The sequence below is a fragment of the Microcaecilia unicolor genome, chromosome 11 (assembly GCF_901765095.1).
Source record: "Microcaecilia unicolor chromosome 11, aMicUni1.1, whole genome shotgun sequence".
Taxonomy (NCBI): Eukaryota; Metazoa; Chordata; class Amphibia; order Gymnophiona; family Siphonopidae; genus Microcaecilia; species Microcaecilia unicolor.
In genome coordinates this window covers 12675681-12813306 of record NC_044041.1, presented here as the reverse complement: position 1 = coordinate 12813306, position 137626 = coordinate 12675681, and the positions used below count along the sequence as shown (strand labels likewise).

Below are 137626 nucleotides of genomic sequence, written 5' to 3'. Positions count from 1 at the left end.
CAATCTGCATACGTTGGAGACCTAGTTCATGCAAATTGATCTCGTGTATATTCATTCCAGGCATCCTAAAAATTGACTGGCTGTGGGATTCCTTAGGACAGATTTGGGAAATCCCGGTAGAGAAGTTTATAACATTTGTAATGGATTTAATATGACAAAAGCGGATTCAGAACTTTCAAAGAAACCCTTATTTTTTTTTTCAAACTGGAATACATTTGTTTCAAAGTCATCATTTAAAATCCTTTTATATTCCACAGAGGTTTCCAAACCTGTCCAGGATGGACTGGAGAGGTCTTTGACGGTAACTCAACTATTTTGTACCACATTCGCTGTTGGTTTAACCCTGAATTGATAATGAATGTGACTGTTGGGCAGACTGGAAAACTCTTTTTATTGGAAAAAACTAAAAACAAATAACATACAAATCAAAAACAAGCCCCTAGCTATACACGGTCCTCCTATCTATGTACACCCCCTCCCCCTCCTCAATAGTACAGTGGAAACTGTTTATTAGAAAGACCAAAGAAAAAAACCAGACATGCAAATCAAACCCCAGGCTCCTAGCTAGACATGGTCTGCCTATCTATGTACACCCCCTCCTCAATAATACAATGGATCAACCCCCCCCCGACCCCCCCCCCGACCCCCCACAACCCCTTCAGACAACTGGCACACAATCCCCTGTGAAGCATGTCCCCTCATGGCGGCTTAAGCCTCACGTGTCTCCACCACCTCGAAGCCACCCCCACCCCTTTTTCCACCCTTTCCCACTTCGCCGCTTCCTGCACCTCCCTTACCACATCCCAGCTGACTACCTCCGCCGGCCGGACCTCCTGGTACAGGGACACCCTGCAGCGCGCCATCCAGAGGCAGTACCGCAATATTACCGAAATCAGAAAGCGTGTTACCGGATCCCCGCGTCCCTCTCCACCCTCTGGGCCATACACCCAGTCCGCATAGCTGTAGTTGCGGAAACTGGGGATCTGCAGCAACGAGGAAACCCGGTCAGAGACCTGGACTGTAAATGGGCACCTCACCAGGAAATGCTCCATCGTCTCTTCAGTTCCAGCACATTCCTCCTGTGGGCACCCTCTATCCCGCACATTGCGATATTTCAAATTTCCTCAGACGTACAGTCTACCGTGAAAGGACAGCCACGCCAGGTCTTTATACTTCACCGGGATGCGGTTCGAAGCAATCAACCGTAACCCCTGCTGCATCCGTGGGGCCGGCGCGTCCCTCAGCGCCAGAGGAGCTGAGAACACCTGCGCCCGTACTCTGTCCATCCAGACCCCCCGTTGTCCTGCCTTCACCTCCCCCACCGTCAGCCCCCACACCCTCACCAATTTCACTAGGGTCTTGCAATAACTCACCCCCCCCGGAGCCCCCCTTCGCAGTGCCACTACCCTCCCCCCCTCCCGCCATAGGTCCCAATATCTCGGCCACCACTGCAGGACACTCCTAGCCCACCCCGGTGGCTCCCGCCCTACCGCCCTCCCCAGATTGAACTGCAGGAACAAAGCGCTGAAAACAGGACTGGGTTTATCATGCCCACCCCCCCCCCTCCCTCCTAGACAGATAGGTAACATTCCGTTTTACCGGATTCGTCCTGTTGCCCCAGAGCAGCCGGAAGAACACCCCATACAAGGCCGCGTACCGGCTCTCCGGCAGCAGGCAGATGTAACTGACGAACAGAAACAAAGGAACTAAGTGTGCCTTGATGAGCTGTACCCGCTCCCCCATGGTCATTTTCCACCCCTTCCATCTATCCACCCTCCCCTTCACTTCTTGGAGACACCTATCCCAGTTGTAGAGCCTATAATCCCCCTTCTCGAAGTATATTCCCAAGACCCGTATACGTTCCACAGCTGTAGGAAACCTACCTCCCAACTCAAATTGCAGCCCCTGATCCCCAACCCACAGGCTATTGGACTTTTGAAAATTGACCTGCGACGCTGTTGCCTGCGAGTATTCCTGGATCAGGTTCTGCAATCTACCTCCCTCCCTCTGGTCCGCTACCCACACTGTAACGTCATCTGCATACGCCACGACCCTTAACTGGTTATTGTCCCCCACCTCCACCCCTTCCAGCCCCTCCGCCCCCCCCTTCTCCAGCCGTCTTATAAAAGGGTCGATGGCGTATGCATACAACAGCGGGCTGAGTGGGCACCCCTGTCGGACCCCTGCCCCTACCTCAAACCCCTGCCCTCTCCACCCGTTAACCAGGGGAAAACACCCCGCATGCCGATAGAGTAGCTGTAATTGCTCTATCCAACCCTTCGGAAACCCATAGCGCTCCAGAATGCTCCATAGGACACCCCACTGCACTCTATCAAACGCTTTTTCCTGGTCGAGTGTTACCAACAGCCTACCATGCCCTCCCACTCTACTGCGTTCTACCCCCCTCCCGCACCCACGCTGCAGCTTCCAAGACCCCTCTCCCTTTAACCCCACATGCTTGCGAGGCTGCTAGCAAATCCCCAGACACCTGCCTCATTCTCTGGAATAGCATTCGCGCGAAGATTTTTCGATCCGTATTAAGCAGTGCTATAGGCCGCCAGTTGGCCAGCATCGCCGGGTCCTTCCCCTTACTTAGTAGGATAAGAGCCGCCTCTGTCAAGGAACTAGGCAAGGAACCCTCCAACTGGGCTGCCCCCCATACCCTCACCAGGATCGGCACCAGCTGCTCCTTAAAGGCCTGGTAGAACTCAGTTGTTAGCCCATCCGGCCCCGGCGAGGTCTTCCTATGGAGCGCCCCGATGGCTTCCTCCACCTCCTGTTCTGTCCACGGGTTCAAGAGGGCCTGAAGCTGGGGTCCCCCGTGACCTATCCCCGGGGTTCCTTCCACATAACACTCCATCTGCTCCATATCAATCTGCTGGGCTGAAAGGAACGCCGCAAAGTGGTCCCTCACTGCCCCCAGAATCCCCTCCTTGGTGTCCTGCAGGACCCCCTGTGCATCCCGCACCCCCTCCATCACCCTGCGCGCCCTCCGCTCCCGGCAGCATGCGAAGGGGTCCGGGCTACACATTTTCCCGAAGTCCCGCTCATACACCAAGGAGGTGTAGCGGTTGTACTGTACCTGCTCCAGGAGTGCTTGGAGATCATGTATTTCTTCCTCCCTCCCCCCTTGTGAAATCAATGTGTCCCTCTTTTTCTTTATTGCCATGCCCAACTTTGTCCTTTCCCTCCCCTCCCTTCTCCCCCTTCTGAGAAAGAATCCCCGCGTTCGTCTTTTCACTGTATCCCACCACTCCCCCAATGACTGAAATGCCCCCTGCACTGACACCTGATCTTCCAAAAACCGGCGGTACTCCTCCCGCACCTGCTCGCTACCTAACCACTTTAAATTTAGTCGCCATAACCCCCTCCCTGGCCTCTGCGCTGCCGCCCCCCCCACCTGAAGGAGGACCATGTGGTGGTCTGAAAAGTCCACGTCCACGGTTCGTGGACCCCCCAGACAAACCCCCTTCTTTACCAGGAATCTATCGATTCTACTTTTACACTGCCCTCGAAAGAACGTGAACCCCTCCTGTTCCTCACAGAAGGCCACATGCGCGTCTACCAGCTCCGCCTCCCGCATGATCCCTGCCAGCCTCACCCCATCATAGCCCACCTGTACCGATCGTCCCCCACTATCCTTTTTTCCGCAATATGGTGTTAAAATCTCCCCCCCAGACTACTTGGCGCGAAGTGTATAGGTAGGGCTTGATCTTCCCAAAGAGGAGCACCCTTTCCTTCTTGCTTTGGGGCCCGTACACATTCACCACCCTCAGTGCTCTATCCTCCCAAATCGCATCCACAACAAGACATCTCCCCACCCCCAGCTCCACCACTCGCTGAATATTCACCCGGTGGGACTTAAATAAGATCCCCACCCCACCATACCTCTCCCCCGCCAACCCCCACACCGAGGGACCCCACTTCCAGGCCCGCCTTGCCCGCCTGATCACCTCAATGGACCGCAGCCGAGTCTCCTGGAGCAGGAAGCAATCTGCTTGGACCCTCGCGAACCAGTCATACGCTAAACACTGCTTCTTCGGAGAGGCGATGCTGGCCACATTCAGCGTGGCAAATGTCAACACTAAGCCTGCCATCCTCATTGCGAGTCACGGGTCTGCTCACTCCCAACTTCTTTCCTTATCTCCTGGGATACCCCCTTCTTACCCTGAAGCAGGTCCTCTGCTATGCGGTCTACATCATCCCCTGCCAGATCCCCCTCCCCCCCCTGCAGCCGTCCTGTCTGCACCTTACCCCCCCCCCCTCCCCCTTTCTTCCTTCCTTTCTTCTTTGCTCTATCCGGACCCACCCCCTGATCCCTCCCTCTCCCCTCTTCACCCCCGCCCCCCTACCTCCTCCTCCGAGTCCTCCACCTCCCCCAAGTCCTCCAAGTCCTCCAGATCCTCCTCTAGCTCCACTCTGTCCCCCCAAGTCTGCACTTGGGCCTTCACCACCTGCCCGGCCCCCTCAGCTTTCCTCTTACTCCCCTTTCCCCTCCCTCCCTTCCTTCCCTCTTCCTCCTCCCTCACCCCTCCCCCTCCCCCTCCCCCCAGAGCCTTCCCGCCCTTCTTCCTACCACCAGTACCCTCCTCCAGTGCTTCCTCATATTTCCGTTTGCCCTCTCCAATCCCCCCTGCCGCCCCCTCTTCCTCCATTAACTCCACCTCTTCTCCTTTCCCCTGTTCTTCCTCCTCCCTCCCAACCTCCCTATCCTCCTCCTCCTCCTCCAACCCCTGAAATCTGTTCCCCCCCTCTTCCCCTGCAGCGACCCCTCCCTGCCCACCCCTACTTTCCCCCCCCCTCCGAAACTTCCCTTTCCTCTGTGGCACTTGTACCCACTCCCCCTCTCCCCCCTGCTCCACTCCTGACCCAGCCCCCTGCCGCCCCCCTCCTGCATCCCCTCCCCTTTGCCCCTCCCTGCCTATCACCCCCTGCCCTATCCCCTCCTCCATTACCCCCCCTCCCCGTCCCTTCCCCCACATATCCCACTCGTTATGGGCCGCCCTAGGGCAGTTCCGATATGCATGGCCTAACCCGCCGCAGAGGTTGCACCTGATCGCGGTGCAGTCCTCTGTGGCATGCTGATCCCCGCATCTTCCACACTTTACCACTGGGCATGACATGCTGAAGTGCCTAAACGAACCACATCTGAAGCACTGCCGCGGCTGCCCCTTGTAACAACAACAACAACAACAACTTGTAAAAGCACAGTATCCTGTCACGACCGATAAAGGCAGCCGAAGGAATGTGCTGGACCACATGGCTCTCCTGTCTCAATTTGACCAGGGCTCCCCAACCTCCTGCCCAAACCCTGCTTGGATCCGGTAACTTTGTAAGTGGGGATCTCAGCTCCGCGTACCTCTGTAGCCAGTAGGCTAAATCTGCCCCAGAGATAGACTCATTTCTCACAAGCAGGGTGATCTGCACCAGGTCCGGCTTGCTGACTGGAATGGCCCTGAGGTCCCGCCACTCCCCCTTTCCCCTCACCCCCTCGTACCTTTCCCAGAATATTTCCATCCCCCTCTGGGTCATGAAGCTCAAGTCATATTCTGGGATGTTGATGGGGTGTATACACGCGTAAAAGTCCTCGGGTATAAACCCCATCCCCATCACCAGCCTCAAGACCCGATCCCTGGAGGGCATTGCCCCCTCCCCTATCCATTTGAGCTGTACCACATTTCGCCGCTTAGGCAGCTGTCCACCCCCTGTCCCCGCTCCCCCCCAACCCCTCCCTGGGCCCTCAAAACCACCCGATCTCCCCCCCTCCCTCCTTCCCCCTCCCTGGACTACTGCCGCAAAGGACTTGGACCCCAGCCCCCACCGCCCCCCCTCCACACTTGTTCCAGCCCTTCCCTCTGCCTCCCCCCCCCTTCTGTCCCTCTGCCCCTCCCCTCATCCCTCTCCCTTCCTCAATATCCACCGCCCCCTCCCGTTGTCCCCCGTCCCCTTCCCTCTCAGACAAACATCCAGCAACGTCCATAGTCAGTTCTGCGGCTTGGGCTGCCTCCAACTGATTGTCCTGCCCATCTCCACTTCCTGGAACATCCCTGCTCGTCCCTGCCACTGCAGGCTCCAGCCTCTGGGCTAATCGCCTCCTCTCCTCTGTCTCCTGGCGATACTCTGGCACCTGCCCAGTCAGGTCTGCAGCTGGCGATACCAGACTCCCTGCTCGCTCTGCCCCCGAACTCCCTCCAACCTCCGGCACCAGGGGCGAAGCCTCCGGAACTCCGCCGCTCCCCTTGGCTCCTCGCTCCCAGCCGTCCTGCTGGCAGGTCTGCTCCACCACCCGCTGCACATCTGTTAGACTTGCCATGTCCACTTCTGTAGTCAACGAAAGTCTCTCAACAATCGGGTTACTTCCCCCTTGCTTCTGGTGCAGTCCCTCCTGCGTTCTCCCAATGGCTGGCGCTTCCCGGGGGCATGGCTTGTCTGTTCCTGATTCCGCCACAGGCTGGCTGTTAGCACCCCCCGATTTCACCTCTTGTAATGGACAGCTGGTCAAATGAGCTCCCAGCTGCTGCCCGCTCCTATTCCTCTCTCTCCGACCCCTCTCCTGTAACCGCCAGCTACTCCATGCTCAGGGAAGACCTCCCCTGCTCCCGGACTTCGTGGGCGGGGCTTCTCCAGCTGCCATGCTGCTTCGGTTTCCACTTCAGTCATTGCAGACCCAGCCAAAAATACCGGAGTCTGCCTCTGCTGACCCTTTTCCAACAGGGCCTCCTTCACGGCAACTGTCTCTGCTGTTTGCACAACTGCAGGTAAGCCCTCTGAGACTTCGACCACCACCTCTGTAGAAAACAGGCTGCTACCTGCGTCTCCCTCTGCTGCCTCCATTATCTGGAGTTTTGAAAGTTACTGAGTTCTGTCCTCCCCTCCACAGGTAGGATCTCTACTCCAGCCCCCACCTCAGAGCCATGTCCTGCCGCTGCCTCCTTATCCTCTGGCTGCTGGGTAAGTGCTCTAGACTGTGTTGCCAACTGTCTCATGTATTTTAAAGTGGGGTCACCTCTGAACCCAGACAACTCTTTTGAGTCTAATGCTGCTGAAGACACTGAAGCTTGCTGCAACTGTAGTGTTCCTGAACCCCCAGACTGTGGTATTGAAGCCATCCTTTCTCGGTTAACATAGAGCTCCCTCAAAGGATTCACAGAGCCCTTTTTTAAACAGTTCAACAAGTGTTCTTTTTTCCCCAACAACTTTGATATCCGGGCTTCCTCTTTAACATACATTTGTCTGTGCTCCGCTGGGGCAAATTTACACATAGTTCTTGCCATTTTCAGACGTTTTCCTAGCTCCACTACTTCTTTTTTCCACCAGCTTAATTCGTCTTACAATATTTACCACACTACTTGCTGGATCATCAGGGTCATAGCTCACTTCAAGGAACTCCTCATCTGACGATCCACTCTCCTCACTCTCACTCTCAGCTGCCTCCAGCAAAGGCTTCTGGCAAACTTCCATCGCCTCTTCCTTCTCCCTTCCTTGGAAGCGCCCTTCTGGGGCCTGTACTATCTTCCTCCCCCCTCCACTGTCTTCTCGCTTACCTTCCGCAAGCTGGGCCATGGAGGGGGAAATGCTCTGGTGGCCTCCACTGGGCTGCTTCTCCCTTCGGTCCACTGGACTCCTTTCCCTTCTCCCGGTAGTCAAACCAGGGAGAGAGCCACTCCTTTCGGCCTTCTGGTCCCGGGCCCCAGGAGGCCCCATAGCCTGGGACTTTCCTGAGGCCTTCTCCCCAGGGACCCTCCTCATCTTTGGGGAGGGAGCTAGGTCTCACTCCCTTTCCACTGGAAGTCAGCAGAGCTCTCTAAAACACCTCCTTCCTCCTCAGCAGACTGGATGGACCATGCAGGTCTTTAGCTGCCATCATCTACTATGTTAGTATGTTATAGCCAATTGGGTTTTCAAGATACCCGCATCCATAGCCGCCGAGGGGGGGGGGGGGAGGCAGGGGGGACAAAATTCCCCGGGCCCGGGCCTCCAAGGGGGGCCCAGTGCCGCAGCCCCACCCACCCTCCGTCGTCGACCGTCTGCCCCCTGCATTGAAATCACAGTCTCACCTCCATGAAAGCAGTGTTGCAGACAGCAGAACGCCTCCCTTCGGGCCTCTTTCCCTCCCTGTGTCCCACCCTCGTCTGACGTAACTTCCTCGAGGACGGGACACAGGGAGGGAAGGAGGCCCAAAGGGAGGCATTTGCTGCTTGCAGCGCTGCTTTCATGGAGATGAGACTGCGATTTCAATGCAGTCAATGACGACGGAGGGCGGGTGGGACTGCGGCCCCTGCCCCCCCTCTCGGCGGCTATGACCACAAGAGGCAGCCCTGCTACCTCCTGCAGTCTGAATATCAGGCCCCAATGTGTATAGCTTAATATAAACACAGAACACGGATGGAATCCAATTAAAGCAAAACGTAATTGACCTCATAACTGGAGTGAGCTTTGACGGCAGCTTCAGAGTTCGGGAAGTAAGACCAATGCTGGGCAGACAGATGAAGATCAAGGCTAGAGTGGGTTCGACAGGAATGTCAGTGTCTGGGCGCTACAGGATGATTTCAGATAGGGTTGCCGTATGGCTCCAGAAAAAGGAGGACACATTGATCCAGTCCGGGTTTTGCTTCCATTGAAAGCAATGGAAGAAAAACCCAGACTGGCTCAATCTGTCCTCCATTTTTTCTGGAGCCATATGGTAACCCTAATTTCAGAGATTGCAGGTTGCCCAGTTCCAGGCTGGAAATTTTGGGACAGTCCTGGATTTCTGATCACCCCCATCTTGGTGCAGCATTATGGGACTTGCAGCCCTGATTTCAATGGACAGGATCAGGCACTGCAAATCCCACACTGCTTTAGGTTATAAATTCGAAACCAGGACTGTCCTAAAATCTGCAGCCTGACATCCCTTTATTCTGCAATTGGGTAAGGGGTGGTCTGTGTTCTGTATGTGACCAAGGTGAGAGATTCTGTTTGCATGTATTTCATGTGGGATCTATATGAGTCTGGCTTTTCCAATGTCAGTCTCAGAAGGGAGAGAGCCAGAGAAAAGAAAAGAGACTTCAAAGCTATTTGCCTGTTTTATGAATACAGCTTAATTGTGCATTTGCATTTCTTACAAAGCAGAGTTTGAAGGATATGGAGCCATTTGCTTGTTGTTATTTTTCAGGATACAGTGATGTGTTTGAGATATTTGCCTTATAGTAGACATATCTGGTCAAGTTTAAGTTATGGGATAATATAACTATATGTAAAAATGTCTGTGTTTCCATTAAGTACGTATGTGGTTTATGTTGGTACAGGACAGCTGTTGGGTTGGTTATTTACTTAGAAATCCATCATAAAATGCACTCAAGATAGGGTTACCATATGTCCGGATTTACTCGGACATGTCCTCTTTTTGAGGGCATGTCCAGGCAACCAGGCAGGTTTTGCCAATCTGCCCGTTTGTCCAGAAATCCGGACAAACGGGCAGATTGCTAGCCTCCCCTTACTTTCTACTGCTCTGGTGGTCTAGTGACCTCTTCCGCCTTCCGGGCAGGAAAGAGCCCCCTCTTTCCTGCCTGGAGCACTGCCCTGCATGCATCCTTCCTGTTCGTGATCTCGGCGCTGATTCAAAATGGCCGCCGAGAGTTGAAGTCTCGCAAGGTCACTTCAACTCTCGGCGGCCATTTTGAATCGGCACCGAGATCACGAACAGGAAGAATGCCTGCAGGGCAGTGCTCCGGGCAGAAAAGAGGGGGCTCGTTCCTGCCCCGAAGAGGTCAATAGACCACCAGGTCAGTAGTAAGGTAAGGGGAGGGGGGGTGACAGGGAGGGGGAGTGACAGGGTGTGTCACAGGGGGGAGGGGAAAATGTGACAGGGGGCGGAGTGAGGGCGTGAAAGGGGCGGGGTGTGAAAGGGGGCGGGGCATGTGTCCTCCTTTTGGGGGGACAAAATATGGTAAACCTAACACAAGATATTACTTAGTAGTATCCCAAAAAACACAATTCACAACTATATACATAATGCCCACTCATGTTAGCTCTGGGCCCACCCAAAATGTCAAGTCTGGCTACTCCACTGCTGGGAAGTAGGACCAGTGTCGGGCAGACTTCTATGGACTGTGCCCCAACATTGGCAAGGAGAGACAGAGATTAAATATATCACTGTTTAATCATGAAAAAGGGGAACCTGTGCAGAGTGCCAGATACAGTTCTAACCACCTGGTTGAACAGAGTCTGGGGCGTAGCTAGGTGGGGCCATGGGGGCCTGGGCCCCCACAGATTTAGTCCGGGCCCCTGGTTTTGCTGGCGGGGGTCCCCAACCTCTGCCAGCCGGGCTTCTTCAGCACAGGTCTCCAGCACGCCGCGTTCGCTGATCTGTGCTTTCTTGAGTCCTGACGTTCTGCACGTTCCTTTAAGGACTCAAGAAAGCACAGATCAGCAGCAACGCGGCATGCTGGAGACCAGCGCTGAAGACTTCAGCTGGTGGGGGTTGGGGACGCCCGCCAGCAAAGGTACCTTGCAGCGGTGGCAGCGGGGGGGGGGGGGGGGGGTTGGAAGTGGCAGGAGAGGGGCGGCGGCTGGGGGAGGTGGCCTAAAATGTGCCCCCACACACACACACTTTGGGCTTTGGACCCCCCCTCCCGCCGAGGTCTGGCTACGCCACTGGAGCAGACTAAGATGGATTGTGCAGGTCTATATCTGTTGACATTTACTATGTTATTAAAACCAGTCTTGGGAGACTTGGGAAAGACAAGTCATTAATGTAAAGCAATCCCAAATCTATCTCATGCGTTCATTGTGGATATCCTAAAAACCGACCGTCCGTGGAGTCACCAGGATAAGTTTGCAAAGAAATTTTGCAAGCCTTCAGGGTGGGGGAAGGGCTAGCTAAGCAGGGTCAAATCCTGGAGCATATGCATCAGGGCCTCTACCACATCCCAGGTCAACTGAACAGACTGCCCGGTTTTGGATTATGGTACACGTGGGTTTATCGCTCTGAGCATCCCATTAATTTTCCTAACGCAATCAGAGCCACAAGGGCACGCTTGCAATGGGACAAAGCTGAGAGTGGAACAGCCTGTTCAGTCGGCCTAGCTTGAGGTTCTGACCTTATTTATAACGTTCACATTAACAAGGCAGTAGAAATTGCTGCTATAGGGAAATGAAGGCCCCTGATTCACAGAGAACACTTAATGCTAATTAAGAAACCAGCAAGCAGCTACCAGTCAATAGCAAATCCATTAATGCCCTGTGATTTAAAATCTTTAATCCATGGGCAGGCCAGGGGATTCAAACTCATACAATTGATTGGCTGCCTGCTACAGCTAATACTTCATTAGCTGCGTGCTCTCGTGCTGGGACAGGAAGTAGTGCATTCATGTTTCATTTCATTTCATGTTTATATGGAGAGAGAGAGAGAGAGAGAGAGGCCTACCATAGAAAATTCAAATATATTTTGGAACCTCTTTGCTCTCATTTTAAACCATAATCTGCCATCTGCCAGCTCATGCGTAATGGCTGAATGTGGAAACAGGGAATGCGCTGCTGGCTCCTGATCAAGGCTTGTAGTGAGCTATGATCACAAGTGATGAGTTTGTTCGGGTCTATACAGGCCTCTTATCGCTTCTCTATTGGTATAGTCTGTTCAGGGGAGACCCATGAGTGAAATTACAAGGAAATACTAAAGCCTTAGTGTTGTTCTGTAGCTGATCTGTGCTCAAAGAATGGCAGATGATGTAGGTGAGAATTAGGCTGAAGTGCAGAAGCTCTGTGGTATCCCAGAGCTGACCAGCAGTGAGTGATATAGGTCACACTTGAAGAGCATTGGCAGAGCTGGGTGTGGGGCTCAGTGCTGCAATAGCAGAGGGTGCTTCAGGTTAGGATGCAGGTGCACTGGCAGAGCTGGGTGTGGGGCTCAGTGCTGCAATAGCAGAGGGTGCTTCAGGTTAGGATGGAGGTGCATTGGCAGAGCTGGGTGTGGGGCTCAGTGCTGCAATAGCAGAGGGTGCTTCAGGTTAGGATGGAGGTGCATTGGCAGAGCTGGGTGTGGGGCTCAGTCCTGCAAAACCAGAGGATGCTTCAGGTTAGGATGGAGGTGCACTGGCAGAGCTGGGTGTGGGGCTCAGTGCTGCAATAGCACAGGGTGCTTCAGGTTAGGATGGAGGTGCATTGGCAGAGCTGGGTGTGGGGCTCAGTGCTGCAAAACCAGAGGATGCTTCAGGTTAGGATGGAGGTGCACTGGCAGAGCTGGGTGTGGGGCTCAGTCCTGCAATAGCAGAGGGTGCTTCAGGTTAGGATGGAGGTGCATTGGCAGAGCTGGGTGTGGGGCTCAGTGCTGCAAAACCAGAGGATGCTTCAGGTTAGGATGGAGGTGCACTGGCAGAGCTGGGTGTGGGGCTCAGTGCTGCAATAGCACAGGGTGCTTCAGGTTAGGATGGAGGTGCATTGGCAGAGCTGGGTGTGGGGCTCAGTCCTGCAATAGCAGAGGGTGCTTCAGGTTAGGATGGAGGTGCATTGGCAGAGCTGGGTGTGGGGCTCAGTGCTGCAAAACCAGAGGATGCTTCAGGTTAGCATGGAGGTGCATTGGCAGAGCTGGGTGTGGAGCTCAGTCCTGCAAAACCAGAGAATGCTTCAGGTTAGGATGGAGGTACATTGGCAGAGCTGGGTGTGGGGCTCAGTGCTGCAATAGCAGAGGGTGCTTCAGGTTAGGATGGAGGTGCATTGGCAGAGCTGGGTGTGGAGCTCAGTCCTGCAAAACCAGAGAATGCTTCAGGTTAGGATGGAGGTACATTGGCAGAGCTGGGTGTGGGGCTCAGTGCTGCAAAACCAGAGGATGCTTCAGGTTAGGATGGAGGTGCACTGGCAGAGCTGGGTGTGGGGCTCAGTGCTGCAATAGCACAGGCTGCTTCAGGTTAGGATGGAGGTGCACTGGCAGAGCTGGGTGTGGGGCTCAGTGCTGCAATAGCACAGGCTGCTTCAGGTTAGGATGGAGGTGCACTGGCAGAGCTGGGTGTGGGGCTCAGTGCTGCAAAACCAGAGGATGCTTCAGGTTAGGATGGAGGTGCACTGGCAGAGCTGGGTGTGGGGCTCAGTGCTGCAATAGCACAGGCTGCTTCAGGTTAGGATGGAGGTGCACTGGCAGAGCTGGGTGTGGGGCTCAGTCCTGCAAAACCAGAGAATGCTTCAGGTTAGGATGGAGGTACATTGGCAGAGCTGGGTGTGGGGCTCAGTGCTGCAAAACCAGAGGATGCTTCAGGTTAGGATGGAGGTGCACTGGCAGAGCTGGGTGTGGGGCTCAGTGCTGCAATAGCACAGGCTGCTTCAGGTTAGGATGGAGGTGCACTGGCAGAGCTGGGTGTGGGGCTCAGTGCTGCAATAGCACAGGCTGCTTCAGGTTAGGATGGAGGTGCACTGGCAGAGCTGGGTGTGGGGCTCAGTGCTGCAATAGCACAGGCTGCTTCAGGTTAGGATGGAGGTGCACTGGCAGAGCTGGGTGTGGGGCTCAGTGCTGCAATAGCAGAGGATGCTTCAGGTTAGGATGGAGGTGCATTGGCAGAGCTGGGTGTGGAGCTCAGTCCTGCAAAACCAGAGAATGCTTCAGGTTAGGATGGAGGTACATTGGCAGAGCTGGGTGTGGGGCTCAGTGCTGCAATAGCAGAGGGTGCTTCAGGTTAGGATGGAGGTGCATTGGCAGAGCTGGGTGTGGAGCTCAGTCCTGCAAAACCAGAGAATGCTTCAGGTTAGGATGGAGGTACATTGGCAGAGCTGGGTGTGGGGCTCAGTGCTGCAAAACCAGAGGATGCTTCAGGTTAGGATGGAGGTGCACTGGCAGAGCTGGGTGTGGGGCTCAGTGCTGCAATAGCACAGGCTGCTTCAGGTTAGGATGGAGGTGCACTGGCAGAGCTGGGTGTGGGGCTCAGTGCTGCAATAGCACAGGCTGCTTCAGGTTAGGATGGAGGTGCACTGGCAGAGCTGGGTGTGGGGCTCAGTGCTGCAATAGCACAGGCTGCTTCAGGTTAGGATGGAGGTGCACTGGCAGAGCTGGGTGTGGGGCTCAGTGCTGCAATAGCACAGGCTGCTTCAGGTTAGGATGGAGGTGCACTGGCAGAGCTGGGTGTGGGGCTCAGTCCTGCAAAACCAGAGAATGCTTCAGGTTAGGATGGAGGTGCACTGGCAGAGCTGGGTGTGGGGCTCAGTGCTGCAATAGCACAGGCTGCTTCAGGTTAGGATGGAGGTGCACTGGCAGAGCTGGGTGTGGGGCTCAGTGCTGCAATAGCACAGGCTGCTTCAGGTTAGGATGGAGGTGCACTGGCAGAGCTGGGTGTGGGGCTCAGTGCTGCAATAGCACAGGCTGCTTCAGGTTAGGATGGAGGTGCACTGGCAGAGCTGGGTGTGGGGCTCAGTGCTGCAATAGCACAGGCTGCTTCAGGTTAGGATGGAGGTGCACTGGCAGAGCTGGGTGTGGGGCTCAGTGCTGCAATAGCACAGGCTGCTTCAGGTTAGGCTGGAGGTGCACTGGCAGAGCTGGGTGTGGGGCTCAGTGCTGCAATAGCACAGGGTGCTTCAGGTTAGGATGGAGGTGCACTGGCAGAGCTGGGTGTGGGGCTCAGTCCTGCAAAACCAGAGAATGCTTCAGGTTAGGATGGAGGTACATTGGCAGAGCTGGGTGTGGGGCTCAGTGCTGCAAAACCAGAGGATGCTTCAGGTTAGGATGGAGGTGCACTAGCAGAGCTGGGTGTGGGGCTCAGTGCTGCAATAGCACAGGCTGCTTCAGGTTAGGATGGAGGTGCACTGGCAGAGCTGGGTGTGGGGCTCAGTGCTGCAATAGCACAGGCTGCTTCAGGTTAGGATGGAGGTGCACTGGCAGAGCTGGGTGTGGGGCTCAGTGCTGCAATAGCACAGGCTGCTTCAGGTTAGGATGGAGGTGCACTGGCAGAGCTGGGTGTGGGGCTCAGTGCTGCAATAGCACAGGGTGCTTCAGGTTAGGATGGAGGTGCACTGGCAGAGCTGGGTGTGGGGCTCAGTCCTGCAAAACCAGAGAATGCTTCAGGTTAGGATGGAGGTACATTGGCAGAGCTGGGTGTGGGGCTCAGTGCTGCAAAACCAGAGGATGCTTCAGGTTAGGATGGAGGTGCACTAGCAGAGCTGGGTGTGGGGCTCAGTGCTGCAATAGCACAGGCTGCTTCAGGTTAGGATGGAGGTGCACTGGCAGAGCTGGGTGTGGGGCTCAGTGCTGCAATAGCACAGGCTGCTTCAGGTTAGGATGGAGGTGCACTGGCAGAGCTGGGTGTGGGGCTCAGTGCTGCAATAGCACAGGCTGCTTCAGGTTAGGATGGAGGTGCACTGGCAGAGCTGGGTGTGGGGCTCAGTGCTGCAATAGCACAGGGTGCTTCAGGTTAGGATGGAGGTGCACTGGCAGAGCTGGGTGTGGGGCTCAGTCCTGCAAAACCAGAGAATGCTTCAGGTTAGGATGGAGGTACATTGGCAGAGCTGGGTGTGGGGCTCAGTGCTGCAAAACCAGAGGATGCTTCAGGTTAGGATGGAGGTGCACTAGCAGAGCTGGGTGTGGGGCTCAGTGCTGCAATAGCACAGGCTGCTTCAGGTTAGGATGGAGGTGCACTGGCAGAGCTGGGTGTGGGGCTCAGTGCTGCAATAGCACAGGCTGCTTCAGGTTAGGATGGAGGTGCACTGGCAGAGCTGGGTGTGGGGCTCAGTGCTGCAATAGCACAGGCTGCTTCAGGTTAGGATGGAGGTGCACTGGCAGAGCTGGGTGTGGGGCTCAGTGCTGCAATAGCACAGGGTGCTTCAGGTTAGGATGGAGGTGCACTGGCAGAGCTGGGTGTGGGGCTCAGTCCTGCAAAACCAGGGAATGCTTCAGGTTAGGATGGAGGTACATGGCAGAGCTGGGTGTGGGGCTCAGTGCTGCAAAACCAGAGGATGCTTCAGGTTAGGATGGAGGTGCACTAGCAGAGCTGGGTGTGGGGCTCAGTGCTGCAATAGCACAGGCTGCTTCAGGTTAGGATGGAGGTGCACTGGCAGAGCTGGGTGTGGGGCTCAGTCCTGGAGTATCAGGGAGAAGTGCTTCAGATTAAGATGCACTGGAAAAGCTGGACGTGGGGGCTTAGTAATGGTATAGGAGGGGTGCTGCTGGTCATAACTGAGGTATCGCACAGCTGTATTTGTCACTTCCAAAATGACAAGCAACTTCTTAGCAGAGCTATTGCTGTCTTCTGATGACGGAGGTGATCTAGTTTCTGCCACTTGCCCTAACTTTGCTCCTGTGGCCAGACCTAGAAGAGTCAATGCCCCAAATCTCTTCTCACCTGAGGCTTTTTCTTCCTTGGCAGGAGTGGTCGGATCTGAAGTGCCGGGGCCTCAGGAACACCAGTGCCTACATCCTAGTCTATGACATCTGCAGCCTGGAGAGCTTTGAGTATGTGAAGATGCTTCGACAACAGATCCTGGAGAACAGGTGCCACTTCCTCTTATCATATCAATTCCAGCACAGCCTTAGGGTCCTACTCAGAGGCGTATCTGAACTGCGGCGGTAGGGGGGGGGCCAGAGCCAGAGTGAAGGGGCACATTCAGTGTTGCCAGGTGGGCGGTTTTACCGCCCAATTGGGCGGTTTTCCGCGACCCGCCGCGGGAAATTTTTGCCCGCGGCGGGTTGCGGTTTTTTGGGCTGGTTTTTGTGCTTCGGGCGGTTTTTTCGGCCGCGGGGGGGGCGGGGTTAGTGACGTTTTTGGTTGGGGTTAATGACGTTTGGGCGGGGTTTAGTGACGTGGGAGGCGGGGCCGATGACGTGGGAGGCGGGGGCCGATGACGGGGAGGCGGGGCCGATGACGGGGAGGCGGGGCCGATGACGTGAGAGGCGGGGCCGATGACGGGGAGGCGGGACCGGTGACGTGGGAGGCGGGGCCGGTGACGGCGGGGGCGGGGTTGTTGACGGCGGGGGCGGGGGTGATGACGCGGGGGTGGGGGTGTCAGGGGCGGGGTTTGTGTTTGGGCGGTTTTTGGGCTGTTTTTTGGGCTCCAGTGGGCTGGAAAAAAATTTTCCACCTGGCAACCCTGGGCACATTATAGCCCCCCGCTGCCGCCGACACCGACCTCCCCCCCCGCCGCCGTCACCGACTCCCCCTGCCGCCGTCACCGACCCCCCCCCTCCCCGCCACCGTCACTTACCTTTGCTGGCGGGGAACCCCAACCCTCGCCAGCCAAGGTCCGTTTCCTCCTGCCGCTACCTTTAAAAATATTCCTTCAGCTGGCGGGGGACCCCAACTCCCGCCAGCCGAGCCGAGGTCTTTGAAGTTTTTCTTTGTCCTCGTGCTGTTCAACTGCTGAATCCAGTTTCGGAGTTTGACGTCGCAGCACGTTGTACGTACAGGACGTCAGACTCACAGACTCTGTTTCTGTGAGTCTGACGTCCTGCATGGAAATATGTAAGCCACATTGAGCCTGCAAATAGGTGGGGAAATGTGAGATACAAATGTTGTAAATAAATAAAATAAATGTATCCTTTCTCTTCAGGATAAAGATGTTATCATTTGGGAACATATATCTAAAGAGTCATGAGAAATAGCTTTTTTTTTTTAAACTTTGTGAGTACAATTAAATGTAGGTGCTGTTTTTGGTTAGCTTAGACTAACCCTTTTTTGTTCTTTTGATATTTCACTTGGTATTGATAATGCAAATTGCCTTGATGTGGGCTTGTTGGTTTTCTTTTCTTCTCCGTCTTGATGGATCTTCCTTGTTTCCATTTTCTTATACATTGATTGGTTGTACATTTATGAACATTCCAATAAAATAAAATAAAACCAGGAGTGGACAAAAAGTCTCCCTCTTGTAACTGGGTAACTTGGCAGCTCAACCAACTGGCTCTAACTTTTTAGAACAAGTCGATCCACTCCTAGTTTTACTCCACCGCATGGCTTCTAGTTCTTGTCTCCCTACCGTGGGCTACACATTCATATAGAAAGTGAGCTGAAACCAGAACTGGATCTGTCTTGAAAATCTGAAACTATTTGGCAACCCTAACCTACAATCCATTAACATTCAAGGCCAGATTTAAGGACGACATCAATGTTGGCTTCCTGTATAGTCTGAAACAGCAGATCTTCTGCCACAGAATTTAATTTCATGCAATTTCTGGAAGGAAAAAACTGCAGCAGAAGAGTCATATGGAACAAAATACAATTGCTATTGCCAACCCCCCCCTCCCCCCCCATATGTACACCTTTTGCCTGGGACTAAAATACAGTGTTACCAATCTGCAAAAATCCTGCAGTGGTTCTCTGTTTTGTTTCTTTGTATTTTTGCAAAACGAATTTGCTTGTTCGAGTGTTTCCCCCTTCCCGAAATTGCAGGAAATGATGCATTTTTTAATAGTTTTGCAAAGTAAACTGACTGAAGGCATTTTACGCTTTTTTTTTTGCCCCACTGTCAGCTGAAATTATAAATGTGACCCTTGGTATTTAATGCAGAGCAAAGAGCGTAAGCTACCCCTCCGCCCTGACTGACGCTAATCAAAGGCAAGTCAGATGGGAAACCACAGTGACCGCCACACCATACTTTACCATTTACACTGACAGCTCAGGTCCGCTTTTCATGCGCATCCGAGTTTTGAAAGGCTGTGACAAGTTGTGTAAAGTGCTTTCAGAGTAACTCATAGCATTTGACAAAATCAATAGCTATAATTTGGGGGGGAAGGCAATTGAAATTTTAGAACTGCGTGCGCATTTTGTTTTCCTGTTCTTTTTCCGCATCCTGGATTTTTCAGCGAGATTAACGGCTCCTTTTACTAAGCTGTGCTAGCGATTCCTGGGCTGCAAATTGAAGCCCATTTAGTTCCTATGGGCTTCATTGCACTTGCCCTGGAGGAAATCACTAGCGCGGCTCAGGACACTGAGAAAATAGCTCTTCTCTCTCTCTCTCGAGTGCTTTTCTGATGCCTCCGTGGTCTTCTGTGTGGTGGGCTGTACATCAAACTGGAAACAAGAGCTGCTTGTAGCTTTTCAGTAGTTTTTATATGGGAGGAATTCTTACTAACGAAGGGGGAGAAATTTACAGCAGATAAAGTGGTGTGGTAGCCATGTTAGTCCACTAAATCAATAGAAATCTAACAAAATAAAACACGGAAAAGAAAATAAGATGATACCTTTTTTTTTATTGGACATAACAACCTTCGAAAGCTAATCAAGAAATGTATTAAGTTATGTCCAATAAAAAAAGGTATCATCTTATTTTCTTTTCCGCGTTTTATTTTGTTTGATTTCTATTGATTACCAGCAGATGACGATAAGCAGAACCTACTCTGTCTGTCTATCTGCCCTTCCTCCTGAAGTTCTGGAGATTGTCCTGATCTCCAGGGTCAGACCCAAGAAAAATGTTCAATTTCTGTCTCAGGGCTTCAAGGACAGTGGTTCCCAAACTGCTCCTGGGGATCCTCAGCCAGTTGAATTATCAGGATATCCATAAAGATATGCATGACATAGATTTGCAGAGAGTGGAGGCAGGGCATTGAAATCTATCTCATAAATACTCATGGTGAATAGTCTGACAATTTAACTGGCTGGGGTCTGCTAAGATAGCTTTGAGAACCTCTGCTCTAGAGAAGAGGTTCTCAACCCAGTCCTTAATACACAGCTAGCTAGTCAGGTTTTCTGAATACCCACGATGAATATGCATGAGATAAATTTGCATATTAAGGAGATAACACATGCAAATTTGTCTTATGCATATTCATTATTCTTGATTCTTGGGACAAGGTTTCACTGTTCCTCTGAGTGAACAGTATAAGAAGACTGAACGTCCTTTTTGGAAGCGGACATCAACGGTTCGAGCATGGACAATTCGAGAAGTTGACTTAGTTTACCTTTCTGTTTTTCAGCACAAACTACAGGGTTGAAGATAAGTGTTTGTTCGATGTTTCAGTGCACTGATTGAATACTATGATATAGGGAAGAATGAATGAATGAGGGTTTGGACGCATGGAAATTTGGATGTACTTTGTGTACTGTATTGTATAATTAAGAATAAAATTGTTAAGTGGATTTTTGCAAATTGATGAATAAAATTTTGAGCTGTTATTAGGAGGTTGGGATTTAATAGGGTATAACAGGATAGAATTTGTCACTCTATGACTAAGGGATGCATATTCATTAGGGATATCCTGAAAACTTGACTAGCTGGTAGCCCCCCCCACCCTCTGCTTTAGAACAGGGGTTCTTACCCCTGTCCTCAGGATACACACAACTGGTGAGGTTTCCAGGACAGCCATTCTGAATATGCATGAGATGGATTTACATAAGCTACATCGTATGCAAATCTATTTTCGACACGCTGTGGAATAGTGAGTAGTCAGTCTGTAGCTGACTGGTTTTGAAGCAGGATAGGTCTGGCTTCAGGTGGGCCTCAACCCCAGGTCTTGAGTTCATCTCTACAACCAGTGCTCATGGCTCCTCGTCTACACACTTGAGCACTTAGCTCTGAACATGGCTCAGTCATTGAAAAATGTACAAAGCATACACTTCAAAACACAGATGCAGTCTCCAGGTGAGACATTATATCAAAGTTCTGTCTACCAAGCTGTAGCATCACATTCTTCCCCCTAAAGGAATCTTGAAATCCCTCCAACAGGAGGTTCTGAAGGTGTTCCTAGTCCAGGGGTGGGCAACCTTGCTTCTCAAGGGCCACAACCCAGTCAGGCGTTCCCCAATGAATATGCATGAGATCTATTTGAATGCACTGCCTCAATTGTATGCAAATAGACCTCATGCATATTCATTGGAGAAATCCTGAAAACCCAACTGGGTTGCAGCCCTTAAGGTCGTCAACCCCCCGGAATAGATGGTATCATCAGGAACTGAACACTTTCTCTCCTGTAGTTTGCAGTATTCACAGCCGAAAAGCATTGTGGGAAAGGAGAAAGACACAAGAATCATCCTACAAACGGAAGTGTAGCACACGTGCAGAAAAAGAAATTCCCCAAGTACCAACCACGAAAATGTGCTGGAAGGATGCAGATATTGACTCACTTGTATTGGGCACTACCAACCGACAAACTTTTTTTTTTTTTTGTTACATTTGTACCCCGCGCTTTCCCATTCATGGCAGGTTCAATGCGGCAGGCAATGGAGGGTCAAGTGACTTGCCCAGAGTCACAAGGAGCTGCCTATGCCGGGAATCGACCAAAGTCCACCACCCTAACCACTAGGCCACTCCTCCACTGTTGCTACTATTTGAGATTCTACATGGAATGTTGCTATTCCACTAGAAGTCGGCCCTTGCAGATCACCAATGTGGCCGCGCAGGCTTCTGCTTCTATGAGTCTGACGTCTTGCACATACGTGTAGGACGTCAGACTCACAGAAACAGAAGCCTGCACAGCCTTCTACATGGAATGTTGCTAGTGGAATAGCAACATTCCATGTAGAATCTCCAGTAGTAGCAACATTCCATGTAGAATCTCCAATAGTATCTATTTTATTTTTGTTACATTTGTACCCTGCGCTTTCCCACTCATGGCAGGCTCAATGCGGCTTACATGGGGCAATGGAGGGTTAAGTGACTTGCCCAGAGTCACAAGGAGCTGCAGTGGGAATTGAGCTCAGTTCCCCAGGATCAAAGTCCACTGCACTAACCACTAGGCCACTCCTCCACTCCAATCACCTGTGCATATTATACCTCGTGATCTCCAGAAGGAGGCGCTATGTGGAACAATGCAACTGTTTAAGATAAGCATTAGCGAATCAGAGAGTGAGATTTTTCTCCTGCATAACCCGGCATAAGGATGAGGTTCAATTCCCCTCATATTGTGAACAAACCCCTCTGGAATCATTATCCCTAGAAAGACGGGGCTGGGAAATTGTTGTAAGTTGGCATTTTCTCCCGGGCAGCTGAAAGCACGAGAAAAGGAAATCTTCTAACGGTATTTTTGGAGATTTTAGAAAGTCTCTGGAAACATCTGATTTTTGACCTGCTTTCTGATCTCTCTTTTGCTTCATTCTCCAGGTCGGGCTGCCCCAATGAGGTGCCAATTCTTATTGTCGGTAACAAGCGTGACCAGCAGAAGCAGCGGTTTGCCACACGGCGGACGGTAGCGGTGCTAGTGAAGAAGACCTGGAAGTGTGGGTACATCGAGTGCTCCGCCAAGTACAACTGGCATATCATCTTACTCTTCAAGGAGCTTTTAATAAGTACTGTATGTAGGGCCTGCAAACACAACCATTCCACCATGCGCTTCCAGGGGGCGCTGCACAGAAACAGGTGCACGGTCATGTAATCCTCACCCGAGGGTGGCGGTATCTCCTGGCAGATAATGCAGAGCTCATCTGAGACAGTCTGGCACAAAAATGTGGCACACCTGAGCCAATCTAGCATCAGACAAGGAATGGAATGCTTGCCCCCCCCCCCCCCCCCCCCGTCCTAATGTCAGACCCAGGGGGATTTTCCGGTCACTCTGGCTAGGATCAGCTCAGGGGAGTGACAGGAGAGGGACTTCTTTTGTCTGTACTAGTATGAGATTAAAAAAAAAAGAGCCCCTTCACCCTCTGACACTGTCAAGGTGAAGAATGGGGTGCCACGGAAGGAAGTGGGCTACCCTCTTTTTACCGAACTATAGAAACACGGGAAAACAGAACCAGATTCTCTACCTAACTGGACCTGGCAATAATATTTGGAAAAGGGGAGCACTCTAGCATGGATTCCCAGCCCCCTTACCTAGAGATTATACCAGCAATAAGCATCCTTCACCTCTCCCTTTGCTTCAGCTGTTTATATTCTGCGGAAGAGCCAAGCACGTTCCCCCGGGGTAGCCAGGATAGGAAAGACCAAGGGGAAGAGATTTACGGAGATGATGGGATAGGCAGCGATGAGAAGCGAACCAGATAGGAAGTTGGAAGGTAGGAGTTAGGATCACATACTCTGGGGGGGAGGGACGCGAGAAATAAAGAGAGGCTGCTGCAGGAAATGGGGACGGGGTGGGGGGGGGGCAGGGAGACCAGATTAGGCTAAAAACACTCCCTCCCCCAACCGCCGTGCTGAATTTAGTGAATGCAAAGGAGCAGTAGAGCAATTCCCTAATCTAGGCACTGCCGTTTATACATGTGTTACATGTGTAAATGTTTAGACTAATGACATATATGTGATCACAGGTTACCTAGCGCTGTTCTGTAAATATGCATGTGTCTTAGCCTGGAATACTATAAGTTAATCTCTTACCTCTGGCAGTTCTGCACCCACTTACACTAGGATTCTGTAAAGGACAGTCGCACCTGTTTTCCCTTACAGAATAGGCTCCTTCCAGATGGTTCCTATAGGAGTTGCCCCACAAGGGTCCTCATTTAAGCACTGCGGAAGGTAGATGAACAAATAGGGCAGAATCCACAGTGTATTTTTGAGTGCATGGACATGAGTTGCTTAGTCTAAGGTAGTAAATGCAACAAGTCGAAGACTCGGGCATTTCTCAGCCTGCCACCAGCTGATATACACTGGCCAGTTGTAGGTGAATGCAAACCGTCTCTAGAGCTACTGTTACCAAACAGTATCTGTGTGCATGCATAGCATGGAAGTTCCTGGGCTTCCCTTTGAATGAAAAGTGCTACCTACACGGTTATAGTTACTGTAGCCTTAATGCCCCCCTCCAAAAAATAAAAATCCAGAATCCCCTCGAGGCAGTGATTCCAAACCGATCCTGGGCGCACCCCCAGCCAGTCAGGTTTTCAGGATATCCACAATTAATTTGAGTGAATTCCTTCTAAAAGGCGGTAAAGAAATCCTAATAAATAAATAAATAAATTACATGAGATAGATTTGTATACCGTGGAGGCAGCATATGCAAATCAGTCTCATGAATATTCATTGTGGGTATCCTGAAAACATGACTGGCTGTGGGTTCCCCTAGGACAATCACTGCCTCAGGGTGTCTGAGGGGAAAGTCCACAACTCCAGATAGGCTGGAGTTATTTTTACAATCTTGATGACCCTCAGAACAGCCGCTGAATATTGCTAACAGGCTGCATACGATAAGGCAGGGGTGGACAACCACGATCCTCGAGGGCCGCAACCCAGTCAGGTTTTCAAGATTACCACAATAAATATGCATGAGATCTATTTGCATGCATTGCCTTCATTGTTAGATCTCATGCATATTCGTTGGGAAAATCCTGAAAACTCTACAGGGTTATGGCCCTTGAGGACTGAAGTTGCCCACGCTTGTGGTATGGGTTAGGCTGAGCCAGTTTGGATTTTCCATAGTTGCACTGATGGACTCGTAGCTTCGAGTACGCTAACGAAGGAAGGCATTAAGTCTATAGCTGCGGTAGAATAAACCCAGGCCTGGCTGTGCTAGTTGGCCATCCTTTCCCCTCTTTAATTAGTATCCAAAGCAGACTGGGGGGTGTAATTCTCCTCTTCACAGCTGGAAAATGAAAGCTTGTGGCCCAGAGATTTGCCATATTAATCTGAAATAAACAGGACTAGCTTTTCTTTAATGAGGTAGGGTGGTGCTGTCACTCTAGTACAGGAAGCCGAATGCCTTGGGGGGGAAAAATGACAAAAATAGTCATTCAGCTAGTCGGCGCCACGTAATCGGGCTGATTGGGGCAACGATTCTAGAATTCTTTCAGTCCAAAGTGGACAGCAAATTCTGTGAAGAGAGGAGAATGCAACCCACCCGATCTATAAATAACAACCAGGCCTCTCTTTGCACTGCAGAATGAAGGCAGGAACGTTCACTCGCCCAGGCCTTCAGCATCCTTTTTACAAGCGCTGGTCGTTCTGCATCTTGGTGAATGTGCGCCCATAGCTTAGAGAGCTGGAAAATATTTCCTATGCATTTTCTTACTAATTAACCTGTGTTTTGTATCCTACTGCTGCTGTCTGTTTCAGGTACCAGCCAGGCTCGACTGTAAATGCTATTGATAATTCTTATCACAGCACTGATTCTGTTGCTGTTTTTATAAGTAAAAAGTACCTAGCATTATTGCCATGTCCATCTGAACCCATGGATCCGAGGGGGCCTGGCCAGAGATGGATTTGACAAAGTTGGTAGGAAATGTTCTTTTTGAGCTTCCCAGCTCTCCTACCAAAGTCCATTTAATTCGTGCCTGGAGAGGGACCTGACCCATTCCTAAATTTGCAGGAGCAGTAAAGGACCTCTGTGGCACATTAAAATTAACCAGCAAATTCAGAAACATTCGTATCTCTCTAACTCAGTGAATCCCAAACTTGTCCATGGGGAACGCCAGCTGGTCAGGTTTTCAGCATATCCACAATGAATATTCATGGTATAGATCTGCAAACCAAGGAGACAGTACCTGAAAATCAATTTCATGCATATTTATTTTGTTTGTTTTGTTACATTTGTACCCCTTTCCCACTCATGGCAGGCTGAATGCGGCTTACATATTGTATACAGGTACTTATTTGTACCTGGGACAATGGAGGGTTAAGTGACTTGCCCAGAGTCACAAGGAGCTGCCTGTGCCTGAAGTGGAAATCCAACTCAGTGGGAATCAAACTCAGTTCCTCAGTTCCCCAGGACCAAAGTCCACCACCCTAACCACTAGGCCACTCCTCCACTGTTGCTACTATTTGAGATTCTACATGGAATGTTGCTATTCCACTAGCAACATTCCATGTAGAAGTCGGCCCTTGCAGATCACCAATGTGGCTGCGCAGGCTTTTGCTTCTGTGAGTCTGACGTCCTGCACGTACGTGCAGGACGTCAGACTCACAGAAACAGAAGCCTGCGCAGCCTTCTACATGGAATGTTGCTAGTGGAATAGCAACATTCCATGTAGAATCTCCAGTAGTAGCAACATTCCATGTAGAATCTCCAATAGTATCTATTTTATTTTTGTTACATTTGTACCCTGCGCTTTCCCACTCATGGCAGGCTCAATGCGGCTTACATGGGGCAATGGAGGGTTAAGTGACTTGCCCAGAGTCACAAGGAGCTGCCTGTGCCTGAAGTGGGAATTGAACTCAGTTCCCCAGGACCAAAGTCCACCACCCTAACCACTAGGCCACTCCTCCACTCCGTTGTGGGTATCCCGAAAACCTGACTGGCTGAGGGTCCTCCAGGACTGGACTCAGGAAACTGCTATAGATGATGTGAGAACTCGTATCAGCTTAAAGCTAGGGTGGACAACCACGATCCTCGAGGGCCAGAACCCAGTCAGGTTTTCAAGATTTCCACAATGAATATGCGTAAGATATATTTTTGCAGACCGTACAGACGTACTTACAAATAAATCTCATGCATATTCATTAATCCAAACTTATGGAGTAAATCTACAATAATTAGTCCTGTAGATTTTAAATATTCATACCATATGACTAATATAAATTTTTACATTTATTTTACCAACCTATTTAATCACATGTGCATTATTCACCATACATTTACATGTTTATTCCGACTAACACACATATCTAAAGCCAACTCAAATGATGTCCACCATTTTCTCTTTCCCTCGAGAAAGTTCCAATCGCAGCTGCACTGATTATACACACCAAACCACGTGTGTATATAAACTAAAAAAAAAGTCTTGTAACCTCAAGTATAACTTGTCACAGTCCAAACTCCCTGCATCCAGCAGTAAAGTATCCAACAGCTGAGAAATATCCTCTCTTTATTCAATAATCTTGATGTCGGGCAGCGAAAGGCGACAAATGATAGCGGGGATGGGACGACTTCCCTATGAAGAAAGACTAAGGAGGCTAGGGCTTTTCAGCTTGGAGAAGAGACGGCTGAGGGGAGACATGATAGAGGTATATAAAATAATGAGTGGAGTGGAACAGGTGGATGTGAAGCGTCTGTTCACGCTTTCCAAAAATACTAGGACTAGGGGGCATGCGATTAAACTACAGTGTAGTAAATTTAAAACAAATAGGAGAAAATGTTTCTTCACCCAACGCGTAATTAAACTCTGGAATTCATTGCCAGAAAATGTGGTGAAGGCGGTTAGCTTAGCAGAGTTTAAAAAGGGGTTGGACGGTTTCCTAAAGGACAAGTCCATAAACCACTACTAAATGGACTTGGGAAAAATCCACAATTCCAGAAATAACATATATAGAATGTTTGTACGTTTGGGAAGCTTGCCAGGTGCCCTTGGCCTGGATTGGCCGCTGTCGTGGACAGGATGCTGGGCTCGATGGACCCCTGGTCTTTTCCCAGTGTGGCATTACTTATCTGGATAATATTATCACACGCTCTAACAAACGAATATCCAAACGTTTGTTGGAGCGTGTGAAAATATTATCCAGATGATGCCCGACATGAAGATTATTGAATAAAGAGAGGATATTTCTCAGCTGTTGGATACTTTACTGCTGGATGCAGGGAGTTTGGACTGTGACAAGTTATACTTGAGGTTACAAGACTTTTTTTTTAGTTTATATACACACGTGGTTTGGTGTGTATAATCAGTGCAGCTGTGATTGGAACTTTCTCGAGGGAAAGAGAAAATGGTGGACATCATTTGAGTTGGCTTTAGATATGTGTGTTAGTCGGAATAAACATGTAAATTTATGGTGAATAATGCACATGTGATTAAATAGGTTGGTAAAATAAATGTAAACATTTATATTAGCCATATGATATGAATATGCATATTCATTAGAGAGATCCTGAAAACCTGATTCAGTGATACCACAACTGAAGACCAAGTGCCTAATGCCTCAGACGATCATCCCCACAGGTGACTGCAGTAGCCTCTCATTTTTCTCCTGGAGGCACCCCAGGGCAATCAAATTTCAGGATTAACACAATGAATATGCAGGACATAAATTTGCATACAATGGATCTCCAGGGGTACCTCCAGGACATGGGTTGACCAGCACTGCAGTACTATGGTGATTCTGAAGACAGGCCTACAATAGCCCCCCCCCCCCTTCCCCCGGGTCAGTGGTATTCCTCCCAATCCTAGAGGGCTTCCAGTGGGTCAAGTTTTCAGAATCTGTCTAATGAATATCCATGATTACGTCATGACTAAAATCTGGTATTGCCTTTCACTTTTGTAATACTCTAAACACAATCTTTATAAACTAAAATCACACACACAAAATCATCTATGTTGAGATAAGACAATTGGTGCATCCTCCCTTATTATCATTACTACCCGTCTTTACTTCTAAACACTAGTCACGTCACTTCACTTATCTCTTATAAATAGGTAATGAAGATCCATGAGAGATTTGCATACAAATCCCTCTCATGCATATTCGTTTGGGATATTCTGACCACCAGGGTCAGTTTGAGAAACACTGATGTAGAGGATACCCTTCATCAAATACGTTTCATATAGTGTACCATAATAGATAAAACCCCATTTTCTTTCCCCATCCCCATTCGCAGGGACAGGGCCGCTGAGAGGGGGGGCAGGGGGGACTAAATTCCCTGGGCCCGAGCCTCCAAGGGGGGCCCGGCGCAACAGTCCCCTCCACCCACCCCCCTCCGTCCACCACCGGGTCAGGCCCCCCTGAATTCAACCCATAGCGCCTCACCTCGACCTCACTCCGTGTGAAAGAAGCGCAGCAGCAGCAGTCTGCAGATCGCCTCTTTTCGGGCCCTCCCTCCCTGTGTCCCACCCTCGTCTGATGTAACTTGCGCGAGGGCGGGACACAGGGAGGGAAGGCCCGAAGGGAGACGGTCTGCAGACTGCTGCTGCGCTTCTTTCACACGGAGCGAAGTCAAGGTGAGGCGCTATGATTTGAATTCAGGGGGGCACGGCCCGGTGGACGGAGGAGGGTGGCAACGATGACCCCGGGGGGGGGGGCGGCCATGCCCCGGGCCCGGCCCAGTCTCTCGGCGGCCCTGCGCAGGGAGATTGCCTTCCTGATGTCCAGGAGCTGGAAGGCACATTGTACCATTTCGTAGTTCTTGGTACACTGCCAGCGCTTCTCCTCAGTGCCCCGGCTTCTGTATTCTAAAAACAAATCGGTATTTCTGGTATAGAAATACTGGATTATGTTATGTTAAGCTCTGGAACTCGTTTCCAGAGGAGGGGGTAAAAGCAGTTAGCATAGCCGGGTATAAAAGAGGTTTGGACAAGTTCCTGAAGGCAAAGTCTACAAACTATTATTAATGAAGAGATAGTGATTATCCAGGGGGGGGGGGGGTAGGTTTCATGGAATCCTTCTACTTTTTGGGTACTTGTGACCTGGACTTGGCCACTGTTAGAAGCAGGGTCTGAGCTAGGTGGACATTTGGTCTGACCCAGTATTGCAAATTCTTTTGTTCTAAGCTATACAAAACCCTAAACAGAAACCTTTTTGGTGCTTAGAGACCACATCGAAGGACAAGTGTCTTTTAAGACGAGAGTAACATTTCTAAAATAGCCAAGTTAAAGGAAAATTAAGAGTATGGCAAAGAACAAGCAAAAAAAAAAAAACCCAACCCAGATATTTCAAAACCCAGTGGCACGTCATCAATTAAAAATATACAAATTTAAGAAACTTTAGAAACATTACATATGTGTATAATATATAACATTTATATAAAATGGTACTTCAATTTCCATAGTCTCTCATTTCTGTTACCTTAGTTTGATTCCTGATCGGGGACTCTCATTTACTCACCACACTGCATCTGGAATCTCAAAGAATAGCAAAATTCCAGAATCCTAAAGAGTAGCAAGATTCCATGTAGAATCTCAACAAACAGCAAGATTCCGGAACCCCAAATAGCACCATTCCATGCTACCAATCCCAGGGCAAGCAGTGGCTTCCCCATATCTATCACAATAGCAGACTATGGACTTTTCCTCCAGGATCTTGCCAATCCTTTTTTAAACTCAGATACGCTAACCGCTATGACCTCATCCTCCAGCCACGAATTCCAGAGCTTAACTGTTTGTCGAGCGAAAATTATTTCCTCCTATTTGTTTTAAAAGTATTCCCCTTTAAGTTCATTGAATGTCCCCTAGTCTTCGTACTTTTTGAAAGAGTCAAACATTGATACATGCTCCATCAGTCCAGCATGCAGGGCATCAACTGCAATGGAAGAAGTTGGGACGTAAATAGTCTCTCAAGAATGAAGGGAACCGGTTTCATTTTCAGTTTAAAAACCTGGTGTTAATGGGTATACTGGGAGCCTGGCATGAAAGGACTGAGCAAGTGTTGGAGCATGAATGTCCTTCCTTCAGCAGGGCTCCCAGCATCAGCAACCGTAAATTAAATAGACAGCTTTGAGTTCTTCAGTGTCTCATCTCCAGCTCAGGAGATGGGATTTAGCTAAAGATGCCAGGCTGAGCTACTTCACTTACATTCCTTCCTACACCTGCAGTAGCTGAGGGACCTGCAAAGCTTTGTTTAGTTTTCCTGTTAAAACCATTTAGAAAAAGAAACTTAAGCCTTACTGTCACAATAGTGACCACTAAGTGTTTAGATCTGTAAATGTAAAGCCAAGCTGGGCACCATCGAGAGGGCTAGGAGGTCACGCAACCTGCTTGAAGTGTAAAGCTAGTAAATTAATTCCTGCTCGTCCTCATGAAAATTAAATCATGATTCCAGCGTGTTCCTACCTCCCTGAGGCTCTCAGCTGCTTTCCTGCTGAAAATGCTCAGCAACGGGCCTGCTCCTCTCCGCTAGAAAATGTGGTACCTGTTCTGGATTCTCTTAGGGCGTCTTTTACTAAGTTGCGCTCACGTTTTTAGCGTGCGCGCTAAAATTGTGGGCGTGCTAAACGTTAGAGACGCCCACAGGAATGCATCGGCATCTCTAACGTCCAGCGAGCCTACAATCTTAGCACGGGCCAATAACGCAAGCGTGCCTTAGTAAAAGACCGCTTTAGACTGCTAGCGGCCATACTGGCTTTACAAGCAGCAGTAGGCGAGGCGTTCTCAGGACAGCATCCACGCTGGTACGTCAAACAGCGCATTAAAAAAAAAAACCTGTTGTTCTACTAAGGGCTATTCTTCTTCAATAATGAAATCAAATTGTTTGTTGCACTGTTTGTCAAACCTTCCTTTCTGTTTGGAATGAATAAAAAATAAGAAATGTTTTCTATAAACCAAAAGAAATGGAGTGTGTCTCAAAAAGACAGAGAACTGCATAAGAGACAGAGGGAGAATATGAACACAAGAGTGCACGTGTGTATGAGAGAATAAGAGACAGAGGGAGAATATGAACACAAGAGTGCACGTGTGTATGAAAGAGAATAAGAGACAGAAGGAGAATATGAACACAAGAGTGCACGTGTGTATGAAAGAGAATAAGAGACAGAGGGAGAATATGAACACAAGTGTGCACGTGTGTATGAGAGAATAAGAGAAGAGAGAATATGAACACAAGAGTGCACGTGTGTATGAGAGAGAATAAGAGACAGAGGGAGAATATGAACACAAGAGTGCACGTGTGTATCAGAGAATAAGAGACAGAGGGAGAATATGAACACAAGAGTGCACGTGTGTATGAGAGAGAGAGGGAGAGAGAAATAATATGAACACGAGTGCACGTGTGTATGAGAGAGAGACAGAATAAGAGACAGAGGGAGAATATGAACACAAGAGTGCACGTGTGTATGAGAGAATAAGAGACAGAGAGCGAATATGAACACAAGAGTGCATGTGTGTATGAGAGAATAAGAGACAGAGGGATAATATGAACACAAGAGTGCACGTGTGTATGAGAGAGAATAAGAGACAGAGGGAGAATATGAACACAAGAGTGCACGTGTGTATGAGAGAATAAGAGACAGAGGGAGAATATGAACATGAGTGCATATGTATGAGAGAGAGAATAAGAGACAGAGGGAGAATATGAACAGAGTGCACGTTTGTATGAGAGAATAAGAGACTGAGGGAGAATATGAACACAAGAGTGCACGTGTGTATGAGAGAATAAGAGAGAGGGAGAATATGAACACAAGAGTGCATGTGTGTATGAGAGAATAAGAGACAGAGGGAGAATATGAACATGAGTGCATATGTATGAGAGAGAGAATAAGAGACAGAGGGAGAATATGAACAGAGTGCACGTGTGTATGAGAGAATAAGAGACTGAGGGAGAATATGAACACAAGAGTGCACGTGTGTATGAGAGAATAAGAGACTGAGGGAGAATATGAACACAAGAGTGCACGTGTGTATGAGAGAATAAGAGAGAGGGAGAATATGAACACAAGAGTGCATGTGTGTATGAGAGAATAAGAGACAGAGGGAGAATATGAACATGAGTGCATATGTATGAGAGAGAGAATAAGAGACAGAGGGAGAATATGAACAGAGTGCACGTGTGTATGAGAGAATAAGAGACTGAGGGAGAATATGAACACAAGAGTGCACGTGTGTATGAGAGAATAAGAGACAGAGGGAGAATATAAACACAAGAGTGCACGTATGTATGAGAGAATAAGAGACAGAGGGAGAATATAAACACAAGAGTGCACGTATGTATGAGAGAGAGAGGGAGAGAGAAATAATATGAACACGAGTGCACGTGTGTATGAGAGAGAGACAGAATAAGAGACAGAGGGAGAATATGAACACAAGAGTGCACGTGTATATGAGAGAATAAGAACACAAGAGTGCACGTGTGTATGAGAGAATAAGAGAGAGGGAGAATATGAACACAAGAGTGCACGTGTGTATGAGAGAATAAGAGACAGAGGGAGAATATGAACACAAGAGTGCACATGTATGAGAGAGAGAATAAGAGACAGAGGGAGAATATGAACACAAGAGTGCACATGTGTATGAGAGAATAAGAGAGAGGGAGAATATGAACACAAGAGTGCACGTGTGTATGAGAGAATAAGAGACAGAGGGAGAATATGAACAGAGTGCACGTGTGTATGAGAGAATAAGAGAAAGGGAGAATATGAACACAAGAGTGCACATGTGTATGAGAGAGAATAAGAGACAGAGGGATAATATGAACACAAGAGTGCACGTGTGTATGAGAGAGAGGGAGAGAGAAATAATATGAACACAAGTGCACGTGTGTATGAGAGAATAAGAGACAGAGGGAGAATATGAACACAAGAGTGCACATGTGTATGAGAGAGAATAAGAGACAGAGGGATAATATGAACACAAGAGTGCACGTGTGTATGAGAGAGAGGGAGAGAGAAATAATATGAACACAAGTGCACGTGTGTATGAGAGAATAAGAGACAGAGGGAGAATATGAACACAAGAGTGCACGTGTGTATGAGAGAATAAGAGACAGAGGGAGAATATGAACACAAGAGTGCACATGTGTATGAGAGAGAATAAGAGACAGAGGGATAATATGAACACAAGAGTGCACGTGTGTATGAGAGAGAGAGAATAAGAGACAGAGGGAGAATATGAACACAAGAGTGTACGTGTGTATGAGAGAATAAGAGACAGAGGGAGAATATGAACACAAGAGTGCACGTATGTATGAGAGAGAGAGGGAGAGAGAAATAATATGAACACGAGTGCACGTGTGTATGAGAGAGAGACAGAATAAGAGACAGAGGGAGAATATGAACACAAGAGTGCACGTAGGAGAGAGAGAGAATAAGAGACAGAGGGAGAATATGAACACAAGAGTGCACGTGTGTATGAGAGAATAAGAGACAGAGGGATAATATGAACACAAGAGTGCACGTGTGTATGAGAGAGAGGGAGAGAGAAATAATATGAACACAAGTGCACGTGTGTATGAGAGAATAAGAGACAGAGGGAGAATATGAACATGAGTACATGTTTATGAGAGAGAGAATAAGAGACAGAGGAAGAATATGAACAGAGTGCACGTGTGTATGAGAGAATAAGAGACAGAGGGAGAATATGAACACAAGAGTGCACATGTGTATGAGAGAGAATAAGAGACAGAGGGATAATATGAACACAAGAGTGCACGTGTGTATGAGAGAGAGGGAGAGAGAAATAATATGAACACAAGTGCACGTGTGTATGAGAGAATAAGAGACAGAGGGAGAATATGAACACAAGAGTGCACGTGTGTATGAGAGAGAATAAGAGACAGAGGGATAATATGAACACAAGAGTGCACGTGTGTATGAGAGAGAGAGAATAAGAGACAGAGGGAGAATATGAACACAAGAGTGCATATGTATGAGAGAGAGAATAAGAGACAGAGGAGAATATGAACACAAGAGTGCACGTGTGTATGAGAGAATAAGAGACAGGGGGAGAATATGAACACAAGAGTTCACGTGTGTATGAGAGAGAATAAGAGACAGAGGGAGAATATGAACACAAGAGTGCACGTATGTATGAGAGAGGGAGAGAGAAATAATATGAACACGAGTGCACGTGTGTATGAGAGAGAGACAGAATAAGAGACAGAGGGAGAATATGAACACATGAGTGCACGTATGTATGAGAGAGAGAGGGAGAGAGAAATAATATGAACACGAGTACACGTGTGTATGAGAGAGAGACAGAATAAGAGACAGAGGGAGAATATGAACACAAGAGTGCACGTAGGAGAGAGAGAGAATAAGAGACAGAGGGAGAATATGAACACAAGAGTGCACGTGTGTATCAGAGAGAATAAGAGACAGAGGGATAATATGAACACAAGAGTGCACGTGTGTATGAGAGAGAGAGAATAAGAGACAGAGGGAGAATATGAACACAAGAGTGCATATGTATGAGAGAGAGAATAAGAGACAGAGGAGAACATGAACACAAGAGTGCACGTGTGTATGAGAGAATAAGAGACAGGGGGAGAATATGAACACAAGAGTGCACGTGTGTATGAGAGAGAATAAGAGACAGAGGGAGAATATGAACACAAGAGTGCACGTGTGTATGAGAGAATAAGAGACAGAGGGAGAATATGAACATGAGTGCATATGTATGAGAGAGAGAATAAGAGACAGAGGGAGAATATGAACACAAGAGTGCACGTGTGTATGAGAGAGAGAGAATAAGAGACAGAGGGAGAATATGAACACAAGAGTGCATATGTATGAGAGAGAGAATAAGAGACAGGGGGAGAATATGAACACAAGAGTGCACGTGTGTATGAGAGAATAAGAGACAGGGGGAGAATATGAACACAAGAGTGCACGTGTGTATGAGAGAGAATAAGAGACAGAGGGAGAATATGAACACAAGAGTGCATATGTATGAGAGAGAGAATAAGAGACAGGGGGAGAATATGAACACAAGAGTGCACGTGTGTATGAGAGAATAAGAGAAAGGGAGAATATGAACACAAGAGTGCACGTGTGTATGAGAGAATAAGAGACAGAGGGAGAATATGAACATGAGTGCATATGTATGAGAGAGAGAATAAGAGACAGAGGGAGAATATGGACAGAGTGCACGTGTGTATGAGAGAATAAGAGACAGAGGGAGAATATGAACACAAGAGTGCACGTGTGTATGAGAGAGAATTAGAGACAGAGGGAGAATATGAACACAAGAGTGCACGTGTGTATGAGAGAATAAGAGACAGAGGGAGAATATGAACACGAGTGCATATGTATGAGAGAGAGAATAAGAGACAGAGGGAGAATATGAACACAAGAGTGCACGTGTGTATGAGAGAATAAGAGAAAGGGAGAATATGAACACAAGAGTGCACGTGTGTATGAGAGAATAAGAGACAGAGGGAGAATATGAACACAAGAGTGCACGTGTGTATGAGAGAATTAGAGACAGAGGGAGAATATGAACACAAGAGTGCACGTGTGTATGAGAGAATAAGAGACAGAGGGAGAATATGAACACAAGAGTGCACGTGTGTATGAGAGAGAGAGAATAAGAGACAGAGGGAGAATATGAAGCACAAGAGTGCACGTGTGTATAAGAGAATAAGAGACAGAGGGAGAATATGAACACAAGAGTGCATGTGTGTATGAGAGAATAAGAGACAGAGGGAGAATATGAACACAAAAGTGCATGTATGTATGAGAGAGAGAGGGAGGGAGAGAGAAATAATATGAACACGAGTGCACGTGTGTATGAGAGAGACAGAATAAGAGACAGAGGGAGAATATGAACACAAGAGTGCACGTGTGTATGAGAGAGAATAAGAGACAGAGGGAGAATATGAACACAAGAGTGCATGTGTGTATGAGAGAATAAGAGACAGAGGGAGAATATGAACACAAGAGTGCACGTGTGTATGAGAGAATAAGAGACAGAGGGAGAATATGAACACGAGTGCATATGTATGAGAGAGAGAATAAGAGACAGAGGGAGAATATGAACACAAGAGTGCACGTGTGTATGAGAGAATAAGAGAAAGGGGGAATATGAACACAAGAGTGCATGTGTGTATGAGAGAATAAGAGACAGAGGGAGAATATGAACATGAGTGCATATGTATGAGAGAGAGAATAAGAGACAGAGGGAGAATATGGACAGAGTGCACGTGTGTATGAGAGAATAAGAGACAGAGGGAGAATATGAACACAAGAGTGCACGTGTGTATGAGAGAGAATTAGAGACAGAGGGAGAATATGAACACAAGAGTGCACGTGTGTATGAGAGAGAATAAGAGACAGAGGGAGAATATGAACCCAAGAGTGCACGTGTGTATGAGAGAGAATAAGAGACAGAGGGATAATATGAACACAAGAGTGCACGTGTGTATGAGAGAATAAGAGACAGAGGGAGAATATGAACACAAGAGTGCACGTGTGTATGAGAGAGAGAGAATAAGAGACAGAGGGATAATATGAAGCACAAGAGTGCACGTGTGTATAAGAGAATAAGAGACAGAGGGAGAATATGAACACAAGAGTGCATGTGTGTATGAGAGAATAAGAGACAGAGGGAGAATATGAACACAAGAGTGCACGTGTGTATGAGAGAGAATAAGAGACAGAGGGAGAATATGAACACAAGAGTGCACGTGTGTATGAGAGAGGGAGAGAGAAATAATATGAACACGAGTGCACGTGTGTATGAGAGAGGGAGAGAGAAATAATATGAACACGAGTGCACGTGTGTATGAGAGAGAGACAGAATAAGAGACAGAGGGAGAATATGAACACAAGAGTGCACGTGTGTATGAGAGAATAAGAGACAGAGGGAGAATATGAACACAAGAGTGCATGTGTGTATGAGAGAATAAGAGACAGAGGGAGAATATGAATACAACAGTGCATGTGTATGAGAGAGAGAGAATAAGAGACAGCGGGAGAATATGAACACAAGAGTGCACGTGTGTATGAGAGAATAAGAGAGAGGGAGAATATGAACACAAGAATGCATGTGTATGAGAGAGAGAGAATAAGAGACAGAGGGATAATATGAACACAAGAGTGCACGTGTATGAGAGAGAGAGAATAAGAGACAGAGGGATAATATGAACACAATAGTGCATGTGTGTATGAGAGAGAATAAGAGACAGAGGGATAATATGAACACAAGAGTGCACGTGTGTATGAGAGAATAAGAGACAGAGGGAGAATATGAACACAAGAGTGAACGTATGTATGACAGAATAAGAGAGAGGGAGAATATGAACACAAGAATGCACGTGTATGAGAGAGAGAGAATAAGAGACAGAGGGAGAATATGAACACAAGAGTGCATGTGTATGAGAGAGAGAGAATAAGAGACAGAGGGATAATATGAACACAAGAGTGCACGTGTGTATGAGAGAATAAGAGAGGGAGAATATGAACACAAGTGTGCACGTGTGTATGAGAGAATAAGAGACAGAGGGAGAATATGAACACAAGAGTGAACGTGTGTATGACAGAATAAGAGAGAGTGAGAATATGAACACAAGAGTGAACGTGTGTATGAGAGAGAGAGAATAAGAGAGAGAGGGAGAATATGAACACAAGAGTGCATGTGTGTATGAGAGAATAAGAGACAGAGGGAGAATATGAACACAAGAGTGAACGTGTGTATGACAGAATAAGAGAGAGGGAGAATATGAACACAAGAGTGCACGTGTGTATGAGAGAAAAAGAGACAGAGGGAGAATATGAACACAAGAGTGCATGTGTATGAGAGGAGGGGGGGAGAGAGTGCATGTGTTCCCCACACAGAAAACCCCCGCTTGCCAAGACAGGGGGTCAGTGTCCATGGGAGGGGATCTCCATTACAATAATCACTATTATTTCTCGCACTTCTCAGTGACTGGTGAGTCATCTTTACTTCCTTTAGCTTAATGCTTTAAAGAGAGTCTATAAATGCAACCTCTTCTAGTACGTATGTTACTGATGCCACTTCACTGGCTGCGGTGTTCCAACCAACCTGTGCCTTTTTCATGAGCAGACCACATTATGTCTGGGAAGGTAGCAAACTTCAGGACAGCCAGAAACTGCATGCAGAAAAGATGATTCAATCCTGGTCCGGTTCGTCCATAGGTGAGCCAGTCCTACCCCCCTTTTTAAAGCACAGCCCTGCAAGCATTATTAGAACTCACAGGCTGTTACTTCCTGACTGCTGACCTTGTACGTTGTGAAATCAAACATCAAAAAGTCGGATGTGCCAGCTCCCGATTTGTAGTAATGCTTGTAGTGCTGGCATGAGGCTGGCATGAAGCTCATTATGCCTGTGGCTGAATGGAAGGGGTGGCATAGTGGCACACTGATGGGCCTCTTCCCTACAGTGAATGATCACAGAAAAGGAGGCCTGGGGCTGCTGGAGGATATCTAGTGACCAGCCAAAACAGGCTGCTGCCATTAGGAGGGAAGATAGAGGGAAATGGATGCTAGGTAGGCATGGTGGATATAAAAAGGGTATTGGGCTTGTGAGGGGCAGGAGAGAGAGGATGCTAGGCAGGTGAGGACAGGAAGGGGAGGGACAGAGAGGATGCCAGGGACAGGTGAGGACGGGGAGGGAGAGAGAGGATGCTGGGGACAGGTGAGGATGGGGAGGGGGAGGGAAGGGGGAGAGAGAAAGCTGAGGATGTGGAGGGGAGAGAGAGAGAGAGGATGCTGGGGACAGGTGAGGATGGGGAGGGGGAGGGAAGGGGGAGAGAGAAAGCCGGACAGCTGAGGATGGGGAGGGGAGGGGAGAGAGAGAGAGAAAGAGGATGCTGGGCAGGTGAGGATGGGGAGGGTAGGGGAGGGAGAGAAAGGATGCCAGGCAGGTAAGGATAGGGACGGAAATGGGTAGGAGGAGGGGAGGGGGAGAGAGAGGATGCCAGGCAGGTGAGGATGGGGAGGGGAGAGAGAGGATGCCAGGCAGGTGAGGATGGGGAGGGGGAGAGAGAGGATGTCAGGCAGGTGAGGATGGGGAGGGGGAGAGAGAGAATGCCAGGCAGGTTAGGAGGGGGAGGGGAGGGGAGAGAGAGGATGCCGGGCAGGTGAGGAGGGGGAGGGAAAGAGAAGATGCCAGGCAAATGGTGAGGGGAAGGGGGAGAGAGAGGATGCTGGGTAGGTGAGGACAGGGAGGGGGGAGGGAGAGAGAGGATACTAGGCAGGTGAGGACGGAGAGGCAGGAGAGCGAGGATGCTAGGCAGGTGATGGGGTAGTGAGAAAGGGAGAGTGCTTTGCTGGTAGTGGGGGGAGAGGTAGAGCAAGAGAATGCTGGGCACAGCAGAAAGGGAGAAAAGAGATTACAGTGATACTAGTAGTATGACGGCCAGAGGGTGAAGAGGAGGATGTGAGGCATTGTAGATTGGGGGGGTGGGGGGGGAGGGGAGAGAGGAAGAGAAAGGGATGCTGAATTGGGCAGAGGGTGAGGTTAGAGAGAGGGAAGCCTCTGCCAGGAGGTAGGTGTCTACAGAGAGTGAACTCTTAATTCTCTTGAACCAGGTCAAGCTGGGATTGTTTCTTCAGCGAAGAACCCAATGTGAGGGACATAAGCCATCAGCAGATTTCACTGAATGAGGACCATTCCTCTCCCCAGCATTTAGCAAGAACAGAACCATCAATGAACAGAAAACACCAAACAGTCTTCTCAAGGTCTCTTTTCAACAATAAGAAGTGACCACAGGACTTCACACATCATCATATTGTCTTTAATTTACAGGGTTCAGATCAGCAGCTTCTACAATTCCCAGGTGTGTCTGCATTTATATATAAATATACATTTATATTCTCCATAAATAAATCCATCATTAAGACGCACACAGTTGGCAGTCTCTGAACTCTATTCACGGACAAAAGTCACATGTTACAAGCAGTTTCGCCTTAAGAGATTGTGCAATTCGAAGAAAAACAAATCCTAAAATAATATAATTATGATTTAAAATCTACGAACTTTCCTTGGGAGAGTTGCTGGTAAGCAAAATCCTGGGCTTCCCTTCTAACATCAGCCAAGAAAAATGTAGAAAATGAAACAGGAAATGGAGAAGACAGACCACCTTCACCTCTCCCCGCCAAATCCCCAGACACTCCACTCTCTCTGAATTTCAGCAAACCATCCGAAATGTAAGCCCACAGAGTTCTGATTCATTGAAACCTTAATCCCAGATCAGTCCCTAGTCCTTAGAAGACTTTCCCCTTTGAAGTACCTTCAAGATTTACAGTAGTTGAGAGCCCCTGAATCATAGTAACTGGAAGACCCCTGAGATCAGTCCACTTTCCATTCTCTATGTGCAAGCGTTCATCAAAAAGTGACTTAATGGGATGTTCTTTCCACTGCTGCCCTCAGCTTCCTTTTTTTTATCCATCTCCCTTTGTTCTGTGCTTAGAAAGCAGGGAAGGTCAAGGAGAACTGAGTGCAAACATCATGGTTAAAGGTATCTTTTAGGTATGATTACTTTCTCTTACAGAAATGCATGTGTGATGCACAATATTAAGCATAGGTCATTTGAGGCTACTACACACACACACACATAGTTATTGGTGCAAATTCAACATAGCTACTGAGCTCCTGAATGCTCCAGGTTAGCAGCATACAACCCATTTGAATGGTCTCACTGTCTTTAATCTCATCTCATTTTGGAGGTAAAAGAAAAACCTAACATCAAACCAGTGTCACAGAAGTATCTATGAGCAATGATGCAGGACCAACTCAAAAGGGTGCAGCAAACAAGAATGGCCAGCATATTTGCCCTGGTTATTGAATAAGACCTCAGAGCTACCTCATATCTACGAGCCCTCGTCTTGACCCCCTAATTCCAGTTGACCTTGAGTGACAGAAGGGTCTGTAAGAGTGGCAAACATGGAATGCAGAGCCCTCCAAGACTTGTGTTCAGAGGTACGCTTGGTAGACCCAAGCTTTGATGGGGTCGCTCCCTGAGGAGACTTGGATGCCATCTTGAAGCTCATTGGCGTGGGGATCTTCGAGGGCTTCTTATCTGGCTGGTTGTCCATTCGGGGTCGGGTCCTGGGTCGCAGCTTCAGCTTATACATTGAAGGTACCCTGTCTGGTCTCTTGAGGTTCTTCTTCTGCCTCAGCACAACTTCCTGCATCTGTGAGTCAGGACAGCCATCCGTTGACTTGTTTTGGGAGTCATCAGGGCATAACTCATTATAGGAGTCCACCTCAAAATTGTTTGCCTCTGTCACCTGCTCAGCCTCCTCTGGAACAGAATTTACCAAGTCATCTTCAGCATCCTCAGGTTCTCCAACATCCCAAGCTTCATCAAAATTCAGCTTGGAGAGATCCAAGGCCTCTGAAACCTCCTGGAGATCATTCAAAGCTGTGTGATAGTTACTTTCATCAGAAGAACTGGAGAGGGCTGGTTCCCTGTAAGACGTTACCGACTGTGGGTTTGCATGTGAGATCCAGGGCTCTGTAACAGACGACTCTTGTTCTACAGAGCCATTGAGCAGTTCAGTTGCTGTTTGTTCAGACTCGGGAATCCAGGAGTATTGGAGAGTTGCTGCAGGAGTCCGCCTACAGTCTTCTCTCTGTTTCTCACCGAAATCCACCTGAAGGCCATACTTGCTGTAAAAGTTGAGAGACGAGGAAGAGGAACTGGATGAACAATAGGCAGAGTCCACTGCCACTTGCTCTGGTGTGGTCTGCTGAAACTTCGGAGGCTCAGAGGTATGTTCCAAGGACTCCTCCTCACTGCAGTTCACATCAATGATCTGAGAATTGGCCAAAAACTCCTCTTCCAAGCTCCTGTACAGCTGTTGCTCCCGAGCTGGGTCTAGATTTAAAGGCACCCGGAAAGTCTTAGCTAGGCTCTCCAGCTCTTGGCTAAAATTCTCAGACTCCACCCGATCAATGAATTCTTTGTGTCGTTGGAAACTGGCAGCGGTAGGAACCCTACGCTGTGGTGAGTTCTGAGTTTGCAGGGTGCAAAGCTGCTTCTGCCGCCCCTGGGACTGTGCTGTGGTCTTATTTGCACTTTCTGACAAGTTGTTAGGCTGATGGGAGGACTTGGTCCTGCTAGCTGAAGTGGGGTTCTTGGACCCTAATGGAGGAAGTCGTGAAGGAACTGGGCTTTTGGTTCTTGGAGGACTATTTTTGCCTAAGTCCTTGTCATTTTGTTTCAGTTGCCCTGCTCTGGTCCAAGAATGCTGACCATCCTGTCGTCGGCTAATGAGAAGGATTGTGTCACTGCTCCCAGCTCGGCCCTGGCTCCGTGCTCTGGGCATCACCGACTTATTTATCCCATTGGACAGCCGAGGTCGACCACGCTCTTCCGCTGCTTCTGGGCCTTGTCTCCTCACCTCAGCCGGTGACTGGCGGGCATGGAAGCTGCGATCCTGGGACTGAGTACGGCTTACTGGTTTCCTTCTTGGGGAAGCAGGAGTTGGAAGTACTGTCCTTTCAACAGCATGCTTCCCTTCTTTCCTGTTCACAATTAGGGTGTCTTCGTTGTACCTCCTGCCTGGAGGACCGCTGTGTACAGATGAGGCTGAGGAGTCACTATCTCCAGAGTAACGTCTAAGTCTTGGAGGTCTATGAAAAAAACAAACAGAACAAAATGATTCTTTTTTTTTTTTTTTAACTGTTTTTATTATCTCATGGAATCAGATACACACACCATAAGTGATAACAATACACCTCCCCCCCAAACTACCCCACCTCCCCCCTTCCCCCCTCTTCCTCTATCTCCCTTCCCCCTTCCCTTTCCCTATTCCACTTGTCGCTTAAACAGCACTCAGTCCTGACGTGTCAGAGTCATGGCCTTTCAACGAAAGCGAGGCAAGCGCTCTCCCCCACAAATCTCGATATTGACGAGCCCCCCCATGGAGGCAGCGAATTTAAGCGTCATAAGTACCCACTTGGCCATCTCAACCATACAGTTCTTCCACATTTCTAGGGATTCTAGTGTCATCCAAAGTTGACAAGAAAAAAAAAAGGAGAAAGTTGTGAAGAAAGCAAGACAGAAATTGGGGATATGGAAGAAATGGAAAGTGAAATTCTAGAGAAAATTATTAACCAGGAGATGTGTTTATTATTCGGAAATGTACAAAAAACAAAAGCTGCAGATGTCCTGTATCAAAGCAGGGAAACGTGTCATGAAACGTTCCCACATCGAGCATCGGAGAGCAGGAAACTGCTCATTGGCTGGTAACCACAGATGCTAACCAAGGCAAGGCAGCTTTAAAATTGCTCAATGACGTCACAATGTGCTCTGATCTCCCTGAAATTTCAACGGAGTTGAACTGGTCATTATGGGAAAGAAGCAGAAAATGAAAATGGGAACGAAAAAATTGATTCTAAGGGTCAGTGGTACATGGAAAAAGTGTGCGCTGAAGGGGGATGGAGGTGTCACTGGGGTCTCTATGGTCTGTGGCTCAAATCTGAATGAAATTCGATGAGTGGTTTAAAGAGGGACAGAAAGGCATATGGACACAATGATCTTATAAGGCCAGTTTCACACACTAGTGTGACCCACCGGTCAAACCTTCAGCCATGCATTGCCGTCTGCATGGGTGACTCTACTACTAATAATCATTTCTATAGTGCTACTAGACGTACACAGCACTGTACACATTATATGAAAGTACTTTCTCTGTCCCCAGTGGGCTCACAGTCTAAGCTATTTTTTGTACTTGGGGCAATGGAGGGTTAAGTGACTTGCCCAAGGTCACAAGGAGCTGCAGTGGGAATTGAACCCAGATCCCTAGGATCTCAGGGGCCCTCTTAATAAGCCGCGTGTCTACGCGCACCAATTTGGAGTTACCGCCTAGCTACGGCGTGGCTCTTGCGGTAATTTCATTTTTGGTGCGCGCCTGATACGTGTGTCTGAAAAATATAATTTTTTATTTTCTGGAACACATCCGTTGCGTGCGCCAAGTGGCATTTGACGCGCATAGGTCATTACCGCCCGGTTAACGCGTGAGACCTTACCGCTAAGTCAGTGGCTGGCGGTAAGGTCTCAGACCCAAAATGGATGTGCACCAGTTTTTATTTTGCTGGACGTCCATTTTCGTCAAAAATTTTTAAAAAGGCATTTTTTTGCAGGTATGCTGAAAAATGGATCTGTGCGCACCCAAAATACACGCCTACACTACCGCAGGTCATTTTTCAGCACACCTTAGTAAGAGGACCCCTCAGTCTGCTGCACTAACCATTAGGCTATTCTTTCACTCCATTACCACCCCCCTCCACTTTCCCCTACCTACTTGCTTCTAGGTGGCTAGCATCTTTCCTTCCCTCTTGTTCAGTATCTCATCTCCTCTTTCCTACCTCCCACTCTGTCCAGCATCTCCTCCCTCTGCCAGACCTGCATCCCTGTCCTGCCCTTTCCCAGACTGAAACATCAATGGGATTCAGCACCAGTGCAGGGTCTTTAACCACAGGCCCATGGCTCAAGTGTTGCTGTGTCGGGAAGGGTATAACAGTCAGTGCTTGGGCTTGGACCTGTGGTTAAAGGCCCCAGGCCAGCAGCATTAAATCCTCTTGCAACTTCAGCACAAGAAGAGGTAGGGCAGCAGTGGCAGTGAGAAGGGAAGAGGGGGGGGGAGATGAGATGCTATTTATTGCCATGCAACAACCCCCCTCCCAGCACTGCCACTCTAGGCAGATACTTTGTCCACTTAATGAAAGGGTCAGCCCTGCCAGTTATCCTGAAGGAATTTAGGCCATAAACAGTTAACATCTTTTTAAGTTTCTGTCAGCCAATCCCATATATTGCCAGCAGGGGGCACACTTTGACAAGTCCTCCAGTTTTCCTTTCATTTTAAAAGATAGGTTTTAAGAGGTATTTTTAGCACAAGTTTCCACAAATTATTCCTCTTCTCTGTGCATGGAAACAATCTCTCCCTTTCTCTCTATGGTTGTTGATGCCTTTTATATGCTGCTAAATTTCCAGTTCTGTACTTTGTTTCCAGTCCTGTTTGCAAACTTGTCTGCCCTGAAAGAATGAGTATCCCAGAGAAAGGACACAGGAGACAGGAGAGGAAAGAAAAGGGTGATGGTGGAAAAAAAAAAAATTTAATTGGATCTGGTTCTCGGACACAAGAGTGGTGGAGCCAACAGAACAGGAGAGACCACTATAATCACATTAAATAAAATGAGACTAAATAAAATCAGAAACAAGCCCCCCCCCCTCACTACTTACTACTACTTAACATTTCTAAAGCGCTACTAGGGTTACACAGTGCTGTACAATTTAACAAAGAGAGACAGTCGCTGCTCAAAGAGCTTACAATCTAATAGATAAGAGTGAGACAAATATAGGACAATCAAGCCATTGTGACATCACTGATGAGGTTGGCTCTTAGGCATTGGTGGAATGAGGCATTATGACATCACAATCTCAGCTCTGGTTAAATCACTGCTATATGTAATACTACTACTACTACTTAACATTTCTAAAGCGCTACTAGGGTTACACAGTGCTGTACAATTTAACATGGAAGGACAGTCCCTGCTCGAAGAGCTTACAATCTAAAAAGACAAATGTACAGTTAATCATATAGGTCAGACAGATTGGGGCAACCTATATGTTCGAAAGGTTAGGTTCCGAATGCAGCATTGAAGAGGTGAGCTTTAAGCAAGGATTTGAAGATGGCGTAGGGATTGGGGAAGGTTGTTCCAGGCATAGGGTGAGGCAAGGCAGAATGAGCGGAGCCTGGAGTTGGCAATGGTGGAGAAGGGTACTGAGAGGAGGGATTTGTCATGTGAGCGGAGGTTACGGGCAGGAACGTAGGGGGAGATGAGGGTAGAGAGGTAGGGTGGGGCGGCAGAGTGAGTGCATTTGTAAGTAAGGAGGAGAAGCTTGAATTGGATGCGGTATCTGATCGGAAGCCAGTGAAGTGACTTGAGGAGAGGGGTGATATGAGTATATCGGTTCTGGCGGAATATGAGACGTGCGGCAGAGTTCTGAATGGATTGAAGGGGGGATAGATGGCTGAGTGGGAGGCCAGTGAGGAGCAAGTTGCAGTAGTCGAGACGAGAGGTAATGAGAGCGTGGACGAGAGTTCGGGTGGTGTGCTCAGAGAGGAAAGGGCGAATTTTGTTGATGTTGAAAAGGAAGAAGCGACAGATTTTGGCAGTCTGCTGGATATGCGCAGAGAAGGAGAGGGAGGATACTCAGAATGAAATGACCACCTAAATGGCAGTTGGGGCCAGATGCACTAAACTTAAGCAGCCCTTAAGGAGCCATTAACGAGCAAGTAGTAAACCCTGGCATGCACTAAGCAAGCTAACGAAAAAGGAATGCAGATGAGCAAATTGTGTAGAAACCCCTATTGTGATGAGATGAACTAACCTTTTCCGATTGCCTTAAAGCTGGAAAATCTAACGAGAGGTCTGTACCTCTCGTTGGGTCTGCGCGGGATTGGAAAACTTCATAAAATGTAAAAAAAAAAAAATCGGGGGGGGGGGGGCAAAAACGGCCAAGTGCTCGTCATGGACGGCCATTATGGGAGTGCTCCACCCGAAAAGTAGCCCAAGTGCTTGTCAGGAGCGTCCTTTATGGACGTTCTTCACTATATCAAAAAAAAAAAAAAAAAGAAATCAAACAGGCTCCGATGCTGCAGGCTCTTTTTTGGACCCCAGAATAATAAAAATGTCTTTTTTGGCCGTGCTTCACTCAGCTGAGAGACCAGGAAGTCCATTAAGGATGTCCTTGGCATGCGCAGAGCAGCCAGCATAACGCTTGGTTGCTCTGCGCATGCTCGACCGGCCGAGTGTTTACCGATAGAATAGAGAATGCAAGCGAGCTACAACGAGCAGCTCATTTGCATTCTCTTTCCGTAATGCATGCCCGTTCCTTACTGATTCGCTAAGGGAATCGGTAAGGGAAGGGCTCTAACGATTTTTTAGTGCATCTTCCCCTTAGCCGGCTTTCCCTCGCTGAATATTGTCGGTTATGTCGGCCAATATAACGGGCTATCTGGTGATTTTCAACATGGGGCTGGCTAAGTTTGGCAGCCATATTTGGCCACCATAATAGGTGGAATAACCTTGGGCTGCTCCAACATAACCGGCTAGCCCTGAATATCGGCTTGGCTAGTTAAGTTGAAACTGGCCAAATTTAAACCGCATATTCAAAGTCAGTCACCGGAAATGGCCCGACATTGAATGTTCGGCCTGGCTATCTCCCATGGTCTAAATATTGGCCACAAGATGTCCAGACTTGATAAGAAATAAAAGGTCGATAGATGGCTCTAGGGCCACCGAGACAAAATTCCTCGGGCCTCCAAGGGGGGCCTGGCGCCGGGGTCAGGCTGCCGGCGCTGTAGTGCCCGGTCTCACCTGCCTGTCCTCGGCTACGTCCGCCACCAGGCCCCCTGCATTAAAATCGTCAGCGCCTCAGCTGAGCTCCATTTGGAAAGGTAGATCGCCTCCCTTCGGGCCCTCCCTGTGTCCCGCCCTTGTGGAAGCCGGAAGTTGCATCAGACGAGGGCGGGACACAGTGAGGGAAGGCCGGAAGGGAGGCGATCTGCCTTTCCAAATGGAGCTCAGCTGAGGCGCTGATGATTTTAATGCAGGGGGCCTGGTGGCGGACGGAGCTGAGGGCAGGCAGGTGAGACCGGGGACTGCAGCAGCAATGGCAGCGAGGGCGGCCTTGCCCTGGGCCCGGCTTAGTCTCTCAGTGGCCCTGGATAGCTCCCAGCCTGGTGTAAGACACATGGTTTGCACAGAGTAACCTCTTGCACGTGTAGTAACAGGAATGTATGAGCCTGACTCGTAATGCAGAGTACGTTGGCTATGACCTCAATCTCTCAGATTATACTGTTACTGCCCCTTCTTCGTCCTACTCTCCTTAATCCTACTTTCCTTCAGGAGTTCACAGAGTGCAGCCAACATATCAAGGTGCGCTTGGAAATTCTTTTTAATCAAGGCAGTGGCACCCAAAACAATTAGGACTATTTCTCTCTTTCTTCCACATTTTCTTGGCTTTAGGACACAAACGAACAAAGCAACACTGGGCCTTCAAGACTGGGACAACTGAAGTTCTTTATTGATAAATGACCCGACACGGGCCGTGTATCGGCGTTAATCAACGCCTGCCTCAGGGGTCAAGGAATAATTCTGAAATACGCAAGTAGTATAGATTCAATGCCCCAAAATGTGTAGCAATGGTTATAAATCGCCACACTTGCGGAGGTTGAGCTCTATGAAGAGCTGTCTCTTCACACACAGCCCACCACAGTCCCTTAGGACGGTAAATTCTCTTGCCGTGTGATCAGAATCTCCCCTGTAGACAGTTCTCCAGAAAAAAAAAAAATCAAGAAAGGTGCCAATTTTCCCACATGGACACATTATGTGGAATCTCCGAAGAAATAAATGCTAAAGACCTGGACAACGAGATGGCAAAGGGTCCCACGAGTGTGCTGATGCTGGGCTGATGAAGGCAGAACTTCTGCAGTGCAGTCTAAAATATTTCTACGAACGATATCACCTCCGACTCATTCCCCAACGTAAGTTACATTTTGAAGGAGCCAAGGCGGTTAACATTCTGCTATTTCTGGCTATATATATGTAGAAAACTCTAGATCTTACTAAAAATGTAACAAGCTAGAAAGCGAGATTGTTTGCCTCAGCGGTGCAACTCGAATTAAATCAACCGAGAATGACAGAACCCACCTCCTCATCGGCCAAACAATACACTTTTTTAAAACTTCTTAAATGTGTTTATACTCATAGTAACATAGTAGATGACGGCAGAGAAAGACCTGTACCGTCCATCCAGTCTGCCCTACAAGATAAACTCATATGTGCTACTTTATATGTATACCCGACCTTGATTTGTATCTGCCATTTTCAGGGCACAGAGCGTAGAAGTCTGCCCAGCACTAGCCACGCCTCCAAACCAATGGCCCCACCTCCCACCACCGGTGCTGCCACCCAATCTCCGCTAAGCTTCTGAGGATCCATTCCTTCTGAACAGAATTCCCTTATGTTTATCCCACACATTTTTGAATTCCATTACCGTTTTCATCTCCACCACCTCCTGCGGGAGGGCATTCCAAGCATCCACTACTCTCTCCGTGAAAAAATACTTCCTGACATTTTTCTTGAGTGTGCCCCCCTTCAATCTCATTTCATGTCCTCTCATTCTACTGCCCTCCCATCTCCGGAAAAGGTTCGTTTGCGGATTAATACCTTTCAAATATTTGAAGGTCTGTATCATATCACCCCTGTTTCTCCTTTCCTCCAGGGTATACATGTTCAGGTCCGCAAGTCTCTCCTCATACGTCTTGTACCATTTTTGTAGCTTTTCTTTGCACCGCTTCAATTCTTTTACATCCTTAGCAAGATACCTGAAGAAATTTTTGTCACCCCTCTTTGCATTTCTAGCCATTTGTTCTTCCACTTGCGCTTTCGCCAGATGTATCTCTCTCTTGGCTTTTCAGTTTTTTTGTATTTCTGGAACGCCAACTCTTTAGCCTTTATTTTCTCAGCCACTTTCTTGGAGAACCATATCGGTTTCCTTTTTCTCTTGCTTTTATTTACTTTCCTTACATAAAGGTTCGTGGCCCTATTTATAGCTTCTTTCAGCCTGGACCACTGTCCTTCCACTTCTTGTACGTCCTCCCAGCCCATCAGCTCCTTCCTCAGATATTCCCCCATTTTACTAAAGTCAGCATGCTTGAAATCCAGGTCCTAAGAAACAAGATGGCAAGCGATCCACAAAATCCAACGTGGAGACAAACAAAGCAGATCAATCAGTGATATGGTTCAAAACTTTATTTTCAGAGATTCGCCGGACACAGACTGTGTTTCGCCCACAAAGGCTGCGTCAGGGGCTAATAGTCCAAGCAGGACATGAGATTGAAACGTAAAAAACCAGCAGGGTGCTTTCCTCAATCAAGGTGAGGACATCAGCTCAATACACAGGGTAAGTCTGGTCGCATCTCTCAGCTGCTGGACTATTAGCCCCTGACGCAGCCCTTGTGTGCGAAACACAGTCTGTGTCGGGCGAATCTCTGAAAATAAAGTTTTGGACCATATCACTGATTGATCTGCTTTGTTTGTCTCCCTGCTTGAAATCCAGGACTGAGTTTTGAGTGGCCGCCCTCCACTTCAGCTGTCATATCAAACCAAACTGTTTGATGGTCACTGCTGCCCAGGTGGGCACCCACTCGGACATTTGACACACTCCCCATTTGTGAGCACCAGATCCAGCGTCGCTCCCTCCTTCATGGATTCCGTCACCATTTGTCTGAGCAGAGCACTTTGAAAAGCATCCACAATCTCTCTACTTCTTTCCGATTCCGCAGATGGAACCTTCCAATCTACATCCGGCAGATTGAAATCTCCCAGCAACAGCACCTCTCTCTTCTTTCCCAACTTTCGAATATCTGCGATCAGATCTTTATCTAGTTCCTCCAATTGTGTCGGGGGTCAGTAGACAACACCCACGTGGACAGAGGTTCTATCATCTCTTTTTAAGGTGATCCATATCGCTTCTTCCTTTCCCCAGGCCCCTGTCATTTCAGTCGCTGCGATATCATATCTCACATACAGAGCTACTCCTCCACCTTTACGACCATCTCTATCCTTCCTAAATAGATTATAGCCCGGTAAGTTTGCATCCCATTCATGGGAACCATTGAGCCATGTCTCCGTGATTGCAACAGGGGCGTAGCTACGTAGGGCCACGAGGGCCTGGGCCCCCATAGATTTGGTCCTGGACCCCCCTGCCGATGACCCTCTTGACCCCCCTCCCGCCGTCGCCGTGGGCTACCTTTGCTGGCGGGGGACCCCAACCCCCATCAGCCGAGGTCCTCTTGCTTCCTGCGGAAGGCTTCGTTCTGTTTCTGACATCCTGCACGTTGTATGTGCAGGATGTCAGACTCACTGAAACAGAACGAAGCCTTGCGTGGGAAGCAAGAGGACCTCGGCTGGCAGGGATTGGGGTCCCTCGCCAGCAAAGGTAGGCGACGACGGTGGCGGAGGGTTGGCAGTGGGAGGTGGGGTCGAGAGGGTCGTCGGCGGGGAGGGCAAAGTTGGTAGAGGCATCAGTGGGTCGGCTGCACCGGGGGGGGGGGGGGGGGGGGGCTAAAATGTGCCCCCTCCCCTGGGCTCTGGACCCCCTTCCCGCCGAAGTCTGGCTACGCCCCTGGATTGCGACAACGTCTAAGTCTGCCTCTAACATCAGGGCTTGAAGGTCATGAACTTCGATTTCCATCTACATTTCAGTGGAATTTTTATCTTCTGGTTAGTTTTTTGTCTAGTCTCACTTCCTCCTGTGTTGGTAAGAAGAGATTTGCTAAGATTGTTGTTTTCATTGCTTTCTTTTCTACTGACGCATCTTGTCTTTAGCTTTAGCTGGGGGTGACCACTTGAAGTGAACTGCCTCCATATGCCACCCCCACCTTCTAGTTTAAATGCCTAGAAATTGTCTGAATTTCTCCCCAAGGATTTTTTTTTCCTGCCACAGTGAAATGCAGACCATCGTTACAATATAGTCTTTTGTTTTTCCATGTATTGCCCCATCCTCCTATGTACCTAAATCCTTCTTGGTGACACCAGGCTTTGAGCCAGCTATTGAAATTCTCAGTACTTTGCAATCTTTTCTCTCCCTTTCCAAAGGTAGGTAGTACTTCAGAGAAAGCTATTGTTTGTATCAAAGGTTTTAACCCCTCTCCCAGCTCCTGAAAAGCTCTCTGCGTGGCAAGTGGGGTATTACTGGACAAGTCATTTGTTCCCAGGTGGATAACAACATCAGTGTTGGACTCCTTAGTTTCTTCTCTGATCATAGAGATTATTTGCTCGGTACTCCTGGTAGCTGAGGAGCCTGGAAGACGTTTCACTTTGCAGGGCCCCTTGAACTGTGTTTCAAAGTTAATGCAATTTGTAATGCCATACCCCTCCGAGAAAAACTGCACTGGCTCCCAATCAAAGAATGTATTGCTTTCAAAAGCTGCACCCTGGTTCATAAAATTATCTACGGCGAAGCCCCGGGATACATGACAGACCTCATAGACCTACCAACCAGAAACACAACAGGATCAACACGAACATACCTAAATCTCCACTACCCAAGCTGCAAAGGACTCAAATACAAATCAACCTATGCATCCAGCTTCTCCTACATAAGCACTCAACTGTGGAATGCATTACCAAAAGCCGTGAAAACAACCTATAACCACCTAAACTTCCGGAAATCATTAAAAACTATCCTGTTCAAAAAGGCATAACCCTACCGACCCAACTTAAATGCCTGAACCCTGCAACACAACAAAACCAAAGCTCGAAATGGACATATATTAACTCTTCCTCTCTACGATTCCCTAATGTGTCTGCACACACGAACCTTATTCTACAACAACATTACTGTATTTGTTCATAACCGGAATTGGTGAACGTCTGTACGGTACTATGTAAGCCACATTGAGCCTGCAAATAGGTGGGAAAATGTGGGATACAAATGTAACAAATAAATAAATAAATATTCAAATTTAGCTTCGACTAATTTTAATATTTCACTTATCTTTATAAAGAAAAAAGAAATGTCCTTAACGGAAAAGATGCCAGAGAGGGGCTGGATTGTCTGACCTGCATGTTTCCCTACTAATTGTCAAGGACTAATCCCCCGTCTTACCCAATTAGGGGATTAGGCCTTGAAACAGCATTAGTAGTGAAACGTGCAGGTCGGACAATCCAGCCCCTGACTGGCACCTTTTCCGTTAAGGAAATTTCTTTATAAACATAAGTAAAATATTAAAATTTGTTGAAGCTAAATATGGTATTACAAATTGCACTATGAATGTAAACATTTAAGAACTTTAAAATAATAGTATTGTTTGGCCGATGAGGAGGTGAGGTGGGTGCTGTCGTTCTCGGTTGATTAATATATATATATATATATATATATATATATATATATATATATATATATATATATATGCTTTTCGATGATATTTGGATTGTTTGAATCATGCTGCATTTGAGTACTTATGGCTACATACATGACAGATTCTTGGGTTGAAAGAGACTCAAAAGGTGGCTCTAACTGGGTGGGGGGTACTTACGTCTGCTTTCGTTGATCACTTAAGTGCACAGAAATGTGGCAGAAATTCTGCTCTCTCCCTTTCAAATTTCAATGGATTGTGGTGGTCTGATGTAGGAGCTAGTGGTAGGGGCTGACCCTGGACACCTCACAGTGGATGAACATCTGATCCCGAATTCCAATAGTGCCTGACGGTATTGAAATCTCCGTCTTCGCTCCCTGGCACTGAGAGCCTGCTCAATAATGCCCCCCCGTTTACTGCCATCCTTAACTACCTTCCTGCCCGGCTTTACGCTTGACTTGAGCACCCGGGTCGTCTACCTCATAGCTGGATGTGAGGTACATAAGTAATGCCACACTGGGAAAAGACCAAGGGTCCATCGAGCCCAGCAGCCAATCCAGGCCAAGGGCACCTGGTGAGCTTCCCAAACGTACAAACATTCTATACATGTTATTCCTGGAATTGTGGATTTTTCCCAAGTCCATTTAGTAGCGATTTATGGACTTGTCCTTTAGGAAACCGTGTAACCCCTTTTTAAACTCTGCCAAGCTAACTGCCTTCACCACATTCTCCGGCAACGAATTCCAGAGTTTAATTATGCTTTGGGTGAAGAAACATTTTCTCTGATTTGTTTTAAATTTACTACACTGTAGTTTCATCGCATGCCCCCTAGTCCTAGTATTTTTGGAAAGCGTGAACAGACGCTTCACATCCACCTGTTCCATTCCACTCATTATTTTAGGTAAGTTTGGCAGAAACAGAGGAACGTCTCTGTCCTACACTAACAGTACTGATGATTCAACCTCTCAGGGAACTGATTGTGACTGGAAATGACAACATGGGTTCACTGGTCCTGTCTCAAGGCTTTGCCAACTGAAATCTTCAATCTCAGTTAAGTGGTGTTATGGTTTAGGAACCAGTTGCCATGGCAGACAGGAACTGAAGTTCTTGCCTCCCTTCCTGCTTTTTTTTTGTTGGTGGGGGGGGGGGGGGGGGGGGAATGAGTCACACCCTGCCCTGCCTCCTTTACTCATGTCTGGACCGGCAAGGCAAACCTTCCCCCTCTCCCTGGCTGCCAGTCAGCGTTTCCTTTGAAGAAACCGTGGTTCGGGCATCTACTGTTTGGAACAGAAGTTTTGCAAGTCTGTCAGCAGTATCTCAGCCTTTATCTATATTTATAGCGTCTGTGTAGACGCCATGACTGCTTTAGAGCATCCATTAAATAAACTCTTGGGAAATTATTAGAGAAAAATCCATTGTGCACAGTATCAGTTTCCTTGTCTGTATATAGAAACGTACCCACCGCTTGGGAGTTGAACAGAACAACGGAAGAGACCAGAGTAGGGGAATGTCACATTCATGATACGAAGGCCCTACGACTCGGAACCTAAACTGCCAAATCCTCATCCCTATGTCAAAAGATTGCACCCCCCCCCCCCTGTGTACGTGTACTTTCCACATACATGATAGAATACATGTGCATAACAGTGTGCTTGTAAGAGTGTGTGAATAATAGGCATAGGCACGGTCAAAAAGCGCTTCATTCATTTTGGGAATTTTCTGCAATTTTTGTGATTCTGGGGTATTTATTTTCAGTTTGATTCACATATTTGCTTTAAGAAGAATTATTTAATGCACACAAATTAGTGGTATGTGTGTTAATTCATAAGTTAATGCACATTAAATTGATTTTCTATTTTACCGGAGTGGCGGGAACATCGGGCACCGATCCTGCCTGTTTGGCGATCACACGTGATTACACTACTCTCTCTGGAGTGGCGAGATGAGGAAGGTATTTCTTTGGATAAAGGGCAATGCTTTTTGGTCCACTCTACACCCCGCAGCCACCTCCTGAACTAAATGGACATTGGTCGAACCTGTACTCTGTGATGCTTTGTGTTAAGGAGGGGGTGGGGGATAAGGCACAGTGCGATACATAGCGAGGTTGAGTTGAGATACACTGCGTCATTGTCAGTAACTGTTTTTGGAACTCAATAAACAGATTTATAAATAAATTGACTTTGTGTGTACTAATGGAACAATTCTAGAACTTGGCGCCAAGATGTAGGAATTACAATGGGCCACGTTAGACGTTAGAGTCAATTCAGTAACGGCTTCAGGGCATGCCTAGGCCCTTAGAGAATACCATTACAAAGAAACACTGGCATGCTGAAATATGGGCGCATCCACTTGCGACAGGTCAGTGTCTGATGGAAATTGGCATGCCTACGTGCACCATGCAATGTACGTAAGTATTGCCGTACTGAGAAAGACCAAAGGTCCATCGAGCCCAGCATCCTGTTTCCAACAGTGGCCAATCCAGGTCACAAATACCTGGCAGAAACCCAAAGAGAAGCAACATTCCATATAGAATTGCAAAGAATAGCAGATTCTAGAATTCTAAAGAATAACAAGATTCCATGCAGAATTTCATAGCAACATTCCATGTAGAACCCCAAAGAGTAGCAAGATTCTAGAATTCTAAAGAACAACAAGATTCCATGCAGAATTTCAAAGTGTAGCAACATTCCATGTAGAACCCCAAAGAGTAGCAACATTCCATTCAGAATCCCAAGTACATAAGTACATAAGTATTGCCACACTGGGACAGACCAAAGGTCCATCGAGCCCAGCATCCTGTGTCCAACAGTGGCCAATCAAGGTCACAAATACCTGGCACGCATGCGACTGATAGTATTCTACAAGTTGGGCGTGCCATTTGGTGACACCTCCCTCACAGTTACACACTAAGAACCAGATCCAGTAAACGGATGCCCAGCACTTCTATCAAGACACACTGGCAGGGGCCCTCCCCACCTGCACAATCTAGCCCCCCCCCCCCCCCAAAAAAAACCTCAGTGGGTCCTCGCTGGGCCTACCTTGAAGGGCCCTGGTGGTCTAGTGGCCTCTTTGGGGGCAGGAAAGAACCCACTCTTTCCTGGCCGCTGCTCTGTCTGGCACTGCCACATCTTCAAAATGGCTGCTGAGAATTCCTGCGGCAGGGGCCCAACGACCCTTTCTGCTAGGGGGCCCAGATCACTGTCCGTCTGCCCCTGCACTCCGGGTTGACCACCCTTGATTCCCACCCCGAATCTGGGCACTAGGATGAAACCAGGTGTAACCCCTGGCACCCAACTGGTATTCTATAGAACACTGCGTACAAATTTCTGGAATGCCCCAAATCATCCATTCCAGCCCCTCCTTTTGGGATGCACATCATGGGATTTGGCTGCACAGTTTAAGAGAATAGTGCGCAGTGACGTGTGCGAAAATCCAAATTTTGATTGTTAACGCCCAATTATTACCTTTGCATGCGCATCTCAGGATTGCATCCCTGAAAGGCAGATAAACCGCTAATTATTGGTGCCTCCAACGCACCTAAGCACTATTATCCTATAACATAATCAATAAAATAATGAGTGGAGTGGAAAAGATAGATATGGAGCGTCTGTTTACGCTTTCCAAAAATACAAGGACAAGGGGGCATGCGATGAAGCTGGAGTGCAGTAAGTTAAAAACAAATAAGAGAAACTTTTTCTTTACTCAGCGTGTAATTCGACTCTGGAATTCGTTGCCGGAGAATGTGGTTAAGGCGGTTAGCTTAGCGGAGTTTAAGAAAGGTTTGGACGGCTTCCTGAAGGAAAAGGCCATAGAATGTTATTAAAGGAACGTAGGGAAAAATCCACTATTCCTGGGACAAGCAGTACAAAATGCTTTGCTCCGTGGATCTTGTCGGGTGATTGTGACCTGGATGGGCCACTGTCGGAGACAGGGTGCTGGGCTAGATGGACCTTTGGTCTGTCCCAGTGTGGCGATGCTTATGTCTTACGTCTAATGCACTTTGCCCTTAATATTTGGTGCCAAGTTGTAGAGATTTAATTATCGAACTGAACACACATCCCTAGTGAGTGAAAGTGTGTTCCCCTCCCCCCCTCCCATCTACATTGCTGAGCTGTCAGTTATCATTTATTTATTTATTGCACTTGTATCCCACATTATCCCACCTCTTTGCAGGCTCAATGTGGCTTACAATACATCATGGGTACTGGAAATAGGAGTGCATATACATTAGGTGGTGAATTATATAATGGTGTTAAAGCAAAAGACATTATAAGACAGTGTTAGAAGTTCAGAAGATTATACATTTGCATGTTAATCTTTGTATCATCATCCCTGACTCTAATTTCTCCCTCTGTATCTGCCCCAAGCAGGCTTGAATTCTGCAAAGTTTCAACTCCTCCCCCCCCCCCCCCCCCCCCCACTTGTTGGGAAAAGTATCCCTTTCCTCCGATCCTCTCCACTTCATATCATGACCCTTTTCTAAGTTTAATGGTATAGGACAAGCTGCCTTTTTGCATTTTACTGCAGCCTGTGGAATGCTTCTATGACACCCTCCCTTTCCTGTTTTTCCTTCATTTTCAGTTTCTGAAGGCAATCCTGGGCAGGCAGTAAGGTCGGGAGACTTAAACGGCAAGTGCATACAGGATTTCCCAAAGTACATATTGCACGTTGGAAGTTTTGAGCTGTTCGGCTGAATAGTCTCTTCTCTATCGTAACACTGAAGTTGTGTTCTGCTTTCTATTTGGTTACATAAATTGCCTTGACATGTGCCCAGGGTCAGCGGAATAGCAAATCTCAACAAACGATAATCATAAGTGCCGTCTCTGTGGGTGCAGCAGGTATTTAACCCCCCCCCCACAATATTTATTTGTTACATTTGTATCCCACATTTCCTCCCCTTTTTGCAGGCTCAATGTGGCTTACATAGGACCGTCAAAGGCGTTTGCGCAGTCGGTGGATAACAAATACAAAGTTGTATAGTGATCGTTTGAGGTATAAGTGGAGGGTCGGAATGGATGAAGATTGCGTGTTGTCCTGTTCGATCATAGTCATATTGTGTTGGTAGGTGAAGAGGGTTACGTGGGGTCGTTGGGGTAGGCCTTTTTGAAGAGGTTGGTTTTTAGTGATTTCCTGAAGTTCAAGTGGTCATGGATTGTTTTCACAGCTTTTAGGAGCCTGTTCCATAGTTGTGCACTTATGTAGGAGAAGCTGGCTGCGTAAGTTGTTTTGTATTTCAGTCCTTTGCAATTTGGGTAGTGTAGGTTTAGGTAGGATCTTGACGATCTGACTTTGTTTCTTCTTGGTAAGTCTACGAGGTCTGTCAATGAGCAAACCCCTTTACTTTGACCAGAGATCATTCACTTGCGTTCACTTTAGCAAACTCTCGCATAAGTGCAAATCACACAGAGGTAGCCCCACCAGAATGCGTCGGGTGGGGTGCCGCCATTTTGAGAATATCATTGCCAAAGGTAGGAGGCGTCTGTATCACTCCTGCCTCATGAAGAGGTACAGGATTTGGGGGGGGGGGGTCTGGGTGAAGGTCAGGTGGGGGCATCCTCTCTACACACCAGAGACTTTTTTTTCTTCAAAATTTGAGGTCAGGCGGGGACAGGGGTGGGGCTGGGAAGAAAGGGTGCCACTAGACACCAGAGAATTTTGGGGTGTTTTTTTTAAGTCGGGGGGGGGGGGGGGGGGGTGAGGAGTAATGGGTGGGGCATGCCCTAGACACCAGAGATTGTTCGGAGGGGGGGGGGTCAGGTCAGGTGAATGCCACTAGACGCCAGGGTTGTTCGGGGTTGGGACAGGACAGGACAGGATGAGTCCCATACAAAATACCATGGCATACTTGCCTGCAGCTTTTTATTTTTTAAATGTCACCCTTCCTGTCAGTGCCTGAGCCAATCACCGCTCAGGCACCGACAGGAAGGTGACATTAATCAATGAGCTACGCACTACTCCTGTGATTTTAATGATCTCGTTTAGACTACTGCAATCTGCTTCTTGCTGGCCTCCCACTTAGTCACCTCTCCCCTCTCCAGTCGGTTCAAAACTCTGCTGCCCGTCTCGTCTTCCACCAGGGTCGCTTTACTCATACTACCCCTCTCCTCAAGACCCTTCACTGGCTCCCTATCCGTTTTCGCATCCTGTTCAAACTTCTTCTACTAACCTATAAATGTACTCACTCTGCTGCTCCCCAGTATCTCTCCACACTCGTCCTTCCCTACACCCCTTCCCGTGCACGCCGCTCCATGGATAAATCCTTCTTATCTGTTCCCTTCTCCACTACTGCCAACTCCAGACTTCGCGCCTTCTGTCTCGCTGCACCCTACGCCTGGAATAAACTTCCTGAGCCCCTACGTCTTGCCCCATCCTTGGCCACCTTTAAATCTAGACTGAAAGCCCACCTCTTTAACATTGCTTTTGACTCGTAACCACTTGTAACCACTCGCCTCCACCTACCCTCCTCTCTTCCTTCCCATTCACATTAATTGATTCGATTTGCTTACTTTATTTATTTTTTGTCTAATAGATTGTAAGCTCTTTGAGCAGGGACTGTCTTTCTTCTATGTTTGTGCAGCGCTGCGTACGCCTTGTAGTGCTATAGAAGTGATAAATAGTAGGTTAGTAGTCTCTTGTAACCAGAGCTAATATTGTGATGTCATAATGCCTCAGTCCACCAATAAGAGCCAACCTCATCAGTGATGTCACAATGGCTTGATTGTCCTATACTTGGCTCACTTTTATTACATAGCTCTTTGAGCAGGGACTGTCTTTCTTCTATGTTTGTGCAGCGCTGCGTACGCCTTGTAGTGCTATAGAAGTGATAAATAGTAGGTTAGTAGTCTCTTGTAACCAGAGCTAATGTTGTGATGTCATAATGCCTCAGGCCACCAATAAGAGCCAACCTCATCAGTGATGTCACAATGGCTTGATTGTCCTATACTTGGCTCACTTTTATTACATAGCTCTTTGAGCAGGGACTGTCTTTCTTCTATGTTTGTGCAGCGCTGCGTACGCCTTGTAGCGCTATAGAAATGCTAAATAGTAGTAGTAGTAGTAGTAGTAGTAGTAGTAGTAGTAGTGATTTTAATGCAGCAGTAATTTGCATGCTCATTGATTATAGCATGCCTCGTTTTTTTGGTTTTTTTTTTTTTTTTGCGGTATTTTGTGGCTCTACTATGAGACTTGCTGCATCTGCCTCTTAGTGACAACATGGAAATAGCTGTGCTCTGCTGTCACCATGGGCTGTGACTGTGATAAACTAGACACCTGTCTGAATTTACACACAGTAAATGCAAAGCCCACAGGAGTTCCAACAGAAATGTGGTTCTGAATTAGGTATGCGCCTTTTTAAAAACTAGTTTTTGATAGAAAACTTACTGCTTGTGAAAGGCGAAAGCCTGACAGCACTGGATGCCGAACTCCAGTATGTATGAATAGCAAACGCTAAAATCAGTCACTGATCAGAACACAGAGGCAGCCCAATTCTGCAACGGGACAGCCAAGTTCAGTTTCTCAACCCTCTCCCAAAGGCAGTTTTTAGGACGACCACAATAAATACACCTGAAGTGGCATGACAGGAATGCAAGGGGGTGGGGGGGATTGAGGAAAGTAGGAAGACCCGATTGCTGCCAACCATATTAAGAAAATAGCACAGGACAATGTCTGAGGAGAACAGAGAGGGGCTATGGTTATATTGTCCGAGGGCCTGAGTATGGGAAGGTCTCTGAGCTTCTCTCCAGTCATGGCTTTCTGGATAAACCTGCTGAACCCTCCCTCCCCCCACCCCATATGTCATCTTTTTAGGTTCTGCTTGTTGCCAACAGGGAAGTCCCAGACCCTTGCGCAGTGTCTCACCAACTCATCGCCACATGTCCTGACAAAAGTGTGTAGGAAACGCAACTAAATGACAAAGAAGATTTCACTAAGCTTAAAACTCTTCAATGCCTTTCTTAAAGGATTTCAGCTGGATTTAGCTTGGGCTGATCAAGAATAACAGCCCAGCCTCGTTTTGGCATTCAGCATTTCACCAGTTTTCTCCGAGGGCTGAAAACGGAGGATACTTGTTTCAGGACAAACCTCTGCCTTGTTGACGGGATTCATCTCCTTAGGGAAAGGGAATGGGGCTTGATATACCGCCTTTCTGAGCTTTTTGCAACTACATTCAAAGCGGTTTACATATATTCAGGTACTTATTTTGTACCAGGGGCAATGGAGGGTTAAGTGACTTGCCCAGAGTCACAAGGAGCTGCAGTGGGAATCGAACCCAGGTCCCCAGGATCAGAGTCCATTGCACTAAACTCTAGGCTCCTTAAACTAAGACATGTCCAGAACACAGACGCTGTGGCAGTGCGGTGCAATTTCCCATGTGCACAGAGACTGGTCGATGGACCGTAGGCTGCTCAGAGGCAGCCTCTCAGCTGGTGTGGATAGCGCACAGTTATAAGGAAGCCTGTACTGCGGCAAGATACAGAAATATTTCCTATCGTTTTGGGTGCCACAGGCTTGATTAAAAGGAATTTTCAAGCACACCTGGATAGGTTGCCTATACAACATTACTAGATCAGGGGTTCCCAAACCTGTCCTGGGGGAACCCCAGCCAGCCAGGTTTTCTGGATCTTCATATTGAATATGCATGAGAGAAATTTGCATGCAGTAGAAGCAGTGCATGCAAATCAATCTTATGAATATTCTTGCAGATAACTTATGAACTAAATCAATCTCATGAATATTCTTATGAACTTATATATTTGTTGCATTACATTTTACGAAGCCCAGAAGGAAGCTCTCTCGGACACCATGGAAGTACTAAGGCCACCTGGTTGGACACACAGGATGTCCCATCGATTACTCTGTTACTTAGTTACTGTCACAGTATATACAAACTAGTTCAGCTGGGGACACTGCCCTTGGAATCATAGCTGGCACCGCTGTGAGGAAACTCTTGTGGTCAGAGGGGTGAGGGAAAGGGAGGGAGAGGAAGCTTGCACTGCCAGGGGGTTCCTCCCTCCCCACTGAGTTGCTGGAAGGAAGCTTATAGGAACCTAATGGTTAATGCCTCCTCTCAGTTCCCTTCTCCACCACTGCCAACTCCAGGCTCCGCTCATTCTGCCTTGCCTCACCCTTTGCCTGGAACAATCTTCCTCAACCCCTACGCCAAGCCCCCTCCCTACCCATCTTCAAATCTCTGCTTAAAACTCACCTCTTCAATGCTGCTTTCGGCACCTAACCTTTAAGAATTATAGTATTCCTATCAGACGGACTCTATACTTGTTTTTAGATTGTACACCTGTCTTGTAGATTGTAAGCTTCTGGAGCAGGGACTGTCCTTCCATGTTAAATTGTACAGCGCTGCGTAACCCTGGTAGCGCTTTAGAAATTACTACTACTACTATTTAGCATTTCTATAGCGCTACAAGGCATACGCAGCGCTGCACAAACATAGAAGAAAGACAGTCCCTGCTCAAAGAGCTATGTAATAAAAGTGAGCCAAGTATAGGACAATCAAGCCATTGTGACATTACTGATGAGGTTGGCTCTTATTGGTGGACTGAGGCATTATGACATCACAACATTAGCTCTGGTTACAAGAGACTACTAACCTACTATTTATCACTTCTATAGCGCTACAAGGCGTACGCAGCGCTGCACAAACATAGAAGAAAGACAGTCCCTGCTCAAAGAGCTATGTAATAAAAGTGAGCCAAGTATAGGACAATCAAGCCATTGTGACATTACTGATGAGGTTGGCTCTTATTGGTGGACTGAGGCATTATGACATCACAACATTAGCTCTGGTTACAAGAGACTACTAACCTACTATTTATCACTTCTATAGCGCTACAAGGCGTACGCAGCGCTGCACAAACATAGAAGAAAGACAGTCCCTGCTCAAAGAGCTTACAATCTAGTAGACAAAAAATAAAGTAAACAAATCAAAATCAATTAATGTGTACAGGAAGGAGGAGAGGAGGGTAGGTGGAGGCGAGTGGTTACGAGTCAAAAGCAATGTTAAAGAGGTGGGCTTTCAGTCTAGATTTAAAGGTGGCCAAGGATGGGGCAAGACGTAGGGGCTCAGGAAGTTTATTCCAGGCGTAGGGTGCAGCGAGACAGAAGACGCGAAGTCTGGAGTTGGCAGTAGCGGAGAAGGGAACAGATAAAAAGGATTTATCCATGGAGCGGAGTGCACGGGAAGGGATGTAGGGAAGGACGAGTGTGGAGAGAAATGTCAAGTAGTAGTAGTAGTAATGCAGTGGGCTGAGAACCCGGGGAACTGGGTTCAGTTCCTGCTGCAGCTCCTTATAGTCCAGGTAAGTCACTTAACTCACCACTGCCCCAAGTTAAAAAAAAAAAGAAATTGTGATTCCACCAGGGACAGAGAAAGTACCTGCTTATAATAAACTTTGGTTGTACCACAGAAAGCCATTATATCAAATCTGTGACCCCCCCCCCCCCTGAACCTTTACGTAGTAGATGATGACAGAAAAAGACCAATCTACAGTTTACAATGATATTTTACCTGAGTGCGCTGGCAGTCCGTGGCTCAGTCCGTTCTCGCTGCACGGGTGTGGAGCTTCTGTGCAGAGGTCCAGGAACCGTGGAAGATCTGGGCGGTCCATCTGTTCTCTCCTGTCTTGAAGGCAGAACAGGGGCCGAGATTTGCCTTGGGAACTCTGTCCTGTTGGTCGCATCCCCAGAGGCAGGTCTGTCTGTCTTCCCCGGTGAGGGATCGGCGCCTGTCAGAGCCCGCTTCTCTGCTCCACGAGGAGATTCTGAGGTTCGATAAGGGCTCAACCCCTCCGACCAGCGCTGGCGTCCTGGGCTGGGGGCTTGCGCACTTTTAGCAATAGCATACGGTGAGGTCTTTGGAACTGGATACCCCAGAGCTCTGTTCTGCTGCAGCCGGTGAGCTGCCAAGGAAAAGGATTACAACGTTAATGTGAAGAATATTCAACCTTATACAAAGTTGCAGCATTTCCCTGGCAACAAATGCAGAGCTGCACAGAGCTCAGGTTGAAAGACGTTTTCCTGAGCGGCTACTGTTTCTCTATCATAGGACCTGCCCAACCTTTAGCCTAAGGCGCCTATGGATAAATCCATGTACTCACAGACAGAAGAACATCTGCAGGGATCGTGCTTATCCAGGTAATGTTCCAGAGTGTCCCATCCTCCACCTACTCGCACCATGACATGACTCCTCAGAACCTGCCAAGCACCAAAAGAGCCAGAACAGAATCACTGGACCAGAGCTTGGAAACGCACAAGGAACCTACTATCACTAGATCAGGGCTGTTGCAAGGATAAATCTTAGAGAAACCTTCGACTTCCTCCCAATCAATCACGATCACCCCAACACTCCCTCCCAGAATCATCTGAGTAAATGGGCAATTTGAAATTTCCCACCGTCCCTACTGTAAAAGTACTTCCTATTCCTTGAATGTCTTCGTTTTTTTTTTTCTTTTTTGTTGGTTTGTTTCTTTTTGCTTTCGAGCGTGTGTCGTTGTCAGAGCCTATTGATTTGCTTTAACTGCAGTTTCTTTTTGGCGCTCCCCCACCCCACCCCAAATGCAGCTGCCCTAGGCTCTGCCTAGTGTCTCCTAATAGTCGGACGAGCCCTGTTCCTGCTATGAATCACCAGCAGCACCATCTTCTCAAGTATGCACCCTCTCCTTCTCATCCCCAGGCCCCACTGGCATTGACTGACTCAAGTTAACTGTAAGAGGGTCATTTTAGGAACCACTGGAGGCAGCTGACGCCTGCTCAAGGCTGGAGTTTGAGCCGAGTATGGCTAGACTTGCCATTTACATGTGTATTTTCTAAAATACCCGCAATTATACATGTTGCATACAGCTGGTTTCAAGCAAGTGTAAAGTTCGCATTCTCAATCCAGACACAATTTCTACAGGCTTTATTCTAGTGCTTTATAAAGATGTATAGACACTTAACAGGCTAAACTTTCTTTAGTCACCTTACTTTCTAACCTATCTATATGTTCCATCTTTGCTTATACCCTTCGCTGTCAATTAAAATGTTCTATTACGTACTGTTTGACATTGTAAGTAGCATACTATGCCCAGTGTGTTTTTTTCTAGCAAAAAAGGTGCAGATACTCAAATGCGAGGCCACCCTTCAGGGGTGGGGGTAATCACTGAGGGACCCTCCCCACAGTAGCCAAGCCCCCTGCAACCAGTCACAGAATCTAGGACAAGGCAGAATTGGTGTCTAGAGCCTGAGCTCTTTCATTAAAAGTTGGGGTCCATGGGTCAATTTTAGCAGACAGTGGAAAAGGTGCCAGTACTGAGCACCCCCAAGTATCCCCTCAAAAAAGCCCTGATTATGCTGGTATTGTTATTTGAATATTTTTACTGTTGTAATTGCCTATTGCTCATGTTTGATCTACTCTTACTGTACATCGCCTTGAATGAATTCCTTCAAAAAGGCAGTAAATAAATCCTAATAAATAAGTAAAACATTGGTGCCTTCCTGCAATATTAAGAGAGTGGTGGATGCTTGGAATGCCCTCCCGCGGGAGGTGGTGGAGATGAAAACGGTAACGGAATTCAAAAATGCATGGGATAAGCATAAAGGAATCCTGTTCAGAAGGAATGGATCCTCAGAAGCTTAGCGGAGATTGGGTGGCAGAGTCATGGGGGGGGGGGGGGGGGAGGCAGGGCTGGTGGTTGGGAGGCGGGGCTAGTGCTGGGCAAGACTTCTACGGTCTAGACCTGAAAATGACAGATACAAATCAAGGTAAGGTATACACAAAAAGTAGCACATGTGAGTTTATCTTGTTGGGCAGACTGGATGGACCATGCAGGTCTTTCTCTGCCGTCATCTACTATGTTACTATGTTAACCTTGGTGCTCTCCATATGCTGGTTGTGTGTGTTGTGGGGATGCAGTCAGACTTTTCATTCTCTACATGGCATAATCACCACACTGTACAAAACACACCAGCTCTGCCACCTCATCCAGTCACATGTTAGCACAAACCACAAGGTCTTTCTGTGCTCCTGTCGCCCTGAAGAGGGCAGCACTAGGACAGCACAAAGTGGCTGAGCTGAGAAAGGAAGGAGACCAAGAGGAAGCAAAAGGAATTCGCTCACTGATTGAATATTTTAACACCCAACAGAAAGGACTTAACAAGGATCTGGGGTTCCTAGCCCATTATAAACCATAAAGCTGTATGTCTCTGTTGATCACCCCACCCCTCACCTATCCACACCCATCCTGTTAGAATATCAATGATATGCTTTGATGTCCCCATGCATACCTCCGACCCACCCCCATCCTCCCACCCTGTCAGACTGTCATAGTAATGCTTGAATGTTTTCACTTATATACACTGTCAGCTAGCACATTTGCTTATTTCCGATCTGAGGAAGAAGGGCAACCTTCGAAAGCTAATCAAGAAATGTATTAAGTTATGTCCAATAAAAAAGGTATCATCTTATTTTCTTTTCCATGTTTTATTTTGTTTGATTTCTATAGATTCTACATGGAATGTTGCTATTCCACTAGCAACATTCCATGTAGAAGTCGGCCCTTGTAGATCACCAATGTGGCCGCGCAGGCTTCTGCTTCTGTGAGTCTGACGTCCTGCACGTACGTGCAGGACGTCAGACTCACAGAAACAGAAGCCTGCGCAGCCTTCTACATGGAATGTTGCTAGTGGAATAGCAACATTCCATGTAGAATCTCCAATAGTAGTAACATTCCATGTAGAATCTCCAATGGTATCTATTTTACTGTCATAGTAATGCTTGAATGTTTTCACTTATATACACTGTCAGCTAGCACATTTGCTTATTTCCGATCTGAGGAAGAAGGGCAACCTTCGAAAGCTAATCAAGAAAAGTATTAAGTTATGTCCAATAAAAAAGGTATCATCTTATTTTCTTTTCCATGTTTTATTTTGTTTGATTTCTATTGATAGCTCATTGGACACAAAGCAGCAAAGAAACTTTTTGTGCATGATGCCAGTCACTTCCGTGGGGGGGGGGGGGGGGGGGGGGTCCAGGTCCTCTCTCTCTCCCTCTTGACGGCTTATTTAATAATGAACTAAGCAGGTCACTTTGCTCCCTGATTCTAATGTCTTTCTGACCTGCTTCTTTCATTTCCTCTGCACACTGGTTGGGGTATCAGTTACTGGAAATTTGAACAGCTGACAGCAGACAGGTATTATATAGACATGTTGTGGCTAGGATCTACCAAACTCCCCCCCCCCCCCCAAACCAAGAAGCGACATCTACCCTTCAATGGACTCAGTATTGAAGATCTGAGACCTCGCAGTTCATTATTTTCTAAACAATGGGGTTGGAAAATTCAGTGATGTCAAATCTGCGAACCTCAGCGATGACAAGGAAAGGATGTCTGGCGACAGCGGACCTGTGACAGTCCTAGATTTATTGAGTGTGGCCATTATTTAAATCATAGTTTATAAACAATTTTCTGGGGCAGAGAAATGAGTTAACATTCCAAAGCCCAGGCAAAATATTCTGGAATTTATAAATAACTCAGTTTTCTAGCGCTCAGAGAAAAAGGTGACGCTCTAGAGCAGATTTGAGAAATTATGGATTCCAGGCGATGGATGCAACCTGAGACTTAATATGTCCAGGAGGCTTACAAGAAGACAAAACAGAAAACAGAGGCTGCCCCTCCTGCACTAGAGCAGTGGCATCACTAGACAAAAGGATTTTGAGGGGGCGGCAACCCCAGGTATTGGGGGAGGCATATCATAGCCCTCCCTCCCACCTTCAACTTGTCTATACAAGATACTTTAAGAAGTCTCAAAAACCTTAGAAACTCATTTAGCCAGTTTCAACCATCCAGTAAAAAAAAAAAAACAGGTATTATTTGATAGCATCATTCAATTAATTCTTCCATATGGGAGTGAAGTCTGGAAACTAGAGGATGTGATGGAATTTCAGTATAAACCCATCACTCCCTGTTCTGTTACATCAGTGGTTCTCAAAACTGGTTCTGGAGGCACCCCAACCAGTCAGGTTTTCAGGGTATCCACAATGAATATTCATGAGAGATTTGCATGAGGTGGATGCATGCAAATCTCTGACATAGTAACATAGTAGATGACGGCAGAGAAAGACCTGCACGGTCCATCCAGTCTGCCCAACAAGATAAACTCATATGTACTACTTTATGTGTATACCTGACCTTGATTTGTATCTGCCATTTTCAGGGCACAGACCGTAGAAGTCTGCCCAGCACTAGCCCCGCCTCCCAACCACTAGCCCTGCCTCCCACCACTGGCTCTGCCACCCAATCTCCGCTATGCTTCTGAGGATCCATTCCTTCCGAACAGGATTCCTTTATGTTTATCCCACGCATGTTTGAATTCCGTTACCGTTTTCATCTCCACCACCTCCCGCGGGAGGGCATTCCAAGTGTCCACCACTCTCTCAGTGAAAAAATACTTCCTGACATTTTTCTTGAGTCTGCCCCCCTTCAATCTCATTTCATGTCCTCTCGTTCTACCGCCTTCCCATCTCCGGAAAAGGTTTGTTTGCGGATTAATACCTTTCAAACAGTAACCTGTTCCGGGCAGAGAAGAAGCATGGAACGAACGGACGACAGGCGCGCGCGGCATCCCCCCCCCCCCCCCCCAGCGGCGTGCACCCGGGGCGGACTGCGCCCACCGCCCCCCCCCCTAGGAACGCCACTGGGCTGGGGTGCCTCCAGGACCAGGTTTGGGAACTACTGTGTTACACACTCCACATTCCCAACTATGTAGCCTTTATAACTCAGCCTCCAAAAATATATATTACAACTGTAATGTCAACTTGGGAGCACACTCAGCTTCCATTGGTAATTGTCTATTGCTCATGTTTGATTTATTCTTTGATCTATTTTTATTGCACACCACCTTGAGTGAATTCCTTCAAAAAGGCAGTAAGGGGTCCTTTTACTAAGGTGGGCTGAAAAATGGCCTGCAGTAGTGTAGGCATGTGTTTTGGGCGCCCGCAGATCCATTTTTCAAAGCGCCTGCAAAAAAGGCCTTTTAAAAAAAATTTTCTCGAAAATGGAAGTGCGGCAAAAACAAAATTGGCGCACGTCCATTTTGGGGCTGAGACCATACCGCCAGCCATTGATCTCGTGGTAAAATCTCACGCGGTAACCGGGTGGTAATGACCTGCGCGCGTCCGATACGTGCGTCTGAAAATAAAAATTATTTTTCGGAGGCGCGCCAAAAATGAAATTACCACAAGAGCCACGCGGTGGCTGGGCCGTAACTCCATTTTGGGGCGTGCTGGGCCTGCGTAGATGCTTATGCGGTTTAGTAAAAGGGCCCCTAAATAAATCCTAATGAATAAATAAGCTGGGTCTTAAAGCCTACTTCCTTTCGCTTGCTTTCAGTGATTAAGGCATGGGAGCAGCAGGAAGATCAGTCATGTCAGGAAGGATGCTGTGGTTAACATGGTTATTTCAGTCCTTTCCACATTTATAAATTTCACGGAAAGCTCTCTGATATTCTTAAGGATGGACAACGTAGCAAATTTTAAAACTTTAAACATAAACCAGGGGCGTAGCCAGACAGCCAATTTTAGGTGGGCCTGAGTCCAAGGTGGGTGAGCACAGAATTCACCCCCCCCCCCCTCCACGCACACACACACCAATACCTGGTCCCCCTCTGCTCTGCTTTGCTCCGCTCTCTGCTCTTAGTCTCTTCTGCAAGCCCAAAATATTAAATACCTGAGCAGGAAGGTATCTAGCTGAAGATTTCCTCCGCTCAGGCAGTCAGCCCTCTTCCAAAGAGCAGCCAGGAGCTTTTTTCTCGAGCTGGCTGATGCCAAGGCCAGCAGTCTGTGCACGCGTGAAAACTAAGCATGTGCAGAGGGGCTGCTGCTGGTGTCAGCTCGAGGCAAGTGTTGTCAGCTGCCGTTTGGAAGAGAACCGGCTGCCTCAGGAGGAGAAAGTTTTCAGCTGGCGGGGTTTGAGGATCTCAGCCAGCCATAGCAAGAGTGCCACAATTCTGGGTGGGCCTGAGTCCAAATATGGTGGGCCCTGGCCCACTCATAGCTACGCCACTGACTTAAATGGGAACCAAACAAACTGACTGACCACAGCTCTATATGAAAGCGGTAAGACCAATGGTTACATTTAGGGTTGGGATGGAAAGAATTCTTTATACTGTTGCATGCACAGCGGGTCCTTTTTCACCTTCCCATCGATTACAGCTGGGGGCGCTATTGGGCCAGTAAGTGGTAGTTTAATGGACCTCTGGTCTTTCACTTCAACCCATTATACAGCTATGAAACCAGCCAAGCAGCCACCGCTTATGACTATTAAGAGAGAAAGAATTACACGCTTTCAGTTATTTCCACTAAATCTTTACTTTGTGATGATGGGGGGAGTAACAAAGCTGTAGCGGAGAAGGGTCCTGGTGTACCAGCCACTTGGAAAATGAGCCGAGACTTACTCTGACAAAGATAAGCAGGTTGCTGTCTCCCACTCTGTATTTGCCCTCAGAGACTTTGATCATTGGGAACTGGGAGGGGCAGGAGCAGCGACCCAGGATCTCACGTACCTGTAGGGAGAGAAAAAGATGAAGACGGTCAGAACCTGCAGAACTGGGCACAGAACGGGCCCAACAGGCTGCAAAGATTGAGAACAGCGTACCCTGCTGGAGACAAGGTGCTGTGTTGTCTTCTCACTGCAATGTGAACGGAGGGGAAGACCTCTATCCTCCCAACTTCAGATTCAATACCTGGATGTTTCCAGAGACAGAAAACTCCGGAACATGGTTCCTCCCCATGAGCTCCACCTGCATATAACTACAAAATATCACCTGGATACAGGGCTCCAACTTAGTGTAAACCGCTCAGAGCAAGACAAGAATCCAGGCTGGCCTCTAGACAGAGCCTCTGGACCAAGTTGACCCTACAACCCTCCTCTGGGTTTTTTTCTTGTTCTCCTGTGCAGGGACGTCAAGAGACTGAGCCAGGCCTGGGGCAGGGCTGCCGCCCTCCCCCCCCCCCCCCCCCCCGATCATTGCCACTGCCAGTGGCAATGATCAGGGGGGAGGGGCGGCAGCCCTGTCACCCCCCTCCCCAGGATCGCCGCTGTTGCCCCCCCTCCGGGCTGGTGGGGATCCCAAGGCCCCGCCAGCAGAAGAAGTCTTCCTCCAGCACTGCTCTTCACTCTGCCCAATGCCTGCCCCTGCTTTTTCTCTCAGCGCATACTTGGTTTCAAAACTGAGCATTCGCGATCTGAGGGGAAAAGGAGCTGCTTGGCAAGCAATGGGCAGAACGAAGAGCAGAGCTGGAGGAAGACCTGCAGTGTCTGATCCTCCGGGTCCTCCCCAGCCTCCAAGGGGGGCCCATCACCAGAGTTTTCTCTCTCCTGCTCCTGTTAGGATGTGATCAACCGGGTCCTGTCAGGAGCAGGAGAGAGAGAGAGACCCCGGTGCTAGGCCCCCCTTGGAGGCCCAGGCCCAGGGAATTTTGGCCCCCCTGCCCCCCTCCTGGCAGCCCTCCTTCTGTGTGTCTGTGCAGAATGATCTCACGTAATTCAGAAGGAAGATTATTCCCAGGGACAGACTGAGAGTGGTCTGGGCCACTGGGCATTGAGGACCATTTGCCCCCCCCCCCTCCGGTTCTGTTGCCTTCCTCTCCCCCTTCCACTGAGTTTATTCTTTAGTCCTGCAGCTAAATTGGCCATCTGCTGCTGACACTGGAACTTCCCTCTGCCGTAGCTCGCGCTTGTGGAAGAAGGAAGTGATGTCAGAAGGGGGCAGGCCACGGCAGAGGAAAGTTCTAGCATCAGCAGCAGATAGTTGATTTAGCTTCCGGTGCCCCCGCCTGTGAAGGGGGAGGGGTTCGGGGATGGGAACGCAGGAGAAGACAGGGTTGTCCAGGTTGCAAAGGAGAGAGAATGATGTTGCACATTGGACACGTGGGAGGGAAGCACCGAGTCCCTCCACAAACCTGGGCCCTCGGGCAGTACCCGGTTGTCCGTATGGTCAGTCTGTCCTTGATTGTTCCAATGGTGAACAGCTAAAAGAATCTGCAAATAGATTTTGCAAATAAAATCTTAAAGGTAGCATCCATACTCAATACAGATGTTTCACTAAGGAGAAATTAGACCTTACCTGCTAATTTTTTTTCCTTTAGTCCCTCCGGTCCAACCCAGGGTTGGACTGTTGGGTTGTGCACGCCTTCCAGCAGGTGGAGATTGAGAAACTTCTGACTCTAGAGAGCCACTAAGAGCCCTGGTCATGTGACCCTAGCCTCAGTATTTTCTCAGTCTCCAGCAGGCGGTAGGAGGTGAGCAGGGCCGCCGAGAGACTAGGCCAGGCCCGTGGCAATGCAGCCCTGCTGCTGCCGCCCCCATTGCTCCCCCCCGCCACTGCCATCCCCCATCGCTCCTCCTGCTGCTGCCACCCCCTGTCGCTCCCCCCCGCCGCTGCAGTCCGCAGTCTCACCTGGCTGTCTCCATGGCTCCGGGCCCCCTGCATTCAAGGCAGCAGTCGCAGATCCGCCTCTCTTCTGGCCTTCCCTCCCTGTGACCCGCCCTCATCTGATGTAACTTCCGGTTTCTGCGAGGGCGGGACACAGGGAGGGAAGGCCCGAAGGGAGGCAATCTGTGACTGCCACTTCGAATGCAGGGGGCCCAGAGCCGAGCAGGCAGGCAGGTGAGACCGGGAACTGCAGCGCCGGCGGCCTGGGCCCGGGGAATTTTGTCCCCCCTGCCCCCCCTCCCGGCGGCCCTGGAGGTGAGCCCATTACTCTCTTTCTTTCTCTACTTAAAATAAAAAAATAATAATTTCCCTTCTGTGCCTGGGGAATCCAGTATAGAGGCTAGGAAGAGAGCAATTTTTTTCCTCTCCAGCCTCTGGGGTGTTAAACTCGGGGGTCCCGGGTCCCTCCCCCACTTCCTTCCCATCTTCCTATGGTGCAGGGAAGGGCTAACCCTTTCAGAGGAAAGGTGTTTAGCCTTTGGGAAAGGCAGCCACTTTCTTTTTTTATCGGGGGGGGGGGGGGGGAAGCACCATTTGTTACCGTTTCCATTTAAGTGTTTCATCTTCCTTAGCTCAAACTTAGCTTGTAAGCTCTTAGCTGCAGGGTCATTTCAACCACATCATTCAGCTCATCCAGCTGACATTGCTATATATAAATAGTGCTTATTAATTATGAATATTATTAATTCCCTGTGCCAGTGCTCCTGTACACAGAGGTCTGCCAGCGATACCTGCCATTAGATGAGAAACACAAGCTAGCTTATCCCAGGCTGCCGTCACCTTTTCACTTTCATTACTAGAGGAACTCAGCTATTTAATTAGCAATGACCCCAGTCTCAGCTTTCTACTGCATCCCAGAGCGTCTGTGCCTGGCATTCGATATTTAGGAATATGACAAGGATAGAGGTACACAGGCTAAAACTTAGGGGGCTCCTTTAACGAGGTCCCAACATAGGAGCCAACTCAGTGGAAATTAACCCTCCCTGGACACAGTCAAGGAGTTTGCTCAATATTTGGAGTGTTCAAGCACCCACAGTGCTGACTCCTATGGTCCCAAATGTAGGCGATTCAGACTAGAGAATGACACGGGGACAAAGTTTGTCCCTGTCCTCGCTCCGCCCCTGTGGATTCTGTCTCCATCCCCACCCCATCCCCGCCGGCCCCGTCTCTGTCCCCACCCCATCCTCGCAGGTTCTGTCCCCATCTGCAGAAGCTTTGAACACTTATGATTTTATATTGAAATCTTTTTATTAAAGTTTAAAAGGAACAATATGCTGTGCAACTGTTGTTTAGAAATCAGAAATAGAAAACAATGAGCAACTATAATAACCCCCCCCCCCCCCACCACCACCACCAGCAATGTCTTTCTCTTGTTCGTCTCCATTACCACTATGGCCAGTTGCTTTTTAAGTGGTGAAACGGGAAGATCACAATCTCATCCTCCAAATATCTTGAAGGGCCATGACTCCAGGGCTTATCTAATCCAGCAACGTGCCGCGTCCTATGTGGATATTACCGTTTCATGTACTCTAACTCACAGCCAGCAGGGGCGGATACAATTTGGGAACATACTTCTGAAAATTTCAAAAGCATGAACATTAGGTTTTTTGAAAAATGCATGTGCACCAAATAACAGATTGAATTGGATTTCCTTTTAAAATTGGAGTAAACTCAGAACCCACATTCCCTTTTAAAATTAGAGTAACTTAAGCACACAGTTTCCCTTTTAAAATTAGAGTAACTTAAGCACGCACATTCTCTTTTAAAATTAGAGTAACTTAAGCACGAAGGTTCCCTTTTAAAATTAGAGTAACTTAAGCACTCAAAATCCCTTTTAAAATTAGAGCAACTTCAGCACTCACGATCCCTTTTAAAATTAGAGTAACTTAAGCAAACACATTCTCTTTTGAAATGAGAGTAACTTAAGCACGCACATTCTCTTTTAAAATTAGAGTAACTTAAGCACGCAGGTTCCCTTTTAAAATTAGAGTAACTGGGGGGGGGGGGGTCACGTGATGCAGCTGAGTTTGGAGGTTGTGTTCTCTTCGAGCTCCTCGGTCCCCTCTCCTCTCGAGCGTCTTTGTGATATGATCTTTGGATTTTTTTCCCTCTTTGTGGCGGACGATAGAGTACCCCAATACTTACGGACAAATACCTTTTGAAATCTGGGGTGGAAATGACTTCTAAAAGTGCTAAAAAAGACAGTGCTAAGGCGCGCTCTGTGGCAGCGGGTGAAAACAAGATGGCAGACAAACCCCGCAATTACTGACGCACTAATTGAAAAATTTACAGCGGCAGTGGTATCAGCGTTGGGCACAAGACTAGATGGGACTAAATCCAGCATGCAGGGGCTTTTTCGAGCAGCGGCGGACTTCAATGTCAGAGTGACTGAATTAGAATCCAGAATCAGCGCCACGGAGGATGATGCCAATGGAGTTTTGGAGGAACTTGCGAGACTTAAGAAAGAAGTGGCGGGCTGTGCTAACAAGATGGATGATCTGGAAAACAGGGCGCGCCGCAATAATATCCGAGTGGTGGGTCTCCCGGAGACGGTGAAGGAAAGAGACATTAAGCAGTAGCTAGAGAAATGGTTCACGGAGTCGCTGTTGACTGATTCATCGTTGGGCCCTCTTCAGAGAGAGCGTGCACATCGAATAGGAAGACAAGTGGAAGGTGCGACCAGGCCGCATGTTGTGGTGGCACGGATCTTGAATTTTTTTTTTAATTATTTATTTAAATTTTCCAATACATCACCACTTAAAGTGAATATGCAATCGGCATTATTTAACATTAGGAAACAAAAATAGTAAGTATATATCTTTACAGCCCGTTTGTCCACAAGTTAAAGAAATTTGATTCCAAGATTAAGGAAATTCAAAAAAAAGAAAGAGAAAAAAAAATACAAAAATTAATAATCAATAGATGCTTCCTCTGGTTCAGACCCCAGCCTGCTAAATTAGGGAAGGTTTACTATATTCACATCAACTCTTGCATCAATAAACTCTTTCAACTGTTTTGGATCTACAAACTGAAAATGTTTACCCTCAAGCATCACATTACAAAAACAAGGAAATCGCAAAACAAAATTTGCTCCCAATGCCACCACCCTGGGGCGAAGTTCCAAAAAGGCCCTTCGTCTCATCTGTGTAGGCCGTGAGAGATCTGGAAAGATACGGACCTTTGAGCCCAAAAACAGATTTTCTAAGTGTCTCAACGAAAGCCATAGTACGGCATTCCTATCAGGCTCCAACGCGAAAGTGACAAGCAGAGTTAACCTCTGAGTAACTATTTCTAATGAGCTTTCTAGGAATGAGGTAAGATTCATTCCCTCCCCTATTACAGGGGGGGGGGGGGGTTCCCACCCCCACTCAAGTACTCCCGATGTAATAAGCCCGTGTAATGGGAGGGAGTGAGTCCTTGTCCATTCCTAGGATGTCCACCAAATATTTTTTAACCATCTCCAAGGGAGAAATTAACGGTGATTTGGGAAAATTAAGAAACCTAAGGTTAAGTCTTTTAGTCTGATTTTCCAAGTATTCAAGTCGTTTATGTAGGAAATTATTGTCTTTAACCAGAGCTGTTTCTATAGATCCCATTTCTTGAATTTTGATATCCACACGTTCCAATTTCTGGGTTTGCTGTGCAGTCACTTGTGCTTGAAGCAGGGCAGCCTCAGAAAGAACTTCAATATCAGAAGAATTCTGCTTTAAAGTAGTTTGCATAGAGGTTTGAATATTGTAAACCATGTCCCATAGTGACTCCAGCGTCACAATTGCTGGTCTAATCACTCCACTAGCCACAGGAGGAGATTGAGATAGACTATCAGCCCGAGCTAACTTGGAAACAATAGCTTGAGGCAATACCTTTGAAGCCTGTTGTAGTAATGTTTCCCCGAAGTTGAGAATCTATCTCCGTTGTTGCAGTCACTACTACTACTACTACTTAACATTTCTAGAGCGCTACTAGGGTTACGCAGCGCTGTACAATTTAACAAAGAGAGACAGTCCCTCGGACAGGACCAGCTGAGCCACTTCGGCGTCTGTCTCTGTTTGAACAGCCAGCAGCTCTCCTCCAGGCTGGGGAGGTGCAATTCGCTCCACAGGGCTCAGGGAAGCCCCGTTTCCACTCTCGATCGACTCTGAAGGGCCGAGAGCTGCAGAGGGGGTCGAAGTTCCCTGAGGACCTGGTTGCTGCCTGGGAAATTGCAGGGTTGTTTGTTTCATCCTTGAGGAGGTCACAGGAACCAAGGGATATTCCTTTACCTTCCCCCTCCGCTTCCCCATCGTTGACAAGGCTACAGAGGCACCGAGGAAAACTCACAAACACAGCAGCCTCCAGGAGCAAACACAGGTGCATCCATTCACAGCGCCATCTTGGAATCAATCAACGGATCTTACACGTTTCCACGGATCTTGAATTTTGCACACAAAGAACAGATTCTACGGAAATATAGATTGGTGCGGGACCTGCAGTTCCAGAATACTAAAGTGCTGCTGTTCCAAGATTATTCGACTTCGGTGACATAGCTCCGTAAAGGCTACTCGGAGATACGTAAAATATTGGTAGGGAAACAATTAAGATTCACTTTGCAGTTCCTTGCTCGACTTCGCGTCGTGAAGGAGGGTTCCCCTTGTTCCTTTCTCACCCAGTACTTCCCACGCCCTTAATTGTCTTGTCTGTCTGTAATTTTAGATTGTAAGCTCTATAGAGCAGGGACTGTCTCTCTCTGTGTCAAGTGTTCAGCGCTGTGTGCGTCTGGTAGCGCTATACAAATGCTAATAATAATAATAATAATAAAATACACATTTTTGAAAGTAATGAGGTGGCTAAGCTGCAAGTGCAACAGTGGTTCCCGAACTGACTTGGGCACAATCTATCTTACAGGATTATTTCTCTACCCCATGCCGAGGGTGACCGATGCACCAGTAGGACTTTCCTTTCCATGAACTAAGGATGGAAACTGTGTGTTTTCTTTTTCTTTTTTGTTGCAATGTATTATGGTTCACGTTGCTCTTTATAACATATTAGATTGCTAATAGGTGAGGCTGTGTGATTGTGGGGTTTTTGGGGAGTTTGGGATGATGAGAAGGGGAAGGGTATGTGTGGGGGAGGGGGAGGGGACTGGGTGTATCAAAACGTTGATCTCTAAGCGTATGTGGTGTCTTGCTTGGGGGATGGGAAGATGGTAGGGAAAAGAAGGGGGAGGGAGGGGAGGTCATGCATAGTGGGGAGCGGGCATTGGGGTTTTATGCGAAGAGTATGATTGCTGTTAGTGATGGAATGCGTGCGTGGTTGGCTGCCTACTGGAGGGGAGGCTGGGCTCTCTGGTGGGGAGGTTATGCAAATGATTTATTTTGTATTTGTATTTATTTCTCTGAGAACCTGTGTCCAAGGGTTTGAAGTTATTTTCGTGGAACGTGTCGGGTGTAAATTCGCCAATAAAAAGATCTAAGGTTTTGCAATATTTGAGTCGGAAAGGGGTTGATATTGTGGGTTTGCAGGAAACTAAACTTAATGATATTGAGCACCAAAAATTGAGAAAATCATGGGTAGCTCAGTGCTACTATGCATCTGCACCTAAAAATAAAGAGGGGGGGTAGCTCTCCTGATTCACAAATCGGTACCCTTCACCCAGCATAGGATTACTAAAGATCCAGAAGGGCAGTATATCATAGTGGAAGGGAAGATACATCACACTAATGCTGGAAAAAAGGTCTCTTTTAGAAGCATTATAGCAAAATTGTCCATTATTGATGGTCCTAAAATTCTTATAGGAGATTTTAATGCTATCTTCTCTGCCTCATTTCGTGTTTCCGGAAGGGCGGGACCAGAGGCAGAGCTGAGACAGAAGGGAAGGCAGGCTGAAGCGCCGTGCCTGCTCGCCTTTTACTGCTGCCAGCGGACCCCCAGGTAAGAACTTTCAAATTCAGGCCGGCAAGCAGGAAGGCGAGGGGCAGGCGGAGGACTGGGAGAAGAAAGCGGGCAACGTAGGTCGGGCTGCCACTCGGAGGGGGAGAGAGAGGGAGGGAGGTGCGGGGGTCTGGAACGCGGAGGAGAGGGAGGGGCAGAGAGGGAGGGAGGGAGGGGCGGGCCTGGAACTCGGAGGACAGGGCGGGAGGAAGGGGGGCGATTCTCACCTCCAAGGTTCTGTGGATGGCTGGTGCTGCTTTCCCTTCCCTCTCATTGATCCACCCTCTGATGTCATCGCAAGGGCGGACCATTGGGAATTGTGTTACGAACCCAGGCATCCAGACGTAGAACGTTGGAGGTGCAAATTATTATAAAGGATTAATAGTAGTAATGGGCTGTGTCGGCACTAGAGCAGAACCAGTCGCACTAGCGGCTTAGTAAACCCCCAACTCAAGTCTCATCTGCCCAGACAGTGTAATATGCCACAGCTACCACTAGGGGCCATCAGAAAGCAAAAGACTTGGGTGCTTCAGCCAGGCTAAATGTGTGATGTACTCAGAGTCTGCTCAGAACAGGTTTAACTACAGTACAGGAAATGCCACCAATGTACGATAAAAGGTTCCAGCCTCAGGCTGCCCAACCCTCTACCCAAATACATTCTACCTGAAAAACACACATCAGTGGCACAAGCAGGTTAATAACATAGCACATGACGCAGATAAAGCCCAAATTAGCCCATCCAGTCTGCCCAGCTGGAATTCGTCTTACACAAATTCCCACACGGAACCCTGTGTCCCTCACCTTTAGGGGCTGCAGCCGCTCCCCGCAGGCTACCTCAGTGTTTATCCCACACATTCTGGAATCCCGTCACTGATTTAGGGGGATAATTCTGTACCTTGGCACCAATTCTATAATGGCATCTGAGCTCCAAGATTGTGTTATAAAATACCAGAACAAGTTGGCATTGATGTGCCCTACTTTCTCCAGGGCTATGGATGTCAGAATTTAATCTGTCCAAATTTGCCTAACTTATTCTATAAGGTGAATGCGTGAGTATGATATACACCCATATATATGCATCTCCCATGCAGTTATGCACTACAGCACGTATGCGTTCCTTTATCAAATGGTGCTTGTGCCATAAAATCCGGTTTACTGTTCTGGGATCTTGCCAGGTACTTGTGACCTGGATTGACCACTGTTGGAAACAGGATGCTGGGCTTGATGGACCTTTGGTCTGTCCCAGTGTGGCAATACTTATGTACTTATGTACTTGGGATTCTGAATGGAATGTTGCTACTCTTTGGGGTTCTACATGGAATGTTGCTACACTTTGAAATTCTGCATGGAATCTTGTTGTTCTTTAGAATTCTAGAATCTTGCTACTCTTTGGGTTTCTACATGGAATGTTGCTACTCTTTGGGTTTCTGCCAGGTATTTGTGATCTGGATTGGCCACTGTTGGAAACAGGATGCTGGGCTTGATGGACCTTCGGTCTTGTCCCAGTATGGCAACACTTATGGGGGGATGGGCACTCCAGGCAGCCACCTTTATTGTGCGTTTATAGGAAGAGAAACATTGTAGCTTTTCCCTAACCCCCATGAATTTACAGCTCATTGGAAATCTATATAGACACATCGGGTTATGTCACATACTCCAGTTCTCTCTTCACACCCACATATCACCCCCTCCTCCCCCACAGAAGCTGGGCTTTCCACAGGAGACATTTCCCTTCTCTCAGGGTTTCACCAGCAATGATGTCTCATTCTGTGTAATATCTTGGGATTCACAGGAAACGAATCCCCTTATCTGGGGGTCAGGAGGTGTTTTTCACTGTGGCAGAACGTGTTATTTGTGGGGGTGGGAAATCACCATGTACAAAGCATCTCCAACCACTCTGTGGGTCATAAATGCTGAGGGGGGTCGATATTCAGCGGGCATTGAGTTTCCAGGTTTACACAGTCAGCTACATCGTTCTATTCAGCACCCAACTGGCTATCGGGCAGTGCATAAAAGCAGGATTTTGCTGGGGGATGTAGTAACAGCGGATAGCATAGCTGGGTTAAAAAAAAAAAAGGTTTGGACAAGTTCCTGGAGGAAAAGTTCATAGTCTGTTGTTGAGATAGACATGGGGGAAGCCACAGTTTGCTCTGGGATTGCTAGAACGGAGTGTTGCCACGATTTAGGTTTCTGCCATGTACTTGTGACCTGGATTGGCCACTGTTGGAAACAGGATACTGGGCTAGATGGACCATTAGTCTGACCCAGTATGGCTACTCTTGTGTTCTTATGACTGACATTTATGTAGTTACCTTATCGGCACTTAACCGGCCAAATGTTGACTCTGCCCCTGGAATGCCTCCCAAATAGCCGGTTTTGCATCAAGCCAGTTTTAGAATCGTTAATCTGTATTTTTTTTTGTCTAGCCTCTTGTCTCTGGAATACGTTACTGTAACAAATTTGATGTCCTCTATACTTTCAGGGGTTAATATTCAAAGAGGGGCATAATCAAATGGGGCGCCCAAGTTTTCCTGAGGGTATCCTCGCAGGACGTCCCCGCGAAGGGGCGGGAAACCCGTATTAGCGAAACAAGATGGGCGCCCATCTTTCGTTTCGATAATACGGTTGGGGACGCCCAAATCTCAACATTTAGGTCGACCTTAGAGATGGTCGCCCCCGGCTTTCGGCGATAATGAAAACAGAGGACGCCCATCTCAAAAATGACCAAATCCAACTCATTTGGTCGCGGGAGGAGCCACCATTCGTAGTGCACTGGTCCCCCTGACATGCCAGGACACCAACCGGGCACTGCAGTGGACTAACTGATGCACTAACTGAACGGAAAAAGCCCTTCCCTTACCGATCCCTTAGCGATTCGGAAAGGAACGGGCATGCATGAAGGAAATTGCATGCAAATGAGCTGCTCGCTGTTAGCTCATTTGCACACGATTTCATTCGTAAGGAGGGGAAGTCAGTGCACAGCAGCCAAGCATTATGCATGGCTGCTCTGCGCATGCCAAAGACGGCTTCATACATGCAGACAAGCTGCGTGTATAATAGCCGTCTACAACCTTAAAAAAAACACAAGTCCAGGTGAAAATGTCCAAGTGCTTGTCAGGGACGTCATTTTTTTTTTGGAGTATGGGTGAAGGATGTCCAAGTGTTAGGCGCCTTCGCTATGCCTCTGTCCCTGCGACGACGGTTGAGGATGCAGTGGCGTACCAAGGGGGGGCGGGGGGGGGGGGTCCGCCCTGGGTGCACGCCGCTGGGGGGGGGGTGCCGCGCACCGGTCAGCTTCGTTCATTTCCATGCTCCCTCTGCCCCGGAACAGGAAGTAACCTGTTCCGGGGCAGAGGGAGCATGGAAACGAACGAAGCTGACCGGCGCGCGGCACCCCCTCAGCAGCCTGCACCCGGGGGGTTCTTTCGCCGGGGAGGGGGGTTGTGCTGCGGGGGCACTGTACCCGGGGGGGCAGGGCGCATCGGCGATCCGCCCCGGGTGTCAGCCCCCCTAGGAACGCCAAGGAACGCCACTGTGAGGATGTCCAAAATGTGGATGTTTCTGTGAGAAGGATGTCCACGCTCCCTTTATTTATTTATTTGGATTTTGGATCACAAGTAGCAGCAGTGGGATTTGAACTGGCCACCTCTGGATTGCAAGACCAGTGCTCTAACCACTAGGCCACTCCTCCACTCCACTCTCTTGAAATTTGGCCGTCCCTGTGGGGGGGGGGGGGGGGGAGCAGTTCAGGACATCCAAAATATTTGAAAGAAGGATGTCCATGCCTTCGCTATGCCTCCGCTGACACACACACACACCTCCCCCCCCCCCCCAGGGACCTCCATACTGCTGCGATGTACCTGAGTATGATATTTGAGGCTGGCAAAAAACGTTTTTAAAGTTGTTTCTTTCAGGGTGGGAGGGGGTTAGTCACCACTGGGGGAGTCAGGGGAGGTCATCCCAGATTCCCTCCGGTGGTCATCTGGTCAGTTCAGGCACCTTTTTGAGGCTTGGTCATAACAAAAAAATGGACCAAGTAAAGTCAGCCAAGTGCTCGTCAGGGATGCCCTTCTTTTTTCCATTATCGCTTGAGGACGCCCATCTGTTAGGCACGCCCCAATCCTACCTCTGACATGCCCCAGAGAACTTTGGTCGTCCTCACGGCGGAAAGCAGTTGGGGACACCCAAAATCGGCTTTCGATTATGCCGATTTGGGCGACCCTGTGAGAAGGACGCCCATCTTCCGATTTGTGTCCTTAGTGGAGCGCATGATCTGGTGCGGGAGGTAATGGTGCTGGGGCCGCTTGATAACAGTGATCATAACATGATCGGATTTGATATTAGCTTTGAAGTAAGTATACATAGGAAATCATATACATTAGCGTTTAACTTTAAAAAAGGAGACTATGAGAAAATGAGAAGAACGGTGAAAAAAAACAAAACTTAGAGGAGTGACTGCGAGGGTCAAAAATTTACATCAGGTGTGGATGCTGTTCAAAAACACCATCCTGGAAGCCCAGACCAAATATATTCCGCGTATTAAAAAAGGAGGACGGAAGACCAAACGACAGCCAGCGTGGTTAAAAAGTGAGGTGAAGGAAGCTATTAGAGCTAAAAGAAAATACTTCAGAAAATGAAAGAAGGAACCAACTGAAAATAATAAGAAACGGCATAAGGAATGTCAAATCAAATGCAAAGCGCTGATAAGGAAGGCTAAGAAGGACTTCGAAAAAAAGATTGCGCTTGAGGCAAAAACACATAGAAATTTTTTTTTTAGGTATATTAAAAGCAGGAAGCCGGCAAAAGAATCGGTTGGACTGCTAGATGACAGACGAGTAAAAGGGGCGATCAGGGAAGACAAAGCCGTAGCAGAGAGATTAAATGAATTCTTTGCTTCGGTCTTCACCGAGGAAGATTTGGGTGGGATATTGGTGCCAGAAATGGTATTCAAAGCTGATGAGTCAGAGAAACTTAATGAATTCTCTGTAAACCTGGAGGATGTAATGGGGCAGTTCTACAAACTGAAGAGTAGCAAATCTCCTGGACCGGATGGTATTCATCCCAGAGTACTGATAGAACTAAAAAAATTAGCTTGCGGAGCTATTGTTAGTAATATGTAATTTATCCTTAAAATCAAGTGTGGTACCAGAAGACTGGAGGGTGGCCAACGTAACGCCGATTTTTAAAAACATATATACATACATAGTAACATAGTAGATGATGGCAGAAAAAGACCTGCACGGTCCATCCAGTCTGCCCAACAAGACAACTCATGTGTGCTACTTTTTGTGTATACCCTACTTTGATTTGTACCTACCGGTGAGTCTGATGTCGGTGCCGGGCAAAATGATAGAGAATATTATTAAGAACAAAATTACAGAGCATATTCAAAAGCATGGATTAATGAGACAAAGTCAACATGGATTTAGTGAAGGGAAATCTTGCCTCACCAATCTACTACATTTCTTTGAAGGGGTGAACAAACATGTGGATAAAGGGGAGCCGGTTGATATTGTGTATCTGGATTTTCAGAAGGCGTTTGACAAAGTACCTCATGAAAGACTCCAGAGGAAATTGGAGAGTCATGAGATAGGAGGTAGTGTTCTATTGTGGATTAAAAACTGGTTAAAAGATAGAAAACAGAGAGTAGGGTTAAATGGTCAATATTCTCAATGGAGAAGGGCAATTAGTGGGGTTCCCCAGGGGTCTGTGCTGGGACCGCTGCTTTTTAACATATTTATAAATGACCTAAAGATGGCAGTAACAAGTGATGACACAAAGTTATTCAAAGTCGTTAAATCGCAGAAGGATTGTGAAAAATTACAAGAGGACCATACAAGACTGCGAGACTGGGCATCAAAATGGCAGATGACGTTTGAAGTGAGCAAGTGCAAAGTGATGCATGTGGGAAAGAGGAACCCGAATTATAGCTACGTCATGCAAGGTTCCATGTTAGGAGTCACGGACCAAAAAAGGAATCTAGGTGTCGTCATTGATACGTTGAAACCTTCTGCTCAGTGTGCTGCTGCGGCTAAGAAAGCAAATAGAATGTTAGGTATTATTAGGAAAGGAATGGAAAACAAAAATGAGGATGTTATAATGCCTTTGTATCGCTCCATGGTGCGACCGCACCTCAAATATTGTGATCAATTCTGGTCGCCGCATCTCAAAAAAGATATAGTGGAATTAGAAAAGGTGCAGAGAAGGGCAACGAAAATGATAAAGGGGATGGGATGATTTCCCTATGAGGAAAGGCTAAAGCGGCTAGGGCTCTTCAGCTTGGAGAAAAGGCGGCTGAGGGGAGATATGATAGAGGTCTATAAAATAATGAGTGGAGTTGAACGGGTAGATGTGAAGCATCTGTTCACGCTTTCCAAAGATACTAGGACTAGGGGGCATGCGATGAAGCTACAATGTAGTAAATTTAAAACGAATCGGAGAAAATGTTTCTTCGCTCAACGTGTAATTAAACTCTGGAATTCGTTGCCAGAGAATGTGATAAATGCGGTTAGCTTAGCGGAGTTTAAAAAAGGTTTGGCCGGCTTCCTAAAAGAAAAGTCCATAGACCATTATTAAATGGACTTGGGGGAAATCCACTATTTCTGATATAAGCAGTATAAAATGTTTTGTACTTTTTTGGGATCTTGCCGGGTATTTGTGACCTGGATTGGCCACTGTTGGAAACAGGATGCTGGGCTTGATGGACCTTTGGTCTTTCCCAGTATGGCAATACTTATGTACTTATATGTACTTATGCTGCAACGGCTCCCAAGGAAGATTCAAAACGGGGCACCTCGTCGGGCCGCAATTAAGAGTCTGCTGACTATTTCCTTCTGAATCAAGGTAAGTGAGATAAGCGATTAGCTGTATATGAATGTTTGAAGTCATTATTGGGGGCATAGTTATTATTTTTAACACTATTGGACACATTGTAAAATAGTTATGGGTAAAGCTTAAGTTATTCCACACTATAAAGCCTCAAGGATATAACATAGTAACATAGTAAATGACGGCAGAAAAAGACCTGCACGGTCCATCCAGTCTGCCCAAGAAGATAAATTTATATGTGCTACTTTTTTATTTGTACTGTCCTCTTCAGGGCACAGACCATATAAGTCTGGCCAGCCCTATCCCCGCCTCCCACCACCAGCTCTGGCACAGACCGTATAAGTCTGCCCAGCCCTATCCCCGCCTCCCAACCACCAACCCCGCCTCCCACCACCGGCTCTGGCACAGACCGTATAAGTCTGCCCAGCACTATCCCCACCTCCCAACTACCAGTCCCGCCTCCCACCACCAGCTCTGGCACAGACCCTATAAGTCTGCCCAGCACTATCCCCACCTCCCAACTACCAGTCCCGCCTCCCACCACCAGCTCTGACACAGACCCTATAAGTCTGCCCAGCACTACTCCCGCCTCCCAACCACCAGCCCCGGGCCGGCACAGACCGTATAAGCCTCAAGGATATATGGAAGTAGTCACCGATAAAAAGCCATGTATTAAGGCTGGTTATTCGCTGAGTTATGAAAGGCACCCTAGTGGGTCAGTAACGACACACTGAGAAGTTTTATTATTACAAATTTAACTTGGATTTTACCTATGACCATTTAGAAAAAATATCCAGTTACTATCACAGAGAGTCGGTTATATCTTACAAAAAGTGTTTCTCTCTGTATAGAAGTTACACAAAGTATTTTAAAACACAGTGAGCAAGGGGGGCAGATGAGGAACAGGGTCAATACACTGTCCACTTTGTAAAGAAACAAGCTGTGTGTAGCCACGGCCAGCCCGCACGCACTGCTGGCTGTCGCATCAGTACAACTGTCTGGCTCCCCACAACTGCAAATGGGACCAGGGCGTCCCTGGCTCCGAGACTTCACAGCTGTGGGATCCTTTCCAAACTCCACAGGGAACCTTCAGCTTGGAAAAACACACAAAGTCCTGTTCTGAATTGCCTGGGGCCAGGCCCAGGGCTTCAGTTTCACTCTCTGCAGGGCGAAGGCACATTCTGCCCAAGAACTGGGGCACATCACAGCCATCCAAAATCTTATTTTACATGAGAAAAAATAAATGATGGTGTAGCAGATGAATGACCCACTCATTCAAAGCTACGAGAAATATTTGCCATTCAAAAGCTTTAGGTGCTTAACTCCTACGTGGTCCCCTTTCCTGTGTATCTATATTTAGGGTCCCACAGGGGGGACATCTAAAGAGGCAAAGTTAAGGCACAGAGAATAGTTGTTACCGTGCTTAGCCCTCAATTTAGACAAATCATTTTAGGATGCTAAATTTAGGTGAATTTTTGGCTGAAACTGAGCACCCAGATTAGGTCTGTGGTGTAGCTATGTGGGGACTGGGGGGCCAGGGCCCCCCCAAAAGTTTCCTCTGGGCCCCTGGGGGTGCCCTAGCCTGGCGTAGAGCCTACCGCGTCTTTGTAAAAGGGCATCTGTATGCAGATTGTCCATGGTGTACACAGCCGTTCTCAGCAATTGCAGGGCCCTGTGCAGGCCAGTTCAGTAGAGTCCCCCTGCCCTGGGCTTAATTTTCAAATCAGGTGTCGGGGATTATTTATTTATTTAAAGAAAATTATTCATCACCAACGGAATTCAAACATCATGAATGGGATAAACACAAAGGAATCCTGTTTAGAAGGAATGGTTCCATGGAATCTTAGCGGAGATTGGGTGGCGACGCCGGTAATTGGGAAACAAAATGGGAGCTGGGCAGACTTCTACGGTCTACGCCCTGATCGTGACTGAATAGATAAGGTGGGCTGGAGCGTAAATTTTAAGGGGCTTTGACGTTAGCTTTAGAATTTTTAGTACAAGAAGAGTGCTGGGTAGAATTCTATGGTCTGTGCCCTGAGAATCAAACTCGGGTATACTTATAAAGTATCACATACCATGTAAAATGAGTTTATCTTGTTGGGCAGACTGGATGGACCGTACAGGTCTGTATCTGCCGTCATTTACTATGTTACTCTTTGGGGTTCTACATGGAATGTTGCTACTAACTGGGATTCCGGAATCTTGTAACTCTTTAGGATTCCAGAATCTTCAGAACTTTTAGTACAAGAACAGTGCTGGGCAGACTTTTACGGTCTGTACCCTGAGAATGGCAGGGACAAATCAAACTCGGATATAAAGTATCACATACCATGCAAAATGAGTTTATCTTGTTGGGCAGACTGGATAGACCGTACAGGTCTTTATCTACCATCATTTGCTATGTTACTATGTTACTAGTGTAACCTTAGTAAGACAGCAATGAGGAATAGAGGATGGGATCCATGAGGAACTAGGAGGGGCCACAAAAGTCACTCAGCAAAGAGAAAGGGCAGCAGAAGGAGTTATGTCATCCCTTAAAAGAAAATCTGTGAAGCACATTCAGATAACCCAAGTTTGCATTATGTCAGTCACCTACTTATTACACTGTATTTGAAATAAAATAGTAGCTTATGTTTATTTTTTAAATCAAATGTATTAAAATAAGTAAAACATTTACATTATGTTCTGGTAGAAAAAAAACAAGCAGAAAAAAAAAAAACAAGCAAAGCAAAAGAAAATGAGAAATGTAAACAAAACTAATGAGTCAATAACCACTGAATGAAATATCTATTTATACCACCCACTGATCAAATGGGCTCTTTTTAAGCTGTTGACATAAATCTTTCCACTACCAGGCAAACAGTGAAATAATACACAATTACAATGGTAGTAATAATCCTCTGCTTCAAACAGCAAGAACCTGACCTATGAATAAGTAGGAATAGAACTAGTACGCTGGGCCCTAAAACACCAACACACCTTCCACAGGTAAAACAGGACATGCAAAACACAGACAGACCCTCACCAAATACATATCAAAGGATCACAAAATTAGAAACAGAAATAGGAAGGCAAAACATGAACTGGGATCCCCAAGAAGTCAAACTCATACAACACCGGGAAAATAAAAAATTGAATCTATGCGGAATGCAAAGAACAACTCACAAAAAAAAACTCTAGACCGCCCAAAATACAGCAGCCAGGCTGACATATAGCAAAACACGCTTCGAAAGTGCCAAACAAAGAACGGATCATCTTCAAAATCTGCACTTTGGTCCACAAAATTATATATGGTGTAGTAGTCCCAGGACACATGATAGACCTTATAGATCTACCAATAAGAAACAGAATCGGATCATCACGATCATACCTAAACCTACATTATCCAAATTGTAAAGGACTTAAATACAAAACAACCTACGCATCCGGCTTCTCCTACATCAGTGCACAACTATGGAACGGTCTCCCAAAAGCTGTGAAAACAATCCAGGACCACCTGAACTTCAGGAAATTACTAAAAACCAACCTCTTCAAAAAGGCTTACACCAACGATCCTACTTAAACCCCTTCACCCAGCAACACAGCATGACCAATGATCGTACTGGACAATACACAATCTCCATTCCTCCCGACCCTTCACAACTACCTCATTCGATCACTATATAACCTTGTATTTGTTATCAACCGACTTGGCGAACACTTTGACGGTACTATGTAAGCCACATTGAGCCTGCAAATAGGTGGGAAAATGTGGGGTACAAATGTAACAAATAAATTGTTTGTGACTCGGTAAGCTATCCCACGGCAGCTGTATTTGGCTGCCTCTGTGCATCGGGCCCTGAATATGCAGTGCAAACAATTCCACAGGATTGTGGTGCTCACCACATTCAGACCTTCAGACTGAACCTCTGTGGTGGGAAGAGAGGGGGGTGTCAAAATATTTCATCATTTTGATTTCCAAGGTCTTATGTTCTTAGAGTGTCTTACTTCCTTTTAGTTTTCTCACCATAAAATCATTGATGCAGTGTTCTGGTTTTGTAAAGTGCTGTCCCACAGAGGTGGCATCCTGGTTGGCATTGTCATACTTTGTATCATATTAAGTATGACAATGCCAACCAGGATGCCACCTCTGTGGGACAGCACTTTACAAAACCAGAACACTGCATCAATGATACAAACTCCAATGATGAAACAGAAGATCTCCACGTGCCAACCACAGTTCAAATAACATCTCCTTCAACAATGAGTAAAAAATGTCCTTTATTAGTTCTACCCGCCATTTTGAAAGTGTGAGTCTGAACAGTGGTCAGCTGCAGTAATATGTAAGCTTGTTTTCCCCCGATGACCCTGACGACGCCATATTGTCATCTGGACTACTGCAACGCACTGTACGCTGGCTGCAAGGAACAAACTATCAGGAAACTCCAGACAGGCCAGACTCATATTTGGAAAAACTAAATATGAAAGTGCAAAACCCCTAAGAGAGAAACTTCACTGGCTCCCACTGGCTCGTTCAAGATCTGCACGATTGTACACAAAGTCATTCACGCAGACGCCCCGATCTACATGCTAAACCTCGTGGACCTGCCACCCAGAAACGCCGTAACATCATCCCGCAAATTTCTCAATCTGCACTTCCCCAGCTGTAAAGGACTAAAATACAAGTTGACACACGCCACTACCTTCTCTTACATGAGCACACAGTTGTGGAACGCACTACCTACAGCCCCGAAAACCATTGACGAAATAACTAACTTTCGCAAATCTCTGAAGACACATCTCTTCAACAAGGCCTACAAAAAAGACCCATAGCCTTACAAAACTACCTCACCAACCCTCCCAGTTATAAAAGCCCACCTTCTATACTAACCTACCTAACTAACGCCTTCCTTCTCGCTCCTTACTTAATCTTTGGACATTACCTATTGTATCTGATATCCTGGAGTGACAATGTCATAACAAAACTCTGTAAGCCACATTGAGCCTGCAAATAGGTGGGAAAATGCGGGATACAAATGCAATAAATAATAAATAAATATTGTATGATGAAACGGGTCCCACTGGTCCAGGGAGTGCTGCTGGAATAGCGAGATATTTAGATTGGAGACACTTTAACACTCAGCACTGATAACGTTTTCAGCGTAAGATTTTGTGGAATTTCTACTGAAGGGCTGCTTGAAATGTGTTTTGGATCATTTAAAGAAAAGACTGAATGTGTTTTGAGTTGTGATGGAAGAACTAATAAAAGACATTTATTTACTCATTTTTGAAGGAGGTCTTATCTGAATTATGCTTAATATAATGTCTATGTAGAAAATCTCTTTAGCATCTGGCTTGTTTCTCCAGTATAGCAGCCTTCTTCACACTTTTCTTTTTTACATTGAATGATCTATACCACATTTAAAGATCTTGAATAGAGAACACCGGTAGTGAGAGGGTAAAGGGTTTTTTGTACACGATCACAAGGGGCATCAGGAAAAAAAAGGGTTGAATGCTGTCTTTCCATGATTCTCAGCTTTAGCTGCAATCTACCTCACTAGTTATTCCCATCTCAAGATAATTTTCTTAAAAAGCATGGTTTCCAGTACAGACCCTCCAGTGGAGGAGTGGCCTAGTGGTTAGGGTGGTGGACTTTGGTCCTGGGGAACTGAGGAACTGAGTTCGATTCCCACTTCAGGCACAGGCAGCTCCTTGTGACTCTGGGCAAGTCACTTAACCCTCCATTGCCCCATGTAAGCCGCATTGAGCCTGCCATGAGTGGGAAAGCGCGGGGTACAAATGTAACAAAAATAAAATAGATACTATTGGAGATTCTACATGGAATGTTGCTACTATTGGAGATTCTACATGGAATGTTGCTATTCCACTAGCAACATTCCATGTAGAAGGCTGCGCAGGCTTCTGTTTCTGTGAGTCTGATGTCCTGCCAGGACGTCAGACTCACAGAAGCAGAAGCCTGTGCAGCCACATTGGTGATCTGCAAGGGCCGACTTCTGCATGGAATGTTGCTACTATTGGAGATTCTACATGGAATGTTGCTATTCCACTAGCAACATTCCATGTAGAAGGCTGCGCAGGCTTCTGTTTCTGTGCAGGACGTCAGACTCACAGAAGCAGAAGCCTGCGCGGCCACATTGGTGATCTGCAAGGGCCGACTTCTACATGGAATGTTGCTAGTGGAATAGCAACATTCCATGTAGAATCTCAAATAGTAGCAAACAGTGGAGGAGTGGCCTAGTGGTTAGCGTGGTGGACTTTTGTGGTGGACTTTGGTCGTGGGGAACTGAGGAACTGAGTTCAATTCCCACTTCAGGCACAGGCAGCTCCTTGTGACTCTGGGCAAGTCACTTACCCCTCCATTGCCCCATGTAAGCCGCATTGAGCCTGCCATGAGTGGGAAAGCGCGGGGTACAAATGTAACAAAATAAAAAATAAAGATGAGCATGTGAAGGATCCCCTTATGCTGAATGTTTTTCCTCTGTGAGATGTGTTGGCACAGTTTGCAGCTTGGTATATTGCAGGGACGGACGTGTGCCATTCTCTTCTTTTTGAGCTTGTATCGGGAGCTTGCTTTTTACTCATTTGTCGTTCAGATTAGGTGGCTGTTGGAAGGCCAGCACTGGTGGGTCTGGGAATAGGTCTTTCAGGTTCAGATGATCAAATCTCCGACGCTGCTCAGAACAGTGCTGGAAAATACCGCCTCAGCAGCGCCCAAAACTAAGTCCCTCATGATCAAACTAATAGTATGCAAATGATATGCGCACTATTAATTTTGATCACAAGGAAGTAAATCGGAAGGATGGTGCTGCTGCATATGCACAGCTCTTGTGCTCAACAACAACAACAAAAAAAACAGCCCGGCCCCTACCACTGCTGCCAAGTCCTTCCTGTACACATTTCAACTGGAAATTTCAAACACTGCTAGCTTGGAATCATTTTAAGCTACCGGCAGAGAGGCCGCGTAGCTTAAATATTAAGCTTAGAGGAAGAGGGAGGACAGCTGACCAGTCCAGCAGTTTTATGCAGGTACAAAGTACGGTCCAAGGCCTCGGCTCACTCTGCAGCACAATCTTCTCCAGGCTTTACGCCAGCTCCAAGCTGGTGTAGGATTTGAGGCTTTAAGGCCATGGCCTGTGGAGTCGGCAGCCATATTAGCATCAGGGCAAATATATAATGTCCCTTGTTTACATGCATTTGCATGCTGGCTGCACTCAGTCACTTAACCTTCCATTGCCTCAGGTACAAACTTAGATTGTGAGCCCTCCTGGGACAGAGAAATATCCAGTGTACCTGAATGTAACTCACCTTGAGCTACTACTGAAAAAGGTCTGAGCAAAATCTAAATAAATAAATAAATAAATACATTACTTGCAGTAGTCGTGGGGGGGGGGGGGGGGGGGGGTCTTCCAGCATAAGCTGGGAGCTAGACCGGCTCTAATGGCTTCTACAGGCAGATGATCAAAAGCCCCGTGCTGTTCCAAACAGTGCTCTAAAATAGCGCTGGAACAGCGCGGGGCGCTATTAGACCTATGATCAGAGATAATGCATGCAAATTTAAGCAGCGCAATTATCTCTGATCATGGGGTAGAAGTGCAGGCGAATTGTGCCTGAGCATGCGCTCAGCACAATCCTCCCGCACTTGTTTGACAGGTCTGGGCTGTCAAAAGCCCAAACCTGTCAAACACAGGGGCTGGAGGTCCGGCGGACTTCCGGTCCCCCCGACAATCCCCCCCCCCCAAGTTCAGGGAGGGCTGGAGATCCGGTGGGTCTCCAGCCCCCCAAACCCCCGGAAAATGGTCCCTGTTGATCCAGTGGCCGCTGGCCAAACCCCCCCTCCCAGTGAGCGACTGGGGGCAGCTGAAGGTCCGGCAGACCTCCAGCCCACCCAAACTTCCCCCCTCCAGCGTTGTCTGCCGAATCCCTGGTGGTCCAGTGGCAAAAAGAACTCCCTCCCGGCCACCCTACCTTAGTTGGGGGAGGGAGGTAGCCTGCCTCCTTCCGCTTCCTTGGGTTGACGCCGCCGCAAAATGGCGGTGCCCAGACCCTCCTGGGATGCGCTGGGCGGGGCTACATACCATATAAGGGAATTGCTCCCTTATATGGTCTGTAGCCCCACCCAGCGCAACCCAAGATGCAGTGGGCGGTGTTGGGCGCCGCCATTTTGGGCTTTGACTGACAGGAAGAGGAGGGAGGCAGGCAGGCTGCGTCCCTCCTCCAACAGAAAGGTAGGGGGGCCGGGAGGGGGCTGGGACGGGGCCAGGGGGGTGTCACCACACCACGAACCACCAGGGAATTTAAAGACAACGCTGGGGGGAGGATTTGGGGTGGGCTGGAGGTCCACCGGACCTCCAGAACCACTCCCCCCCCGTCGATGGACCAGCGATTACTGGGGGTTTCGGGGGCTGGAGACCCAACGATTCTCCAGCCCCCCCCCCCCCCCCGACACCACGGACCACCAGGGAATTTAAAGACAATGCTGGGGGGAGGATTTGGGGTGGACCTCCAGCACCCCCCCCCTCCGTCGATGGAGCAACGATTTCTGGGGGTTTCGGGGGCTGGAGACCCACCGGACCTCCAGCCCCCGTTCGCGTTTGCCTTGTGGGGGGGGGGGGGAAGGGGGGCCTGCCAGCATGCAACTGCATGCTGGACAGGGCTCACCATTCCTCCCCAATGATCCGTAAAATCTAACGCCAGCTCGGAGCTGGCGTTGATTTTGCTGCGGCCAGCGACCCAATCTTTAGCGCGCTGGTCGCTGATCATTGAGGATGAATGCGTTAAGCGCCAATTAGCATGCATTTGCAAGCTAATTGCGCTAGAAGCCCTGTTTAGCATGCATTTGCATGCTACTTGCGCTGAGAGCCCTCGAGTGCGCTGTTTCAGGCGCTCGAGGGCTCTGATCATGGGTCGGCTGCAAACTCTGGTGCTAGTATGGCGTTAACAGCCTCTAGCGCCAGAGTTTGCTTTTGATCATGAGGGCCTCAGAGAAGAGTCATCTGCAGCTCCCGTGTCATGGAGAGCCCTAGAATCCAAGAAATCAATGGCTCCTTCGCCTGCACGTAAATCGGTCCTGTGTAGCCTGCAAGAGCAGATTTATTTATTTCCAGGAAACTCTCTCAGCAGGTTACATTATAATATACAGCCTTTTATTTTATTGTCCCAAAAACTTGGCATTCATTTCCTTCCATTTTTTTTTGGGGGGGGGGGAAGTTGTGTTATAAAAAATTTAGGGCCCTGTTTACAAAGGCGTGCAAGAGTTTTTAGTGCGCACTAACCATGTAGATGCTCATAATATTCCTATGGGTTGTCTACATGTTTAGTGTGTGGCAGTGGCCCACCCATTCTTGGCTCAGGTCCATCTTTCCTCCTCCTCCTCTGCGGTGTCCCAGCATCTGCCCGGCCTTCGCTGAACCCTGTCCCGTCTGGAGTACCTTACAGGCGTCCCCAGTGCCTGCAGTGATTTTTTTTTTTGTTACATTTGTACCCCGCGCTTTCCCACTCATGGCAGGCTCAATGCGGCTTACATGGGGCAATGGAGGGTTAAGTGACTTGCCCAGAGTCACAAGGAGCTGCCTGTGCCTGAAGTGGGAATCGAACTCAGTTCCCCAGGACCAAAGTCCACCACCCTAACCACTAACCACTAGGCCACTCCTCCACTGTTGCTACTATTTGAGATTCTACATGGAATGTTGCTGCTATTCCATGTAGAAGTCGGCCCTTGCAGATCACCAATGTGGCCGCGCAGGCTTCTGCTTCTGTTAGTCTGATGTCCTGCACGTACGTGCAGGACGTCAGACTCACAGAAACAGAAGCCTGCGCAGCCTTCTACATGGAATGTTGCTAGTGGAATAGCAACATTCCATGTAGAATCTCCAATAGTATCTATTTTATTTTTGTTACATTTGTACCCTGCGCTTTCCCACTCATGGCAGGCTCAATGAGGCTTACATGGGGCAATGGAGGGTTAAGTGACTTGCCCAGAGTCACAAGGAGCTGCCTGTGCCTGAAGTGGGAATCGAACTCAGTTCCCCAGGACCAAAAGTCCACCACCCTAACCACTAGGCCACTCCTCCACTCATTATTCATTATTGCTGCCTGCGCTGGCCCCGCTGGCTTCCATCGGCTGTGTCCCACCCTCACTTTCATCATTTCCTGTCTGGCGGGACCCGGCTGATGGAAGCCTGAAGAGCCGGCACAGACAGCAATAATTGAATCACTGCAGGCGCCTGGGACACCGGTAAGGTACAACAAGGAGAGACGGAGTTCAGTGACGGGCGGTCAGATGCCAGGACACCATGGAGGAAGAGAGCTGTTGATGTAGGGTATGTGAAACTATATTTTATTTCGGGGGGGGGGGGGGGTTGCTATGGAGAGCCATGCCGTGGAATGGCCCATCTTAAATTAGTGCTGGACCCATTCAAGATACTGGGTCAGGCTATGCCACTGGCGTGTGCTAAAACCCCTAGCATGCCCTTAAAACAAACCTGTTCAGAAAGGCATATCCCACCGACCTTCCGTTTCCGCATACAGTTCAAACTCCTCTTATTGACCTATAAGTGCATTCACTCTGCAGCTCCTCAGTACCTCTCCACTCTCATCTCTCCCTACATTCCTCCCTGGGAACTCCGTTCACTGGGTAAATCTCTCTTATCTGCACCCTTCTCCTCCACTGCTAACTCCAGACTCTGTTCCTTTTATCTTGCTGCACCAGATGTCTGGAATAGACTTCCTGAGCCGGTACGTCAAGCTCCATCTCTGGCCGTCTTCAAATCTAAGCTAAAGCCCACCTTTTTGATGCTGCTTTTAACTCCTAACCCTTATTCACTAGTTCAGAACCCTTATTTTATCATCCTCACTTTAATATTCCCTTTTCTCTTGTTTGTCCTGTTTGTCTGTCCTAATTAGATTGTAAGCTCTGTCGAACAGGGACTGTCTCTTCATGTTCAAGTGTACAGCGCTGTGTGCGTCTAGTAGCGCTATAGAAATGATAAGTAGTAGTAGTAGTCTTTGGGATTCCGGAATCTTGCTACTCTCTGGGATTCTGCACAGAATGTTGCTACTTTTTTGGATTCCGGAATCTTGAAACTCTTTGTCCTTATCCCTTATTTGTCCTGTTTGTCTGTCCTAATTAGATTGTAAGCTCTGTCGAACAGGGACTGTCTCTTCATGTTCAAGTGTACAGCGTTGCATACGTCTAGTAGCGCTATAGAAATGATAAATAGTAGTAGTAGTAACATAAGAACCTGAGTACCTGCAACAGAACAAAACCAAAGATCGTAATGGACACACCCCAAGTCTCCCTCTTCCTCTCTAATGTTCCCCCAATGTATCTACCATACATGAACCTTATTCTACCACAATTATACCTTGTATTTGTTCATACCGGAACTGGCGAACGCCGTTACGGTACCATGTAAGCCACATTGAGCCTGCAAATAGGTGGGAAAATGTGGGATACAAATGTAACAAATAAATAAATAAATACAAACATTATTGAAAAAACATTTTTTTTTCCCATCAAGCGTTTGCTTGCGAGGACTCTGGGACCCAATCCGTCTCCTGGTCTTTTTCTCTTCTTCGTTTACGGTTGAGTGTGTATCTTTCCTGCTAATTAAGAGTTCTTTTCTAATTTTGATTAATGTATTTTTAGAAGTATAAACTGCCTAGACCTACTTTTGCCTAGATTAGGCCATATAGAAAGTTTTATTAAACAAACAAAACATTAAAAAACAACATTACTTCGGGGTAGGGTCAGACTGCTTGAGCACGGGGGGGGGGGGGGGGGGAGATGGGGGAGAGAGGGGGGAGGAGGGGATAGGGAGGGGTCAATATGAAGATTGGTCTGATGGACCTCATGGTATAATATGTGTTTTGCTGATGTTGGGATTAAAAGGTATGGGACAAATTGATCGGCGGGATTGGTAGACACATCAGTTGTCGTTAGGTTAACATGATCTGGGGGATGGGGTAGGGCCACATTGTTAAAAGAATGATGAAGATGTGTTTTGTTTTAGACTTGTTGACTGTATGTTTAAACAATTGAAATTCATCAATAAAAAAACTGTTGAAACTAAAAAAACAACAACATTACATCCAATAAATCAACATAAGGTTCTAACAGGAGTTCTTTGGACTTTAGACTTCTTTTCCAAATAATGCTAAAGGCAGTTAATGGCAGGATTTGCCCAATAAATTCCTGCCCTTCAGCAGTGAATGCAGTGACCTTGAGTAAAGATGTGCAGAAATCCAGTTATCAAATAATAATGTACAGAGGTTGCAAGGACTTGTCTCGGTTCATTAGTGGCAAAAAGAAATTTGATCCGGAAACGCCTTTTCTCAAAGAGCAACTCTGGCTTCCAGCAGCAGCTCGAATTTCATTTGAGTTATGTTTGTTCTATAAGGCTACTCAGATACTCAGATGGGACAATCCGGGTATCTTGTGTTCCTTTGAGAACCTTCTGCTCTTTCCAACAACTGTTAATGAAGCTACTGTCTTTGACTGTTATTACACTACTAGGAGGAAAGAACACTTGGTTATGCCAACTGTTTTGTGGAACAGCTTTTGCCCATTCAATTGGGCACCTTTCCTAAAGTCTCGAAGACCTGCTTTTTCAAGAGCTTTGGATTTGATTAAAATGTTTTTTTTTCTTTCTTGTGTTATGGATCTCTTTTATAAGGCTTGAAGGTTTTTGTTTTTATAATAAACCTTTGTATAGGATAATAAAACAAATTACAAATATTTTGATTTTAATTTTAGAAAATTGATTTGATTTTCTTAATTTTATTTGTATTTTATGATGATTTGTATTGGATTTTTACATTTTTATTTTCCTTGCTAATGATTCAGGAGTCCTTTTACTAAGCTGAGCTAGCCGTTAATGTTTACCTAACACAGAAAGCGCTAATGCATTCTGCATTAGTTTTGGGATGTACTCATTTTGTTTTTTTGAGGGGGCACGTCAGGGGCAGACAGTGGGTGTTTTCTGCCCTAATCAGTTACATAGTAACATAGTAAATGACAGCAGATTAAAGACCTGAACAGCCCATCCAGTCCGCCCAACAGTCACACTCATTATCAATTCATGATTAAATCAGCAATGAATGTGATATAAAATACTTGATCATTGTCTCTCTTTGGCATTTCTGGGACATAGACTGTTGAAGTCTACCCAGCTCTGTCCTTAGTTCCAACTACTGGAGTTGCTGTCAAAGGTGACTCCAGCCTATCCGAATCCATCTTGTCTTCTGTGGGACATAGACTGTTGAAGTCTGCCCAGCACTTTCGTCATGTTCCAATTACTGGAGTTGCCGTCGAAGCCCTCTCCAGCCCATCCTAAACCGGACTGGAAAGCTAACTGCGGAGTTCCTGAGGGATCACCAACCTCATCTAAACTGTTCAACATAACGATGCTGCCTCTAGCTACACCACTGGTGGAAAAAAGGCTTCAGCCCATTCGTATACGCCAACGATGTATCAATATACATCCCATTTGACAAGGAGTTGGAAGAAATCAGAGATCAGATTAGCCTAGGGGGTCAACATCCTAGAATCCTGGGCTACCACATTCAAACTAAACCTTAACAGCAAGAAAACACAATTTTTGGTACTGACATCGATTGCAAGGACAACTTTCCCAACATCAACAACGAAGGGATCACATACCCGATAACTGACAATTTGAAAGTCCTTGGAGTCACGTTAGACTGCAACTTGACATTCGAGAAACAGGTGACCAACGTCACAGTTAAAATGTTCCGAACAATGTGGAAGCTGAAACACATCAAAGGCTACTTCCTGAGATAGGTATTTTGCATGCTGCGCCAAACATTGGTCCTAGCACATGCGGATTACTGCAATGGAATACACGCGGGATACACAATAAACGGCACAAAACACCACCACTAGACTTATCTACAGTAAAACAAGGTTCAAAAAGGCACGTCAACTCAGGGGCGTAGCCATACAACAGATTTTGGGTGGGCCTAGGCAAGACGTGGGTGGGCACCAAGTGTTCTCCCTCCCCCCCCCCCCCACCAAAAAAATATCTCAGCTGTCAGAAAAATGCTTCTTTCCAACTTGGCAGTCTGCAGCATGCATATGCTGAAAACTGAGCATGCGCAGGTGCCGGTATCGTGGAGAAAAGCGCTCTCGTTAGCATCAGGGGGAAGTCTTCAGCTGATGGAACTTGGGATCCCCACCAGCTACCACTAAACATGTGCTACTGTTGGGTGGGCCTGTGCCCTAAGTGGGTGGGCCCTGGCCCACCCAGGTCCACCCGTGGCTACGCCACTGCGTCCACTAATACAAAGCCTACACTGGGTCCCAATCAAGGCCCGGATTGTCTTTAAGAAATGCATCATAATTTAAAGGATCATCTGCGGCCTTGCCCCCGACTATATGGTTGACCTCATTAATCTACTACTACGAAACAAGGCCAGAAACAAGAAACTAGCTCACTCTACATTTCCCCAAATGTCAAGGCCTGAGATACAAATCAGTTTACTTGACAGAATTCTCGTACATTTGAATGAAGAGCAGGAACATGCTTCCAAAAGACAGAAGACGTATGAACTACCACCTACAAGCCTTCTTTTTAAAGAAGTTCTTCTACAAAGATAAAACCGCAATGACGATAGCTACACCTACATCACTTCGATTGTTACCCAGTCTATAACGCATAGGTAGTGTTTCTGATAACCCTTCTATTCTGTTTGCAACACAAGCTACAACCTCTTCGTTTTATCGTAAGCCACAACGAAACAATGCTATATTGGAAAATGTGGGATACAAATGCCGAAATAAATAAAATGTACGGGACACAGATTGTACAAGTCTGTCCAGCACCAGCCCTAGTTCTTCACAGCCGGAGTCGCTATCTAAGCACCACTTGACATATCAACACACCTGAAGCCATTTAAGTTTTGTTTTTTTTCATACCATTTATTTGTTATTAAATATACGAGCTTATTGTCTTCCCACCCAAACCCATTTCTCCTCTCCCTCCACTCTCTATCTCAGTTGATAACACCCTCATCCTCCCTGTCTCATCTGCCCGCAACCTCGGAGTCATCTTTGACTCCTCCCTCTCCTTCTCTGCACATATCCAGCAGATAGCCAAGACCTGTCGCTTCTTCCTCTATAACATTAGCAAAATTCGCCCCTTCCTCTCTGAGCACACCATCCGAACTCTCATTACCTCTCGCCTTGACTACTGCAACCTACTCCTCACTGGTCTCCCACTTAGCCATCTATCCCCCCTTCAATCCATTCAAAACTCTGCTGCACGTCTTATCTTCCGCCTGGATCGATATACTCGTATCACCCCTTTTCTCAAGTCACTTCACTGGCTTCCAATCAGGTACCGCATACAGTTCAAGCTTCTCCTATTAACTTACAAATGCACTCAATCTGCAGCCCCTCCCTACCTCTCTACCCTCATCTCCCCCTACGTTCCTACCCGTAACCTCCGCTCTCAAGACAAATCACTCCTTTCAGTACCCTTCTCCACCACCGCCAACTCCAGGCTTCGCCCTTTCTGCCTTGCCTCACCCTATGCTTGGAATAAACTCCCTGAGCCCATACGCCAGGCCCCCTCCCTGCCCATCTTCAAATCCTTGCTCAAAGCCCACCTCTTCAATGCTGCCTTCGGCACCTAACCACTACACCTCTACTCAGGAAATCTAGACTGCCCCTACTTGACATTTCGTCCTTTAGACTGTAAGCTCCTTTGAGCAAGGACTGCCCTTCTTTGTTAAACTGTACAGCGCTGCGTAACCCTAGTAGCGCTCTAGAAATGTCAAGTAGTAGTAGTAGTTATTTGCAGGCTCAATGTGTTGTACATAGTACCGTGAGGCGTTCGCCAAGTCTGGTAGATAACAAATACAAGGTGATGGTGTGGTCGAATAAGGTTCATGAGATCCTGTGTTCATTCCACACCTTTTCAAATTCCATCACTGTTCTACATCTACATTACCTTACGCTAACTGGCTAGAGCACGGATAACGTGGGAACCCTTACCACCTACAAAATAGGGGGCAGTAAGGAACCTATGGAACTTTGTAAGCCTAAGTGCTTTGAAAATGAGCCCCATAGTTTTCTCTCTATACTTCGTATTCTGTATTGTGTGTGGGGGTTTTTTCTCTGCTCTGTAAACCACTTTTTTGTGCTAAGCAGTATTTTAAAAGTATTAAAATCAAATTAAAGCTTACAATCTAAACGGAGACCTGAGGCAATGTGGTAAACTGACTTGCAAAATCACAGTCGCTGGCATTTTTCTGGTTGTCAGCCCACTCACTCCTCTTCCTCAAAGTGCATTGAAGAGATGGAATAAAACCTTAGATGTCATGAAGAAAAGTCAGGGGGTCATATACGACGAGAGTTAATCGTGTGGGAGTGGTGTGGCATGTTAACCCCCACTGACCAGGTCCAGGGCAGGTATTCAGAGACTGCTGCTTAACTTGCACAGACCACCCACCGCAGCACTATCTGGTAATGCTGGGGGATCCGGGGGGTACAGCCAAGACGGAGCTGGGAGCTATCTGGACACCAATCTCGCTGTTCATCCAGGCACCAATCTGGCTGTTTATCCGGGCAGTTAGCAGTCCACACCTCACTGGATCAGTATCTGGGTACTGGTACTGAATAATCAGTAGCACTGGGATATCTTTAGACAGCCATCAATGACCCAAATGTTCAGCACCAGTAGCCAGATAGAGTCTAAATCAGGGATAGCCAACTTCATGTCTTGACAGGTCAGGTTTTCAGATGTACACAATGAATATTTATGAGATCGATTTACACACATTGTCTCCTTGGTTTGCAAATCTCTCATATGCATATTTATTGTGAACATCCTGAAAACCTGACTGGCTGGGGTTCCCACAGGACAGATTTGGGAATCACAGATCTAACCTTTGCTGTAAATATTATCCAGTTATTTCTCTATCAGCCCAGGAATGTTCTTTTATGGACTGATGGGGGGGGGGACGACGACAAATGGATAGTAGTTAACTGCATTATAGAGTAGGGTTTGGCGGGGGTGGGGGAGTAGTAGAATTTAGTAACTTATAGCAAAGGAGATGGACAAGTCAGCACATATATTAGCTGAAAGACTGGCAGCGTCCTCATTCCTTAAAGAAATACAGTACACGGAGGATGCACTTCTGCTGGGGCTGCCCCCAACCCTATGTTCACAATTCTGTGCACTACAAGGAATCTTCTTCCATCCCTCCTTCCTCCCCCCCCCCCCCCAAAAAAAAAGGTAAAATCAGGAAATATAGCAGGGGACCATGACGCAGCTGAGGAGATGGTATTCTTCAGCCTTAACTCCGAAGTCCAATTCTTGTGTCCCTGAGAATCCTTTAGTCAAGATCCAGACTCATGGGGGGGGGGGGGGGGGGGGGGGGGGGAGGGAAAGATATTGAAGAAGATGCTGGGAAAATTCCTCTCCTGTCAATATGGTATCACTGTCCCCTACAATGTGTCTCTATTGTATGTATCAAGACTCCTTTTAACAGACAGCTATTAATACACAGATCTGGAGCAATCAGAATAATTCTTTACACCCTGCATTTCACAAACCTTTCTGGCCATTTCTCCCTCCTTCCACCCACTGTTACTTTCTCACATTCTCTGCACCTCTTGCTTTCTCTCACCCCCCCCCCCCCCCTCCTCCTTTCCATGTCCAGGCACATTGCTGCCAGAAGACAGCCATATTTGGAGCAAATCCGAGTTTTAAATCTCCTCTCTGCCTCAGGGAGGAAAGAAATTCTGCTTTAAGCTCTTGGCAGCATGAATAGGATGAGGTGGCCTTGGCCGGTTCAGTCCTTCCAGTACCTGTCCCGAGTACAGTGGGAATCACCTCACCGAGGAACTTTAAAGGCCCAGGATTTAAAGGATTTGTGCTTCTAAGCTTTGAGAAAACAGCTATGCACCAAAATTCACCTCTGAAAATTTACTCTGGCCGAGTGCCTGAATTTATACTGAAAATTTCACTGAACTCCCAAAATAGGTGCAATAGGGCAGAGGATACAGTGTAGGAGTTCAGCACGGATTTTCAGCACTGGGCTCGAAAGTGGAGGAGTGGCCTAGTGGTTAGGGTGGTGGACTTTGGTCCTGGGGAACTGAGGAACTGAGTTTGATTCCCACTTCAGGCACAGGCAGCTCCTTGTGACTCTGGGCAAGTCACTTAACCCTCCATTGCCCCATGTAAGCCGCATTGAGCCTGCCATGAGTGGGAAAGCGCAGGGTACAAATGTAACAAAAATAAAATAGATACTATTGGAGATTCTACATGGAATGTTGCTACTATTGGAGATTCTACATGGAATGTTGCTATTCCACTAGCAACATTCCATGTAGAAGGCTGCGCAGGCTTCTGTTTCTGTTTTTGCCCTATGTAAGCTGCATTGAGCCTGCCATGAGTAGGAAAGTGCGGGGTACAAATGTAACAAACAAGCAAAAAATCTAGGGAAAATTATGGCAGGCCTACATTTATAAGCACAGCTTTTAAACTCCCAAATTAAAGATGAATTTTTAACTGAAAAGCTGAAAACAGAACCAACATTTAAGAGCCTAAAATTTGAGGGGCTTAGCTTTTTTTTTTTTTTTTTTTTTTTTTAATATCAGGCCCAAGATTCTATGATGTGTTCTGAAGGGAAGCAGAGCCAAACTAGGAAATTTTTTTCCACCCAACGCCATGAGATGCTTTGGACATAAAACTGAAGTGCTATCTTCCCACCCTCCTCCTAAACTCCTGGGTAACATCCCCAAAGACAGGACACTTCCCTAGAAATGATATCGCTAGCCAATCTCTCTCTTCCTTCCATATTTGCTGGATGCAGAAGCTCAGCCAAAACAATTTGCTCCATTCCACCTGCTGCTATTTTCCACTAGGAACCCATCCGTCTATCCCAATTCACCCCATTCCTTATCGACAGTACATTGGACAGCTCTGCCTATGCTCCTCAAACTCTTTGCCGGAGGATGTGGTAACAGCGGTTAGCGTATGTGGGTTTAAAAAAGGTTTGGACAAAATTCCTGGAGGAAAAGTCCATGGTCTGCTGTTGAGACGGGAAGCAACTACTTGCCCTGGGATTTGTAGTATGGAATGTTGCTGCTCTTTGAGATTCTGCATGGAATTTTGTTACTCTTTAGGATTCCAGAATCTTGCTGTTCTTTGGGGTTCTACATGGAATGTTGCTACTCTGAGATTCTGCATGGAATCTTGTCACTCTTTAGGATTCCAGAATCTTGCTGTTCTTTGGGGTTCTACATGGAATGTTGCTACTCTGAGATTCTGCATGGAATATTGTCACTCTTTAGTATTCCAGAATCTTGCTATTCTTTGGGGTTCTACATGGAATGTTGCTACTCTGAGATTCTGCATGGAATCTTGTCACTCTTTAGGATTCCAGAATCTTGCTATTCTTTGGGTTTCTGCATGGAATCTTGTCACTCTTTAGGATTCCAGAATCTTGCTGTTCTTTGGGGTTCTACATGGAATGTTGCTGCTCTTTGAGATTCTGCATGGAACCTTGTCACTCTTTAGGATTCCAGAATCTTGCTATTCTTTGGGGTTCTACATGGAATGTCACTACTCTGAGATTCTGCAAGGAATCTTGTCACTCTTTAGGATTCCAGAATCTTGCTATTCTTTGGGGTTCTACATGGAATGTCGCTACTCTTTGAGATTCTGCATGGAATCTTGTCACTCTTTAGGATTCCAGAATCTTGCTGTTCTTTGGGGTTCTACATGGAATGTTGCTGCTCTTTGAGATTCTGCATGGAACCTTGTCACTCTTTAGGATTTCAGAATCTTGCTATTCTTTGGGGTTCTACATGGAATGTCACTACTCTGAGATTCTGCAAGGAATCTTGTCACTCTTTAGGATTCCAGAATCTTGCTGTTCTTTGGGGTTCTACATGGAATGTTGCTGCTCTTTGAGATTCTGCATGGAACCTTGTCACTCTTTAGGATTTCAGAATCTTGCTATTCTTTGGGGTTCTACATGGAATGTCACTACTCTGAGATTCTGCAAGGAATCTTGTCACTCTTTAGGATTCCAGAATTTTGCTGTTCTTTGGGGTTCTACATGGAATGTTGCCACAATTTGGGTTTCTGCCATGTACTTGTGACCTGGCTTGGCCACTGTTTGGAAAACAAGATACTGGGCTAGATGGACCACTGAAATTGGACCCAATATGGCTACTCTTATATTCTTTTGTAACCTTCTTTGCACTCCCAGTAACATCTCCCTCACTTGTCACCCTACCTACGGCTATTACAGCCCTGCTTCCTCAGAACTAATGCCTGAACCTGTAATGCCTCCCCCTCCTCCAAGCTCTGCCTGAGACAGACACTCCCCCCCCCCCCCCAAAGCTGTGCCTGAGACACTCTGTTTTAAGGCAGTTAATCTCATCCCTACAGCATTTACATCAAAAGACTTCTATGCCATCACCTTCATTCTGATCTCCACCAGTTTCTGCTTTGTACATTAAAAAAATGTCACTTTTGTCTGCGCTTTCCTCCCCCATTACGATTTCTTTCTCTCTTATCATCAGAACAAAAGTTGTGCTTTCAGGGATGAGATGGAAGCGTTTGTAGGGCTGTCCAGTACCTCCTTCCAGGTGTGCCCTTGACACCCTCCGTCCTCCCTGCATGCCCTGCGCTCTGACTGCCATTTGGCCACTAGACAGCAGAAAGGGATTTTGTCCCTAACATAGAGCAGCTATTGAGAGGTTTGCAGCTTCAGGCGGCTAACAGTCACTCTGTGGTATGTGCTTGCCATGGAAGAATTCTCCCCGCAGGCAGTTAATGAAGAAGCCGGACATGGCCAAGTTTAAATGAAAAAGGAGCTTTTATAGCAGCAGCTTAAGGAGAATTAAGGACACTTCAGTGATTCCCATGAGTCTCAAAGTTATGCTAATACGGTAGATGATGGCACAAAAAAACCAGTTGTCCTATCCAGACCTGCCCATTTATTCCTGCCTACATGAATAAAGGATAAATCCCAGCTTCCAGCTGTGGTTTGTCAGTCCCTCATCCGGACAGTTTTTCTTCTCTCCCTCCATGGTCTTCTACCCCAGCACTTCTCATCGCTCTCCTGGAGGTTTTCAGTGTTATCAACATGAATATGCATGAGATGGACACCTAGTGTATGCAAATCTGATATATGCAAATGTACTCATGCACATTCATTGCAGTAATCCTGAAAATCCTACTGGCTAGGCTGGGTTGAGAGGTCACTGTTCTCCCCTCCGGGGTAATCAAGTGTGCGAAGTGTCTTTGGTTCAGAGCGCTTAACCCTTCCTATATCCAAACTATAAATGTGCTGATGTTGAAACAGGAAATGTAATTAATTAAAATCATTTTATTTTGATTACAATTAAAAAAAAACCAAACAAACTGCCTATGATTTCTTGCCCAAGCCCTTGAGAGCTTCCCTAACCACTTAGACCCTCTTTGTCATTCCTGCCCTGCCCCTATTATTTTCAAACCAGTATTGGGTGAGCCTGGACTGGCACCTCGGCCAGAACCACTTGGAAAACAGCTGCAATGAGGTGGAAGAGGCAGGGGATCACTCCCATCCAATGGAGACCTGCAGATGGGGATATGACACATGGAGAAGCCCAGGGACCTGTACCAAGCTTGATGGGGAACAAGTTAGCCAGTCAAGATCGTCTTTTCTATAAGTTTTGCTAGGAAAGGAATGTTTGAGATTGGTCGGTAGTTTTCGAGCTTGTCCTGGTCGAGTGAGCTCTTTTTCAGTAGGGGGTGCACCACACCTTTTTTCAGTGTTGATGGCAGCTGCTCTTCCACAAGGGAGGTGTTAACAATTTTAGTGGCCCCTTCAATGAGGTCTATGCTCGCTTGTTGTACTATCTTTGCTGTGCATGGTGGGGGGGAAGAGAGAGTGTTCTCTTCATTAGCTGGTGGCAGTTTGATGCAGTGGCGTAGCTACGGGTGGGCACAGGCCCACCCAGCGGCGGCATCCCACATCAACATCTCTCCTTCTCCATGGTGGCCCAGCATCTGGCCGCCCGTCGCTGAACCCCATCCCTCCCTGGTGTACTTTACAGGCATCCCTGGCGCCTGTAGTGATTCAATTATCGCTGCCTGAACATTGGCCGGGTCCCGTCAGACAGGAAATGATGAAAGCGAGGGCGGGACCTGGCCGATGGAAGCCTAAAGGGCTGGCACAGTCAGCAATAATTGAATCACTGCAGGTGCCAGGGACGCCTGTAAAGTACACCAGGGAGGGATGGGGTTCAGCGACGGGCAGGCAGATGCTGGGACGCCTTGGAGGAGAAGGAGATGTTGATGTGGGGTAGGTGAAAAAAACCTATAATTTTTAAAATATCTCTTGGGGGGGGGGGGGGGGGGGGGTTGCCGTGCCGTGGAAGGGCCCAGCTAAGTTAAAGTGGAGGAGTGGCCTAGTGGTTAGGGTGGTGGACTTTGGTCCTGGGGAACTGAGGAACTGAGTTCAATTCCCGGCACAGGCAGCTCCTTGTGACTCTGGGCAAGTCACTTAACCCTCTATTGCCTGCTGCGTTGAGCCTGCCATGAGTGGGAAAGTGCGGAATAAAAAAAAAAAAGCTCTGGGCCCATCCAAAATACTGGGTTTGAAGGGACTGTCTGTTGATCCTGACGGAGACCCTTAATTTTGTTGGCAAAGTATGTAGCAAAATCATTGCTAGTTAGTTGCGACTGAGAAGGCCGGTTCTGTGCTGGGGTTTGCAGTAGTAGGGCTGTTTTATTTTAAAGTAGTAAAAAAGGCCCGTTTCTGACACAAATGAAACGGGCGCTAGCAAGGTTTTCCTCGGAGTGTGTATGTTTGAGAGAGTGTGTGTGAGAGTGACTGTGAGAGAGAGAGAGAGTCTGAATGTGCGAGAGTGTGTGTGTGACAGAGAGAGAGTGAGACTGGGTGCGAGTGTGTCTGTGAGAGAGAGAGTGTGTGTGTGAGAATGAGATTGTGTGCCAGAGTCCCCCCCTCCCTCCCTCCGAGTTCACGGGTCATCCCCCTCCCTCCTTTCGAGTTCCAGGGTCATCCCCTCCCTCCCTCCGAGTTCACGGGTCATCCCCTCCCTCCCTCTCTCCGAGTTTCAGGGTCCCCCCTCCCTCCCACCCAGTTCCAGGATCCCCCTTCCCTCCCTCCCAGCGTGTCCAGCAGTGACTCGGGAGAGGGGAGACGGTGGGGTCCAGGTCCACAGTCATGGGCTGTGTCAGCCGGGTCATGCACTTACGAGTTTGCTTCGTATTTCAATTTTTTTGCTTGATGGCGGATCTTCCCCATTTATGCTGCAGCTTCTGTGATGTGAAGATGTTTGTGGCATTGTGGGTCTGGGCACGCGACTTGCTTGATTGTTTGAGGCAGTTGGTTGTTGCCTCGTGCTGCTGGCGTTCCGTTCTTCTGTCTGCGTTAGGTCCCTCATGTTTGTGATGTTGCGTTGCTTTGCCTGGCAACTATACTGCGTCCCCTTCCCTCTCAGTGTTCCACCCTTGACATCATTACGTTTGGACGCGAGGGCGGGACAGTGAGACAGATGGTTACAGGCAGCACGAACCGCACAAACCCTTCAGTGCCACGGGGAGTCAGCTTCAGAATGTTGGAGTTGAAAATTATTATATAGGATAGTTGCTTGGCTGAATTTGCAGCTTGTTCTACGTGTTGAGACAAATATTGTTTCTTGGCTGTTAAAGCCTGGTGGGGTTTTCGTCACCTCACTCCCTTTTACATTATTCCAACCGGTACCACGCTGGTCTCTTCCTCAACCAGCCATCTCCATGCATTTGAATTCTAACTGGACTGTGATGACTTTTTCCCCCAATGCCATTAGACTCAGGTGATCCCTCCTCTCAGGTTATTTCTATACATTACATCCCCATCCGCTTCTGCATTAAGCTTCTTACGTAGCCTAGTGGTTAGTGCAGTGGACTTTGATCCTGGGTAACTGAGTTTGATTCCCACTGCAGCTCCTTGTGACTCTGGGCAAGTCACTTAACCCTCCACTGCCCCTGGTACAAAATAAGTACCTGAATAGATGTAAACCGCTTTGAATGTAGTTGCAAAAAGGTATATCAAGTCCCATTTCCCTTTCCCTATTTGAGATTCTACATGGAATGTTGCTACTATTGGAGATTCTAGATGGAATGTTGCTATTCCACTAGCAACATTCCATGTAGAAGGCTGCGCAGGCTTCTGTTTCTGTGAGTCTGACGTCCTGCAGGACGTCAGACTCACAGAAGCAGAAGCCTGCGCGGCCACATTGGTGATCTGCAAGGGCCGACTTCTATATGGAATGTTACTAGTGGAGGAGTAGCCTAATGGTTAGTGCAGTGGGCTTTGATCCTAGGGAACTGAGTTTAATTCCCACTGCAGCTCCTTGTGACTCTGGGCAAGTCACTTAACCCTCCACTGCCCCTGGTACAAAATAAGTACCTGAATAGATGTAAACCGCTTTGAATGTAGTTGCAAAAAACCCAGAAAGGCGGTATATCAAAAGTCCCATTTCCTTTTCCCTTCCCTACATGTGCATCCACTGCACAGCTCTCCATCACTTCTCCCATTGCCTCTCCCCCCTACACCTCTCCTCTTCTTTGTTCATGGAGCAAGCTACTCTTATCTGCACCCATCTCCAAATCCTGTCCCCATGTTTTCCACCTTGCTACACTAAATGCCGGGAGCAGCTGTCCTGGTCTGGTGTGCCATCCACCCCCTCTGGTTCTACTCATCCCACCAGCTCTGCCTTTTCGGAGGTCTGCCCAGTGCTGTGTGGAGTAGGGCTACAGAAATGGTAGAGTGAATGTGTGTTTGTTTTCAGACCAACCTAAGTGCACTTCTGTTTTAGCTCTGCAACACTGTTTGCATGAGACTCTACACAGACCATGGACATGGGCAATGCACAGATGTTGGAAAGCAGAATACAGGAGCCGGATTTTCAGAGCAAAAAACAAAACAAAACATAAAACAGTAGTTCCCAAACCTGGTCCTGGAGGCACCCCAGCCGGTCAGGTTTTCAGGATATCCACAATGAACACTCATGAGAGAGATTTGCATGGAGTGGAGGCAGTACATGCAAATCTCTCTCATGAATATTCATTGTTGGGGTGCCTCCAGGACCAGGTTTATGCAATTTCCTTTCTAGGTCTGATGTGGTAGTGTTAACGCAGTGGTTAGGAAACAGTTCCTTCGGCGGATAAGAGGATCCACAATCTTCTACTAAAGCAGACAGACCCAAATAAACCTTTACCCTTCAGCTGTTTTTCCAATGGGCGTTGCAGTGCGCCTCAAAAACCTCTAGCGTTTCTACACGTTTCCACTTGCAAGGCCAAAGAAGAAACCAGATTTCCAACTGAAAAATACAAACCAGCAATTTTGCAAGTGCATCACTTCACCTTCTGGCTCCAGAGTAATGAGAGCTTGGCAGACCGACAAAGGCTTCTTCTGCTCAGTGTAAGCGATAGATTTTTGGCACCGAGCCCTGTGACACACAAGACCCGGTTGTCTTCTTCCAATGGCAGGTTACTCCAGACGTGGAAAGAGAGATGGGGAGGGCGACAGCAATCTCTGCAGACATCACAGGATCTCGTTCGTTTGAGTTGGTCCAAAGAGAAATACTGTAGCAGCCTAATGGATAGAGCAGCGGGCTGAGAAGCAGGGGAAAAACCAGGGTTCAATCCCCACTGCTGCTCCTTGTAGTCTGGGACAAGTCGCTTAACCATCCGTTGCCTCAGGTATAAACAAGACTATAAACCCTCCTGGGACAGAGAAATACCTCGATATAACTTGCCATGCGCTACCACTATAAAAGCCGCGTCAAAAAGTGACTTGTGGTAGTGTAGGTGTGGGGTTTTGGGGGCGCGCACGCTGAAATATTTTTCAGCGCACGTACCATAAATGCCCCCCCCCCCTGAAAATGGACGTGCGGCAAAATCAAAATTGCTGCGCATCCATTTTGGGTGTCTGACCATACCACCAGCCGTAGACCTAGCGGTGAGGAATCTGCACAGTAAGGATCTACGCGCATCAGATGCCACTTGGCGCATGCCCGCTACACACGTCAGAAAAGAAAAATTATTTTTCAGATGCGTGCAGCGGACGTGCGCCAAAAATGAAATTACCACAAAAGGAACGCGGTAGTTGGGCGGTAAATCGGTACAACTTACCGCGGCATAGTAAAAGAGGCCTTAGAGTTTCCAGTTTGGTTCTTTTTTCACCTGGTTTCCCTCTGCTTCTTTGGACTTGAAGTGCTGTTGGGCTATAGCAGCAGCAGAACCAGTGATTTCTGCCCCCCCCCCCCCCTTATTGTACAACCCTTCCCAATCACTTAACCCAGTCAATGCAACGACAGTCCACGGTTAGGGCCTCTCCACCAGCTCTCTCTCCCTGGATCCCTGGAATCGTGGCATCTTTATTACCCCCTCTGGCTGTCAGCATTGCCCCAATCCTAACTGGCCCGGGGAACCGAAACCAGCTCTTGTACCTGGCAATGCCCAGTCCCTGAGCCAGCTCCGTTTCTAATGTTTACATTTGTTATATTTATGTTTGGTTTTGAGAAATCAGTTTAATTGACATTTAAAGGTTCTCTTTTGCTCTTTCCACATAAAAAAACCATCCAGATTTGTCTTTAGGTTTTCATTTTTGAAATGCTTTTATTCAATTTAGGAGCAAAATAGGCACAAATATCGTTGCCACATTCTTACCGAGCCAAGTGTAAGCTCTACACGGTCTGCATCATTTATAACAGCCAGGTGGCCCATCCACTGTACAGCTTTATCGTAACTCCATACCACTGCTACAACCACCTCCCCCCAGTCACAGCAGCCGTCACACACAAATCACTCACACCACCTGCTCTCCTTGTCTCTTTCCCCCTCTCTCCCTCCTCAATCTACCCAATAATCCCACTCTGCACCAGACTTCGGCCTTCACCCACCTGGTCCTTTGACATTTCCACTCACACGAGTTATTTTATCTTGTCATACCACACAGACAGCTGCTATTCCTCTCTCCATCTCAGCAACACGAATTTTCTAAGAATAAATGTACCTTGACAAAAGTTGAGTCCAGCCTCAGTCCCAACAGATCTGGGAGATCATCTGATAGCAAGACCTTGGGAAGGGCATCTCAACATACTTTGATATCTGTATAGACTCCTTCCCAAAAAACACAGTTAATTTACTACAACCCATGTTATTATCAAGTCAGACCAATGGTGTAGCCCAGTATCCTGCTTCCAACAGTGCCCAATCCAGACCACAATTCCCTGGCAGAACCCCAAAGAGTAGAAAGATTCCAGAACCCCAAAGAGCAACAAGATTCCGGAACCCCCCACAAAGAGCAGCAAGATTCCAGAACCCCCCCCCCCCCCAAAGAGAAGCAAGTTTCTGGAACCCTCCAAAGAGCAGCAAAATTCCGGAACCCCAAAGAGCAGCAAGATTCCATGCTACCAATCCCAGGGCAGAATCTAAGTCAAAGAGCCAGGCTGACCCCAGTGAAGCTTTTGTTTCAGCAAAAGAAATATCTGCCGAACACCTTACTTTCAGATGGAGGATGCACGTGATTGGTAAACGATACGAGTCCCAATCACTGAATGGCCAGGTGTCACCTAACACTAGGTTTGAAGTGTTGGGGAGGATATGTGTCTCCAAACAGCTGAAATTTTGGATTCTTGATTTCAGGGAAGTGGGGGTGAGGGTGTGATCGGGGGAGGCACAGGGGAGAGAAGCGTAAGTTACAGTCTGTGTACCCTTCCTCCCCTTGTGCACTGCAGAAAAGTATGCCAAACTCCGAAAAATCACATGTGATAAGTAGCTCAGGAAATTATTACTAGTACACTAGTAAAAGAGGCCCATTTCAGAGCAAATGAAACGGGCGCTAGCAAGGTTTTCGTCGCCAACACCCCCCCTCCCTCCCTGGCCAACCCCTTCGTTGTTCTGCCATTGCTACGCCTCCGTCATGACGTTTGACGCGAGGGCGGGGCCCGGAGCGATTTCCCACCCCCCACCTCCTTCCCTGCCAACCCCTTCGTTGTTCTGCCATTGCTCCGCCCCCGTCATGACGTTTGACGCGAGGGCGGGGCCCGGAGTGATTTCCCACCCCCCCGCCTCCCTCCCTGCCAACCCCTTCGTTGTTCTGCCATTGCTCTGCCCCCAACATCATGACGTTTGACGCGAGGGCAGGGCCCGGAGCGATTTCCCCCCCCCCCCCCGCCTCCCTCCCTGCCAACCCCTTCATTGTTCTGCCATTGCTCCGCCCCCAACGTCATGACGTTTGACGCGAGGGCGGGGCCCGGAGCGATTTCCCCCCCCCCCGCCTCCCTCCCTGCCAACCCCTTCATTGTTCTGCCATTGCTCCACCCCCAACGTCATGACGTTTGACGCGAGGGCGGGGCCCGGAACGATTTCCCACCCCCCCGCCTCCCTCCCTGCCAACCCCTTCATTGTTTTGCCATTGCTCCGCCCCCAACATCATGATGTTTGACGCGAGGGCAGGGCCCGGAACGATTTCCCCCCCCCGCCTCCCTCCCTGCCAACCCCTTTGTTGTTCTGCCATTGCTCCGTCCCCGTCATGACGTTTGATGCGAGGCCGGGGCCCAGAGCGCTTTCCCACCCCCCCCGCCTCCCTCCCTGCCAACCCCTTCGTTGCTCTGCCATTGCTCCGCCCTCAAGGGCGGGGCCCGGAGCGATTTTGGTGGCTTCACCACCACGAACCTTCGAACCTTTTTGAAGGAAGTCAGGGCTTGGCTTCACTGACGTCAGTGTCCTCAGTATGTTGAGGGTGAGTTTTATTATAGTAGATAACCTATTACTGACCCTGGAAAGAGAATTTTCTGTCTTTTTGGTCATTCCTTCTTTATTTTCCTCTTTTTCCTTGCTTAACTCTGTACTATGTAAAACATGGAAACAGGACTGGGAAATCCGTAAGATACTGAATTGATGCAGATAATTTTCTACACATCAACCCTTGATCCATTACGATGGATGTGGCTAAGGAGAGGCTTTCAAGCACTTTAAATTGAATTGGGATAAATTTTGCGGGCTCTGATGAACTTTTCCTTGTTTCGCTGCCTCCGAGGTTCTCGTTTGTATTAGGAAGTTTAAGTGCTGTCTCTTTTTCTCCTTATTGTGAATTTTTTATAGTGCTGGTGGCTGAGTGCTCTGTGCTGGCATAATCCCATTCCAGATCAAGCCAGCCATGCTGCTGGGCTTATGCTGCATTTTGCTTGCTGGGAAACGGGCCGCAATGCAAAAAGGACGGCCTCTCAGCACCTCCAAAAAGAAAGCTGTGTGCTTTTGTTTAGGAGTGTGGCAGGACACAGACATGAAACAGAGCATCCTTGGACCGTATGTATTTCCAGACATTAAGTTTTGCAAACGAGCAGGTTGGTGTCACCTCCGCCCTCCAGCCACATGTCAGCCTGGCTTTTCAGCCTGGTTCAAATTCCACTTCTGTTCCTTGTGATCTTGGGCAACTCATCTAATCCTTCATTGCCTCACGCACAAACTTAGACTGTGAACCCTCTGGGCACATGAAATACCTACGGTAGCTAAATGTAACTTGCTGAATTCAAAATCCCTCCATGTGCAGGCCACTAGACTACCAGGACCCCTCAGGTAGGGCCGGAGCAGTGGGGGCGTCGGCTACGGCGGCAGGCATGGTGTTGGGCAGTGGCTGGGTGGGGGGGCCCAGACCACCCTCAGTCCGCCCCTCGCAGTAAGATTTAAACTGGGCTTCCCTGGTTCTCAGTTCACTGCTTTAACCGTTCCTAGTCCTCCACTCCCGGAGTGCCGTGGTTTTAACACTGACTGGATTCCATTATCCTCTGTGCTTGAGTTATAGAAACTTACCCTTTGCATGAGTGGTAAGATTGCAGTAATTTGCAGTAGAGATATAATACTCCTCACCATGTATTATTCATTCACTGTGCCTGACAGGAATCTGCTGGCCTGGAAACTGGTGGGTGGGTGTTTGAGAGGAGGCACAGCCCAAATTAAAGGGCTGAATCTTCATCACTGCTTCAGGTCACAGAAAGGAACTTACATAACATAGTAAATGACGGCAGATAAAGATCTGTATGGCCAATCCAGTCAGCCCAACAATATAAACTCATTTTACATGGTATGTGATACTTTATACCTGAGTTTGATTTGTCCTTGCCATTATCAGGGCACAGACCATAGAAGTCTGCCCAGCACTGTTGTACTAAGTTCTGAAGCTAACATCGAAGCCCCTTAAAATTTACACTCCAGCCCATCCCTATCTATTCAGTCATGATCAGGGCGTAGACCGTAGAAGTCTGCCCAGCTCCCGTTTTGTTTCCAATTACCAGCGTCGCCACCCAATCTCCGCTAAGATTCCACGGAACCATTCCTTCTAAACAGGATTCTTTTGTGTTCATCCCACTCATGTTTGAAATCCATTACCGTTTTCATGTCCACCACCTCCCGCGGGAGGGCATTCCACATATCCACTACCCTCTCTGTGAAAAAATACTTCCTGACATTACTCCAGAGTCTGCCCCCCTTCAACCTCAATTCATGTCCTCTCGTTCTACCGCCTTCCCATCTCCGGAAAAGGTTCATTTTCAGATTAATACCTTTCAAATATTTGAACGTCTATATCATGTCACCCCTGTTTCTCCTTTCCTACAAGCTATACATGTTCAGGTCGGCAAGTCTCTCCTCGTACGGTTTGCAACGCAAATCCCATACCATTTTCGTAGCTTTTCTTTGTGCCGCTTCCAGTCTTTTTACATCTTTAGCAAGATACGGCCTCCAAAACTGAACACAATACTCCAAGTGGGAACTGTGAGGGAAGAGGGGAGGGGTATAAATATACGAGTCTAAATAAAAAGAACGAGAGCTTTTTCCACTCATGGCACCTTTTGAAAGAATAAAGCAGTGTTCAACTCATCTATAGCCTTTGGAGTTTGAGTTCATTTGGGGCCCTTTTACTAGCAGAGGGAAAGGAAATAGTTTGTTCCATGAAGGTATCTTTCATCTGGGAACAGGTGAGAACAGAATAAACTATGAGCTGTAATATTTAGCAGAAGTTCCTGCCGGGTTAAATAGAACCGAATATTGAGCGGTCTATAATTACTTGTTTAACTTTTTGGAATGTCACTGACACGCCCACGGCCACACTCCCTTCTGAGGATACAGGCACCTTGCTTTATAGACTAGCTCGCAGTCAGATGTGTGCACAAATTTTAATACTGCCAATTAAGATCAGTAATTGGTTGTTGGCACCCAATCATTGATGGGTAAGAGCTTGGTAATCAATTAATTTCCACGCACATCTTGGCAAAAAAAAACATATATAGAATCTGGGGGCATGCGATTTGCATTCTTATATTCCAGAACAGACCTTCTCAACCCAGTCCTTGGGGCATCTCAAGTCCCATCGGGTTTTCTGGCTATCCACAATGAATATGATAGTAACATAGTGGATGACGGCAGAAAAAGACCTGCACGGTCCATCCAGTCTGCCCAACAAGATAAACTCATATGTGCTACTTTATGTGTATACCTGACCTTGATTTGTACCTGTCCTTTTCAGGGCACAGACCGTAGAAGTCTGCCCAGCACTAGCCCCACCTCCCAACCAATGGCCCCGCCTCCCACCACCGGTGCTGCCACCCAATCTCCGCTAAGCTTCTGAGGATCCATTCCTTCTGAACAGGATTCCTTTATGTTTATCCCACGTATGTTTGAATTCCATTACCGTTTTCATTTCCACCACCTCCCGCGGGAGGGCATTCCAAGCATCCACCACTCTCTCCGTGAAAAAATACTTCCTGACATTTTTCTTGAGTCTGCCCCCCTTCAATCTCGTTTCATGTCCTCTCGTTCTACCGCCTTCTCATCTCCGGAAAAGGTTCGTTTGAGGATTAATACCTTTCAAATATTTGAACGTCTGTATCATATCACCCCTGTTTCTCCTTTCCTCCAGAGTATACATGTTTAGTTCAGCAAGTCTCTCCTCATACGTCTTGTAACGCAAATCCCATACCATTCTCGTAGCTTTTCTTTGCACCGCTTCTAGATTTGCATGGCAATCTCTCTCTCTTGCACATTCACGGTAGATATCCTGAAAACCCAATGGGACCTGGTGTGCCCCAAGGACTGGGTCGAGAAGCCTGCTCTAGAATACTGCTGAGCACTTATATGTGCGAATGTTACGTTTTTGTGTGTGTTAAGTGTTAATATTTTATAACTTCGTTATGCAAATGGCGCTTAAATGTAGATGCTAAGATTATAGTATGGCGGGGTAGATAGTCCAATCAATTATATGTGCCCGAGTATACCAGACCTGAGCACAGACGGCATGGGGGGAGGGGGGGAGTTAGCATTTATATCAGCACGCACGTTCCTGAATCTTCACTACCCCAGCTGCAAAGGACTAAAATATAAATCAACATATGCATCCAGCTTCTCCTACATAAGCGCGAAACTATGGAATACCCTGCCGACTGCCATCAAAACAATACATGACCTAACAAACTTCCGAAAGTTACTAAAAACCAACTTGTTCGAAAAGGCATACCACAATGATCCATCCTAAGTACCAGACAACGAAACCCATAGCAGAATGGGACAAAATCGAACTCTCGACACTGGATTGCTTAACTGTACTTTGGCACTAATGAACTTTATCGTTATTCCAATCTACTTCTCATGCCAGAAATGAACTCTCTACACTTGATCGCTTAATCTACTCTGTCACTTAAGAACCATTTTGTATTTCTCAATCCGGAAATGACGATCACCATTACGGCATAATGTAAGCCACATTGAGCCTGCAAATAGGTGTGAAAATGTGGGATACAAATGCAACAAATAAATATGTGTGCGTGATAAAATATATACATATAGGCATAAACTAAACTGGGAAATGTGTGCTGGCTGACAATTCCGCCAACCGGGCAGTGCCCGAGGGCCCAGAGGCTTTGCCCGGATGCCCGCCGCACACTACAGGCCTCCCCAGTCCTTCCTTTAAAGGTGCACCGCTGATGATCTAGTGGCCTCGAGGGGAAGGGAAGGAGAGAAACATGTTTTTGTGTGCTCATTGTGCTGCTACTGCTATTCCCCCTGCTCAGAACCAGCCTATTTTAAAAATGGCGGCCGATACTCCTTATGGAAGTCTTGCGAGATTACCGCGGGAAGTCTCGGCTGCCATTTTGAAAACACAGTAGTGCCGGCAGCTGGGGGAATAGCAGCAGTGCAGCCGGCAGGGAAAAAAAAACATGCTCCCCCTCCCCCGCAGAGACTACTAGACTACCAGGGCCCTTCAGGTAGGACCTGGGCAGCGGGGGTGTCGGGCAGCGGTCGGGCGGGGGACCCAGACCACCATCAGTGCCTGAGGGCCCAGACCACTCTCAGTCCGCCCCTGTTAATAGGCGTAAATTAAGTTTGTGTATTTTGATATACTTGCATGGACAGCTGCTGCACGAGTTCAGTGGCCCATTATTAAAATTACCCTTTTTTAAGGCTAACTGGAAAACAGAAATACTGCGGAGCTACAGGTGTCATTAAAAAGAAGTTCAAAGCACAGCTCGATAGGTTGTCTAAACGTTATATCTTACAAACTCCAGACGGAAGCTCTCTCTAGCACATGCAAGTACTTTACATAGAAACATAGTAACATAGTAGATGACGGCAGAAAAAGACCTGCACGGTCCATCCAGTCTGCCCAACACACAGGCAAGCATTAGCAGTACATTTGAGAGACTGAGAGAGACATACTCCACATATCCTGTCTTAGCAGTGAGGTTCATGACTCTCATGGTAGGTACAAAATGGTTTAACGTTTTGAAGAGGCCACATTCTATTGCTGACCCCACACAACGTAGCTTTCCAAGCACTGAGCTCCACAAACAAGGTTGTTTATCGGATAGCAGACCAACAGACACAGTTTCCTTCCACAGATAATTCCTAAGAGTAGAAAGACTCCTGAGGCAGGCCAAATGGCCGAAACACGGCCTTGTCGAGTCTCTTTGATTTATTCAGACTTAACGTGACTATTGAACTATACGATAAATCTGGACTTTTTTTTACATCATCTAAAGACCATATTCTTGTGTCATCTTCGCTGTGTTGCCCTGAGAAAAGCATCGTCACCATGAATAGGTGTCCTCTGGCTACTTGCAAAGGCCGTCCTACTCACATAGCACTTCTGAAAAGGACTTGCAGTTTCCCCAGAGGTTCTGCCTGACCCCTCCCTCCTTCTGATGCGAGAAAGGCTGCAGCAGATGGGGAGTAGAACAGAAGGCTTGAGGCTCTTATGCAGGTACCAAACACCATTTTCCTTTGATTAGGTGATCAGAGAATTAGATCTGGAGCAAGTGCTAGAGGTGATATGCTTCAATTTCAACAAAAGCTTTTCAGCTCCTGTACAGGAGGCTCATAAATAAACTGAGCAGCCTTGGAGCGAGTCCCAAGGCGGTGGAGTGGATTAGAAACTGATAAACGGAATTCACACTGCAATAAGGATGATTAGCCAAGATGTGCATTCGTTTGGAACATGCCAAATGGCTTTTCCTGTGTTCTTTTGATCATTTTTAAGCCAAAATGAGGAGAAAAAAAATTCTGAAATTATTTGGGGTTTTTTTTTCTCTGTGTCATAAATAGTCTGCTCAGTAACGCATACGACATGAGCAACAGGTACAATATTTGTCATATTCATTTGTTTGGATTTAGCTCAAACCTTTTGCAGAAGTAGCTCAAGGTGAGTTGCATTCCCTGAGGCAAGGGAGAGTTAAATGACAAAAAGCAGCAGCAAGATTTGAACCAGGCTTCCCTGGTTCTCAGCCCAACTCACTAAATTAGTCCTCCACCAGGGAAGCCCGATTTCAAATCCCACTGCAGGTCCTTGTGATCTTGGGCATTTAACTCTCCATTGCTTCAGTTACTACTACTACTTATCATTTCTATAGCGCTACTAGACGTACGCAGCGCTGTACACTTGAACATGAAGAGACAGTCCCTGCTCGACAGAGCTTACAATCTAATTAGGACAGACAAACAGGACAAATAAGGGATAAGGAGTAGCAAGATTCTAGAATCCCAAAGAATGCAAGATTCCATGCAGAATCCCAAAGAGTAGCAAGATTCCAGAATCCCAAAGACTATTACTACTACTACTTATCATTTCTATAGCGCTACTAGACGTACGCAGCGCTGTACACTTGAACATGAAGAGACAGTCCCTGCTTGACAGAGCTTACAATCTAATTACAAATATAAAGTAAACCCTCCAGGGACAGGAAAATAACCTTCTGTAGCCAAATGTAACATGAGCTAAATCCAAATACTGACATTACACATGGGAAAAACGTCGTAAACATGTAAATGAAACAAAAAAATTCCGGAAACTTGAGAAAAGAAGATTTTTGACTTGCACAGCCCTAATAAGTTCATTGCCTGAAACGGCAGGCAGACAGAACCTGTGAGACTCAGTGAGAGTGCGTGTGTGAGTGTGTGTGAGAGAGAGAGACCATGGGAGTGTGAAAGAGAGGAACACAGGGATTGAGTGTGTGTGAGAGAGACTGTGGGGGTGTGAAAGCGAGGGATACAGAAACCGAGTGTGAGACAGTGAGTGTGTGAAAGAGAAGGAACACAAACTGAGTGTGCAAGAGAGACAGGGATGAGGGTTGAGGTATGAGAGTGTATAAGAGTGACTGTTTAGGAGGGAGAGCGTGAGGACATTGGGACAGTCTGTGCACACCCAAAACTGCCTTTTTTACCCATCTTTTAAGTAGCCAAGAGGTCATCACTCACTCCTGGGGGAATTCTACACAAACATTAAGAATTCTGCATCCCATATGTGTGTATTAGCAGGATTTAAGTGAGTTGAGGTTGAGGGTGGGAGACTTAGGAGCCGAATCAGGAAAGGTGGTGGATGCCTGGAATGCCCTCCCAGAGGTGGCGGTGGCGAAGACAAAAATGGCGACAGAATTCACGAATGCGTAGGATAAACAGAGAGGACCCCCATGGAGAAAAAAAGGAAGGTATCAAATTAAAACAAAAACTTTAAATGACCTCAAAGCTTGAGTGAGCTTTGACAGCAGCTCCAGAGGTCGGGATGTCAACGTAGGGCAGACTTCTGCGGTCTGGGGTCCTCTAACTGCACAAGTCGAATCAGGATCAAGGCTGGACTGGGCTTCGAAGGCAACTTCAGTAGTTGGGAAACAGGACCAGTGCCAGGCAGACTTCTTCACTCTGTCCCCCCCAAAATTGGCAGGGAGAGAGCTAGAAATTAAGTATGCGCATATCAAATCACAAAGCATATGCTATGATTGCAGGGGGAGGGGGGAGAGGAATAGAATCATAAAGTTGATATTAGCGAATAAATGATGCTATTCAGCGATGGGGGAGGGGAAGCCGTTCTTAGGGTTGACAGCAATAGTACTGTGATATTCTGTTACAAGATTTCGTCATATAACTGCCCCGTCTATCATGCCGATGTTTAATAATGAAGATGTGGAACCAGTGCAGAGTGCCAGATACAACTGTGGCCACCTCGCTGGGCAGACTGGACGGACCGTGCAGGTCTTTATCTGCCGACACTTACTATGTTACATATATAGATCATACACATATGTAAATGGATTCCAGAAAGATCACGGGACCAGTGGCGTAGGAAGGGGGGGGGGGCGGGGGGGGGGCGGTCCGCCCCCGGTGCACGCCGCTGGGGGGTGTCGGCGCCTCACTGGTTCCTTGCTCTCTCTGCCCCGGAACAGGTTACTTCCTGTTCCAGGGCAGAGAGATCAGGGAACCAGTGAGGCGCCAACACCCCCCAGCGGCGTGCACTCGGCGGATTGGCTCTCCCGCCCGCCCCTCACCGCCTTCCAGGTATGTTCTCGGGGGGGGGGGGGGGGGGTTGCGCTCCGGAGGGGGGAGGGTGCACCGTGCTGCACCCGGGGGGGGGGGTGCGCAGCGGTGACCCGCCCCGGGTGTCAGCTGCCCTCGCGACGCCACTGCAAGGGACTGTGGCTTGAATGGATCACAAATCTACAAACGGTTAGTGCAGCGGGTTATGGACCTGGGGAACCAGGTTCAATTCCCGTAGCTGCCCGACGGTTAGCAGTGGGTCGAGATCTTGGGGAAACCAGGCTCAGTTCCCTTTGCAGCTCCATGTGACCCTGAGCGAGTCACTTAGCCCTCCATTGCCCCAGGTACAATGCATAATTTATACTGTGATCCCATTAGGGACAGGGCAAAGTACCTCTAAAAGAAATTATAAACCTCATAGTTGCCTCAGGGATCACTTGTAGCATATCAAGACGGGAATAGACGCACAGGGGAAAAACATTCTGTCTAGTTTTACGCCAGTTCAGAGGCAAGCACCAATTCATTAAAAAAGTGCTGGTTTCAACCCAGGCTTTACATGAGGGGATCTGGGAGTAATTCTCCTTCATCTCCTGGTTATTGCCAGCTCCAAAATGAAACCAAATTAAAATTGTCGCCTCCCCACTTAACTGGTGGCACTTGATGGTGAATGAATAGATAGGGATGGGCTGGAATGTAAATTTTAAGGGGTTTCAACGTTGGCTTCAGAACTTAGTACAAGAACAGTGCTGGGCAGACTTCTATGGTCTGTGCCCTGAGAAAGGCAAGGACAAATCAAACTCGGGTATAAAGTATCACATGCCATGTAAAATGAGTTTATCTTGTTGGGCAGACTGGATGAACTTTATCTGCCATCATTTACTATGTTACTTACATATACAGGCTTGTAAAATGGGCTGTCACCAGTGTTCCCTCTAAGCTGTGCATGTGCGTGGACAGGGAGCGAACACGCCTACCAACTGCGCACACTGAACTTTTTGCTGGCTTTCTTGATTGTGAACAAAGGCTACACCGCACACCGAGTCGAGGCCGAAAACTTACACACAAAATGTTTTTCATGCGCACACGGGCCAGCAAAACTGATGGTCACATGTGGAAGTGTCACCGTGTTCTCATGGAAACTGCTGGGTTTTGCGCAGCTCATTTTTTCCATGTCTATATTTTTTTAAGTGACTTTTCCCGCAGTGCAGACTAGCAAATACATAACCCCTCCTGTATGACATATTGAAGCTCATTTTCAAAGCACATAGACCTTTATAAAGTTCCATATGAACATCTAGTTTACAAAAGACTCTGTGTTGGGCACAGACTTCTGCAAAATACCGCTGGAATTAAGCAACTCCAACCAGGACGTCTCAATTCCAGTTTCAATGTTCTACGTAGTTCTTCTCGTTGTCTTATTATTTTCATAAATTGCCTTGCTCTGCCTGGAAGTTAAAGGCGGTATATCAAGTCTCAAATAAATACACAAATATTTTAAACAAACAATCAAATATAATATGTTATCACTTCTCCAAATAGTGATTGTTATTTAAAGATGCAAAATGTTAACATTTTTGTTGCAGACTTTTCCCAGGACTGCAGTAATTGTGCAGTAATTGTGCCCCCTATGTAGGGCTTCTACTTTTCAATGATTTTAGTTAGGAAACCACAAAATCCAAGGGGAGGTCTGAGCTGCTGGGCACCACCAGTTTCTCACAGCAACACAGCTGTGTTTATGGGTCTGGCTTCCAATACCAGCAGATGAAAGAAATCAAAGCTGCCTGCGATAAACTCTGCAGATTGCCAAATGAAAACTCCCAAAATCTAGAAGCCTGACCCCCTACACACACAGAGTCTCCTCCTCTCCCAGCTGCACCCCCAACTCATCTCTCCATTACACATTCCCTCACCCAGTCTCCCCCCTCCACAAGTCTCTTCCTCCACATTCTCCCCCAACTCCGTCTCTCCAGCTTCTGTCCCCAGACATCTTCCTACACCATGAGGCTCTCTCCCAGAATTGAACCGTCTCATTTTCACAGGAAGATGGGCTGGGTTTCTCTCCAAGGCCCAGGTGCTCAATACTTGGAACAGCGCTGGAAAAATACCGCCAGATTAGCGCGGTGAAGGAACTCCCTAATGTTCAACGCTAATGAGATGCAAATTTAGGCATGCTTATAGCATTGAGTTTTAGGGACTTCTGCGGGAGAATGATGCCTGGTGCATGCATGTGTTGAGCCCGAGGTGAGGGGGCACATTTTAGCCCCCACCTCCCAGCGCCGCCAACCCCTCCATCACTTTTGACCTCCCCCCCCCCGGTGCCGCCGCCCCTCCCCGTCCCTTTCGACTCCCCCTCCCCCGCCGCCAACTCTTCCCCGCTACCGCCAGGTACCTTTGCTGGCGGGGGTCCCAACCCCCCGCCAGCCAAAGTCCCCTTCAGCGCCGGTGTTCAAGTCTAGCGCGTTCACTGATCTGGATTCTGTTTCTGCGGGTCCTGACGTCCTGGACGTTCCTACGTGCAGGACTCACAGAAACAGAATCCAGAAACAGAATTCAGATCAGCAATGCGCCGGAGACCGGCGCTGAAGAGGACTTCGGCTGGCGGGGGTTGGGGACCCCTGCCAGCAAAGGTACCTGACGGCAGCGGTGGGGAGAGGGGGGGGGTCGAATGTGGCGTGGGAGGGTCGGCGGCAAGGGGGTTGAAAGCAGGGGGGCCAAGGCTAAATCTGTGGGGGCCCATGCCCCCGTGGCCCCACCTAGCTACGCCCCTGCCTGGAACTATGGGGCTTCCTTTTTTGTGGAGAGAGATGTGGTAGCCATGTTTGTCAACTTCCAAAGGTACTCAATAGAAATAGAACAAAATAAAACAGAGAAAAGAAAATAAGATGATACCTTTTTTACTGGACTAACTTAATACGTTTTTTTTATTAGCTAATCAAAAAAAAATGTATTAAATTTAGTCCAGTAAAAAAGGTATCCTCTTATTTTCTTTTCTATGTTTTATTTTATTCTATTTCTATTGATTATCTTTTTTTGTGGAGAAACCCTTCAGCTGGTCCTTCAGGTACGCTATCTCATTTCTGGCTTTTGTGCCAGAAGCACAGGCAGGCCTGGATTTATGGGCTACATCAAAACAGAATAAGCATCTAAATGGAATCTACTTTTCAAATCAGGTGGCCCCGATGCTAAACATCGTAACGCGTCGGGTTTACAGCGGGAGGAGCTCCCTACTCTGACGTGCTGGCCGCTGAGCATTTGGGAGGAATCACAAAAGATCTCATCAGCATGCATTTGCGCTGTGAGCCGTTACGCTCGGTCCCTGTGCTCGAGCCCTCCTCAGCATTCTGCGGGAGCAAATGCAGGTGTTGGTCCGAAGCTAATGGCCTCTGGCACCCGCATTTGCTTCCGAGTATCGGGGTTTAAGAGCAGGGAAGTTTTAATTTATGTCCTAGAGCAATGAACAAACAAAATACCCCCCCACCCCCCCAAAAAAAAAAAATAGCCGGTTTTGGCTTGGGCACTGGGAATTTTCAGCAGTACTATCCAGTTAAGTACTACTGAAAATGCTCAGTTAGCCCTGGAAAAGCAATGAAAAAGGTCAGAGACTACGTTAAAAGCAGTTAGTTTAGCAGGGTTTAAAAAATGTTTTTGGATAACTTCCTAAAATAAAAGTCCTTAAGCCAGTATTAAGATGGACTTGGGGAAAATCCACTGCATGTTTCTAGAATAAGCAGCATAAAATGCATTGTAATTTTTTGGGATCTTGCCAGGTACTTGTGACCTGGATTGGCCACTGTTGGAAAACAGGATACTGGGCTTGATGAACCATCGGTCTTGTCCCAGTATGGCAATGCTTATGTTCTTTGTTATGTAAGGCCAGGAACCTTTCCTGGCCGTTTAAATCATTACTGGGCCCAATATTCTACCTGTGGTTCTCCATATTTTATCTGCATAAAGTCAGCCCATCAAGTTTTGATAATGGGCTTTACACAAATTCAAGGCCACTGTTGGTGAACTGTGTGCCCGACACCTCCCCTGTACGTCCCCCTTCCTTAACTATAGCCCTACATGAGTATTTTGCAACTTACTGGGGCTACAAAGAACTACCAGTTTAAAAGCAGTCTCCTACCAGTTCATCCAGGTTCTTGAGGTCACACAGGGCGATTCTCCGGTCCCTGCTAGAGTAGACAGGAGGCTGATGGCAGAGGTCCTGCCTCTGCTGTGAAGTATCCTCCAGGCCTCCATAGCTCATCTGGTTTCTCATCTCTTCCTCGATTTCCTCCTCCATCTGGATCAGCATTGGCGCCAGCATTCCGAATTTGGAACCCCTCCTCGCCACTTCCAGGAGGCAGAGGACAAAGTTCTTCTCATTCTTCCTCAGGACCAGGTCATTGGTTTCGAACATCAGCACGTCCTGGATGCCCAGGTCTTGCCGGCACCACTGGATAAAGTTGGACACATTGTCTCTGGCTACAAAGGAGCCGGGCACCACGTTTTTGAACTGGAAAGTTACCTCCTTGCAGGGCAGTCTCATGCGCTTAGCAGCTTCCGGGTGCTTCTGCTGGAATTCCATGGCAATACGGTTGACATTGTTGGCATGCTGGCACAGGGCAAAGCCAGTCTCCAGCACCTCCATGAAGTTCTCCACCTGCACGTCTAGGTCATAGAGAGTATTGAGCCATTCCGCCAGGTCTTCCTTCATGGCCTCCAGGTATTCTTCGCTGGAGCGGAACGGCCGGATGCTCTTGGATGCTGCAGACTGAATGTTGCTCTGGTCGGCCATCTTACCACAGCCCTCATAAGTCTGTTACTTTAGGGTAAAGAAAAAGAAAAGGCATTTTAAATCATCAGGCCTCAAACTCCTTTCACTTCACTGCTAGTTACCTTGAAAATGATTATCCAGTCACTCACAGCCCCCTCCTGGTTAGTACCTGCTGAACTGACCATTACCTGTTTCAGTGGCATTGTAATTTTGCTTGATTGGATTTTCTAACTCATTTGGAGGCTCCGTAGGATTAAGGCTACACTATTTGATCAGTTATTTATAAATGATATAGTTCTGCTGCACTGAGGGTGGACTCCCTTTAGCAAGTTCATGGCAGGTTCATCCAGACAGTTCAATTCCCCAAACCACTGCAGTATTATAGACCCCAGGGTCTTCACTCCCAATCCTAGAGGACTGCCAATAGCCAGGTTTTCAGGATATCCCAAATGAACATGAAAAAGATCTAGACGCCTATCACCTCCACTGCATGCAAATATCCAGTGCTTTTTTTCTAGCAAAAAAGGTGCCAGTACTCAAATTCTAGACCACTCTTCAGGGGTGGGGTGATCACTGAGGGACCCACCCCACAATAGCCAGGTTTCCTGCAACCAGTCAAAGAATCTATGACAAGGCAGAATTGGTTGTAGAGCCTGAGCTCTTTCATTAAAGTTGACCCATGGACCCCAAGTTTTAACAGACAATGGAAAAGGTGCCGGTACTCAGTACCCCCTCAAAAAAAGCCCTGCAAATATCCTTCACACAAATTCATTTGGGATATCTTGAACAGGGCCACCGAGGGGCAAAATTCCCCAGGCCCGGACCTCCAAGGGAGGCCCAGTGCTGGGGTCTCTCTCTCTCTCCTGCTCCTGATGGGACCCCGAGTGATCGTATCCTGACAGGAGCAGGAGAGAGAAAACTCCGGCGCTGGGCCTCCCCCGGAGGCTGGGGAGGACCCGGAGCTTCCTCCAGCGAGCATGCCGTAAGAGAAAAAAAACAGCCGCAGGAATCCCCATCAGTCAAGGTATTTCAATCTTGTTGCAGCAGCGATTGGGGGGCAGCAGCGGATGACAATTGTGTGTGTGTGGGGGGGGGGGGGGGGGGGATGGTGGCAGTGGCCCTGCCCCAGGCCCGGTTCAGTCTCTTGGCGGCCCTGATCTTGAAAACCTATCATTGGCAGCCTTCAAGGACCAGGACTGGAGATAATACTTGTGGAGGAAGGAAGATGATGTCGGTGATCTACTAAGATGCCCTTTATTCCTGTCCTGTGCTTTTCCTTCGTTCTGAAAGTATCTGCTCCCCATTGAATTAGCCTCCCACTCGTCAACAGATCCATGATTTGTTCAGTGAAGTAATTACTTGCTTACATTGCTCTAGCATTTGTCAGACTTCATTCTCATATCAGTAGCCATCATCTAGAGCGTCTTTTAAAAGACAAACCCCAGGATTCTGTATGCGGCGCCCAAATTTGTGTGTGGATCGAAGATGTGTTTGCAAATTAATGCGCTAACACGCCATTAACTAGCAATAAATTGATGTTAACAATCCCTTACTGCAAGCTAATTGGCATTAATTAGATTTCGCATGTGCATCGTCCTGCGCAGTATTCTATAACCCTGCTCGCCTAAATCCCCTAGCGTACAACTCAAAAGGGGGCATGCTAGGGGCGTTCCAGAAACTGGCATGCAGAGTTCTACCATGCCACCATTCCTGTGCCCGCAATATGCTACCAGTTGGGCAGTTACAGCAGGTTTCAGCTGGCGGAATTTCCGGCACCCAAATTTGAGCGCGGGAATGGGGCTCGTAAGCGCTCTTTAGAGAATATCACTCTGCGCCAGCGTTTGACACCATTTACTGAATCCGGACCAAATGCCTTACCTCCTATGTATTATAGGGCCGATACGTCGGCGCTTTTTAAGCTAAAGACAACTGCCACAGATTTTATCCCGGATATTCAATTTCAGACCATGACAGGCACCAGCATTGAATATCAGGGTCAGGTAACATAGAGGGGCATAATCGAACGGCGCCGGCCAAATACGAACCGTATTATCGAAATAAGATAGCCGGCTATCTTTTGTTTCAATAAAACGGTTTGAGCCGGCCAAATGTCAGCATTTGGGCTGGCTTTAGAGATGGCCTGCATCGGTTTCCGATGATAATGGAAACTAATGCCGGCCATCTCAAACCCAGCCAAATCCAAGGCATTTGGTCATGGAAGGAGCCAGCATTTGTAGTGCACTGGTACCCCTCACATACCAGGACACCAACCGGGCACCCTAGGGGGCACTGCAGTGGACTTCAAAAATTGCTTCCAGGTGTAAACATCCCTTACCTTGGGTGCTGAGCCCCCCAAATCCACTCCCCACAACTCTACACCGCTACCATAACCCTAAGGGGTGAAGGGAGGCACCTAGATGTGGGTACAGTGGGTTTTAGGGGTTTTTGGAGGGCTCAACATTTACCACTACAAGTGTAACAGGTAGTGGGGGATGGGCCTGGGTCCACCTGCCTGAAGTGCACTGCACCCACTAAATACTGCTCCAGGGACCTGCATACTGCTGTCAAGGAGCTGGGTATGACATATCAGGCTGGCAATCAATCAGTCTCTTACTTCAACATCTACCCAGAGGCGTAGCTAGGTGGGTCACCAAGGGAGTGACCGCTCCCCCAAATGGACTTCTGATAGCACCGGCGCCTATTTTTCATGCAATCTGTCACGTTTAAAATATGCACCGGTGCCGTCGGCAGTCCGCTCCCCCCATGCCCTCAACTTGGCTACCCTTCTGCGTCTACCCTCTCTAGGTATTTCTGGAACAGTTTTGGATTGGTTCTCTTCTTTCTTTAGAGCAACGCATGTTTCAGGTGACACATTCGTCTTATCTTCTTCTTTTACTCTTGGGTATGGAATGCCACAGGGTTGTTCTTTCCCAACTGCTCTTTAATCTCTTTGTCAGTCCTTTGGCTCTACTAATAAAGACTCAAGGCAACAGCGCGTATTCTTACGCAGATGATTTTCTACTTGTCTATTATACCGTATGAGGAGAGACTTGCCGACCTGAACATGTATACCTTGGAGGAAAGAAGAAACAGGGGTGACATGATACAGACGTTCAAATATTAGAACAGTATTAATCCGCAAATGAACCTTTTCCAGAGACGGGAAGATGGTAGAACTAGAGGACATGAATTGCGGTCGAAGGGGGGCAGACTCAAGAGTAATGTCAGGAAATATTTTTTCACAGAGTGTGTGGTGGATACGTGGAATGGCCTCCCGTGGGAGGTGGTGGACATGAAAACAGTAATGGAATTCAAACACGCATGGGATAAACACAAAGGAATCCTGTTTAGAAGGAATGGATCTACGGAATCTTAGCGAAGATTGGGTGGCAACGCTGGTAATTTGGAAGCAAAACCAGTGCCGGGCAGACTTCTACGGTCTGTGCCCTGAGAATGGCAAGGACAAATCAAACTCGGGTAATATATATATATATATATATATATATATATATATATATATATATATATATATATAAAGTATTGTATATCATGCATAATGAGTTGGGCAGACTGGATGGACTGTTCAGGTCTTTATCAGCCATCATTTACTATGTTACTCTTTGGGGTTCTACATGGAATGTTGCTACTAATTGGGATTCCGGAATCTTGTAACTCTTTAGGATTCCAGAATCTTCAGAACCTTTAGTACAAGAACAGTGCTGGGCAGACTTCTAAGGTCTGTGCCCTGAAAAAGGCAGGGACAAATCAAACTCGGGTATAAAGTATCACATACCATGTAAAATGAGTTTATCTTGTTGGGCAGACTGGATGGACTGTTCAGGTCTTTATCTGCCGTCATTTACTATGTTACTCTTTGGGGTTCTACATGGAATGTTGCTACTAATTGGGATTCTGGAATCTTGTAACTCTTTATGATTCCAGAATCTTCAGAACTTTTAGTACAAGAACAGTGCTGGGCAGACTTCTACAGTCTGTGCCCTGAGAATGGCATGGACAAATCAAACTCAGGTATAAAGTATCACATACCATGTAAAATGAGTTTATCTTGTTGGGCAGACTGGATGGACTGTACAGGTCTTTATCTGCCGTCATTTACTATGTTACTATATGTTACAAGCTCTTCAGAACTGCCTACACAAAGTGGCACTATGGTTGAAAGACCACCGTCTTGTACTGAATCCAGATAAAACAACGAACCTATTGAACCTGTGTCCAGCAGGTCACCATCTCCCCCTTCTCTCCTACCCATCTTATTCCATAGGCAAATTACTCCTGTCGCTTCTTTCAAGTATCTGGGAATCATTATGGATTTGGCACTCGCTCGCTCCTCAGATTTCCCAAGTACTAAGAACTGACTTCTGTTTTTAACAAAAATTCAGGGCAATTCATAATGTAGTTAACACTGACTGTCTGTTTTCTATTTTATGCACACATTAACTCGCGTTATTGTAATGTCATTTATGCAGGTATCACTAAATTTAATCTCAAATATCTACGAACTCTTTAAAATACCGCTGCATGAATCCTCTGTAAAAGGACACCGTCACAATCATGCCTCACCGCTTCTCAAACAGTTACACTGGCTTCCGATGGAGTCTAGAGTAAAATTTAAGATTTTAACACCGCTGCACAAGGCTTACTACAATAATAAACCCACATATCTAGCATCTTTGGTCATTCCTTATACTCCACTTTGTACTCTCCGATCTCTTAATGACAACAGGCTTATTCTATCCCACAAGTCCAAAAAAGTGCCCTAAATGACCAGATGACCACCGGAGGGAATAGGGGATGACCACCCCTGACTCCCCCAGTGGTCACTAACCCCCTCCCACCATAAAAAAAACAACTTTACCAGCTTTTATTTCCAGCCTGTATGCCTCAAATGCCAAACCCAGCTCCATCACAGCAGTATGCAGGTCCCTGGAGCAGTTGTTAGTGGGTGCAGTGCACTTCACCCAGGTGGACCCAAGCCCACCCCCCCCCTACCTGTTACACTTGTGGTGGTAAATGTGAGCCCTCCACCCCCCCCCCCCCCAAAAAAAACCCCCACTGTACCCACATGTAGGTGCCTCCCTTCAGCCATAAGGGCTAAGGTAATGGTGTAGATTTGTGGGCAGTGGGTTTTGGGGGGGATTTGAGGGGCTCAGCACCCAAGGGATGGGAGCTATGGACTTGGGAGCTCTTTAATTTTTTTTTTTTTTTTTTTTTACTTGTTACAAGTGCCCCCTAGGGTGCCCGGTTGGTGTCCTGGCATGCGAGGGGGACCAGTGCACTACGAATCCTGGCCCCTCCCACGACCCAATGCCTTGGATTTGTTCGTTTTTGAGCTGGGCGCCTTCAGTTTCCATTATCGCTGAAAAACAAAATCCGCACAACTCTGATGCATTTGCCGGGCACAAACCGTATTATCGAAAAAAAAAAGATGGGCACCCATTTTTTTTCAAAAATATGGTCTGTCCGCCCCTTCACGTACCCTTTCTCAGACATAGACACCCATGAAGATGGGCATCTGCGTTCGATTATGCCCCTCAAGGAGTCTTAGCAAGATTTGAACCTGGGCTTCCCTGGGTCTCAGCATGCCATTCTAACCACTAGGATGCTACTCCTCCTTCCCCCAATCACATAGGGCCTCTTTTACAACATGTCGTTGTTTTACGCTTTGGGGGAGGTGACTTTTCACTGCCGATTCTGCAAAACTTTGTTCTCTGAGCATTGAGAAGGCAACTTTTGATTGCCGATCTTGCAAGGCGTTGCTTTTTGAGCATCGAGGTTTTATACGCAAGGTTTCTATTTGGTAGTATATCGACAGACACGTGGCTTTTCCGCAGACAATCTTAAAAGACTGCAGAGACTCCTGAGGCAGGCTGGTTGGCCGAAACATGGCCGTGTCGAGTCCTTTGAGCTACACAATTGATCTGAACTTTTTGAGTCTTTCGATCTACACAATAAATTTGGACTTTTTAAACATCATCTAAAGACCATATTCTTGTGTCATCTTTGCGATTCCGAGTGTGCGAAGACTGATGTTCTTCTGTGTTTACATTGATCCCCAGGCACTCTACAGGTCACCCTCCACTTAAGAAAGCTCCATTTATTGACATCCTTCCTTGGTCATCAATCAACATAGGTCTAACATCCTAACATCTTAGGATCCTCTCCTAGGCTGAGCAGATTTAATTTTCTCTCTTCAAATGTTTTGAATTGTTTTTTTTTAAATATATTTATTGACAACATCAATGGTAAACAACTCAACATGCTCTATTCACCCAACATACAAGCAATAAGATAACATGCTGAAACCATTTATCATTTATTTAATGTTTTATGGTATGTTTGTACTGCTTTATATTGACAACACTCTCTGTGGCTGACAGGGCAGAAATCAATTAAATTTAAATTGTAGAATTGAAGTATCCACTATGGTAGTTTGATGAGCTTTTGACAATCAGCAGGTAACATCTCAACAACATACAGAGGCTGATACAGAAGGCCACTGCGGGTTGTAAGTACACATTACAGGCCAAGCAACGCAGAGCGGGGTTTGAGCGCAAGACACGGGCGCACACAAAGTATTAAAACGAACGGTCTTGAGGAACACACTGAACAATGACTTGACATGCACACAGGGGCTCTTTCGCCAGCGTCAGCATGTTTTAAAGCGTGCTGAAGCCCCCTTTTACCACAGCGGGTAAAAGGCTGTCCATTTTTGACGAAAAGAAATGGCCGCTGATAAGTGAACCACTTATCGCCACCCACTGAGATGGTCGTAGGGGCTCCCGCACTAACGAATGGCGCTGCCTGATTACCGCCGGTTAAGTTCTGGTGGTAAAAAAATCAAAAGAATACCTGTATGGTTGGAAATGGCACATGGCAAACCCGTTGCTGCTCGCCAACCCTTTAGTAAAAGGGCCCCATAATGCAATAAATGTTTCGCCAGGTCTGAGGCAGTGTAGAAAGGCTGTCGGAGAACATTGCATGCCCTTTATGCGATTTAAAATTCCTCATTTTTGGTTTTTCTGGCCGCCTTCAAATCCGGGCTAAAGGCCTACCTGTTTGATGCTTCTTTGCACTCCTAACTTGTCACTGGCTCGTAACCTTGATCTTGTCTTCCTCTCTTCAATAGTCCCTTTCCCTATGTGTCCTTCTGTCTGTCCTACCCTTATTCTTATTGGTCCTGTCTGTCTGTCCTGATTTAGATTGTAAGCTCTTTTGAGCAGGGACTGCCTTTTCTTTCTTCATGTTCAATTGTGAAGCGCTGCGTACGACTGGTAGCGCTATAGAAATGATTTATAGTAGTAGTAGAAGCCTGCCCTTGCAGATCAGCAACGCGGCCGCGCAGGCTTCTGTTTCTGTGAGTCTGACATCCTGCACATAAGTGCAGGTCGTCAGACTCACAGAAACAGAAGCCTGCGCAGCCGCGTTGCTGATATGCAAGGGCAGGCTTCTACATGGAATGCTGCTAGCGGAATAGCAACATTAACATTCCATGTAGAATCTCCAATAGTAGCAACATTCCATTTAGAATCATTCCTATGTGTCCTTCTGTCTGTCCTACCCTTATCGGTCCTGTCTGTCTGTCTGTCCTGATTTAGATTGTAAGCTCTTTTGAGCAGGGACTCTCTTTTCTTCATGTTAAATTGTGAAGCGCCATAGAAATGATTTATAGTAGTAGTAGTAGAAGCCTGCCCTTGCAGATCAGCAACGCGGCCCCGCAGGCTTCTGTTTCTGTGAGTCTGACGTCCTGAACTCAGCCATCAGAAGAAGGTGGCTTTTTGCATCAAACTTCACAATCTCGAGTGCAGAAAGGAGGAGTTTCTGTACATGGAACACTAATTTTGCCTCAGGAAGGGCATACAAAGGAGGAGTCAGCCTGCGTTTGTGTGTAATGGGGCAACTGGTGATTTAATACAACGACTGAATGAAGGGGAAAGATGTACCTGAGTGTAACCGACCTTGAGCTACTGCTGAAAAGGGGAGCAAAAATATAATTCCCCTTCCCTGGCTCAGTCAGTACTCAGACCATCAAGCGCTGTGTTTTGAAAAACAAAAATCCTTTATGGATCCGAATTTGAATCATTCTCCTCTGTGTGTTTCTAATCTACCAGTATCCAAGAGAGGAGGTTTTAAGATCTATCTTAGCTTTTTTTTCTCATTTCCTATCCCCTCCCAACTTCCCCAGGGCAAATTGGCAACAATGATCATTTGTACTGATGTGCAGTCCAAAAATTATCATTTTGTTTACTTTCCGGAGTCTCTTAAGAGACTTTTCATTTTGTTTGTTTGGGGCACTGTTGGAAAGTGTGTGTGAATTTTTTGTGAAGAGAGTATTTCCGATATGGGCACTTTTCATAACACAGGAAAAGTGATAGGACCCCCCCCCCCCCCCCCCACATTCGAGTAAAAAAAAAAAACACATTTACCTATTGTTTGGACCCAATGCAACATTCTTACTCATTTTTATTTGCCACGGGACTACAAGTCTGTGCGTTCCAAAAGTCCAGCTTAACCCCACCACCACCACAATGTGAAACCAGTGAACGGTTCTGGTACTTTGAGACTAAAATAACAGTAAAGATAATACAGCTAAATTACACTACTTCCACGTCATTTGGCCACGTTTTCTAAACATATGCTTTTCCTTCCCTCTCCCTCCAGCTAATAACGAGGGATAATGGGCCGGACCCGATGTCTTCCCGGGGAGAGGCGTAGGAGCCTCAGCCCCTCAGCTGTCCTTAAGGCTTCACAATTGCATTGCAAAGGGGAGAAAAGGTCCCGCAGGTTCTCTTCCTTATGCTACATCACGTCTCACTGGCTGACTCCCAGGCCAGCTCTTCCACTGCAAAACACAGACAATTTGGTCTGCAAACCTCGCCACCACCCTGCATGTTATTATTAACCAGCCAACTCGCTCACATTCCAGCCTTCCCGTGAACTTCAGACCTCCTCAACTTCACTTTGCACAGCCTAAGGTGGAACAAAACGTGTGGACACTTCTTGAACCCCCCCCCCCCCCCAAAAAAAAAAAAAAAAAAAAAAAAGTAATGTTCTGGATACCTTCCCCCTCAAGTGCCAAACTAGATGAAAAAAAAAGGGGGGAGTGGGGTCTTGACCTGAAAAAATAAATCCACTTCAGAGAGGGGTAACCTGACTGTAAAGCTAAAAACAGGATCTCGGCCAGGGGTAAAAGTGAAATATATATTACAAAGAAACTCACCTGATTTAACCATTTTTTCCTGATTTTTGTTGTCACTTGGTCCAATGGAGGGTTCACAGTTCAAACTCTTTAGAAGCAGAACCCAGAACCATCGGATCTCCCAGGTGTCCAGCTTTCCACCCTGACTCCCAGGACAGGAGCCGGAATTGTACAGTCATCACTGGCAGCTGTGCCTCCCCTGGGCACTGAGAGAAACGGACTGATCCTCTTTCCTGGTCTTGAAACGCCCTGGTAATTTCATCGCTCTCTGTCCTGGACCCCCTGGTGCTCCTTTTCCCCCCCGATGCCAGCCCTGCCCTTCTCTACTCCTCCTAAGCCTTTTCCTTGTGTGCTGCTTTTGGCAGGAAGCAGACCATCAGCCCAAGGTGAATCTGGCAGGCAGGAGGCAGCCTGTTCCCCAGCGCAGGCAGCCTCGCCTACAAGGCAGAACGAGACTCAGTCCAGCAGCACATCCTGCTCTCAGGCACTAATTCACACGCCCAGAAGCCCTGGAGAGAAGGCTTTTTGGCAGGTATTATTCACACGAAACAAATCTCTTCGGAGGAGTTTCGTAGCTCCCAGTTATGGAAACTCCCCAGTTTCATTCTATAGAGGGGGAAACCTTGGTGGTTTTTCTTTCTTGGTGCTGGAGTTTGGCAGGAGCCCAAGGAGGGCTGGGAATGGATTGCTCCAGCAGTGTTAAAGACATAATTCCGCTTTCTCAGCCTTTGATTCCTCCCCAAAAAAATCTGGCTCTTAATTCCTACTCCTTGTACGCATCAAGGCCAAATTAACAGCGTCTTTTAATTTTTTTTTTTTTAAAGCTATAGAGTGAGGAATGTTATATACTAGTTAACTTTGTGCTGCTTCACGTAAATATCTAACATATTTTAATATCCACAGCTGCCCCCCATGTCAGTATCATTTCTCATTAGGTTTTATGAAAGAAATGTATTTTTAAATATTTGAAATCAATCCAATTTTCTCCTCTCTCTAAGAAACTCTCTAGTGAGGACCCCCTAAGAATCAGCTTCATGGGTGCAAGTGGGTCCTCCTGAGCACCCCCCAAATAGTGTACAAACTGCTTCATTTGTGTCAGGGAGGGGAGGGGGGATTGGCATTGTGTTTGACACCTATGACAAGCTCCATTTGTTTTCGATTCGGGCTGCAAATTTGGCTTTAGCCCTGCCGTCTCAGGTACCCTCTGGAAACCTACGCGGAATTATCACAAAAGACAACATGCCTGCGTTAAACCATCTTCCCAACTCCCAGGCTGCAGCAGGGGACACTGCGTCTTTAAGGCGCCAGTGATCTCATCTCCAGTCCCCCCCCCTCCCCCTCCCCCTCCTTTGCCGGGTCTCTCTAATCAGGGGCGGAGGCTCTGATGATCTCATTATCAAGTTTGAAAATTTAACTATCTCTGCACAGCTGGAAAGACAATCAAGAGAAGCTTTTGTCATTTTATAACAGCAGTGAACATAATTGGTGACTGCACTCTGCAGCTTCCTGTAACAATTATGCAGCACTTTTGAGACTTGAATCACTGGGGATAGTCACAGGGCCCCGAGCGTTCTGGGATTTGTAGTTTTCTCTTGGATGCAGAAAAA

The 137626-nt window shown here is 47.4% G+C and overlaps 2 protein-coding genes across 2 annotated transcripts; one reads left to right on the top strand and one right to left on the bottom strand.

Annotated features, from left to right (window-relative positions):
• The first annotated feature begins 15993 nt into the window (after positions 1–15993).
• LOC115479891 (ras-like protein family member 10B) lies at positions 15994–22252 on the top strand. The gene is made up of 3 exons (XM_030218202.1): positions 15994–16134; positions 16320–16444; positions 21982–22252. Exons 1-3 carry the CDS (start codon positions 15994–15996, stop codon positions 22250–22252), a joined length of 537 nt encoding a protein of 178 aa, XP_030074062.1.
• Positions 22253–40501: 18249 nt separating this feature from the next.
• Positions 40502–136681, bottom strand: LOC115480141 (GAS2-like protein 2). Its single transcript, XM_030218622.1, has 6 exons — positions 136041–136681; positions 126170–126850; positions 70433–70540; positions 64105–64201; positions 63516–63906; positions 40502–42695 (listed from the first exon to the last, which is right to left on the bottom strand). Exons 2-6 carry the CDS (start codon positions 126821–126823, stop codon positions 40928–40930), a joined length of 3018 nt encoding a protein of 1005 aa, XP_030074482.1. The 5' UTR covers positions 126824–126850; positions 136041–136681; the 3' UTR covers positions 40502–40927.
• Positions 136682–137626: the final 945 nt, after the last annotated feature.

Coding starts and splice junctions, on each gene's coding strand:
- LOC115479891 (XM_030218202.1), top strand. CDS start 15,994: ATGGAGGTGCACTGGCAGAGCTGGGTGTGGGGCTCAGTCCTGGAGTAT. Junction 16,135..16,319: donor TGCTGCTGGTCATAACTGAG/GTATCGCACAGC, acceptor CTTCCTTGGCAG/GAGTGGTCGGATCTGAAGTG. Junction 16,445..21,981: donor CAACAGATCCTGGAGAACAG/GTGCCACTTCCT, acceptor TTCATTCTCCAG/GTCGGGCTGCCCCAATGAGG.
- LOC115480141 (XM_030218622.1), bottom strand. CDS start 126,823: ATGGCCGACCAGAGCAACATTCAGTCTGCAGCATCCAAGAGCATCCGG. Junction 64,202..70,432: donor ACCTGCTTATCTTTGTCAGA/GTAAGTCTCGGC, acceptor GGTGCTTGGCAG/GTTCTGAGGAGTCATGTCAT. Junction 42,696..63,515: donor CGGACTGCCAGCGCACTCAG/GTAAAATATCAT, acceptor TTTTTTTCATAG/ACCTCCAAGACTTAGACGTT.